Source organism: Sorghum bicolor, chromosome 2 (genome assembly GCF_000003195.3).
Source record: "Sorghum bicolor cultivar BTx623 chromosome 2, Sorghum_bicolor_NCBIv3, whole genome shotgun sequence".
NCBI classification, from domain to species: domain Eukaryota; kingdom Viridiplantae; phylum Streptophyta; class Magnoliopsida; order Poales; family Poaceae; genus Sorghum; species Sorghum bicolor.
Genome location: NC_012871.2, coordinates 47,422,961 through 47,567,139, shown reverse-complemented (window position 1 = coordinate 47,567,139; position 144,179 = coordinate 47,422,961). Strand labels below are relative to the sequence as shown.

The following is a 144,179-nucleotide window of genomic DNA, read 5'->3' as shown; positions in this document are numbered from 1 at the left end:
TGCATTTCTTGGGGTTGAGCTTCCATTTGTATTTGTTTAGCGCTTTAAAGGTGTGGTCTAAGTTGTCGATCAGAGTGCTAGCGTCTCTGGTTTTGACGACAACGTCATCGACGTAGGCCTCTACAAGGTCGTCACGTGTCTCGTCGTGGAGACATTGCAGAATAGCGCGCTGATAAGTGGCTCCGGCATTTTTTAACCCAAAGGACATGGTGGTGTAGCAGTATGCACCAAAGGGCGTGATGAAGGAGGTTTTAATCTGGTCATCCTCCTTTAGTGAGATCTGGTGATAACCAGAGTAACAGTCAAGAAAAGATAGTAATTTGCATCCGGCAGTTGAATTAACCACCTCGTCCATGCGGGGGAGGCTAAAAGGATCTTTAGGACAGTGTTTATTGAGATCGGTGTAATCAATGCACATTCTCCATTCATTATTCTTTTTCCTTACAAGGACCAAATTGGTGAGCCAATCAGAGTGATACACTTCTTTAATAAACCCGGCTGCTAAAAGCCGTGTAACCTCTGTCCTAATATCCTCCTTTTTGTCGCGAGCGAACCGTCGTAGCTTCTGCTTGATTGGCCTTGCGGTCTTCGAGACGTTTAAGGAGTGCTCGATTAGGCTTCTTGGGACACCGGACATGTCTGCAGGTTTCCATGCGAAAACGCTTACGTTGTCCCTTAGAAACCTAATGAGCGTGTCTTCCTATTTGGCTTCCAAGTTGGCTCCGATAAGAGCCGTTTTTTCTAGGTCACCATCGACCAGCTAGACCTCCTTATGTTCCTTAGACATGGCGCTCTTTCTTGGGATCTGCTGCTCGGGTAGCTTGAGCTGGTCTGGTGGGACTTATGCTGTTTGGGCCACCGTTTCTGCCATCCGAATTGAGAGGTCGATTGCTTCGGTGATCTTGAAGCTTTCCTCATCGCAGGTGTATGCTATGTAGACGTTACCTCTGACGGTTAGGATGCCCTTCTCGGTTGGCATCTTGAGGACTAAGTATGAATAGTGTGGAACTGCCATGAACTTGGTAAGAGAAGGACGGCCCAGAATGGCGTGGTTGGTTCCATCGAAATCAGCGACCACGAAGTTTATAAATTCTGTATGAAAGTGGTCTGGCATTCCAAACTAGACGGACAGTGTTATTTAGCCAAGGGGTATTGAGCTTTGGCCTGGAAGGACACCCCAGAACTGCGCTTCATATGGTTTCAACTATGCGGGAGTTAGCCTGAGAGCGGGCAAGCTGTTGCGAAACAAGATGTCAATGGAGTTGCCGCCGTCCATGAGCACCCGTTCGAATGTGATGCTGTTGATGCACGGGTCTAGGATCAACAGAAATCATCCCGGTTCTGGGATAGCAGCCCATTGGTCTTGTTTGCTGAAAGAGATCTCTCGGTGTGACTAGGGGGGAACTTAGGATCGGTGACCGAACCGTCGGTGCTATCCACATTTAGGCAGGCCCTCTTGAGAAGTTTCCTTTCCCATTTTGATTCGATTGAGACCTTCCCTCCAAAAATGGAATGAACTACGTTGGTTGGGTTGACGTATTGGTGCTGTGGGTCCCTGTCCTAGTCGTCGTCTTCATCTTCTTGATTGCGTCTGTCATGTTTCCCGGTAGTTTTGGCGGCGTCTCCGTGAGCGGCCCGCTGTGTATAGATGCTTTTAAGGACGTGACATTCTTCCATCGTGTGGTTAGACTTGGGATGAAGTTGGCATGGTCCTTTCAAGGTCTTGTTGTAGTCTTTCTAATAGTCTCGTCGCCCGTTGGAGCGCTTGACTGTGTTCACCTTGTGATCGTTGTCACGAGGTCGCTTGCCTCTGAAATCATCACGGTTGTCACGGCGCCTATCCCACCCTTCTCGGTGGTCACGGTTGTCGCCGTGCCGAGGATTCTGGTTGTCGAAACGTCCACGGCTATTGTCCCGTCGTGGAGGTTGCTTGGCCCCTCGGACATCTTTTCTAATGAGCTTTTATGCGTCGTCAGCATCGGCGTAATTTGCTGTGGCGAGGAGTTCAGTGACTGTGGTCGGCCTTTTGCGCAGTAATTTGCTTCTTAGAGCTTCGTGGAAGCGGAGACCTTTGATGAAAGCCGAAATAGCTTCATCATGGGAGATCTTTTGGGATCTTGAGGCGCATATCTAAGAAGCGTCGGATGTAATTGCGCAAGGGCTCATTTCTGCGGTCCCTTATCCTCTCAAGATCGTATTTATTTCCTGGCTGTTTGCAGGTAGCGATGAAGTTATCGATGAATGCCTGTCGAAGATCCTCCCATGAATCGAATGAGTCTTCAGGCAAGCCGAGGAGCCACTAGTGACCAGCTTGATCAAGGACGACTGGGAAATAGTTTGCCATGATGTGCTCGTCACCTGTTGGTGACCGGACTGCGATCTCGTAAAGGGTGATCCAGTTTTTGGGGTGTTCCTTGACGTCGTATTTTTTGAGCTTCTCGAGCTTGAAATTGTGCGGCCGAACAACTTGCCGGAGATGTGAAGAGAACTGCTTTAGGCCAGGGGGGCCGTGAGCTGCATCGTACTCGATGCGGTGCACGTTTTTGTGTGCCGCTCTATTATTGATGCGTCTGTTGATGCGCTCTCAGGCGTCCTTGTTAGAGAAGTTTTGTCGTAGATCATGGTTTCATCCCTGGTCTACCTCTTGGTCACGTCCGTGTCTGTGCTCGAGATTATGACCGGCGTCCCGACCATGATTATCACGATGAGCTTCCTTCCTGTGGTTGTTGATGGGCGAGCGGATGCGGCGATGCCCGCTGGTTCGTGGTGAGGCCCGACTGCGATGGGTCTAGTCGGAGGTGACCTCTGTGTAAGAGGGGGCTTGCACCCTTCTGAGGAGATCTGCAGTCTGTCCCATTATGGCAATTAAGTGCGCCCGTATGTTAGTCCGAACACCCTGATACTCTAGAGTGTCTGGGAGTCGGTCGAGGTTTGCCTTGGCGACAGCTACATTAGCGCTTGGTGTCTTGAATACTTGCTGATTCCCAACCACATCAAAGGCGTCATCAAGGTTATTTGGGACCAGTTGGCGCTGCTCCTCATCTACTCGTCGCTGAGCCCGATCAGTGTTGCGCTATTCGCGCTGCTGTCTTTGCTCATCGGTTTCTCCATCGATGACTGGTTCGTCATTGCTAAGGTTGAAAACCAGATCTCCTCGTCAGGGTGGAAAAACCGGAAAGCAGGAAAAACCCGGGGGGTAACGCGGGACATCCAAGTCATAATTGTCGTCCTCGGGGTGTAAAACCTCAGTAGGGACAGAGTCTGTGCTTGAGTTTGTGCTGGCGGTCTTGTCCTCCGGCAAAGTATGGATAGAGACCATATTGACGAAGTGGCGAGGGGGTCGCTCGGGTTGTCGTGATGACAAGCCCATCTTCCTAAATAGAGACCGAGTATGTCGCGAGACCTAGTCGGCCTCGTTACTCAGTCCATGAGGAAGACTCCCGTTTGAAGAGTTTGTCTTGAAGTTGACAATTCGTCCTTTGGGAGTTGCTGTTACCGTCAAAGACGTCCCCAGTCGTTCGTCCATGGTGGCATGAGTTCGTCGATGGGAGTCGCAAAAATTTTGTGCTGGTGCTCGAGTGGTCTGGTGTGAGATCGAATCCATCAGATCAGAGACTTCGAGAAGTCTATGGTGGGCACGATCGATGGCTTCCAGTAGATCTGAATTATCGACTTGTTTTCCCCTGTAGTGAGGAAGCAGAGGTCGGGTTGTCAGAATCGTAGTGGTCGTGGCCGGCGTGATCGGGTCCACTGCCTCCGCAGTTTCAGATCAGATCTGATTCTCTTCCAAGGTCATGGTCATAAGGCTGCCGGCGTGAGTCGTCCAGGTGATCTGTCCGACGGTGAACGTGAGGCCTTCAGCCATGGCCGCGGAAGCGGGGATGACGACCATCTTGCTCGTCTAGAAAACTGTGCGGACACCCCCTACATGGCGCCCCATTGTCGACGAAAGCTAGTCGGCAGTCTACCTTGGGGTATACCCACGGTAGTAGTTTATCGGCAGACAGGTGCGCAAGCTACGAACTTGATGGTGACGCAAGACACAGACAAGGGGTTTTATCCAGGTTCGGCCGCCGTGAGGACGTAATACCTATGTCCTACGTCTGATTGTATTGTTGTATGTCGAATTGGATTGTGTTGAGTTGTCCATAGGGGGTCCCTTGCCTCTCCTTATATAGTCCAGAGGGCAGGGTTACAAATCTGGAAACTAATCCTAGTCGATTACAATTGCCATAGATAATGCGACATCAATTCATATTCTAACCGACTAGAATTCTACTTGATCTCCACATCTTGTTTCCTTGTGCGAAACTCTTAGTAGTTAGATCAAGCCTTGAACTGCCTCGTAATGGGCCAAATCTCATGGCCCAAGTCTAGCCGTAAGGGTATAGGGGTTTATACCCCCACAAGCAAACAATCAAGACTTGGTTCGATCGGATCAGGTATTATCACTAAGTGAACATCTTAATAGTACTATGTGCACAACAAAGAGCTTCTCCTTGAATGGAAAACTTAGTAATGCTAACACACCAATGTTACTTTAGCACCCATGGGGCTTATAGCATTAACTCAGTCTTGGGATGTTGAGAGATAGAACAGCTTTGACTAGACATCTACTTTTCTCATTCTTTTAGCAAGTTTCATGCCAGAGGTTTTTGCTAAGTTTTTCAAAAGAAATCTTAATGTTCCTCATATGGTTTCTCTCAAGTCACTCAAGTGGTGTATAAATCCTTACCGAGGCACATGAGTAAGTTGCCTTCTCTATGTAATCCAACTATAATAATGGCGTATGTGGAGCTCAAGGTAGGAACAAGGGGATGGCATACTTACATTGCATATGTTGTGAAGTCAAACCTCAGATCCTTGGAGGAAGAGTAGTGTCATGCTCGAGATCAGGATATATTTGTGGAAAGGTGGTATGAGTATGATGGCTAGATGGCCCCTTTATTTGATTGTGCTCTCTTTAATTTTTTTCTTTCTATAGAGACAAGGCTAGCATTTTTTTCTCTTTTTTTCAAGGACTTGATGATGTCCTTCAAGATGATTATTTTCCTATAGCCTTTGCTTTGTGTCTCATCTAACATCTAGTTATTAGAGAGATTCTACACTTAGAGCATGGAGCATCTATATTTGGTGGAATGGAATGGAATGGTATGGAATGTTGCATACTCCTAGTGTAAGAGCAGCAGATGTATGTGGATGGTGTGGATCTTGATCTCATTGAGCATGATACAACTCTAAACCAAGGGTCCACAAGAGTTGACAACTCTCAACACAAGCAAGCAGCCTATGTGCTGGGTTTCTATCATGTAGAGTATATATGGCTTGTGGTAGGAATTTAACACCATTGAAGAACAATTAAGTTTTTATTCATCTATAAAAAATAAATTCTCTGGCAATCATGCATGCTTAGAAAAATAGTATAGATCTCTTATCTTAGCTATATCATGTCTCACAACAACTTATTCTTTGTTTTAGCACTTGCAACCCACTAAGTGTTCAAGTTCATGATGGTTAAGAATGCTAAGTAGTCCATACTTAGAGAAATGCTAAGTTGTAAACAAGTACTAGAAAGACATTGACTAGCAATTTCATCATCATTTCCATAGGAAGGATAGCACACATGAAGCATATATAAAAAAAGGAAATAAAGCAAATATTTTTTTATTTTATTTTATGCAAGAAGGAAACAAACAAAATGTAATAAAACTAGAATTAAATTAGGGGGGTTGGAAACTCACCTTGGATAAACTTACTTCAGTGGGGGAGAGAATCTCCCCCAAGCTTGCCTTCTTCCTCCCTTGGGTGGTTGATAACCAAACCACTAGTCCCATTGGTACTCACTCTCAGCTTGGAGGCTTTGGGCCATGTCCAAGTCCTCTTGCATGAGCTGCAAGGTGGTCTGCTGTCCGATGTTGATGTTCTCCATATCACTGATGTGTGTCTCCATTTCAGACGGTGGTTGGCGCCTCCCCGTACCACGAGGGCAAGGGGTGCGCGTTGCTGAAGACGTCCTGGAGTGATGAGGTGTTTCCGTGTGCATGGAGCTCACCTTATCCTCCTCTTATGGTGTAGCATAAGAGGGACCAGCTTGCTATTGAGCAGCACGGGACCGTGCTCTTGTCATTCTATCTGTTCCTGCAATAGGGTTGGCTCTATTCTCTCTTCCTAGCCTCAGGGTTAGTGATGAAGCATTATACAACCAAAGGTTTGGGTAGAGAGACCTCAATGGGATGGTTCCCATAAATAATTTTAAGGCCATTTCTGGGATCTCTCTTAATCAAATTAGCACTCCTAAACATTTAAACACCTAAAATAGATCTATCATCCTGTATGTACTCTACTTCATTTATTTCAAGCAAACCCATAGATTCACCAATTCTGGTGATAAGTGAAGTAAAGCATAGGGGCATGCTAGGTGCAATGGAGGAAATCGAGAAAGGTACTATCCACTTGATAGGTGAAAATTTGATTTTGTTTACCATGGCATAAAGGATTTGCAATTCTTTACAGCCTATGTCATCCATACTAGGACCAGGGAAGAGAGTGACTATGATCCAAATGTACATGAATCTTAAGGTTGGGTTATGGATTTGGACAGGTCTATGAACAGAGAGATTATTGGAGTAAGTAATCAACTTCCAGAATTTAGCTAAGTCAAAATTTTGCAAAGCACGATCTATGTCTAGCTCACAATCTTGATCAAAGCCAAGACATGTACTTAGCTCACTCCAAGTTAAATTGTAATCTTTGTTGAACATGCGAAAAGTTACTCTCGTATCATTTGATTTTAGTGTGGCAAGAAATTCTTGAGAGAGTACTTTTATACCAAGTTCAGGAACTTGCCAAAATCCACCCCATCCAATGGCATAAAAGACAGTAGGAAAGTCGGTGCTCATACCTGATTGGTCCAAGAGTTGCTCGTCAAAGACAGCGGTATGGTTGAAGGTGCAAGTGCAAAGGGTGTAGAGCTTCCCTATCTCTTCATGAGTGAGCAAGAGGTTGTCGTGGGGCTCTAGTATCCTAACAACGGGGATGAAGGGAACAAGTGTGTGCAGTTTTCCTCCTCCACTCTCTGATGGCTCCTACTCTCAGAGTGGTGAGAGCTCGAGGATGAGCCATCACCCTGCCTCTTCTTGGTGAGCTTGGCGGAGATGAATTTCTTCATGCTAGCTTCACAAGTGAACAAACAAGACCAAGCTTCCTACTATACTACTATGCAGAAGGGAAATGTTTTTGGGTTTATAGCTACTACTACACTAAGCTTGAGAAGGCTTGGAACACTAAAGAGAAGAGAGAAGGCCAAGTGAGCTCGAGATGATTCTGTTGGTTTTGGTGTGGGATTGAGCTTACATTGGGGTGCTATTTATAGGGGTGAAAGGGCATGGCAAGACCACCCATAAGGCAGGTCGGCCGACCGGGGTTCACCCTCTTTGAAGCATGCCTTCAACTTCGAATAGGGAACCTAGCCTCATGCTTGCAAAAAGTCACCAAGTGCGACCAAAATCTAGGTCGGTCGACCAAGACTTTAGCCCCCCACCACTTTAATCATGCTATGTTGGGTTGTCTGGTAAAAAAGGTGGTGGTGCTGACCCAAAGTTGCTGCTGGTTTCCTCGGATTCCCATTTTTAGTGTTTGGTGAAAGAGAAGAGGAGAAAGCAAAAGAGGGGACAAGCACCAAAGTGATACCCATGGACCTTGGGGACCCTTAAGCATGCATTGTTGCTCCCTATGCTAGCTTTGGCTGTTGGAGTGTTCGCTAAAGCATCAAAGTGCTTAAAGTAGCATCCTAAGCTAAAGTCATGAGTATTGGACCATCTAACCTCGAATTCTGGCTAGTGAGTTGAGCAGGGGATCCTTTGACATCATCATTGGAAGGTAGCAGGATGCTTAGTGGCACCAAGGCCAGGTCGGTCAACCTGCCCATGGGAGCTCCAGAGCATCCTTTGCCACTCCTAGGATTCTAGCTCCTAGCTAAAGTGGAGGGAGAGGTGGTGGACCCACAAAGCCTCGTCGACCGACCTGGCAATGGTGGCCCCACCAGCTCAACTTTTCTCTAATCACTCTTCTCAAGTTTTATTGTTTATGTCTAAGTTATTTGGTCGAAAGAAAATGCAATTTTTTTAGTAAGCATGCAATTGAAAAAGCAAAGTTTAAGTGCAGAAAATAAATATGAGATAACTACTGACATACCTGGTCAGCGGAGGGCTCCATGTTTTAGGTCCATAGAGTAGGACCTCTCTGTCGGGTTTCATTCTGCGGATGCCTCGATCGATCCCGGAGATGGGGACTGTGCAGGCATCTCCTTCTCCCACCATTCCTTTTCGGACTGTTCAACTTGCTTGGCGGGTTCCTCCTTCAGTTCGGCCTTTTTGGTTGACTTGCCTTTGTTGTACCTCCGACGGGGTTTTCCGCGAGGTTTCTCCTCCAATTTCGTGTCCTTCGGCTGCATGTTAGTTTTATAACCATTGAAAGGACATTTGATCCTCTTACCTACAAACTATAGATGGATCTAGCCAGACTTGACGTAGAAGACGGCGTTCACCGTGTTCAGGAATTGCCGTCCCAGGATGACGGGGACGTCGATGTTTGCCCCCATGTCGAGGATGACGAAATCGGCAGGGGCATATTCATCTTGGATTCAAGATGTCCTTAGCAACTCCCTCCAGGAACCGAATGGTTTGGTCCGCCATCTACAATCTCATAAAGGTAGGGACCAAAACGAACCCTAACAGATTTTCATAAATTACCTTGGACATGATGTTGACGCTTGATCCAAGGTCGCAGAAGACGTTGTGGAAGAGCTGTGGTCCGATCTCGCAGGTGATGGTCGTTATGCCTAGGTCATCCTTCTTTGTGATGAACGGGGGATCAAGGAGATATCCCCAATTTGAACGGACCGAAGGCTTACCATACCTCGTAGAGACTATTTTAACGGACTCAAGCGGGTCCTTAGGTTTCCTTGGGATCCTACCTTGCTCATATGATGGGACAGCTGCCGCTAATTGAGCTAACTGTGTTTCTAACATTTTATTAAAGCTCAATTGATTCTTGATGGCAGAATTAAAGCTGTCCATTTTCTCACTAAGGCTTTCTAGTATCTTGTCATTAGCCACAATTCTCTTATTGATACTATAATTAATTTTAGTTTGGCCTAGCACAAGATCTCTAAGAGACGGTTGGTTACCAAAGGAATTACCAGAATTATTATTGTAACCCATACCTTGGCCTTGGTAGAAGGGGCGTGAACTCCATTGTTGTTGTTGAGGCCGGTTCCTGTTGTTGAAGTTGTTATTGATGTAGTTCACCTCCTCCTAGGTCTTAGGGCAGTTATTGCCCGAGTGATCATCTCCTCCACATACCTCGCACCATGGATCAGTTTCAACAGCACGAACAGCGGCAGGGGTCTGGATGGCCTCAATTCCCTTTTTAGACGAAGATTCCTCTATTTTCTTCATAAGGAGGTCCATCTTGGCAGAGAGCATGTCCACCTCATAGAGGGCATGGACACCTCTCTTCTTGGGCTGGAGGTGCTCCTCATTCCATCCTTGGTTGATGACCATCTTTTCAATGAGGTCCTTGGCATCCTTGACATTTTTCTGCAAGAATGCCCCTCTAGCTGAGGCATCAAGGTGACTATGGGCCATGCCGGTCAGCCCATGGTAGAAACCTTGGATAATGAGCCATTCGTCTATCCCATGATGAGGACATGCGTGAATGTAATCATTGAGACGTTCCCATGCTTTAGGAATCGTCTCGTCAGACTGTTGCTGGAAGCTCGAAATCTTCCCATGCAGGGCACTGGTCTTGCCTGCTGGGAAGAACTTCTTGAGGAAAGCATTGGCACACTTGTCCCATGTTGTCACTTCACTCTTGTTGGCATAGAACCACTGCTTCGCCTTCCCCAAGAGTGAAAATGGGAAAAGGTGAAGGCGGATGGCGTCCGCCGTGACGTTCTTGACGGTGAAAGTGTTGCACACCTCCAAAAAGTGTTGAAGGTGGTCATTGGGATCCTCATGTGGCTTCCCACAAAATGGATTGGCTTGCACCATGTTGGTCAGTGCCGGTTTGAGCTCAATGGTCGCATCGCCCAAGTTTAGGTTCGGGCCCATAGCGACAAAGTCAGCTGACGGGGATGAGAACTCAGCGATGGTCTTTTGGGCCATGACTGCCTCAACAACTGGTGCGGGACTTCCTTCCACAAGCAGTTCGGTCACTAAGATGAACCCTTGAGGAGAAACCTGACGGCGTCTAGTTCTCCTCAACAATTGCTCAGGATCTTCAACGAAGTTTGGTGGCAATTGAAAACCGCTCATGCACTGTCTAGATTCACGATAACGAGAAACAAGACAAGTGAAGGGTAAGCCGCTAACACTAATGGATACTTAGATTTTAGAGTAGACCATGGATTCCAATTTATTAGAGATTCCTAGTACGACATGTTCCCTAGTAACGGCGCCAGAAATGCTTGTTGGCAAATCTTAACGCACACCGGCTAGAGTAAGATGTGACAAGTATCTAGAAATGGTGGCGCCTAACCAGCACTGCTTAAATGCAAGCCTGGGCTGTTACTAGGATAGGGTGTCAGGCTACCCTGAGCAACGGCTCCAGAAATGCTAAGCAACACTAAACTCTAGCGATGACACAAGACGTACCAAGGGTAACGCTGCAAGCGCACAGGTACCGTTGTAGCACTTCAACCGTGGTGAGTATCTGTGGTGTCGTAATTTATAGTTCGCTCACAGGAAGTGGACTAAGACTCTCTTAATAAATATAGAGATGGATATCCGTGGTTTGTGTCGACTCAATCTAAGTTCACTAGTGCTAATTAGGGGGTAAGAATAGCAAGATAGAATAGTAGATAAGTTAGAAAAAGGTAAGGAAAGATAACTGGTAGTGAGCTAGCTAGGTGGGAGGACAACGAGTGAGTAAGGACTCCTATGTATCTAACCCAACTTCTGTGTTCTAATCCTAATCAATGTAAATGACTCAACTAGACTAGTATCCAAATAGTCTTGTATGGTGGGAAGTCAACTGCAATAGGAGGACAAAACTCCTATCTAAGCGAACCTTTGTCTTATGGGCGCCTACACACCGTACCTGACGTGAATAGAACCTACTGGGAAGCAGAGGCCTGTCACGCTTCACCGCCGCCCACTCACACGTTTGATACAGTGGCATCCACTAATAAGCGCTAGCCTAAGCACCTCGCTTACACTAGTCTTATAACTTCAACTATCACATAAATAGCCAAAGCCCCTAATGGTAGTGGAACACACACAAGGCGTTGAAGACATTAATCTTGTAACAGAACCGACCAAATTATAAGAGATTAAGCCTAACAGTGACCATTTGCATAGTCAAACCATCACGCTTAAGCCCATATAATCCCGGTAGTCCGTGAAATCTTGAAGGATTTCAAACCACATATCGCACAACAGCCAAGATCGTAATAAGTTTAGCGGTCGCCATTCACAAATACATCCCAGATTACAACATTCATAAAATACATCGGAGTTCTTAAAGTTATTACAAACCAAGTTCTTCAAGTAGCGGAAGCTTCGTAGTTCGAAAATACAACACACACGCTTAGTCTGATACAGTGCCATAGTTCGGTCATTCCCACAAAAGCAAAAGAGAAGACGGAGTGACCATCGCCCTTGGTCTAGTCATCACCCATGGCTGGGTACAGACAGAGGAAGCAATAACCATAGTACATTTGACCATCTGCAAAATAACATGGGAGTAGAACCCTGAGTACGAGAAGGTACTCAGCTAGACTTACCCGTCATAAACTTAAAATAAAGACTCATCAAGGATCATGAAGGCTATATAGTGGGGTAGCTGACAACCATTTTGCAAAACCGCAGGATTTTACTATCATAACCTACATAAGTCTTTCTTCTTTTAATTTGCTCAAGTTGAAAGTATCATTACCTATCATCTAGGTTTGCACCTGCACTATTACAAGTGAGTATAAGGCTATGATAGTACCTCATCATAGCATTTCTTAAAACCATTCATCAACATAACCCAAGTGTTCCATAGTCCTTACTACGAGGACGAAGCTCATGTCAAGTGCTCACTATCCAGGAGCGATGGCGATTCGAATCGATTTCTAACCAGCTGGCGAGGTATTCCCCACACAAACCACACTCACTGATCAAGTGAGCTACAGATCACCGTATTACACTATCCAGGACCAATTCGCGGGTTCGGCAGGCACCGCCAATACCCGAGGACCGTTCCGGTGACCGAGGTATCCAAGGTATACCAAGGTTGCGCGCCGCGCCCTCGTCGTTCTCCTCAACCATCACCAATACAGAGCATGGCGGCTCGATTCTCGGCCCGGATAGTGTTCAGGCTTCGCGGTCGGAACGACTTATCCTTCCAGCTAAGTGTGGGGCATGCATTCAACATGACAAGAGGGCCGTCAACGATCGGTCCTTAATCGACGCAGGCAGGGGCACCATGGTCAACCCACCATAAGACCCTGCCCGGTCTCCAGTTACATTCCATACTTGGTTATTCTTTTCCCCAAGCAACCAATGCTTAATCAAGCAGGTATCCACCTATTTCTCGCAGGTGACAGGAAATCATCCGACTTCTACCGGACTAAGCAAGCTAAGCATAGACTCCGTGCCTATCTACATAGGACAAGGTAGGTGAACGAGTAGGGATAACAAGGAGTACATATGCATCAACGGTATCAATCAAATCCAATCACTTAGATGCAATATAGTAGAACAATTATAGCGCATCATATAAGTTAGCGAGAATAGGGAGACTTAGAATGCTCCGGGGTTTGCCTTTCTCAAACGTGCTGGGTCGGTGATCCGGACACTCCTGCAGCTCCTCTCCGGGTTCCTGTGCTTCCGGAGGTTCCTGCTCCTAAATCTCCTCGGGTTCCTCGGGTCCCACTTCGTTCTCCTGCGAGCCTGTATGATGCATGGGTGCTCATGAGTGGAGTGCGAGATGCCCGAGTGGATGCTTGTATGAGAAAGTACCAAAGGAGTCATGACATGATGCATATGTAATGTACTCGGTCATGCTCATTACAAGGTAGTCAACATCATCCAAGAACAAACAATTGAATCAAACATCTATTGCATTCTCTTCTACAATTATTTTTCAAATGCAACCAGCAACCCACATGATGCTTCAAAGATACACCAAACCCAACCTATTCTATTCAACCTATATACACAACAATTCAAAATTTTCTTTATTCATTTCTAGGCCCATTAAAAAATCACATGCAATTCTGTTCATCAATAAATTCCACAAAAATTACAGGAGACTACCAGCTAAGCATAAAGTCTACTGTAAATTTTTCATAATTTTGGATACTTATTTTGAGCCACAAAAATCACAAGATTAATTCATAGGGTAAGTATAATCACTCTACTGTGATATAAGTGTCAAACAACAGATTTCATATTTTTACAATTTGTCTAATATCATAAGAAACACCCACAAAATTTTCCAGATTTATTACATTATCCAATTAATTATTAAAAATCATAAATCACTACCATGCAAGCATTTAAATTACCTTAAATTCATCTATACACCAAATAATATGTAGCAATATTTTCCCCAGTGAGTAAACATACATGCAGAGCCAACAAATCAAGTTTCACATTTTTCTGAACCATATTTTATTTACTATGCATTCTCCAAGTTTAGCAAAAACATGGATTAAATATATTCATTCAGAAAAGTTACTCAAACATGACATGCAATTACATCAAACTGTAGATCTGGAAATATAGAGCACACCAAAATTTATTTCATCCAATTTGGAGCTGTAGAACTCAAGATATGAATTTTACAAGTTTTGAATCAATTTCTGGAAATTATTTATTCAAGAAAACCGACGAAAAAGGCTACGCGCACCCAGATCTACACCCACCGGGGTCCCCCTGCGACTGACAGTGGGTCCCCGACCTCACCGGTCAGCGAGACCGAGAGGGAGCTCACCTCCGACGAGCAGATCTCGCCGGCGGTGAGGTCTCCGGCCACGGGGTAAGCACCAACGTGCTCCCCGCAGCGAGGCGCACCCAACGGTACCCTTGGATTGGCCGGAGGATGACCGGAACACCTCCGACGAGCATGCATGGCGTCAAGGCGGTGCTGCTCACCGTGGCCAGGCCGCTCCTGCGCGGTAGAGCGTGCGCAAACACCTCTATGAGCTTCCTCACCACCCTACCGACCTAGCGCACCCAAGAACCAGCGAAAAGAGGCAGAGAAACACAAGATCCGTCGCGGCGGAGTACTCCGGCGAGCTCGGGGTAACTCCGGCGAGCGATTCACGGCGCTCGACGGACTCTCACCTCGGTAGAACGCGCGCACAAGCTTACCCTAACGATGACGAAGGCGCTGGTGCTCTCGGCGGTGAGCTTGAGGCTCTGGTGCGGTCGGCGGCGAGCGGCGGGGCTTTCTCTGGCAATGGCGCGCGGAGGAGCTGCTGCTGCTGCGCGGTGCGAGCGGAGGGAGGAAGGAGAAGGAGGGCGCGGGGGACAGAACGGAGGAAATGGCCTGGGAGCCCGAGCCGGCGTCCCGACCAGGGGGGGTTAGAGGCCGGCCGCGGCGCGTCCAACGCCGGCGTACGGCCGCCACGTGGCCGGCGCCGGGTGGAGCGAGGCGGGCGCCGCGCGCGCGGGAGAGGGGAAGGGGGAGGCAGGCCGGGCCGCTCGCTGGGCCGAAAGGGAAGCGGGGTTGGCCCAGCAGCGCCTGCCCCTTTCCCTTTTTTTTGAATTTCTTTTCTCCAAATTCTTTCTAAATTCATTTTCACCTCTTGCTCCCAAAAACAAAGTTGTTCCAAAACAAAAACTCTACAACTTTGCTTTAATAAGCAAGACCAAATTCCAAATAGAATTTGAATTACAAATTAAAACTTATTTCTAGGTTTTTAAATAAATTCAATTTGGAAATCTTGTATAAATTCCATTTCTCAAATTCCATAGCTCCAAAAATTACACAAAAATACTCTAAATTCTTCTTACACATAAATCAACCTAGTTTGAATATTTCACATTTTTGGAAGCAAGCATCATATTTTTAGCATAATTAAAACACATGAAATAAAGCACATAAGATCATGTTTTGGGATGAATGACATGCTCATGATGCTATGCTTGATGAAAATGCTTATGCATGTTGTGATAGGGCTAAATGCATGCTTAACACCTAGGGTGTTACAACCCTTCCCCCCTTAGGGAAATCTCATCCCGAGATTTTGGGTTACTAACCATTTCTTATGAAATTTTGGATAAACTGTTTTCAAGTAATCCTCTGTTTCCCAGGTGGCATCCCTATCGTCATGATGACTCCACACCACCTTATAAGTTCTGACAATTCTGTTTCGGGTTACCCGTTCCTTGGTATCCACAATTCCCACTGGTTGCTCCTTATACTCCAAATCTGCTTTTATTTTGATCCCTCGAGGTTCAATTCTTTGCTCAGGTACCTTCAAACATTTTCGCAGTTGCGACACATGGAAGACCGGAAAGATCGAGCTCAACTCTTCAGGTAACTGAATCTTGTAGTCCACTGGGCCTTTCCTCTCTAGTATTTGATACGGTCCCACATATCTGGGTGCAAGCTTGCTTCGAACTCAGAAACGCTGAACCTTCTTCATTGGCGTAACCTTGAGGTACACATAGTCACCTACTTTGAATTCAAGTGGCCTTCTTCTCTTATCAGCATAACTCTTTTGTCAGGATTGCACTGCGCGCATATGCTGCTGTATGATTTGTACCTTCTTCTCTGCCTCATTCATGAAGTCGATACCATAGTATCTTCTCTCACCAGGTTCAACCCAGTTCAACGGAGTTCTACATCTCCGACCATACAAAGCTTCGAACGGGGCCATCCTGATGCTCTCTTGATAACTATTATTGTAGGAGAATTCAGCCAGAGGTAACCATGACTCCCATGATCCCTTGGATGATAGCACACAGGCCCTCAGCATATCTTCCAATACTTGGTTTAGCCTCTCCGTTTGACCTGAAGTCTGGGGATGGTACGCCGTGCTTCTTATCAGACTGGTTCCCAAATTCTTATGCATTCGCTCCCAGAAGTGAGCGGTGAACTGTGGTCCTCTATCTGATATGATGGTTTTGGGAATACCATGCAACTTAACAATCTCAGCCATATATATCTCGGCATACTCGGGAGGTCTGTATGTGTTCTTGACTGGAATGAAATGAGCCGACTTGGTTAATCGATCTATGATCACCCAAATCGAGTCATTCCCCTTCCTCGTGGTCGGTAATCCTGTGATAAAGTCCATACTGACCTCTTCCCATTTCCACTCTGGAACTGATAACGGTTGCAACAGACCTGCAGGTTTAATATGGATGGCCTTAACTCTGCAACACGTGTCGCAACGGGCTACATATGCGGCTATTTCCTTCTTCATCTTGGTCCACCAAAAGTGGGGTCTTAGATCTTGATACATTTTGCTACTGCCAGGATGAATAGAAAGCTTAGAGAGATGGGCTTCATCCATGATGCGATTCTTCAATTCTCGATCCTTCGGGACTACTAACCGATGTTGAAACCACAGTACCCCTTTCTCATCAACGCGAAATTGAGTTTTTGGGTCATCTTTGATCTTCTCCTTGATGTGGAAAATACCCTTGTCTGTTTTCTGTCCTTCGATGACTTGACTCTCGAGTGAACAACTGAGTTGTATGTGACATAAGACCTCAGGATGCATGAGATTGAACCCATCTTCAAACAACGGTTGAAACACTTGATAGTGCGGTTTACGACTCAACGCATCTGCTACTACATTAGCCTTGCCCGGATGATAGTGAACTTCCAGATCATAGTCCTTGATTAGCTCTAACCACCGTCGTTGCCTCATATTTAGCTCAGACTGAGTGAAGATGTACTTCAAACTCTTATGATCGGTATAAATGTGACACTTATTTCCCAGCAGATAATGTCTCCAAATCTTCAAAGCGTGTACCACTGCTGCTAACTCGAGGTCGTGAGTTGGGTAGTTGACTTCGTGCTTTCTCAACTGTCAGGAAGCATAAGCTATCACCCTGCCATCTTGCATCAACACACACCCCAGGCCACTCTTCGATGCGTCGCAAAACACATCAAAAGGCTTTTCGATATTATGTTGTGCCAGAACGGGAGCAGTGGTTAGCAACTATCGCAAGGTGCGGAAGGCTAACTCACACCCTTCCGTCCAGACAAACTTATGATCCTTTTGCAGCAAACTTGTCATTGGCTTAGCAATCTTGGAGAAGTCAGGTATGAATCGGCGATAATACCCGGCCAGACCAAGAAAACTTCTAACTTCCGAGACAGAAGTTGGTGCCTTCCAGTCCATGACTTCCTACACTTTTGACGGATCCACAGCAATCCCTTCTTCCGACAGAATGTGCCCTAGGAAAGGAACTTTCTTCAACCAGAACTCACACTTGCTGAACTTGGCATATAACTGATGCTCTCGTAATCGTGTCAGCACGATTCTTAGATGTTCGGCGTGATCTTGCTCATTTTCTGAATAAACCAGAATATCATCGATAAACACCACAACAAACTTATCCAATTCTGGCATAAAGACTGAATTCATCAGATACATAAAGTGTGCAGGAGCATTTGTCAACCCAAAGGACATGACAAGGTACTCATACAACCCATATCTGGTAGAAAAAGCAGTCTTCGGGATATCCTGCGGACGAATCTTGATTTGATGATATCCAGACCTCAAATCTATCTTGGAAAACACTTTTGCCTTGGACAACTGATCAAATAGGATATCGATCCTTGGCAAGGGATACTTATTCTTGATTGTCACTGCATTGAGTGGATGATAGTCCACGCACATGCGCAACGATTGATCCTTCTTCTTCACAAACAACGCTGGACAACCCCACTCTGACGAGCTTGGCCGGATGAACCCTTTATCCAGTAGCTCTTTTAGTTGATTCTTCAACTCAGCGAGTTCGTTTGGTGGCATCCAGTACGGCCTTCTAGATATTGGTGCTGTACCTGTGATCAACTCAATTGCAAACTCTACTTCCCTATCTGGGGGAAGTCCTGGTAATTCCTCAGGGAAAACATCAGGGAACTCACAGACTACTGGGATCTGTGGTAATGGAACCACGTGCGTAGCACAAGAGATGCTAGCAAAGTCAAGACGACGGGGCAGAGGTACTTGAAAAGAGCGATTGCTCTGCGGTTCTCTGAGGGATAACATTCTCTTCCCAGTATCTATGACAGCACCCCATTCTCTCATCCAGTTCATGCCCATGATAACATCCAAAACTAACCCAGGCATGACCACTAGATTTACCCGAAAAACTCGGCCACTTATATCCAGGGTTGCCCCTCGGACCACTCTATTGGTCAACACATCTGCCCCTGCTGAGCTGATGCGGTAGCCATAACCCAGATCTGTAACTGGTTGACTATGCTTTTGTGCAAATGCTTGGCTCATGAATGAATGTGATGATCCAGAATCAAACAAAACAACTGCAAGATGTTGGTTGACAGGAAACATACCAGCTGTTACCGGTTCTCCTTCCGGGATCTCCTCGATCGAGGTATGGTGCACACGAGCTGGATAGGTTGGCTCCTGCCTTTTGGGGTAGGGACATTCCTTAGCAAAGTGCCCCATCTTGTGGCAGTTATAGCACGGACCCTTGGGCGCATTGTTGACGGCAGGTGCTGCAGCTTGAACTGCCTTTGGCTTGGCAGGGGCTATCGCCACTTTGTACGGCTTCTGCTGTGTTGGATGCCCGGTGTTCCTTCTCTGCGGCGGTCGGAACCTAGCACCTGGGGCAGGAGGACGATACTACTGTCGCCCTGCCACTGGTGCCCTGGACTGAGATGATCCGGCTTCAAAAGCCCTCTTACGTGACTTGGATGTACTGTAGTTGTTGTTGTTGTTCTCCTGGGTGAGACAATCACTGATCTAAGCATTGAAGGTAGCTCTGGCCCCTGTACCCATGGTCTTCAGCATCTTTGGATTCAAGCCCCTCTGGAAACTAGCAATCTTCTTAGCCTTCGTGTTTACAAACTCAGGGGCATAGCGAGCGAGATTATTGAAAGCATGTAGATACTCCTTCACCGATTTCGTCCCCTGGGACAGCCTCATGAACTCCCCAACCTTCATTTCAACCACACCCGGAGGAATGTAATTTCCCCGGAAAGCTGTGGTGAAACGGTTCCAGGTAATTGGGGTTCCCTCTGGGTAGGTTGTACGGTGATGGGACCACCAAATCCCAGTGGGTCCTTACAACTGATGTGCCGCATACTCAGCCTTAAGTTCTTCTGTCATTCGGAGAAGACGAAACTTCTGCTCCATGGTGTTGATCCACTCATCTGCCTCAAGCGGTTCCAAAGCCTCTTTGAAGATTGGTGGCTTGGTATCCATGAAGTCCTTGAACGAACTGTATTGGTTGACCTCTCGGCCACCCTGATTATCCCCACGACGGGTGTTGTCAGCTATGTTGCGCAGAGCCTCTTCCATGTTGCGCTGCATCTGTTCCATGTTGCGTTGGCTCCCCAGAAACTGCACGAAAAACACGTCCGCAGTGTACGGAGGAGGCGGTGGTGGTGGCGGTGTTGGTGCTCTGTCCTCATTCTGTTGAGCCCCACCTCCGGATGTACCTGCTCCAAGGCCCGAATTGCCGTTACCCCGCCACGTGTTTGCACCATCTGCATACATCAATGATAAGCATTTGTTAGGAGTTGTTATCAACGGTAGAAATGTGTAGAATCGTGCCGTACTGAATTTACTGAGGGAATAAATTCGCACAATAAACAGAGGCACAACAATTCATCATCTACGCACAACATCACTAACAGATTACTTAACATTTACGCAACAAGGTTCGCGTACATCCAACTTGCCAGCATACATATACTGGACTTTCAGCATTAACTTATAAGTCTTACATAGCCCAGATCCAAAAGTACACGACATGCCATGCAACATACAACAACACAAGAAGAAGGACTAGCTCTAGAGCCCTAGCATCTACTCGCTATGGTCACTGTCCATGCCGGAGCCATCCTCATCCTCATCTCCACTAGCAGCTGCTCCTATCTCGGGATCCGCGTCCATCTCGTCCTCAGAGTCTAGCTCAGCTGCTCCAGGCAGGTGGTGAGGGTGGAGCTGGTTATGCAGCTGGTGGATCTCCTCATGCAAGTTCTCATTGTACTCCTCAGCATTAGCTAGCTGCTGCTCTAGCTCTAGCTGTCGGGCCCTCAAAGTGTCCTCCTCGTGCCAGGCTTCATTCCTCTGTCCAAGCACATGGACTAGCATGCGCTCGCAGTTCCTGTGAGCAGTAGTCACCCTGTCCCTCTGCTCTCGCACTGCAAGCAGGTCCTGACTCAGCTCGCTGTTCTTCTGGACTGCCTGGTCTCTCTCTCTGGTCACACGGGCCAACTCTGCCTGCAGCCTCTCAACCTCAGAGTCGAACTCACGCTGCAACTGACGCTTCTCATCCTGGACGGTGAGAAGAGACCCGGACAAGCGACCCAAACAACGCTCCAGGCCTCCATAGGTCTTCATCAAGGCGTACATGGCACTCATAGCTGCACTGTCACTGTGCTGGTCCTCAGCCGCACTCCTCTCTAGAGCGCTCACCTCGGACTGATCCCACACCGAAGTGTAGGGGTCACCCCGGGGAAACACCCCAGCGAAGGCGTGGGCCAGCTCCTGTGGAAACCTCTCCATGAGGTCCCTCAGAACTGCGAAAGCTGCCCTGCTGGCACCGTGGAAAGGCGTGACACCTCGGGACTCGTACACCCAGCCACCCCAAGCAGGGTCTCCTCCACTGGTAGGGACAACTGCCTCGATCCCCACCAGGGTCTCGTCACCAAGCGGCTCCTTATCCCAATAGTAGCGAGGCTCCCTTCCTTCGGGATACCCCATCGAACTGAGTACCCTCCAAAGCAAAGTGGGCATCCCAAACTCCTCCAGGAACTTGCTCTTATGTCGCAAGCTCCTAGCTGCCAACGGATGGCGAGGGGCCCGCCCACCAGTGGACTTGCGAGCGGTGAGCCTAGTGCGTGCCATCTGCGCAAATGGAATACCGTGGGTAAGAGCGAGGATTACTTTTAATTATTTTATTTAGAATTGGGACAGATTAAATTAAGGGGGAAAGTAAGCAATGATATGACATGAACATGATGCATGCATGAACTTACGATCTCACAAACTTAGAAACAAAGGTTAACACTAAGCGGTATATGCGGTGGCGCACAACGTTCTCTCATAACGCAACTAGCGTTCTAAGCGAGAACGTGGTTAGGGTACCTGCAGAAAACTCATTTCAGCCCACCCACAGTATGCTAATGCAAAACAAAATTTAAAACTATGCACTTCACATACACTGACACCCGTCCATGCATGTGATGTGTTGCTACCCATATCATCGCCCTAATGATGGCATCGCCTCTCAGGACGGAATTCCCAACATGCGGTACTGTTTCCAAGACACACCAAAACATGTGTGCATGACACAGTACCTAACAACACTCCCCTAGACTGGCAGTGTATCTGATCATGCTCTCACAGCTCCCACTTACCATGACGTAGAGGAAAAATAGATCCATACATTACCACTCAAATGAATGGTACTCATACTATTGCACGCCGTATGAGCGACGAAATAAAAATATGATGCATTAACCCCCAAGTCAGTACTTAACTAGCCACCTTAGAGTCCTTAACTGGGCATAAAGGATATGACCATGGCACACTAGATAGTTTTCCAAAACTTAGTTTAACACCTTGATCATTATTAATTAATAAAATCCTTTATTAGACCGGTTTAGATTTTGTTTAGAACGTACTTATGAACAGTAACTCGCTAAACCTTGCTCCAATGCCAGCTGTAACAGAACCGACCAAATTATAAGAGATTAAGCCTAACAGTGACCATTTGCATAGTCAAACCATCACGCTTAAGCCCATATAATCCCGGTAGTCCGTGAAATCTCGAAGGATTTCAAACCACATATCGCACAACAGCCAAGATCGTAATAAGTTTAGCGGTCGCCATTCACAAATACATCCTAGATTACAACATTCATAAAATACATCGGAGTTCTTAAAGTTATTACAAACCAAGTTCTTCAAGTAGCGGAAGCTTCGTAGTTCGAAAATACAACACACACGCTTAGTCTGATACAGTGCCATAGTTCGGTCATTCCCACAAAAGCAAAAGAGAAGACGGAGTGACCATCGCCCTTGGTCTAGTCATCACCCATGGCTGGGTACAGACAGAGGAAGCAATAACCATAGTACATTTGACCATCTGCAAAATAACATGGGAGTAGAACCCTGAGTACGAGAAGGTACTCAGCTAGACTTACCCGTCATAAACTTAAAATAAAGACTCATCAAGGATCATGAAGGCTATATAGTGGGGTAGCTGACAACCATTTTGCAAAACCGCAGGATTTTACTATCATAACCTACATAAGTCTTTCTTCTTTTAATTTGCTCAAGTTGAAAGTATCATTACCTATCATCTAGGTTTGCACCTGCACTATTACAAGTGAGTATAAGGCTATGATAGTACCTCATCATAGCATTTCTTAAAACCATTCATCAACATAACCCAAGTGTTCCATAGTCCTTACTACGAGGACGAAGCTCATGTCAGGTGCTCACTATCCAGGAGCGATGGCGATTCGAATCAATTTCTAACCAGCTGGCGAGGTATTCCCCACACAAACCACACTCACTGATCAAGTGAGCTACAGATCACCGTATTACACTATCCAGGACCAATTCGCGGGTTCGGCAGGCACCGCCAATACCCGAGGACTGTTCCGGCGACCGAGGTATCCAAGATATACCAAGGTTGCGCGCCGCGCCCTCGTCGTTCTCCTCAACCATCACCAATACAGCGCATGGCGGCTCGATTCTCGGCCCGGATAGTGTTCAGGCTTCGCGGTCGGAACGACTTATCCTTCCAGCTAAGTGTGGGGCATGCGTTCAACATGACAAGAGGGCCGTCAACGATCGGTCCTTAATCGACGCAGGCAGGGGCACCATGGTCAACCCACCATAAGACCCTGCCCGGTCTCCAGTTACATTCCATATTTGGTTATTCTTTTCCCCAAGCAACCAATGCTTAATCAAGCAGGTATCCACCTATTTCTCGCAGGTGACAGGAAATCATCCGACTTCTACCGGACTAAGCAAGCTAAGCATAGACTCCGTGCCTATCTACATAGGACAAGGTAGGTGAACGAGTAGGGATAACAAGGAGTACATATGCATCAACGGTATCAATCAAATCCTATCACTTAGATGCAATATAGTAGAACAATTATAGCGCATCATATAAGTTAGCGAGAATAGGGAGACTTAGAATGCTCCGGGGTTTGCCTTTCTCAAACGTGCTGGGTCGGTGATCCGGACACTCCTGCAGCTCCTCTCCGGGTTCCTGTGCTTCCGGAGGTTCCTGCTCCTGAATCTCCTCGGGTTCCTCGGGTCCCACTTCATTCTCCTGCGAGCCTGTATGATGCATGGGTGCTCATGAGTGGAGTGCGAGATGCCCGAGTGGATGCTTGTATGAGAAAGTACCAAAGGAGTCATGACATGATGCATATGTAATGTACTCGGTCATGCTCATTACAAGGTAGTCAACATCATCCAAGAACAAACAATTGAATCAAACATCTATTGCATTCTCTTCTACAATTATTTTTCAAATGCAACCAGCAACCCACATGATGCTTCAAAGATACACCAAACCCAACCTATTCTATTCAACCTATATACACAACAATTCAAAATTTTCTTTATTCATTTCTAGGCCCATTAAAAAATCACATACAATTCTGTTCATCAATAAATTCCACAAAAATTACAGGAGACTACCAGCTAAGCATAAAGTCTACTGTAAATTTTTCATAATTTTTGGATACTTATTTTGAGCCACAAAAATCACAAGATTAATTCATAGGGTAAGTATAATCACTCTACTGTGATATAAGTGTCAAACAACAGATTTCATATTTTTACAATTTGTCTAATATTATAAGAAACACCCACAAAATTTTCCAGATTTATTACATGATCCAATTAATTATTAAAAATCATAAATCACTGCCATGCAAGCATTTAAATTACCTTAAATTCATCTATACACCAAATAATATGTAGCAATATTTTCCCCAGTGAGTAAACATACATGCAGAGCCAACAAATCAAGTTTCACATTTTTCTGAACCATATTTTATTTACTATGCATTCTCCAAGTTTAGCAAAAACATGGATTAAATATATTCATTCAGAAAATTTACTCAAACATGACATGCAATTACATCAAACTGTAGATCTGGAAATATAGAGCACACCAAAATTTATTTCATCCAATTTGGAGCTGTAGAACTCAAGATATGAATTTTACAAGTTTTGAATCAATTTCTGGAAATCATTTATTGAAGAAAACCGACGAAAAAGGCTACGCGCACCCAGATCTACACCCACCGGGGTCCCCCTGCGACTGACAGTGAGTCCCCGACCCCACCGGTCAGCGAGACCGAGAGGGAGCTCACCTCCGACGAGCAGATCTCGCCGGCGGTGAGGTCTCCGGCCACGGGGTAAGCACCAACGTGCTCCCCGCAGCGAGGCGCACCCAACGGTACCCTTGGATTGGCCGGAGGATGACCGGAACACCTCCGACGAGCATGCATGGCGGCACGGCGGCGCTGCTTGCCGTGGCCAGGCCGCTCCGGCGCGGTAGAGCGTGCGCAAACGCCTCTCCGAGCTTCCTCACCACCCTACCGACCTAGCGCACCCAAGAACCAGCGAAAAGAGGCAGAGAAACACAAGATCCGTCGCGGCGGAGTACTCCGGCGAGCTCGGGGTAACTCCGGCGAGCGATTCATGGCGCTCGACGGACTCTCACCTCGGTAGAACGCGCGCACAAGCTTACCCTAACGATGACGAAGGCGCTGGTGCTCTCGGCGGTGAGCTTGAGGCTCTGGTGCGGTCGGCGGCGAGCGGCGGGGCTTTCTTCGGCAATGGCGCGTGGAGGAGCTGCTGCTGCTGCGCGGTGCGAGCGGAGGGAGGAAGGAGAAGGAGGGCGCGGGGGACAGAACGGAGGAAATGGCCTGGGAGCCCGAGCCGGCGTCCCGACCAGGGGGGGTTGGAGGCCGGCCGCGGCGCGTCCAACTCCGGCGTACGGCCGCCACGTGGCCGGCGCCGGGTGGAGCGAGGCGGGCGCCGCGCGCGCGGGAGAGAGGGGAAGGGGGAGGCAGGCCGGGCCGCTCGCTGGGCCGAAAGAGAAGCGGGGTTGGCCCAGCAGCGCCTGCCCCTTTCCCTTTTTTTGAATTTCTTTTCTCCAAATTCTTTCTAAATTCATTTGGACCAATTTAAAATCATTTTCACCTCTTGCTCCCAAAAACAAAGTTGTTCCAAAACAAAAACTCTACAATTTTGCTTTAATAAGCAAGACCAAATTCCAAATAGAATTTGAATTACAAATTAAAACTTAGTTCTAGGTTTTTAAATAAATTCAATTTGGAAATCTTGTATAAATTCCATTTCTCAAATTCCATAGCTCCAAAAATTACACAAAAATACTCTAAATTCTTCTTACACATAAATCAACCTAGTTTGAATATTTCACATTTTTGGAAGCAAGCATCATATTTTTAGCATAATTAAAACACATGAAATAAAGCACATAAGATCATGTTTTGGGATGAATGACATGCTCATGATGCTATGCTTGATGAAAATGCTTATGCATGTTGTGATAGGGCTAAATGCATGCTTAACACCTAGGGTGTTACAAATCTAACTAAGGCAACTACACTAATAAGACTAAGACACAACACTACTACAAGTATAGTAATGCACTAAGCAATACCCCAAAGTAAAGACTTGAAGTAATACTTAGTAAAGTAAAGAAAGACTATTTTAATATAAAGAATGTAATACTAGAGAAAAGCTACAAGAGCTATACCAGACTCTCCAGAAGACAGCTCCGGAGACCCGAGCTCCGCTCGACTCGACTCTAACTCCCACTCTAGACTAGACTACACTACACTTGATCTCTCAAGTGGGATTTGGAAATGAAATGATAGATGGAAGATGTGTGAGATGTGATGGAGGACCCCTCCTTATATAGGGGTGAGAGAGGGGGTGCCACGTCAGCGATCCGTGTGCTCCTTCCATCTCCACCCTTGGATGCACCGAGTTCCCAACCGCCTTAGATGGACGGTTGGAGCATGGCCACACATGAGGAAGGTCGGTGGGAGTGAACCAACTCCAAATGGGGCCCACATGTCGGTCGGCCGACCTACACTTTAGCTGATAGTGGGTCCCACTGACCTTCTGGAAGATCCTTAAGTCGGTGGCAGGTTGGGCAAGGTGGCATCACCCCATTGGTCATTCAGCCGACCGACCTTTGGAGCCCCTGGCCCACCTCTGGCCTCCTGGTGGTGTGCCCACTTGTCATGTGAAGTGTTGTCCAAAATTGAGTCTAGTTGCACACTTGCTTGTTTCCACGTAGGCCCAAGGATCCATGTGATAAGTGTTTGAACCGTTGAGAGCAAGCACACTTGGATCCAAGGGTTGGGATTGACTCCTTGGAATATGCCATGGCTCATGCTATGGAGGGGAGCCCCTAGTGGGCCCAAACCCCGGTCGGTCGACCTGGGTTATGGGGCCCACAGTGCTCATTTCCTTCTTCCCTACATTGTACAGGCTAAGAGTACAAGTGGAACTTTATTAGTGATAAATATGTTCATGTGATGCTTATCTTCCTTCAATCAAGGACTGTTGATGGGCTTTTGAGTATATAGAACTGGGTCTTATTTCCCATCAACAAGAATTTTATTTTTGTGATGTGTGGTTTTGAGCAAAGGAGTTTTGAATTCAAACTTCATTTGAAAATGAGTTTTGAAAATTTGTTTGAAAAAAGGAATTTTTTTTCATCTCCCTCCATTTGGCCTGGCCTAGTTTCCCCCGGCCCGCGCCTTCCCTCCCCTCTCTTGGGCTCGGCCCAGCTGGTAGCCTCCCTCCTTCCCTCTTCTCTCTCACCGCCATGCGGAGCCCACCCGTCGGGGCCTTCCCCTTCCTCCAACAATCGCCTCCCTCCCCTTCGTAGTGCATGAACCCCAACCGCGCGCCCCGCTCCCACTTCTTTCTCCCACGTTTCCCCGTGCCTTGGCCTCATTTGTGGAGCACCTAAGCTAGAGCCACCATCCCTCTCTCCATTTCACTACCTCCCTACCTTTGCCCTCGCTTGGGAGCATGTAGCAACCGCCACAAGAGTCACCGAGATCCGCTGCACCTCTACCCATCGAACCGAGCCGTCTCTGCTTTTGATTTTCGCCGTGGTGAGCGCGCCTCCTTCCCCTCTCCCTCTCTGGCTTTCTCCCATGCGAAAACGTGGTCCCTAGAGTCTTCCTCGTGAGCTCCAGCAGCACCAGCCATGGCGCCAACATGAACCGCCGCGTTGGCCACCCCTCTAGCCACAAAAACCCTCGGGATGGATTCGCCTTGCTTTCCTTTCTCTCTCTTCCTGTGTGCTTGGCTTCGAGAACCGTGCACGGTAGCGCCCAAACGCCTAACTCCAGCGACCTCCACACCACCGGCCATGGAGCGCCACCGGCCCCTTCCTCAACTCCGGCCGACCGACCTCCTCTTTCCCCCTTGATCAAATCGTGGCCATTGATTCCAAATCCAACGGCCAGGAACGACTGATACCCCTTCGCGGGTCCTTTTTCTTAAAGAGACCCCCTGGTTTTCTATAATATAACCCGTAGTCCTTTACGCCTCTACGGAATACGTTTAGTTATTTTGAAAATTAAACTTACTCAGTGTTGTTCAAAATACATTTTCATGAATTACAAAATTGCCACTGACTTTCTTTTGCTCATTAAATATTTATTTTAACTCCGATTTAACCCGTTCAAATTGCGTTTGGTTCGTCTATGAAAGATCTACGTGTTAGTAATCTTAGTTCATAAGTTTGAAACTTTTTAATGTCATGACCCTATTTAGTTAATTTCTTTTCTAAAGAAAATCTTAGAAAATTCATATCTTCTCCGTTTTAGCTCCGATTCGATCCGTTCAAGTTGCGTTAGTTTCATATAATTTCATAAGCTTCATGTTGGTACCATTGTTATCTAGGTTCACCACTGTTAGATTACCTAGATAGATATGAGTCCTTAGATTGCTTTTGATGTCGTGTTTAAGGTGTAGATTTTGGGTCGTAACTATGTTTTCTGTGAATTTCTCGTCTGTGTGATCGTAGTGATGCATAAAATCATTTTATAAACATTTATTATTGATTTTCTACTGTTGGTGTACTATTCTAATCATAGTCTTGTTTGCTTTATGTATGTGTGGTCCCGATTGCTTGTGTGTTGGTGAATTGGTGATCGAGAATAGACTATGAATAACTCATGGGAGATCAAGAGTGCTACAACAAACAAGATCAGTACTTGGACAACCAGCAAGATCAGCAGGAGCAATTGGATCAAGGCAAATATAGCATTTGGGTTTTAATTCTGTGACCAAGATCTTGTGACTAGATGAATGTAAAGCAACAAGCGATAATAATGACTTTTTAGCAACTTGAGGATTTATCCGTAAGTGATAACCGGGATTAAAGTGCAACCATGAGGGCTATAATGGCTCTGGCTTTAGGCCTTGTTTAGATCCAAAAACTTTTTGGATTTTGACAATGTAGCACTTTTTTTATTTGACAAATATTATCTAATCATGGAGCAACTAGGCTTAAAAGATTTGTCTCGTGATTTACAAGTAAACTGTGCAATTAGTTATCTTTTTTATCTCTATTTAATATTCCATGCATGTGCCGCAAGATTCGATGTGATGGGGAATCTTATAAAGTTTTGGGTTTTTGGGTGTATCTAAACAAGGCCTTAGTCAAGTATGAGTAACTTTTCTAGCTTGTTAGAGGTTACCTATGTGGTGCAAATGGGGGTTAGCAGACCGTGGATTCCCTGCGCGGTAGAATCACACAGACTGACTAATGAAACCAAGTGGTCCTAACTTGTTAGACGAACCTTTGAAAGACTTCATAGTGATCCCTGCCGACCTCCCTAAGAAGGGGGTTAAGAGCTTAGCTACCTCGGGCAAAAGGGTAAATCATGACTCATGAGTAAAGATGTACGACCTCTGCAGAGTGTTTATTAAACTGGTATACTAGCCGTGCTCACGGTCACGAGCAGCCTTGGGGATTCTTACATTAAGGGTGATGATTTTTGTTGCATAAATATACTCATGTTCATTGTTTAATGCTCTACTTTATTTATGTCATATTGATCATGAGATTGTGGGATCCATACAATCTAGTTGCTATACTTGTGGAGTTCGACTTAGACTCACTCTTGTTATTTCCCCCACACTTTAGGAGATATTTTGGCTTGTGATCAACAAGTCAGTTTGGATCTTGTAGAGTGCAGTTAATACCTGAAGTTTGGAGTTATCTTTCATGGTTTGCTGCCTAAGGTTGTTTCTGATTTATTATGTATGTTATGTAATTTATGTGTTGTCCTTTGATATTACCCCTTATTTGTAGCTATATGTGAGATTTGTCTTCTAAAACTCACATATGGTGTGTATCTGATTTTGTTGTTAAAATCGGGTGTTACAAAGTGGTATCAAAGCAATGCTGACTGTAGGACGCAAGTCTAGTTAGAATGAGACATTTTCTGATGCTTCTAACTCTACTTACTTCTTGCTTTCACCTTAACCTTGATAATTGCTAAAATTTATGCTTACCTTTGCCCTATTCTATTATAAAACTTTGTCTCTATTCTAAATCCATCCTCCTTGTCTAATTAGATTCTCACAACGAGGAGACCTATTGCATGAATGAACAAAAGGACCCAGAGATGCCACTCGTAAAAGCATTTGACAAGGAGAAGCTTCTAGCCAGTAGTGGAAGGAATGACTCAGAATGGGAACTCTCAACAGTGCATCTTAGGACCAGTGAAGAGACAAGTAGCAGAAGCTTGGAAAAATATGAGAACCCATGGAGGTATTGCTAGAAATACATCAGGATATCAGGATCAATGTCATTGTTGTAGGCATTATGGTCTCCCTTGTCTTCGAAATAGGTCATCTAAAAAGGAAGTTAAGATAAAACCAAATTTTGTGACCAATGGGATGAGAAGAGGAAGGCAAAATCACTAGAGCCAATATTGGAAAGTGATCAACACTGAAATCCTAAGTTGTCACATTTAGCTTCGAACTCTTGTCACGAAAATCCAAACCTTGGAGATGAAGAAATTTCTCAAGCTAACCCTACTACTCATGAGGTATGCATAGATAGATGGACAATCACTTATAAAGAGTTTCAACCTCGAAGGATCAGCCAAGTTAGGAAGAAAGCTAACCAGCCAAAGACAAACTTTCAGAGTCAGCGAGCTGATAACACACCGAGCAATACCTCGGTGGAAAATGACATCACAAAGGATCCAGCTAAGAGAAAGTGTTATCACTGCTGATAGGAAGGACACTATGTAAACTCTTGTCCACAGAAGAATGAACAATTGTATCATGAAAGTAGCCACACCGAGTCCTAGAGATAGGGACTATGCCCTTGTGTAATAAAAACGCTAGTAGCGAAAGTCAAGTTTGTGTGCCTTGTGAACCTTTACTGCTTGGTTGAATTGACTTTATGTTGATGGTTGATTTGGGTCTTTGAAATGAGTGCAATGATCTTGTGGGTTTTTATCCACAATTTCATTAGTTTATAGGCTTAAGCTATAAGGATTAATGAAATAATTAGTCAGGTATCGGTTTATTCTTGTTATCCTATCTTGCCTTTTCGGAGTAACACTTCTTTATCAGTTCATATCTTTGATCTGGGATGACCAACAATCATAAGAAATTTTTGATGAAATTGGACTTCAAGATCTTTCCCTAACCTCAAGAATCACCCCAATATTTATTTTGGCATTGGAGTTATGAAAATCATAAGATGGTACAGTTGTGCTGTCAAGAACCTGGACCGGTTTCAGTTGCTTACTGTTTGGGACAAATGTAACTATAGAACTTGGAAAAGTGTTCTATAGCAAAGTTTTAGATAAATTGCTAAGCTTTCTAACGGTATAAGCTATACCCTATTGGATTAACAGAACAAGAGTTATTTATATTTTACTGTGCTGGTGTTTTTCATATTGCGAGGAAATTTCAGGATATTAGTTCTTCCCTTACACATAAGTTCTTTGGGATGTTAGAAGGCCTCAATGTTAGTTAACTTATCTGGAAGAAAGTGCAAGCTACCCTTTTGTGTGCTCTAATTGACCTGTTCTTAAGGGGGTAGCCTAGTCAGAGGAGTTACAAGGACAAGTATTAGTTAATGTGGGATCATTTGTACGGACATCAAATATTTGAAATGTTTGGTTTTTGTTTCAAGATATCATCCGACTTGGAGGATATCAATGGAGGTATGTGTCATGGTTGATACTCATAGATTGAGGGTTATGCTTTAGAGGATCAGATGACACCAAAGCCTACAAAGTTATATGTGGGATGTGAGAGTGAAGCAACCTAACTGTGATAAAGGTACTAATAGTTGGAACATAGTGATGGAACCAACCTTAGATTAAGAGACTTGTATAGTCAGTTCAAAAGACTAAATAGTGTGCAGCATCTAAAAAGGTTATGAAGACTAGTCCCTAATGTCTCCCCAATCAATTCATCTTAAGGTGGGTAGTATCTTGATATCACGGGATGATCCATTTTCAATTTATCTTGAAGTGAGAGTTGTCTCTTGAGATATTCTATAATTATGATCATCTCTCCTTGTCGTGCTGTTGACGTTGGTCACTTGATGATAGGGAGTGTAGTATCCCATGGATCAGGAGCCCTATATGATGCCTCTTACTGATAAGTGGGAAGAGAATGATGATCCTGCCTTTGAAGGATGTTATGAGTATGATGAAGCTGAGTACTATCAAAATACTAAAATTGAAGAGCAAGTTGGAAGTGAATCAAATCAGAATCCACAACGGCGAAAGAGAAAAGGAAAATTCGTAAGAAGCCTGCTCATGGAAGTAAGGTGCAACGAGACTATATCAATGGAAAACTGAGCAATGTGAATAGACATACCATTCGGGGAGCTACCAAAGTGGTGGGTGGCTATATTCAAGTAGACTCAGTGCTAGTTTTTGCTCTGTTTGACCCGAGTGCTTCACATTCTTTCATTTCCACCAACCTGGTAAAGACAATCGAGCGGGTTGTTGACAATCGATAACGTCAAAATTTATTAGAACTTTAGACACCAGGGACATACATTAGTCTAGGGATTAATTTAACAATTTCCACGAGTTTTGCATATTCTGTATTTTCTAGGGTTTATTTCATAGGTAGCTGAAAAGAGGGATTCTAGTGCATATTTATCACGTAACTCATTCATGACAGAAAACATCACGAGAAGACTCATGAAGGGTCTAGAAGACACCTAAAATAACACGAGCCGTGGAGGAGAAAAGGTGGGGTAGGCCAGCCCCATCCTGGGGCTGATCGGTGCCCTGTTTCGCCCGATGCCCGCCACCTTCTGGAGTCTTCCTCCTACACCTCCTTGGAAGCCAAGCAAAGTATCCCTCCGTCAATTTTAAGTTCGTTTGATCTGACGGTGCACACAAGAAGAAGACACGGATCGCTGAAATGGCGGTTCCTTGCCCCCTACTCTACCTCGGCCTATATAATGATGCCCAAGGCTCCCCCCAAGTGGCATTCTACACCCCGACGCTTCATATTCTCTACATAATTAGGGTTAGGGTCCCTCTAGTTGATTTAGTTCTAGTTCATCTAGATCTAGTTCATCTAGATGTAGCAATTAGGAGAGACTAGTTCTTCTAGATCTAGTCTTGTTTAGAGATTAGAGAGATTAAGTAGAGGAGTAGAGATTCTGGAGGAGTTCCGACCTGTTGGTGCTTCTTCATGGCTATATTCGTCTTGATCCAGTTCCCTCACCCGGAGCTACGTTCTGAGGTACTTTTGTACTTACCCTTCTAATTTAAGTAAGCAACTTGTTCTTATTCGTTCTTTAGTTCACAACTCATATTGAGTGCTTTGATCTTGGTCGTAACTTGGTTGAAGTAGTATTTCATAGTGTAGGCGTGGTGCCTAGGCTAGGTTTACTTGTGAATGTCCCCTGATCAGCCAGACAGTGGTAGTTCACGTAGGTGACTTTATAGCTGTGTTGATTCCTCTATAGTCCACTTCCTGTTGATAGGACTGATAGGCTTATAGGTGCCTAGCAGGAGATTACTTTGATTCTTCTCCTATTCGGGTTACTTGCCTGATAAGATGATATTATACAAAGTTTACCGGAGTCGAAACCAGAGTGCATTAGCTATTTCCTTTTTGTTGATATGATCTAGCCTAATTGTAGGGTTAAGTCTTTATACTATGTCATCATCACAAATGTTCCCTATGGATACGATATTTAAAACCTCCCAGTAAAATGTGACACTAGTATGATATATGTGCGCTTGAGGATAATCCTACTTAAATCTACTTAAATGGAGTGCGGTTAATTTATACCAACAAGCATTTTTGGCGCCGTTGCCAGGGAACGGTTTGTTGATTTTGACTTAGTTTAGCTTAATCTTGTATTATACTTTTATCCTTTCCTATTTTTATCCCATTGTCTTCATTATTTTTGTGTTCATTGTTATGGATGTTTTTAATTCTATTGTTATTTATCTTTATGGCATGTGCAAGAGCTTAAAGCATAAACCTTATCATAATATCTATAAGCTTTGCCCATGTCTACATAATATAATAAACCCTTCTCAAATATATCATGGGATCATTAATCCTAACCTCGGTTTGCTAGGCCCCATGTTTATTCAACATTTGGGTCTTACCAAGAGTTACAAGGAATCCCTTGATTTATCTTCTTGAGTGGTCTTTCTTATAATTTAAAAGCAAGAGTTTATGCTCAAAAGAGTTGCTCTGGCTATTTCTGAACTCCCCAAAAGAAGAAAAGGATTTATTATCCAAACTAAAAAGAGAAGTCTTGATAACTAAATACAATCACACATTCTTAAGATTTAGCTATCAATCCTAAACCTTTAAAATTCCACTTCGATGATTTAGACTTCTAATTAGCTAAGATGCTCCTAAATCAATGCATATCAGATCTTATTAGAAGAGTATCTTGGAAAAAGCATCATCAACTTCCTTTCCTTCCTAAAAAGACATTGGGAAGAATTCAAGGATGGCATGCCAAGTGATGCCATAGAAGGAGAGCCAGGCCACTTAGAAATAAATTCTATTTTCTCCCCTTCTATACCCATATTAAATGTCTTTGAACCTATCCTTGACCCCAATAAATCTCTTTATGCTCCTTCTACTAAACTTCATAATGACCCTAGAAATCCATCAAGACATCCTAAGAATAGGAGTCATGAAAATCATAGGAATACCTAAGAAGAGCAACAACAATAGCAGGAACACGTACAACATATTAGAAATACATATGCTATTGTCAAAGAATGGATGGAAGAAGATGAAGTTTTAGCACTAGCATCTAAACTTGGTCTAAATTCAAATGTTGAGCCTAAATCAATTTCTTTGATAAAACCAACTTACCCAAGTTTAGAGAAAGCTTTAGACGAGACCAACCTTTGGGACATCAATTCATCCTAGAAAATAATATCTAATAAATGTCATAGACATGAAATAATAGAGGCAAACTTATTGCCTATAGACAACCATAAAGAGACATCCTTGGAGTTTGAAAAGGGAGATCATATTGTCGAGCATGTGAATTATTTCATTAAACACACTATCAGACCCATATGAGAAATCTCCTGGATCAATTAGTCTCTAATATTATCACACACGAGATCCTCAAGCCCCTTATTCGACCTATTAATAAAATCATTAAGAGGGTGGTTGTAGACACATATATTTATTATAAATATTATAGATCTCGTTGTGGTGAATGATACACTTAGAGTGGTGTTGGAAGGGAAACCACTTCGCCAAACCATATCTTGAAGGTTTCCCAAGGACAAGCTTAGTGTCCTAAAACAAGCACTGTTTAGACCATGACATGAGTATTCTTCTACTGTGCTACCCTTGTTAATTGAGCATAGAATTATAATTATGAAAATACTCCTTCGGGTATTCTTGTCACTAACCCTCCAGGATTAGAGCAATAAGATCGAAGGAGTGACAAAAGCAAGGTATGTCCAACCAATCATTATGCAACACTAAATTAGTTTCATTCAATCTTGACTTTTGCAAAAGTCAAGCTTGGGGGATATGCTTACATAGATACATCTTTTGCCACACTGCTATGCTGTCTTGGTTGCCTCTACCTTTAAAGATATGCTCACTATGCTAAACAATAATAATACTCTTTCATCACTCTTTGAATAAATCTCTATAGTGCTTTTATGTTACCTTTGTTTGCTATAGTATATGTTTAGGTTTGGAGTAGTTTCATTCATCTCTTAAAATGAAGTATGGAACTTAATTTAGGAGTGGTGATCTTACTTTCCAAGGCTTTTAATTATGCATGATTAAAATGTCTTCCTAAATCAAATTAGACGTGGTGCCTAGGTTGATTTTTGAGCCGATAGTATGTTGTAGTAGATATTGGAATATTTTGTTAGACTAACCCCTGTAGGAAAACATCCAAATTCAAATTGGAAAAGTCCTGAGATGAACTCACACTGGAGATGAAGAGATACAATAATTTTGCACAAGGAAGATACAACTCACTCGTAGCTAAGAAGAAAGAAGGATTGATAAGAGAAGAGCATGCAATGTTCTACACTCTCACCTCTGAGGTCGAGAAGGAAGGCCAACTCTCCTAGCTAGTCCAACCAAGTCCTTCCTCATCGCTCCACACGCTGGTTTGTAATCTCTAAATCCACTATTACTTTATTTCTATAAGTTTGAGCTGATTCATAAAGCCTATATTTGAGAATCAAAACATAAGATGGGAAAATAAATTCAAACCCTTAGAAAGAAGTAATAAATGTGCTATGCTAAGTATGCTCAAGCAAATTCCTTTTTATAGCATAGAAAGTGGCCCTTAGCTGTGTTACAACAATACCCTTGTAACTACTTGTATATTCCTTCGGGTATGTGTTGTCCACTAATATGTTGCTGGCATAATATTGACTGTAGTGAAAAGAGTCAACAGATTAAAGAAGCAAAAGATGGCAAAAGAATGAGTTCAACAGAGGAGACAAGATGTCTATGAACAACTCAAGATGCAAGAGGAAGGACCACCAGTCATTTACCCTTCATCAGTTAGTGTCATCATGCTCTAATAATGAAGGTAATATTCTAAGATAAGTGGTCACTCTCTTCTCTTGATCTTGGTGTGCACATAAAACACAAATATGTTAGAGTTACAACTTAAATCGATCAACCAGGTTAACTCAACATGATTTATCTTTTAAGGTTGTTTATGACACCATTCTCTTAATCTTAGTCTTAGCTAAACAAGTTAAAATACTATATTCAATCTTGGGAAGATGATAGTCATACTTATTTGAAAATTTATATAGATATAGACAATCCTTCCATTAGTTTAGCAATTTCATTCTTTTCTTTCATGTGAACTTAAATGCAACATTAAATGCTTAATCTTTTGATCTTCTTGCTCATAAATAAATAAATCATGTAACATAACTTTATCTTGTTTAATGTGCCTAAGGATGGAGAAAAATAAATAAAGAAATAGATTTGGTTCTGTTGGTGTTTTTCCACTAGCAGAGCCCATGCACTTGATCTCTACCTTAGTTTTGCAAACAGGACGACACATCAAGCAAAGTTTATTAATTCTACAAGTGAAAGTTCTGTGAACATGCACACTGAGCAAGATGTTATCAGCTACTATTAAAGCTCTACTTCATCATTACCATCACTAGAGGTATGCAACCATCAAGACTTACATCTCTCAAGATGGAGAGATACACCAGAGTGGAAGAAGAAGACCAGTCGGTAAACTGTAAATTTTATACCATAAGGTAATACGGTAGTTATCTAATTAATTAGTATTCCTGTCTACATTAATAATTTCAATTTAATATTTTCATCTGCATAAATATAAAATAAATAAAATAAATCTTTATTGCTTCATTTACTGCATCATAAAATATTAAAAGCTCCACATGAATAAACTTATGGTAACCATGTAGGAATATTTATTGTGGTGACATAAGGAAGAATAATAATAATAATAGCTTCTGTATTTACTTTCCTGCATTATGAAAAGCCTAAGTCCCATAAGAATAAATATTCTCTGTGGTGGCATAATATATATCTATGCATCATGTACACATATTTCATTATTACATAATTAAACTAGAAAATCCTAAAAAAAGAGAGAATCCTGCTAGAATCTGTCAATTCAAATTAACTCAAAGAACAATCAATCACTCAGTGGCTGACTGCTAACTGATTATTAAATTTGAGTCTCGAGTTTTGATTTTCTTTTTAGAGTATAATTATGTAGGAACAATATTATGACAAGGAGAGAGTCTATTAGTAGCACCCACCAGGAGCGCTCCCGGTTAGCTCAATCTGAAGATCATTAACACCAACTATTGCAAACATCTAGCTTTGGGGAGGAGCATCCCCTAGTTATCAGGTAACTATACCTAGGCGATTATTGAGTCTATTTTATATAGTCATAAAATACCAAAAATATATGGGCACATGAAGGTCCATATCTTTAGAGTCTTTTGAGTCCAATAGAAATGAATAAAAAACAAACAAAATACTTATCTATATATTAAGGTGTAATCATAGAGTGTGTCTATAGTTAGTCTTGTTTAGAGTCAAATAAAAATTAGAGAATATTAAAGTTTTGTCTTGGAGATGATGAATAGTTGCTCTACAGCAATTTCTTTCAAGTGTCTAGTTTTCAACCATGAATTCTACTGAATTTTAAACATGACCACTTTAAGAATTTACTCTGAACCTAAAATTTGTGGAGGCATATGCCTGAGCTAAGTCTAGGTGATTAAGGGATATGAGATGAGAAAGTCTGAGCTGCTATTTATCTTACTCCTAGCATTACTAAGTTCTAGAGATTTATTTTCAAAAACCCAAAATCTTACATGATGAGCTCTTGTATGATAAAGTTTAAATTCCTAATAAAGCCATAATACATTTAGAGTTAGGAAAACCTTTGCACACTCATGCTGCTTGCTTTGCATTGAGTTTAGTCAACCTTTGTTGTATATCTTATGAGAGTCTTGTCATGCTTTTAAAATCAAGATCACTTACGCACTCCACGTACATATGCATTGCTCCTATTCTGGGAGTAAGTGCAATTATTTTCGATTTTCTACTAGATCCACCTTAAAAATGTTCTTTCTCTTACACTAGGAGTAAACACCTAGAAATATACCCTATAGGATAGCCCCCATTTAATTGCTCTAAGTTCTTATCATTATCTCTCCAATTATTTATATTCAAAGGATGCATGTGGCTATGCAAAAGTATTAAAAAAAGAGAAGAGGAGAAAAGTGGGAGTAAAAGATGGACAAGTGTCCCAACAAGTAAAACAATGGGTACATCGATGCTCGCCTCCCAAAAAAAGAGAAAGAGAGAATAAAGATAGTCCATATTTTCTTGCGAAAAGTTTTAAGGAGGGAGTAATTTTCAAAGAGCAAAAGTAGAATTAGGATTAGCCACTAAATACCATATATGCACTTATCCACCATATTCCATACACACGCACATCTTGATTTGATTGTATGCCTTGATTCTCTATGGATCCATTGTTTGACTTTACAATATATGAAATGCAAGTATGCTCATCCTTGTTATTGCTACTCCTATAAGCTCCACTATATATATCCTTAGTTGTAGGAAGGCGTAACCTCATTAATGCCTCAGCGAGATCCATAAATACTACATAATAAGAGACTTGAGGGTGTCATACAATCATGCTCTGAGCTTTATTTCAAAAACTTGCAAAACTCTGGAATAATAGTACTGTGAAGAATTTGAGACATAGTGCTTGACTTGATTATTCTATCTTTCAATTACCCAAGACTTATGCAAAAGTTGAGCTCCATGGTTAAAGGTAAAATGGGTAAGTTTGAAAGTTAGACAAGAGGACAATTTATGTTTAAAAGCAAGTGTACTTAAAAGAAATGAAAGTATTGTAGCAACTCCTGATCCAAGTTTATTAATTAGGCTTGGGTTGTTTGCCAAGGGACTGGCAAAAGGTAAGCTTGGGGGAATTGTTGACGGTCAATAACGTCAATATTTATTCGAACTTTAGACACAAGGGAACACATGAAAATACATTAGTCTAGGGTTTAATCTGACAATTTCCACGAGTTTTGCATATTCTGTATTTTCTAGGGTTTATTTCACAGATAGCTGAAAAGAGGGATTCTAGTGCATATTTACCATGAAACTCATCCGCGACGGAAAACATCACGAGAAGACTCAGGAAGGGTCTAGAAGACACCCGAAGGAACGAGAGCCGTGGAGGAGAAAAGGTGGGGCCAACTGGCCCCACCCTGGGGCTGGTCGGCGTCCTATTTCGCTCGATGCCCACCGCCTTCTGGAGGCTTCCTCCTACGCCTCCTTGGAAGCCAAGCAAAGTAGCCCTCCATCGATTTTAAGTCAGTTTGATCCGACGGTGCACACAAGATGAAGACACAGATTGCTATGTGTGGCGGTTCCTTGCCCTCTACTTCACCTTGACCTATATAATAACGCCCAAGGCTCCCCCCAAGAGTCATTATACACCCCGGCGCTTCATATTCTCTACATAATTAGGGTTAGGGTCCCTCTAGTTGATCTAGTTCTAGTTCATCTTGATGTAGCAATTAGTAGACACTAGTTCTTCTAGATCTAGTCTTGTTTAGAGATTAGAGAGATTAAGTAGAGGAGTAGAGATTCTGGAGGAGTTTTGGCCTGTCGGTACTTCTTCGTGGTTGTATTCGTCTGGATTCAGTTCCCTCGCCCGGAGCTGCATTCTGAGGTACTTTTGTACTTACCCTTCTAATTTAAGTAAGCAACTTGTTCTTATTTGTTCTTTGGTTCACAACTCATATTGAGTGCTTTGATCTTGGTTGTAACTTGGTTGAAGTAGTATTTCGTAGTGTAGGCATGGTGCCTAGGCTAGGTTTACTTGTGAATGTCCCCTGATCAGCCGAACAGTGGTAGTTCACGTAGGTGACTTTATAGCTGCGTTGATTCCTCTATAGTCCACTTCCCATTGATAGGACTGATAGGCTTATAGGTGCCTGGTAGGAGATTACTCTGATTCTTCTCCTATTCGGGTTACTTGCCAGATAAGACGATATTATACAAAGTTTACCGGAGTCGGAACAAGAGTGCATTAGCTATTTCCTTTTTCTTGATATGATCTAGCCTAATTGTAGGGTTAAGTCTTTATACTATGTCATCATCGCAATTGTTCCCTATGGATACGATATTTAAAACCTTCGGGTAAAATGTGACACTGGTATGATATCTGTGCGCTTGTGGATAATCCTACTTAAATCTATTTAAATGGAGTGCAGTTAGTTTATACCAACACGGGTGAAGTGTCCAACGAGGAAGCCTTTATTGGTTCAAACCCCAGTGGGAGAAATACAAGCAGATCAGGTTTGCTCAAATATCAATCTGGTCATAAACAAGGAAAACTTCACTATAAACCTCAATGTGTTAGAGTCACTTGGTATTCCCTTGGTCCTTGGTAATGGATGGTTGTGTGCACATAAAGGAGTGATCTATGGTACCCAGTACAAAATGCTCTTGACAACACCGTCAGGGAAAAGAATTGAGTATCACGGTGGTCCACTCCTACCTGGGGAGGCAAATGCATATTAAGTTTCCATGTCTCCTTGAGTTGTAAGCTAAAAAAATAGTAGTCAAGATAGACTTTGATCAATTATGAACGATAGATACACAATGGGAATTTTGTTCATGAGGCGTGACCTTGAGGCATAAGTGTGTAAGTTTGGTATGCAAGTTGTGAAGTTGAAAGGATTATAAAGATATTTTCCTGTTTCTCTCACAAGATCTGAGCCTCTTCCGAATCTCGAGGACGAGATTTATCTTGAGGGGGTAGAATTATAACACCCTAAAAATTCCCTTCTTTTAAAATAGTTGAATTAGATTTATTGAGTCGATTTTGTGAGCATTAAAATATAGGAAAAATAAATAAATTTTGGGTAGTAAAAATTTAATATAAGGTTAGAAACATATTTTGATGCATACATGCAGCAGCATTTTATTTTTGTGATGTGTGGTTTTGAGCAAAGGAGTTTTGAATTCAAATTCCATTTAAAAATGAGCTTTGAAAATTTGTTTGAAAAATAAAAAAGGATATTTTTTTTCTTCTCCCTCCATTTGGCCTAGCCTAGTTTCCCCCGGCCCGCGCCTTCCCTCCCCTCTCTTGGGCTCGGCCCAACCGGCAGCCTCCCTCCTTCCCTCTTCTCTCTCACCACCAGGTGGGGCCCACCCGTCAGGGCCTTCCACTTCTTCCAGCAACCGCCTCCCACCCCTTCGCAATGCATGAACCCCAACCGCGCGCCCCGCTCCCACTTCTTTCCCCCATGTTTCCCCGTGCCTTGGCCTCATTTGTGGAGCACCTGAGCCAGAGCCGCCATCGCTCTCTCCATTTCGCTACCTCCCTGCCTTTGCCCTCACTTGGGAGCACGTAGCAACCTCCACAAGAGTCACCAAAATCCGCTGCACCTCTACCCATCGAACCGAGTCGTCTCCGCCTCTGATTTTCGCCGTGGTGAGCGCGCCTCCTTCCCCTCTCCCTCTCTGGCTTTTTGCCGTGCGAAAACATGGTCCCAAGAGTCTTTCCCGCAAGCTTCGGCACCACTAGCCATGGCGCCACCACGAACCGCTGCGTTGGCCACCCCTCTAGCTACAAAACCCTCAGGATGGATTCGCCTCGCTTTCCTCTCTCTCCCTGTGTGCTCGGCTTCGAGAACCGTGCACGGTAGCACCCTAACGCCTAACTCCGGCGACCTCCACACCGCCGGCCATGGAGCGCCACCGGCCCCTTCCTCAACTCTGGCCGGCCGACCTCCTCTTTTCCCCTTGATCAAATCGTGGCCATTGATTCCAAATCCAACAGCTAGGAACGGCTGATACCCCTTCGCGGGTCCTTTTTCTTAAAGAGACCCCCTGGTTTTCTATAATATAACCCGCAGTCCTGTATGCCTCTATGGAATACGTTTAGTCATTTTGAACATGTAAACTTACTCAGAGTTATTCAAAAATATGTTTTCACGAATTACAAAATTGCCACTGACTTTCTTTTGCTCATAAAATATTCATTTTAACTCCGATTTGACCCGTTCGAATTGTGTTAGGTTCGTCTATGAAAGATCTACATGTTAGTAATCTTAGCTCATCAGTTTGAAACTTTTTAATTTCATGACCCTATTTAGTCAATTTCTTTTCTAAAGAAAATCTTAGAAAATTCATATCTTTTCCGTTTTAGCTCCGATTCGATCCGTTCAAGTTGTGTCAGTTTCATAACTTCATAAGCATCGTGTTGGTACTATTGTTTTCTCGGTTCACCACTGTTAGATTTCCTAGATAAATATGAGTCCTTAGATTACTTTTGATGTCCCGTTTAAGGTGTAGATTTTGGGTCGTAACTTCGTTTTCCATGAATTTCTCATCTGTGTGATCGTAGCGATGCGTAGAATTGTTTTATAAACTTTTCTTATTGTTTTTATACAATTGGTGTACTATTCTAATCATAGCCTTATTTTCTTGTGTATGTGTGGTCCCGATTGCTTGTGTGTTGGTGAATTGGTGATCGGGAATAGACGGTGAATAACTCGTGGGAGATCAAGAGTGCTACAACAAGATCAGTACTTGGACAACCAGCAAGATCAGTAGGGGCAATTGGATCAAGGCAAGTATAGCATTTGGGTTTTAATTCTATGTCCATGATCTTGCGACTAGATGAATGTAATGCGACAAGCGATAATAATGACTTTTTAGCAACTTGAGGATTTATCCGTAAGTGATAACCGGGATTAAAATGCAACCATGAGGGCTATAATGGATCTAGCTTTAGTGAAGTATGAGTAACTTTTCTAGCTTGTTAGAGGTTACCTGCGTGGCACAAATGGGGGATAGCAGACCGTGGATTCCCTGCATGGTAGGATCACACGGACTGACTAATGAAACCAAGCGGCCCTAATTTGTTAGAAAAACATCTGAAAGACTTCATAGTGATCCCTGTCGACCTCCCTAGGAAGGGGGTTAAGAGGTTAGCTACCTCGTGCGAAAGGGTAAATCATGCCTCATGGATAAAGATGTACGACCTCTGTAGAGTGTTTATTAAAACTGGTATACTAGTCGTGCTCACGGTCATGAGCGACCTTGGGGATTCTTACATTAAGAGTGATGACTCTTGTTGTGTAAATATGATCATGTGGGGGTATAAATCCCTATACCCTTACGGCTAGACTTGGGCCAGGAGGCTTGGCCCATTACGAGATAAGTTCAAGGCTTGATCCGACAGTTTGGAGTTTCGCGCAAGGAAACAAGACGTGGAGATCAAGCGGGACTCTAGTCGGATAGAATAGGAATTGATATCGAACTATCTATGGCAATTGTAACCGACTAGGATTAGTTTCCAGATCTATAACCCTGCCCTCCAGACTATATAAGGAGGGGCAAGGGACCCCCCTAGGACACATTATTCTCTCAATCCAATACAATCAGACGCATGACGTAGGTATTACGCCAACTCGGCGGCCGAACCTGGATAAAAAGCTTGTCCGTGCCTTGCGTCACCATCGAGTTCGTAGTTTGCGCACCGTCTACCGATAAACTACTACCGTGGGTACACCCCAAGGTAGACTGCCGACTAGCTTTCATCGACAGTGGCGCGCCAGGTAGGGGTTGTGCGTGCAACTTCTCCGACGAACAAGATGGTCACAATTCTAGCTTCCGCGGCCGTGCCTGAAGGCCTCACGTTCACCGTCGGCCAGATCACGTGGACGAGACGCGGCGATGGTCTCACGACCACGGTTTCGGAAGGAACCCAGATCCAATCTGGGATAACGTCAGCTCCGACCACTCGGATGACGGCATTGAGCGCCCGACCACCGATCCCGCTCTACAAGGGGAAGAAGATCGACTGCTCGGACCTACTCCAAGCACTTGATTGCGCTGATTCCAAGCTACTCGAAGCTTCTCAACTGATAGATGGGATCTCGCGCCAGCCTAACCAAGCCGCTCTAGCGGATTCTTCCAACTCTCACCGGCCAACTCATGTCGTTACACACGAACGGCTGGGGACATCTCTGACGATAACCTCAACTCCCTCAGGACGATCCGTCAAGATCAAGGCCAACCCGGAGGAAGATTATCCTTGCGGTCTGAACAACTCGGCCTCTCTCTACTCGAGACACGTCCGATCCCTCTTTAACAATGCTGGTTGGTTGCCAAAGGGGAGCAACCGACCAGCTCGTCATTACGTCAACATGGTGACGATCCAAGAGCTACGGGACGGACAGGCTTCCAGCACAAATTCGAGCACTAGTTCCGTTCCCACCGAAGTCATAAATTCCGAGGATGAGCACTACGACATGGATTTGCCGTCACATCCTCCGGGCTTTCCTCGTTTCCCGGTCTTCCCACCCCGGCGAGGAGACATCGTTTTCAACGTCAGCGCCGACGAGCTGGTCGTCGACGGAGAAACAGACGAGCAGAAGCAGCTCCGCGAGCAGCGTAACGCCGATCGCGCCCGACGACGCGCGGACGAGGAACATCAAATCCCGCCGCATAATCTCAGCGACGCTTTTGACATGGTCGGAGATCAGCAAGTTTATAAAACACTGAGCGCCAATGTGGCCGTTGCCATGGCCAATTTAGATCGGCTCCCTGATACTCCCGAGTGCCAGGGCGTCCGAACTAGCATTCGAGCACACCTGATCGCTGCGATGGGGCAAACAGCCACTCTACTCAAAAGAGTCCAAGGCGTCTCTTATACAGAGGCCACCTCCGATCAGACTCACCGTAGCCGGACCTCACCGCAGCCCAGCAGGCACCACCACAGTCGTTCCCCCGACGATCATCGGAAAGATTCACGACGTAACGATGGCGGTCGGGACGCTGGCGGTCACCGCGAGCAGAATCGCAGGCGTGGTCAAGAAGTAAACCAGTACAGGGACCTCCGATACAACATCTCTCCCAAAGACGCCCGGGACCGCATCAACAGGCGCGCCACGAAAAGGGCAGTTCACGAAAACGTGCGTCGTATCGAGTACGACGCAACGCACGGCCCCCCAGGCCTGAAGCAATTCTCTTCACACCTCCGCCAGGTCATGTGGCCTCGCAATTTCAAGCTCGAGAAACTCAAAAAATACGATGGCAAGGAAAACCCAGAGAACTGGATCACTCTTTACGAGATCACGGTCCGGTCAGCAGCTGGAGATGAGCATGTCATGGCCAACTACTTTCCGGTAGTCCTCGACCAGGCCGGTCACCAATGGCTTCTAGGCCTGCCCGAGGATTCTTTCGACTCCTGGGAAGAACTACGCCAAGCCTTCATCGACAACTTCATCGCCACCTGCGAGCAGCCTGGGAACAAGTACGACCTCGAAAGGATACGAGATAAGAAAAATGAGCCTCTGCGCGACTACATCCGACGATTCTCGGATATGCGCCTAAAGATCCCGAAGATTTCCCACGACGAGGCTATATCTGCTTTCATCAAGGGGCTGCGCTTCCACGAAGCACTGAGGAAGAAGCTACTGCGCAAAAGGCCAACAACGATGACAGAGCTCCTCACCACGGCCAAAAATTATGCCGACACCGATGACGCAGAAAAACTCATCCGAGATGACACCAGAGGTCCCGACCAGCCTTCTCGGCGTGACGATAGTCGCGGCCGCTTCGACAACAGAAACCATCGTCGCCCCGATCACCGGGACCACAGAGAGGGCTGGGACAGGCGCCGCGACAACCGCGACGATTTCAGAGGCAAGCGCCCTCGCGATCACGACCACGAGGTGAATACGGTCAAGCGCCCTAATGGACGGCGGGATTACCAAGAGGACTACAACAAGACGTTGAAGGGACCATGCCAACTACATCCCAAATCCAACCACACCATGGAAGAATGCCGCGTCCTCAAAAGCATCTATACGCGGCGGGCTGCTCAAGACGATCCCTCCAAGAAAAACGGGAAACAAGATGGGCGCGAGCACGAAGACGAGGACGAAGACCAGGATAGGGACCCACGACACCAGTATGTCAGTCCTACTGACGTGGTCCATTCCATCTTCGGAGGCAAGGTCTCCATAGAGTCTAAACGAGAAAGAAAGCTCCTAAAGAGAGCCTGCCTCAACATAGACAGCACTGATGGTCTGATCGCCGATCCAAAATTTCCTCCCTGGTCGCACAGGGAAATCTCCTTCGGCAGGAAGGATCAGTGGGCCGCTATATCGGAACCGGGTCGCTTCCCTCTAATCTTGGACCCTTGCATTAACAGCATCAGATTTGAGTGCGTGCTCGTGGACGGAGGAAGCTCCATTGACATCCTCTTCCGCAACAGCTTGCCCGCTCTCAAGATATCTCTGGCACAATTAAAACCCTACGACGCTCAATTTTGGGGAGTCTTGCCAGGTCAGAGTTCAGTGCCTCTCGGACAGATAACGTTGCCTGTCCAATTCGGCACGCCCGACCACTTTCGGACAGAGTTCGTCAACATTGTGGTCGCCGACTTCGATGGGACCTACCACGCTATACTAGGCCGACCATCGCTGACAAAATTTATGGCGGTCCCACATTACTCATACCTGGTCCTCAAAATGCCTACTGAGAAGGGCGTCCTAACCATCAGAGGCAATGTCTACACTGCATATACTTGCGAGGAAGAGAGCTTCAAGATCACCGAAGCAATTGACCTCTCAATCCGGATGGCAGAAACAGCAACCCAAGCCGCACAGCTACCTCCCGACCAGCTCCGACTACCCGAGCAGGAGACCGCCAGGAAGAATTCAAAATCCAAAGAGTATAAAGAAGTACAACTGGTCGACGGCAGCCCCGAGAAGACGGCCCTCATCAGGGCCAATCTGGACCCCAAATAGGAAGACGCGCTCGTCAGGTTTCTAAGGGACAACGTGAGCGTTTTCGCATGGAAACCCGCAGACATGCCCGGCGTCCCACGAAACCTGATCGAGCACTCCTTAAATGTCTCGAAGACCGCAAGACCAATCAAGCAAAAGCTGCGACGGTTCGCTCGTGACAAAAAGGAGGCTATTAGGATAGAAATAACACGGCTTCTAGCAGCCGGATTCATAAAAGAAGTGTATCATCCCGATTGGCTCGCCAATCCGGTCCTTGTACGCAAAAAGAATAATGAATGGAGAATGTGTGTTGATTACACTGATCTCAATAAACACTGTCCTAAAGATCCTTTTGGTCTCCGTCGCATCGACGAGGTGGTCGACTCAACGGCCGGATGCGAACTCCTCTCCTTTCTAGACTGCTACTCTGGTTATCATCAGATCTCGCTAAAGGAAAACGAACAGATAAAAACGTCTTTCATTACTCCTTTCGGCGCATACTGCTACACGACCATGTCGTTCGGACTCAAAAACGCCGGAGCCACCTATCAAAGGGCCATCCATCAATGCCTCCACGACGAGATTCGTGATGACCTCGTCGAGGCCTATGTAGACGACGTCGTCGTCAAAACAAGGGATGCAAGCACCCTAATTGACAACTTAGACCGAACCTTTAAGGCGCTAAACAGGTACAAGTGGAAGCTTAACCCCAAAAAGTGCATCTTCGGCGTCCCTTCCGGTCTACTACTCGGCAACATCGTCAGCCGCGACGGCATACGCCCGAATCCTTCAAAAGTAAAAGCAGTACTCGACATGCGACCACCTAAAAATGTCAAGGATATTCAGAAGCTCACCGGATGTATGGCCGCACTCAGCCGCTTCATCACAAGACTAGGAGAAAAAGGCCTCCCTTTCTTCAAACTCTTGAAGGCGTCGGAAAAATTTTCTTGGACAGAGGAAGCCGACGCTGCGTTCACCCAGCTTAAGACTTTCCTCACTTCACCGCCTGTTCTTACAGCGCCTCAGCCCAACGAAGACCTACTCCTTTACATTGCTGCAACCGACAGGGTTGTTTCCACGACAATAGTGGTCGAGCGAGACGAGCCAGGTCATGTCTACAAGGTCCAGAGACCCGTTTACTTCATAAGCGAAGTCCTAAACGAGACCAAGGCCAGATATCCACAAATACAGAAGCTCATATACGCCATTTTAATAACATCGAGAAAGCTAAAGCACTACTTCGACGGCCATCGAGTCTTGGTAACCACCAGTTTCCCTCTTGGGGACATTCTGCGCAATAAAGACGCCAACGGCAGAATTGTAAAATGGGCAATGGAATTATGCCCATTCTCCCTGGAATTCCAGAGCCGCACCACAGTCAAGTCTCAGGCCCTGTTCGATTTCACTGCAGAGTGGACGGATCTTAACGAGCCTCCCGTTCCCGACGTCTCCGACCACAGGTCGATGTTCTTCGACGGGTCCTTGAACATCAACGGCGCCGGCGCGGGGATTCTTTTCGTGTCGCCTAACAAGGACAAACTGCGTTACGTCCTTAGGATCCTTTTTCCGGCATCAAACAATGTCGCCGAATATGAAGCATGCCTTCACGGGATACGATTAGCCGTTGAGTTGGGAGTCAAACGCCTTTATGTCTATGGCGACTCCGCTTTGGTTATCAACCAGGTCAACAAGGAATGGGACGCAACCCATGAGAAGATGGATCTCTACTGCAAAGAAATTCGCAAATGGGAAACCAACTTCTATGGCATAGAGTACATCCACGTGGTCCGGGATAAGAACCATGCAGCAGATGCGTTGTCAAAGTTAGGGTCATCTCGGGCCCAGATCCCGCGAGGTGTTTTCGTCCAGGACATCCATGAGCCAAGTGTGGGCAAAGACCCGCCCGAAAAGCAGCCTATTGAGGCAATGCTCATAGACGAGGTTGCTCCGACAACCAGTAACAGCGATTGGCGCACCCCATTCATCAGATATATATCGGACGGGTCGGGCTTTCAGGATAAAACAGAGAACGAGCGCCTCATTCGACGATCAAAGAATTACATACTGGTGGACGGCAAACTTATGCGAAAAAATGCAAGTTCTGAAGTGCTGCTCAAATGCATATCCTAGGATGATGGCATCAAGCTCCTAGACGACATACATGATGGATCCTGCGGCAATCATGCCGCCTCCAGAACGCTGGTCGGGAAAGCTTTCCGGGCAGGTTTTTATTGGCCAACCGCGGTCAACGACGCAGAAAAACTGGTCCGACACTGTGAGGGATGTTAGTTCTTCACTAAAAGGACCCACGTACCTGCTCACGAGATTCAAACTATCCCGTCGTCCTGGCCTTTCGCCTGCTGGGGGCTCGACATGATCGGGTCATTTAAACCGGCTCCTGGTAACTTCAAGTTCGTCTTCGTATTAATCGACAAGTTTTCGAAGTGGATTGAATACATGCCGCTGGTCAAAGCAACCTCCGAGAAGGCCGTGGAGTTCCTCAGTCAAATCATACACAGATTCGGGATCCCAAACAGTACAATCACCGACCTGGGTACTCAGTTCACTGGCACCACATCTTGGGACTTCTGCGATGACAGAGGCATAGTCATAAAATACGTGTCAGTAGCTCACCACGGGCAAATGGCCAAGTTTAACGTGCAAATGGAATGATCATCGATGCCCTAAAGAAAAGGTTGTACACCGAGAATGACAGAGCTCCTGGTCGATGGATGAAAGAGTTGCCGGCCGTGGTCTGGGGTCTCCGAACACAGGCTAGTCGGAATACCGAGGTGTCACCTTACTTCATGGTTTACGGCACCGAGGCAGTGCTGCCATCTGATATAACCTTCGGATCTCCAAGGATTGAAAACTTCGACCAGTCAGCGGCCGACAACACCAGGGAACTCGAAATCAACTGCATGGAAGAAAAGCGTCTAAATTCGTGCCTTCGAACAGCAAAGTATCTTGCGGCAATCAAACGATACCACAACAGGAACGTTAAGGACCATTCCTTCGTGGTCGGCGATCTGGTACTCAGGTGGAAAACAAGCCAGGAAGGAATGCATAAGCTATCCACTCCCTGGGAAGGACCCTTTGTGGTCGCTAAAGTCACACGACCTACATCCTACAGATTGGCATATCCAGACGGAACACGCGTGCCTAACTCTTGGCACATAGACAAACTGCGCCGATTTTATCCATAAGTTCCAGTAACTTTTGCTTGTAAGTCTCTTATAGTTGGCAATAATAAAAGTTTTTTCTTTTTGGCTATACTTTGTTTACACGCAGAGCTTTCGGCGAAGAGCAACATTGTCCTCTGCAACGGAAACTCTTAACGACCATGAATCAAACACAGTGATACGTCACTCAGATAACTTCACAGCGCTCAAAATAACAGTCATGACAAAAGCAAACTTTATTACAAACTTTACATACAAAGTTTACAATAAATACCCTGACGGACGGTCACTAGTCTACTCCTACAGACTACTCTACTGGCCTACTGCTCGGGCTGATCACCCGCTTGGCCTTGCTGCCCGGACGAAGGGGTCGGGTCCACCGGCGCCTGGCTGGTCGAGACCACAGGCGTCGACCGCCCATCTCCGGCAATGGACGCCCCCGACAACTCCCTGGCCGACCTGTCTGAACCCGGCTGATCGGGGGGGTGGCCGTCCCGCATAGATTGATGTCGCCGATCACCGTCGACGACAATTCCAGCAGACCACCCCGAAGCTCGTCCGCCTCCTGCGGGCCGACCTCCTTGGGATACCTCTTCTCCAGCCTGGTCAAGTCCACCAGGGGGTAGTGGGCGCGCACCATGCTAAGGATATGCGTGCCAGCAAACTCCCCGGCGTCCTTCACGAACTGCTGGAGCCAGTCCCATGCCCGTTGCGCCTTTTCAACTGGCGTCAATCTCGGCGCGCGGGGCTGGCTCTCCGGGAGCTCGGGACTGATCAAGTCCAGGACCGGGGCCACTCCTTTCCAAATCCTACAGCAGTTAACCTTCCAGGAGTCCCGATCCTTGACCAGCTCGTCCAGGTGCTTCTTGGCATTCACCTTGAGCACTGCAAATCGAGGAAGATGTTAGACTAAGCGTATCAAAAAGAGCGATAAGCGGCGAATAATGGGGGCGGCGCGTGATACCTGACAACTCCCGGTCCCTCTCGCCCAGTTCCTCCCCTGCTCGGCGACTGGCCTCCAGCGCCCCGGCAAGCTCTTGACCGAGCAGCTCCTTCTCCTGTCGAAGGCGCGCCACCTCCTCCTCCAAGTCTACGTGAACCATAACCTGGTCAGCAAAGCAAACTACGCGGCTACACACAGCTGCTCGGAGCACATGACTGACCTGACCGCCGCCGATACTGGTCGGCCAAGCGACGAGTGTGCTCGAGACAATGCTCCTCCTGGGTGCTCATCTCAGCCACCTTCTCCCCAACCTCCGACCGCAGCCGGTCCACCTCCGCAGTCAGAGCCTTGTTCTCGGCCACGATGCTTTCTATTTGGTCGAAGCACCTTTTCCGGTACTTCGCCGTTTTCATTGCCCCCTTCAAAACGAACATATGTTGACCAAGCAAGACAACACAAACAGTGTCGAACAGTGCAAAAGATCGCTTACCTTGACATTGTCCACGAGACGCTTGGCCGCGCGCTCTACTCTGGCGGCCTCTTCTGTTTCAGCGAGCTCCTCGTGCCCGATAAAGTGGTCCCCGTGTTGGCGCCACACATATACGTGTTGGCAGCCATCACGAGGACGACCTTCAATTTCCTCCACCTCGTCGTCGGAGGCCACCCGGGTTCCCTCGCCCGCTGCATCGCACCCGGTGGTGGTCGCAGGCATTACCGGCCCCTGGACCGGGCCCGGGGAGCCTGCAGCCGAAGAGGCTCCTGCCCGGGGCGGCGTTGGGACCTCCCTCCCTTCGACGGGGGAAGGGGTCGGGGCTCTGTCCTCCCCTTCTGTGGCGTTACTCGGGGGAGGCATCCTCGTAGCCTCCTCGACCCTTGTCGGGCTGCTCGCCGCAGTCTGTGCCGAGGCCGGGAGCTTCTCGGCGCTCTCAGGCATGGCTACAGCCGCAGGCTGCTCCGCGGTCTGTGGCGCCGCATCCTCAGCAGCACAAGCAGGCTCGGCCACCCCCTCGCCAGCGACGTGGTCGGGGTTGACATCCGACGCCGCGCTAAAGACCAAAGTATCATGGGTTACATATAACACATGACATCTAGGAGTTCCTTCGGATGCGTCCAAATTGATTTCCAAGCATATGGTACATTCCATGCAAACCATGCACCTATCTTGCATCAAGATTAGCAGTACCTCCAAACAGACCGAACCCAAGCTTCCACTTGAGCCTCTTTAGCTAGGAGTTCTATCGGGTGCATCCAAATTGAATTCTGAGCATATGATACGTTCCATGCAAACCGTGCAATCTTGTATCAAGATTAGCACTATCTCCAAACAGACCGAACCAACCATCCACTTGAGCCTCTTCGGCTAGGAGTACCATTGGCTGCATCCAAAATGGTTTCTTAGAGTATGGTGCATTAGGCACAAACCGTGCACCTATCTTGCACCGAAACTAACACTATCTCCAAACAGACCAAAGCGATATTAGATGACACACACCATCTAGGAGTTCTATCATGTGCGTGCAAATTGATTTTCAAGCATATGGTATGTTCCATACAAACCTTGCACCTATCTTACATGAAGATTAGCACTATCTCCAAACAGATCTTACCGAGCTTTCACTTGAGCCTCTTCACCTAGGAGTACCATCGGTTGCTTCCACAACTGTTTCTAAGCCTATGGTGCATTAGGCGCACACTGTGCACCTATCTTACACCGAAACTAACACTATCTCCAAACGGATCAAAGTGAGATTCCATATGACACACGTCATCTAGGAGTTCTATCGGGTGCGTCCAAATTGATTTCTGAGTATATGGTACGTCTATGCAAACCGTGCACCTGTCTTGCATCAAGATTAGCACTATCTCCAAACAGACCAAACCGAGCTTCCACTTGAGCCTCTTTAGCAAGGAGTACAATCGGGTGCGTCCAAATTGGTTTCTTAGGCTATGGTGCATTAGGCATAAACCATGCACCTATGTTGCACTGAAACTAACACTGTCTCCAAACGGAGGAAGCGAGATTCCATATGACACACGTCAATAGGAGTTCCATCAGGTGCCTCCAAATGGATTTCTGAGCATATGGTATGTTCCATGCAAACCGCGCACCTATCTTGCATCAAGATTAGTAGTATCTCCAAATAGACCAAACAAGGCTTCCACTTAAGCCTCTTCACCTAGGAGTACATATAGGTGCATCCAAATTGGTTTCTTATGCTATGGTGCAGTAGGTGCAAACTGTGCACCTATCTTGCACCAAAACTAACACTGACTCCAAACGGATCAAAGTGAGATTCCATATGACACACGTCATCTAGGAGTTCCATTGGGTGCGTCCAAATTGATTTCTGCGCATATGGGACATTCCATGCAAACTGTGCAACTATCTTGCATCAAGATTAGCAATATCTCCAAACAGACCAAACCGAGCTTCCATTTGAGTCTCTTCACCTAGGAGTACCAATAGGTGCGTCCAAAATGGTTTCTTAGACAATGGTGCATTAGGCGCAAACTTTTTTTTGAGAGCCATTAGGCGCAAACTGTGCAACTATCTTGCACCAAAGCTAACACTGTCTCCAACAGACCAAAGCGAGATTTCATATGACACACGTCATCTAGAGTTCCATCGGGTGCATCCAAATTGATTTCTGAGCATATGGTACGCTCTATGCAAACCGTGCAGCTATCTTGCATCAAGATTAGCACCATCACCAAATAGACCGAACCAAGCTTCCACTTGAGCCTCTTCACCTCGGACCAACAGGTGCGTCCAAAATGGTTTCTTAGACTATGGTGCATTAGACGCAAACTATGCACCTATCTTGCACCGAAACTAACACTATCTCCAAACGGACCAAAGCGAGATTCCATATGACACACGTCATGTAGGAGTTCCATCGGGTGCGTCCAAATTGATTTCTGAGCATATGGTACGTTCCATGCAAACCGTGCACCTATCATGGATCAAGATTAGCACCATCACCAAATAGACCGAACCGAGCTTCCACTTGAGCCTCTTCACCTCGGACCAATAGGTGCGTCCAAAATGGTTTCTTAGACTATGGTGCATTAGACGCAAACTGTCCACCTATCTTGCACCGAAACTAACACTATCTACAAACGGACCAAACCGAGATTAAATATGACACATGTCATCTAGGAGTTCCATCGGGTGCCTCCAAATTGATTTCTGAGCATATGGTACGTTCCATGCAAACCATGCACCTATCCTGCATCAAGATTAGCAGTATCTCCAAGCAGACCGAACCTAGCTTGCACTTGAGCCTCTTCATCTAGGAGTACCAACAGGTGCGCCCAAAATGGTTTCTTAGGCTATGGTGCATTAGGCACAAACTATGCACCTATCTTGCACCAAAACTAACACTGTCTCCAAACGGACCGAAACGAGATTCTATATGAAACACGTCATCTAGGACTTCCATCAGGTGCGTCAAAATTTATTTTCAACCATATGGTACGTTCCATGTAAACTGTGCACCTATTTTGCATCAAGAGTAGCACTATCTCCAAATGGACTGAACCGAGCTTTCACTTGAGCCACTTCACCTAGGAGTACCATCGGGTGCGTCCAAAATGGTTTCTTAGCCTGTGGTGCATTAGGCGCAAACCGTGCACCTATCTTGCACAGATACTAACACTTTCTCGGGAAGTGGGCGGGCCATACGGCGGGCGCGGCGCTTCGGTTTTCAATGATTATCGACAATTAATGCGGCGGAGTTTTCGTACAAATTGATGGTTTCCTTTTTTCAAACCACGCAAAGGGCGGCAGTACAGTTGCTAGGCGCAACTTTTCATGCAGCCATCTGACATCCCGTCAGGAGGTCTCGTCACGTCAACTTTTATGTGGTAAAATTTTTTCCAAACAAGCAGACAAAAATGGTAGAAAGTCAACAATCCGGGGGCTGCACCGACCACCGAGCACTTGATGCTCGGGGACTGGTCGCCCAGTCTATCAATCCGGAATTACAAGGAATGCACCGACCACCGAGCGCTTGATGCTCGGGGACTGGTCGTCAAATATGTTGGAACTGCACCGACCACCGAGCACTTGATGCTCGGGGACTGGTCGCCCAGTCTATCAATCCAGAATTTCAAGGAATGCACAGACAACCGAGCACTTGATGCTCGGGGACTGGTCGTCAAATCTGTTGAGACTGCACCGACCACCAAGCGCTTGATGCTCGGGGACTGGTCGCCTAGTCTATTAGTTCGGGAATCTGCGGGATGTATCGATCTCCGAGCATTGTACACCAGAGGACTAGATAATTTTAATTTTTTAGACCTTGCTACAAGACTCATACTTCGCCTTCAAGAAAGCTCGGGGACTACATCGGTACGATGCATCTGGCGATGCATTTCAGATTCAAAAATACTTTGAGGAATTTTCTTTTGACCCTGGCACCACGTGCCTACGTCACCTACAACCAGGCTCGGGGACTAAGTGGGCACACTTCACCTTGCTGTGGGGGTATAAATCCCTATACCCTTACGGCTAGACTTGGGCCAGGAGGCTTGGCCCATTACGAGATAAGTTCAAGGCTTGATCCGACAGTTTGGAGTTTCGCGCAAGGAAACAAGACGTGGAGATCAAGCGGGATTCTAGTCGGTTAGAATAGGAATTGATATCGAACTATCTATGGCAATTGTAACCGACTAGGATTAGTTTCCAGATCTGTAACCCTGCCCTCCGGACTATATAAGGAGGGGCAAGGGACCCCCCTAGGACACATTATTCTCTCAATCCAATACAATCAGACGCAGGACGTAGGTATTACGCCAACTCGGCGGCCGAACCTGGATAAAAAGCTTGTTCGTGTCTTGCGTCACCATCGAGTTCGTAGTTTGCGCACCGTCTACCGATAAACTACTACCGTGGGTACACCCCAAGGTAGACTGCCGACTAGCTTTCGTCGACAGTGGCGCGCCGGGTAGGGGGTGTGCGTGCAACTTCTCCGATGAACAAGATGGTCACAATTCCAGCTTCCGCGGCCGTGCCTGAAGGCCTCACGTTCACCGTCGGCCAGATCATGTGGACGACACGCGGCGATGGTCTCACGACCACGGTTTCAGAAGGAACCCAAATCCAATCTGGGATGACGTCAGCTCCGACCACTCGGATGACGGCATTGAGCGCCCGACCACCGCTCCCGCTCTACAAGGGGAAGAAGATCGACTGCTCGGACCTTCTCCAAGCACTTGATTGCGCTAATTCCAAGCTACTCGAAGCTTCTCAACTGATAGATGGGATCTCGTGCCAGCCTAACCAAGCCGCTCTAGCGGATTCTTCCAACTCCCACCAGCCAACTCGTGTCGTTACACATGAACGGCTGGGGACATCTCTGACGATAACCTCAACTCCCTCAGGACGATCCGTCAAGATCAAGGCCAACCCGGAGGAAGATTATCCTTGCGGTCTAAACAACTCGGCCTCTCTCTACTCGAGACACGTCTGATCCCTCTTTAACAATGTTGGTTGGTTGCCAAAGGGGAGCAACCGACCAGCTCGTCATTACGTCAACATGGTGACGATCCAAGAGCTACGGGACGGACAGGCTTCCAGCATAAATTCGAGCACTGGTTCTGTTCCCACTGAAGTCATAAATTCTGAGGACGAGGACTACGACTTGGATTTGCCGTCACATCCTCCGGGCTTTCCTCGTTTCCCGGTCTTCCCACCCCGGCGAGGAGACATCGTTTTCAACGTCAGCGCCGACGAGCCGGTCGTCGACGGAGAAACAGACGAGCAGAAGCAGCTCCGCGAGCAGCGTAACGCCGATTGCGCCCGATGACGCGCGGACGAGGAACGTCAAATCCCGCCGCATAATCTCAGCGACGCTTTTGACATGGTCGGAGATCAGCAAGTTTATAAAACGCCGAGCGCCAATGTGGCCGTTGCCATGGCCAATTTAGATCGGCTCCCTGATACTCCCGAGTGCCAGGGCGTCCGAACCAGCGTTCGAGCACACCTGATCGCTGCGATGGGGCAAACAGCCACTCTACTAAAAAGAGTCCAAGGCGTCTCTTATACACAGGCCACCTCCGACCAGACTCACCGTAGCCGGACCTCACCGCAGCCCAGCAGGCACCACCGCAGCCGTTCCCCCGACGATCATCGAAAAGATTCATGACATAACGATGGCGGTCGGGACGCTGGCGGTCACCGCGAGCAGAATCGCAGGCGTGGTCAAGAAGTAAACCAGTACAGGGACCTCCGATACAACATCCCTCCCAAAGACGCTCGGGACCGCATCAACAGGCGCGCCACGGAAAGGGCAGTTCACGAAAACGTGCGTCGTATCGAGTACGACACAACGCACGGCCCCCCGGGCCTGAAGCAATTCTCTTCACACCTCCGCCAGGTCGTGTGGCCTCGCAATTTCAAGCTCGAGAAACTCAAAAAATACGACGGCAAGGAAAACCCAGAGAACTGGATCACTCTTTACGAGATCGCGGTCCGGTCAGCAGCTGGAGATGAGCATGTCATGGCCAACTACTTTCCGGTAGTCCTCGACCAGGCCGGTCACCAATGGCTTCTAGGCCTGCCCGAGGAGTCTTTCGACTCCTAGGAAGAACTATGCCAAGCCTTCATCGACAACTTCATCGCCACCTGCGAGCAGCCTAGGAACAAGTACGACCTCAAAAGGATACGAGATAAGAAAAATGAGCCTCTGCGTGACTACATCCGACGATTCTCGGATATGCGCCTAAAGATCCCGAAGATTTCCCACGACGAGGCTATATCTGCTTTCATCAAGGGGCTGCGCTTCCATGAAGCACTAAGGAACAAGCTACTGCGCAAAAGGCCAACAACGATGACAGAGCTCCTCGCCACGGCCAAAAATTATGCCGACGCCGATGACGCAGAAAAACTCATCCGAGATGACACCAGAGGTCCCGACCAGCCTTCTCGGCGTGACGATAGTCGCGGCCGCTTTGACAACAGAAACCATCACCGCCCCGATCACCGGGACCACAGAGAGAGCTGGGACAGGCGCCGCGACAACCGCGATGATTTCAGAGGCAAGCGCCCTCGCGATCACGACCACGAGGTGAATACGGTCAAGCGCCCTAATGGACGGCGGGATTACCACGAGGACTACAACAAGACGTTGAAGGGACTGTGCCAACTACATCCCAAATCCAACCACACCATGGAAGAATGCCGCGTCCTCAAAAGCATCTATACGTGGCGGGCTGCTCAAGACGATCCCTCCATGAAAAACGGGAAACAAGATGGGCGCGAGCACGAAGACGAGGACGAAGACCAGGATAGGGACCCACGACACCAGTATGTCAGTCCTACTGACGTGGTCCATTCCATCTTCAGAGGCAAGGTCTCCATCGAGTCTAAACGAGAAAGAAAGCTCCTAAAAAGAGCCTACCTCAACATAGACAGCACTGATGGTCTGATCGCTGATCCAAAATTTCCTCCCTAGTCGCAGAGGGAAATCTCCTTCAGCAGGAAGGATCAGTGGGCCGCTATCTCGGAACCGGGTCGCTTCCCTCTAATCTTGGACCCTTGCATTAACAGCATCAGATTCGAGCGCGTGCTCGTGGACGGAGGAAGCTCCATTGACATCCTCTTCCGCAACAGCTTGCCCGCTCTCAAGATATCTCCGCACAATTAAAACCCTACGACGCTCAATTTTGGGGAGTCTTGCCAGGTTAGAGTTCCGTGCCCCTCGGACAGATAACATTGCCTGTCCAATTTGGCACGCCCGACCACTTTCGGACAGAGTTTGTCAACTTTGTGGTCGCCGACTTCGATGGGACCAACCACGCTATACTGGGCCGACCATCGCTGACAAAATTTTTGGCGGTCCCACATTACTCATACCTGGTCCTCAAAATGCCTACTGAGAAGGGCGTCCTAACCATCAGAGGCAATGTCTACACTGCATATACTTGCAAGGAAGAGAGCTTCAAGATCACCGAAGCAATTGACCTCTCAATTCGGATGGCAGAAACAGCAACCAAGCCGCACAGCTACCTCCCGACCAGCTCCGACTACCCGAGCAGGAGACCGCTAGGAAGAATTCAAAATCCAAAGAGTATAAAGAAGTACAACTCGTCGACGGCAGCCCCGAGAAGACAGCCCTCATCGGGGCCAATCTGGACCCCAAATAGGAAGACGCGCTCGTCAGGTTTCTAAGGGACAACGTGAGCGTTTTCGCATGGAAACCCGCAGACATGCCCGGCGTCCCACGAAACCTGATCGAGCACACCTTAAATGTCTCGAAGACCGCAAGACCAATCAAGCAAAAGCTGCGACGGTTCGCTCTTGACAAAAAGGAGGCTATTAGGACAGAAATAACACGGCTTCTAGCAGCCGGATTCATAAAAGAAGTGTATCATCCCGATTGGCTCGCCAATCCAGTCCTTGTGCGCAAAAAGAATAATGAATGGAGAATGTGCGTTGATTACACTGATCTCAATAAACACTGTCCTAAAGATCCTTTGGGTCTCCCTCGCATCGACGAGGTGGTCGACTCAACGGCCGGATGCGAACTCCTCTCCTTTCTAGACTGCTACTCTGGTTATCACCAGATCTCGCTAAAGGAAGACGATCAGATAAAAACGTCTTTCATTACTCCTTTCGGCGCATACTGCTACACGACCATGTCGTTCGGACTCAAAAACGCCGGAGCCACCTATCAAAGGGCCATCCAGCAATGCCTCCACGACGAGATTCGTGATGACCTCGTCGAGTCCTATGTAGACGACATCGTCGTCAAAACAAGGGATGCAAGCACCCTAATTGACAACTTAGACCGAACCTTTAAGGCGCTAAACAGGTACAAGTGGAAGCTTAACCCCAAAAAGTGCATCTTCGGCGTCCCTTCCGGTCTACTACTCGGCAACATCGTCAGCCGCGACGGCATACGCCCGAATCCTTCAAAAGTAAAAGCAGTACTCGACATGCGACCACCTAAAAATGTCAAGGATATTCAGAAGCTCACTGGATGTATGGCCGCACTCAGCCGCTTCATCTCAAGACTAGGAGAAAAAGGCCTCCCTTTTTTCAAACTCTTGAAGGCGTCGGAAAAATTTTCTTGGACAGAGGAAGCCGACGCTGCGTTCACCTAGCTTAAGACTTTCCTCACTTCACCGCCTGTTCTTACAGCGCCTCAACCCAATGAAGACCTACTCCTTTACATTGCTGCAACCGACAGGGTTGTTTCCACGTCAATAGTGGTAGAGCGAGACGAGCCAGGTCATGTCTACAAGGTCCAGAGACCCATTTACTTCATAAGCGAAGTCCTAAACGAGTCCAAGGCCAGATATCCACAAATACAGAAGCTCATATACGCCATTTTAATAACATCGAGAAAGCTAAAGCACTACTTCGACGGCCATCGAGTCTTGGTAACCACCAGTTTCCCTCTTGGGGACATTCTGTGCAATAAAGACGCCAACGGCAGAATTGTAAAATGGGCAATGGAATTATGCCCATTCTCCCTGGAATTCCAGAGCCGCACCACAGTCAAGTCTCAGGCCCTGGTCGATTTCATTGCAGAGTGGACGGATCTTAACGAGCCTCCCGTTCTCGACGTCTCCGACCACTGGTCGATGTTCTTCGACGGGTCATTGAACATCAACTGCGCTGGCGCGGGGATTCTTTTCGTGTCGCCTAACAAGGACAAACTGTGTTACATCCTTAGGATCCTTTTTCCGGCATCAAACAATGTCGCCGAATTCGAAGCATGCCTTCACGGGATATGATTAGCCGTTGAGTTGGGAGTCAAACGTCTTTATGTCTATGGCGACTCCGCTTTAGTTATCAACCAGCTCAACAAGGAATGGGACGCAACCCATGAGAAGATGGATCTCTACTGCAAAGAAATTCGCAAATGGGAAACCAACTTCTATGGCATAGAGTACATCCACATGGTCCGGGATAAGAACCATGCAGCAGATGCGTTGTCAAAGTTAGGGTCATCTCGGGCCCAGATCCCGCGAGGTGTTTTCGTCCAGGACATCCATGAGCCAAGTGTGGGCAAAGACCCGCCCGAAAAGCAGCCTATTGAGGCAATGCTCATAGACGACGTTGCTCCAACAACCAGTAACAGCGATTGGCGCACCCCATTCATCAGATATATATCGGACGGGTCGGGCTTTCAGGATAAAACAGAGAACGAGCGCCTCATTCGACGATCAAAGAATTACATACTGGTGGACGGCAAACTTATGTGAAAAAATGCAAGTTCTGAAGTGCTGCTCAAATGCATATCCCAGGATGATGGCATCAAGCTCCTAGATGACATACATGCCGGATCCTGCGGCAATCATGCCGCCTCCAGAACGCTGGTCGGGAAAGCTTTCCGGGCAGGTTTTTATTGGCCAACCGCGGTCAACGACGCAGAAAAACTGGTCCGACACTGTGAGGGATGTTAGTTCTTCACTAAAAGGACCCACGTACCTGCTCATGAGATTCAAACTATCCCGTCGTCCTGGCCTTTCGCCTGCTGGGGTCTCGACATGATCGGGCCATTTAAACCGGCCCCTGGTAACTTCAAGTTCGTCTTCGTATTAATCGACAAGTTTTCGAAGTGGATTGAATACATGCCACTGGTCAAAGCAACCTCCGAGAAGGCCGTGGAGTTCCTCAGTCAAATCATACACAGATTCGGGATCCCAAATAGTACAATCACCGACCTGGGTACTCAGTTCACTGGCACCACATTTTGGGACTTCTGCGATGACAGAGGCATAGTCATAACATACATGTCAGTAGCTCACCCACGGGCAAATGGCCAAGTTGAACGTGCAAACGGAATGATCATCGACGCCCTAAAGAAAAGGTTGTACACCGAGAATGACAGAGCACCTGGTCGATGGATGAAAGAGTTGCCGGCCGTGGTCTGGGGTCTCCGAACACAGGCTAGTCGGAATACTGGGGTGTCACCTTACTTCATGGTTTATGGCACCGAGGCAGTGCTGCCATCTGATATAACCTTCGGATCTCCAAGGATTGAAAACTTTGACCAGTCAGCGGCCGACAACACTAGGGAACTCGAAATCAACTGCATGGAAGAAAAGCGTCTAAATTCGTGCCTTCGAATAGCAAAGTATCTTGCGGCAATCAAACGATACCACAACAGGAACGTTAAGGACCGTTCCTTCGTGGTCGGCGATCTGGTACTCAGGTGGAAAAAAAGCCAGGAAGGAATGTATAAGCTATCCACTCCCTGGGAAGGACCCTTTGTGGTCGCTGAAGTCACACGACCTACATCCTACAGATTGGCATATCCAGACGGAACACGCGTGCCTAACTCTTGGCACATAGACAAACTGCGCCGATTTTATCCATAAGTTCCAGTAACTTTTGCTTGTAAGTCTCTTATAGTTGGCAATAATAAAAGTTTTTTCTTTTTGGCTATATTTTGTTTAAACGCAGAGCTTTCGGCGAAGAGCAACATTGTCCTCTGCGACAGAAACTCTTAACGACCATGAATCAAACACAGTGACACGTCACTCAGATAACTTCACAGCGCTCAAAATAACAGTCATGACAAAAGCAAACTTTATTACAAACTTTACATACAAAGTTTACAACAAATACCCTGACGGGCGGTCACTAGTCTACTCCTAGAGACTACTCTACTTGCCTACTGCTCGGGCTGATCACCCGCTTGGCCTTGCTGCCCGGACGAAGGGGTCGGGTCCACCGGCGCCTGGCTGGTCAAGACCACAGGCGTCGACCGCCCATCTCCGGCAATGGACGCCCCCGACAACTCCCTGGCCGACCTGTCTGAACCCGGCTGATCGGGGGGGGTGGCCGTCCCGCATAGATTGATGTCGCCGATCACCGTCGACGACAAGTCCAGCAGACCACCCCGAAGCTCGTCCGCCTCCTGCGGGCCGACCTCCTTGGGATACCCCTTCTCCAGCCTGGTCAAGTCCACCAGGGGGTAGTGGGCGCGCACCATGCTAAGGATATGCGCGCCAGCAAACTCCCCGGCGTCCTTCACGAACTGCTGGAGCCAGTCCCACGCCCGTTGCGCCTTTTCAACTGGCGTCAATCTCGGCGCGCGGGGCTGGCTCTCCGGGAGCTCGGGACTGATCAAGTCCAGGACCGGGGCCACTCCTTTCCAAATCCTACAGCAGTTAACCTTCCAGGAGTCCCGATCCTTGACCAGCTCGTCCAGGTGCTTCTTGGCGTTCACCTTGAGCACTGCAAATCGAGGAAGATGTTAGACTAAGCGTATCAAAAAGAGCGATAAGCGGCGAATAATGGGGGCGGCGCGTGATACCTGACAACTCCCGGTCCCTCTGGCCCAGTTCCTCCCCTGCTCGGCGACTGGCCTCCAGCGCCCCGGCAAGCTCTTGACCGAGCAGCTCCTTCTCCTGTCGAAGGCGCGCCACCTCCTCCTCCAAGTCTACGTGAACCATAACCTAGTCAGCAAAGCAAACTACGCGGCTACACACAGCTGCTCGGAGCACGTGACTGACCTGACCGCCGCCGATACTGGTCGGCCAAGCGAAGAGTGAGCTCGAGACAACGCTCCTCCTGGGTGCTCATCTCAGCCACCTTCTCCCCAACCTCCAACCGCAGCCGGTCCACCTCCGCGGTCAGAGCCTTGTTCTCAGCCACGATGCCTTCTATTTGGTCGAAGCACCTTTTCCGGTACTTCGCCGTTTTCATTGCCCCCTTCAAAATGAACATATGTTGACCAAGCAAGACAACACAAACAGTGTCGAACAGTGCAAAGGATCGCTTACCTTGACCTTGTCCACGAGACGCTTGGCCACGCGCTCTACTCTGGCGGCCTCTTCTATTTCAGCGAGCTCCTTGTGCCCGATAAAGTGGTCCCCGCGTTGGCGCCACACATATACGTGTTGGCAGCCATCACGAGGACGACCTTCAATTTCCTCCACCTCGTCGTCGGAGGCCGCCCGGGTTCCCTCGCCCGCTGCATCGCCCCTGGTGGTGGTCGCAGGCATTACCGGCCCCTGGACCGGGCCCGGGGAGCCTGCAGCCGAAGAGGCTCCTGCCCGGGGCGGCGTTGGGACCTCCCTCCCTTCGACGGGGGAAGGGGTCGGGCCTCTGTCCTCCCCTTCTGTGGCGTTACTCGAGGGAGGCATCCCCGTAGCCTCCTCGACCCTTGTCGGGCTGCTCGCCGCAGTCTGTGCCGAGGCCGGGAGCTTCTCGGCGCTCTCAGGCATGGCTGCAGCCGCAGGCTGCTCCGCGGTCTGCGGCGCCGCGTCCTCAGCAGCACAAGCAGGCTCGGCCACCCCCTGGCTAGCGACGTGGTCGGGGTTGACATCCGACGCCGCGCTAAAGACCAAAGTATCATCTTCAAAAAAATCACCAAAGTACGTAAGTCGAACACTTACAGGTCTGATCGACGGTGGGTCGCGGTGAACCTCCTCCTAGCTCTGCCGGTCGGCAACTGCGCCCCCGTCTCGGCGACGCGCTGCGTAGGAGGGTCGCTGGCCACCCGATCACTAGTGGCCGGTGCACTGTCCGGACGGCTTCGAGGCCCTCAGACCAGCGACGGTGCCGCCTCCTCCTCCTCGTCGTCATCGTCGGTGATCCGGACGAGCCGACGGCGCTTTGGCGCTTGGCTGCTCTCTGCTGGCAGTGTCGGCGCAGGCGAAGGATCCGCTGCCATTGGCCTTTTCCCCGCCACTCTCCTCGGTGGTCGGGACGGGGCTGGCCTGGTCCTCCTCACTGCTGGTGTAATGAGTACACCGAGCAGCGTCTTCCTCCGGCGGATCTTCCCCCGCAGGATTCTCCATTCCAGGTGCCAGTGACACATATACCGTGCAACGGTCAACATCTCCGATCTACAAAAGTAACAAAGATAAGTCAGCAGCAGACAATAACGAATGCTAAAGCGAAATAATCAGTAAGATACCTTAGGTGCTGGTCGCCCTAACTTGAAGGCTTGCACCCGATCAGTACCACGGACGAAGCCTCCGTCCGCAAAGTTGAACAGCTCGTTCAACAGCTGCTGCACCTCTGACTTCTCCAAGACCTCAGGACGCATCCTGGTCGGGTCCACACTTCCGGCATACTCGTACGCCGAGTGCACCATCTTCTGGCAGGGCATCACCCGACGACACACAAAGTTGTCGACCACGCCTAGCCCGTCCAAGCGTGACCAGTCGATCAGCTTCATTAGGTCCGCCACTTAACCGTCGAACTCTGGGCGATCGGTCCAGCTTACCCTCTTCTCGGGGATGTAACCCACGTCGCAGAACGTGGAGCTGCCCGGTTCTTCCCAGATGTAGAACCACTTCCTGTACCATTCGGTTAGGGAAGTGTTCCATGGACAGTGCAGGTAACGGTTCTTCATCCTGTCGCGAAGGTTGAGGTATACTCCACCTGCAACCTTGGAGCCTCCAACCGCTCCCTTCTTTCTTAAACAAAAGAGATAGCGAAAGAGATCGAAGTGCGGTTCTATGCCGACATAGGCCTCGCACAAATGGATAAAAGTGAAAATAAGAAGGATTGAGTTCGGGTGCAGATTGCAAATCCCGATCTCATAATACAAAAGAAGACCCTGAAGAAAAGGATGAACAGGCACCCCAAAACCCATCTTAAGGAAATCCTCGAACACTACGATCTCACCGGCGCGGGGGTCGGGGTAGCTCTCCCCCTCCGGCGCCCTCCAGCCGCCGAGCTCCGGGTTGTGCAGTAGCCCCATATCGACGAGGTCACCCAGAGACTTTGCGGTGCTGCGGGATTTCTTCCATTCTTTGGCCATCAGCTCGGCCCTCTTCTTGGAGTCGCTCTTCGCCATTGGAGATGCGGGAGTGGCTTTGAACTAGGAGGGCGCAGGTGGTTGAAAGAAGGCGAGAGCGGCAAGCTTGAAGGCAATGGCAGGGTAAGCAATGAGGGGTTAATGTCAGGATTTTATAAACCGCAACTCCACCCCTCCCACTTCCCGCATTCTCGGGAAGTGGGCGGGCCATACGGCGGGCGCGGCGCTTCGGTTTTCAATGATTATCGACAATTAATGCGGCGGAGTTTTCGTACAAATTGATGGTTTCCTTTTTTCAAACCACGCAAAGGGCGGCTGTACAGTTGCTACGCGCAACTTTTCATGCAGCCATCTGACATCCCATCAGGAGGTCTCGTCACATCAACTTTTATGTGGTAAAATTTTTTCCAAACAAGCAGACAAAAATGGTAGAAAGTCAACAATCCGGGGGCTGCACCGACCACCGAGCACTTGATGCTCGGGGACTGGTCGCCCAGTCTATCAATTCGGAATTACATGGAATGCACCGACCACCGAGCGCTTGATGCTCGGGGACTGGTCGTCAAATATGTTGGAACTGCACCGACCACCGAGCACTTGATGCTCGGGGACTGGTCGCCCAGTCTATCAATCCGGAATTTCAAGGAATGCACACACAACCGAGCACTTGATGCTCGGGGACTGGTCGTCAAATCTGTTGAGACTGCACCGACCACCAAGCGCTTGATGCTCGAGGACTGGTCGCCTAGTCTATTAGTTCGGGAATCTGCGGGATGTATCGATCTCCGAGCATTGTACACCAGAGGACTGGATAATTTTAATTTTTTAGACCTTGCTACAAGACTAATACTTCGCCTTCAAGCAAGCTCATGGACTACATCGGTACGATGCATCTGGCGATGCATTTCAGATTCAAAAATACTTTGAGGAATTTTCTTTTGACCCTGGCACCACGTGCCTACGTCACCTACTACCAGGCTCGGGGACTAAGTGGGCACACTTCACCTTGCGGTGAATATGCTTGCTTTTTTGAGGAACCGTACTTTTCAGAAAAGTAAAGTGGGCACACTTCACCGGAAACGAAATATTTTTTCTCAAGAGCACCATGCATTCTTCGAACAATTGGCTTCTTCGATGATGATGTTGATCAGACATATTTACATTTGGTCAAAATACCTTTGCAATTTCCTGGGCAATTTTCATGCTGATTGAAGATGTCAAAGTTTCATTGGTCGAAGAAGCTCAACACGGTGTGTTACTTCACAACACATGGTGCTCGGGGACTAGCTGTGGGGGTATAAATCCCTATACCCTTATGGCTAGACTTGGGCCAGGAGGCTTGGCCCATTACAAGATAAGTTCAAGGCTTGATCCGACAGTTTGGAGTTTCGCGCAAGGAAACAAGACGTGGAGATCAAGCGGGATTCTAGTCGGTTAGAATAGGAATTGATATCGAACTATCTATGGCAATTGTAACCGACTAGGATTAGTTTCCAGATCTGTAACCCTGCCCTCCGGACTATATAAGGAGGGGCAAGGGACCCCCCTAGGACACATTATTCTCTCAATCCAATACAATCAGACGCAGGACGTAGGTATTACGCCAACTCGGCGGCTGAACCTGGATAAAAAGCTTGTCCGTGTCTTGCGTCACCATCGAGTTCGTAGTTTGCGCATCGTCTACCGATAAACTACTACCGTGGGTGCACCCCAAGGTAGACTGCCGACTAGCTTTCGTCGACTGATCATGTTTATTGTTTAATGCTCTACTTTATTTATGTCACATTGATCATGAGATTGTGGGATCCAAACAATCAGTTGCTATACTTGTAAAGTTCGACTTGGACTCACTCTTGCTATTTCCCCCATACTTCAGGAGATGTTTTGGCTTGTGACTAACCGGTCAGTTTGGATCCTGTAGGGTGAAGTTAATACCTGAAGTTTGGAGTTATCTTTCGTAGTTTGCTGCCTAAGGTTGTTTCTGATTTATTATGTGCATTATGTAATTTATGCATTTTCCTTTGATATTACCCCTTATTTGTAGCTATATGTGAGATTTATCTTCTAAAACTCACATATACTGTATATCTGATTTTGTTCTTAAAATCGGGTGTTACACCTTCTGTAACGTTCCGCCTCCATGAGGCCATGCCCTCTTACATCTGGCAGCTTTTCTAGGACATAGTCAGCCCCCACAAACCAGCACTAGTCTTTTTTGCATACTTTGTCCTCACTCGTGTGCATCCAGGAAGTACTTCTCGGTCGGTCACACATCCCTAAATTTCTCCGGGCCAAGCACACTTAACTTTAGAGTTCTTTAGAGATGGGCTTCCAGAAAAGAAGTTGCAACTTGTTGGTATGAGTCTCCTATTAATACTATTAAGCCCTAGGTCAGGATGTTACATCTTCACCCCCTTAAGAGACAGACGTCATCATCAATCAACCCTAAGCTAGGAACGTCCCCTCTTGGCCACGTCCGTGCATCTAGTGCCAGTACATGTGCCATGCTATGTGACCACTCTGGGTCCACACCAGCCATGCACACCATGCATGTGTAATTGAGGCACACGCGCCCGTGAAACCGTGAGAGTCGGCTCTGATACCATTCTATAACGTCCTGCCTCCATGAGGCCCGGCCCGCTTACATCTGGCAGCTTTTCTAGGACATAGTCAGCCCCCACAAACCAACACTAGTCTTTTCTGCACACTTTGTCCTCATTCGTGCGCACCCAGGAAGTACTTCTCGGTCGGTCACTCATCTCTAAATTTCTTCAGGCCAAGCACGCTTAATTTTAGAGTTGTTTATAGATGGGCTTCCGAAAAAAAAGTTGCAACTTGTTGGTATGAGTCTCCTATTAATCCTATTAAGCCCTAGGTTAGGATGTTATAGCACTCCATCAATATAAGAGCTTCTGAATTTGGTGCTATGAGTGGATTTTGAGTCTAACTAGCGATCAGCATACCACACATAACAAATAAGAGGGGTAGCACATGAGACATGGATTTATACTCGTTTTGGTATGGGGTACCCTGTGCGTATAGTGTAAAGCAACTTCCTTATGTGCCATGCATGTTGATTACTCATTGTTGAATGCCTAAGAATTGGATTACCCATCAGTGTTCCATTATATAGTTCGAAAGTAGGTTTATATAGATAAAAGTCATGATCAAATCTGGTTATTTTTTAGATTGGTACAAGGAGAGGTTGGTTGGATCCAGTTAGATCTTCAAGATTGATATGGCTTATTTTCTCCACCAAGTAGCTTGGGTACCCCTTCTAGTTGGGTTGTCTAAGTAGTCACACAGCCTCCTCTAGGTTTGACCCTTTTGTAGCAATGAGATACTTGGGGACCATATAGTCAAAAATAGCCCCTGAGCTATTAATGAGGAGTCGAATGTCCACTTGGTTCACTAGTTGTCTACCACTTGATCTAGTCCTTGGTCTTCTAGGTACTGGTCATTGTGGAGCCCTATTTAAGATAAGGATGTTGGGTCCTAGACAATCTAAATTGCCTCACCTTCTTTGTGGTCATTATTCCAGGCTTCAAGCCGAGATGTCCATATAAAGTGTTTCACCCACCATTGGATTCCAGGGTAGTCCTAGCCTCTTGGCCAACCTTATGGGTTAGACTTCTTATATGAGCTTAAAGTACAAAAAAATGTAGAGTGCTAAAAAGAATTTTGGGGCAGATTTCATGGTAGTCCAAATCCTACATGGACTACCTTTTGAGCCCACCCATAATAATTGGATAAAATTGTATACATCAAAGACTATAACTATGAAATAGCTAGCCCATTCCACCGTTGACACGTACACCAAACTCTTCTCCTTTAGTCTAGTGTATCCCTCCTATTGAATTGTGATGGGCTAGCCCATTGGCCACTGGTGGCCCAAGTTCATCCTTAATTCAACCCAGACTTCTCCCCAGCTTGCTAGCTAATTTCACTAGCGACTTTAAACCCCCCTTTGGTTGGCCTTCTCAACCTACTATGTCTTCTCAAAAATACAAATGCCAACTGTTGGTATAAATTAATGCACATAGATAAATCTGTAAGCACACGGGTACCACTATAACTTTCACCGAGAGGTATTCCAAGTATCGTATCCACCGGGAAACATGTGAGACTAACTGTGATCTAACTTAATTAAGGGTATGGTAACTAGGTTAAGGTTTAACTTAACTAGGAGTAGCAACAAGGTTATGATAAATAGAAGCGTATAGAGGATATCTAAGGTTCTCTAATTCTAATAACTCGGGTAAGCTATGTCTTCTACTGTTCAACTAGAGACATTACTAAGGATAGACACCAATAGAGGATGTGCTTCCATTCGCAACCGGGTCCTATTTGGCCTACAAATGGGAGGTGGACTGCAAAGGGTTCAATGAGGTTGTCACCCTCGTGAGCTACCACTGATCTAGAATGCAAGGTGCATCCATGATTAACCTAAGTCTAAGTACCACGTCTACACTTATGATTAATACTCTACTCCCTCTAGAACAGGAATAAAGCACTCAAAGAGTCATGATCCAGATGAATAATATAAACAAATGCTTACTTAAATAAGAAGATGATTACCAGAGAAATCTCAAATGTAAGCTCAAGTAGAACTTGGATCCACCAAGGTACAAGCCATAGAGAGAGCACCGATAGGCCGACACCTCCTCCAAACTCTTCTCTCACTCTCTATCATACTATTTCTATTCATAAGACTATATCTTATGGAGGAGTAGTTTTCTCTTGATAGTTGGCTCTAAGAGTTTGATCCTTTAATGGGACGCCTCTCAATTGTTCCTACTAGAAGGATATGAATTAGGGTTTCAGGATAGCTTTCGGGAGGGGGTTCAGGGTTGCTTATATAGGTTGAAGCATCCATCGTGAGCCCTTGGATCAAACCAACTTAAAAGAATGGCTTAGATGCAAACCCTAAGGCGATGGGGAACCAACATAGCAAGATGGGCTCGATTGGGCTCCCTCATAGGTCAGTCGACCTAGGGCTAGTGTCAGCTAGCCCTTTTCTAAGCCCATTCACCTTCATCTTCAATGGTTTGACTTCTGGAGTGTTGTAGATTCTTTTCAAGTAGTTTTCAAGGTAGAATTCTGTAGAATTCCATAATTTCCTTCTCTCTCGGTGGTTCTTTTGGATAAACCCTGCTGAAAACACAGATTCATCAAAACTATTAGAATTTATTATCTTAAACCGCTATACCTATGTTTGGTGATGGAATTAATTATACATGTGGGTTATGTTGATGGTTTATAATTGATGTTAGCGACCGTCAACACCAACCAAAGGTACTGGCTTCCACCTTGTTCTTCAACAAGTGCATCTTCTTTCTAGTTCATTGTTTGTACCACCTCCAAACTTGCTTCCACCAACTGTGAGATAGTAACTTTCATGAACTTAGTTATGAATATATGGATCCATTTCTTTCTCGTGATTCGTCTTTGTGTCCACATGAAAGAAGTTGAGCATGCTCCAGGTGAAGCCCTAGAGCTTCCTGTTGGCGGCACTAGCGCTCCTCTCGGCTAGCCAGTTCATTGACTTTGGCTAATTAAGCATCCCTCTTCGGTCCCTTCCACCTCTGTAGCGTGCACCTCAGCCATGGGAGTAACCTCTGCCCTAGTCACGAGATCCTTTGCTAGTCACGAGCTCTCCACCGCGCGTGAGCTCTGGCCTAGTCGCGAGCTCCGCCGGGAACTCAAGCTCGATCTCTAGTCGTGAGCTCCGTCGGGAGGAAGAAAGAAGAGGTGACAAATAGGGTCTGCTTGTTAGGGAGAGAGGGAGAGAGTTGAGTGGGGAGAGAGCTTTGGAAAAACATTTCGATACACTTCTGATTGACTCATCACCTGTCTCTATGGTCACACACTTCTGATCGAACAGTTTGTAGTGGAGCTATCAAAACAAGAGAAAAATTATCAACTTTCAGCAGCAGAGAAATGTTTTCTTTCTAGTTTCTACTGGCAACGGTGCCGGACCGGACCGTGATCATTTTGCCTCTTAAATAGGATCACCTCCAATGTCATCCATGACGCCACCTTTTTTTTTTGGGGGGGGGGGGGGTAGCCCAGAACGAAACCTCCATCAAGTTCTGCGCTAAGGCGCAGCCCAGCAATCTGCTAACGAGCTGGTGGTGCCCGTTCCGTTCCGTTTGGCCGCTCCCTGCTCGTGATCCTCTCTTGGATAGTTGGATACAACAGCTCGAGCTCTCGGCTGATGACTTCTTCGCTCCAGCGTAATTTAGGACTTGTTTAGTTTACTCCAAAACCAAAAACTTTTCAAGATTCTCTGTTACATCGAATCTTGCGGCACATGCATAAAACACTAAATATAGATGAAAACAAAAACTAATTTTATCTGTAAATCACGAGATGAATCTTTTGAGTCTAGTTAGTCTATGATTGGACAATAATTACCAAATAAAAACGAAAGTACTATAATACCTAAAACCAAAAAAAATTCGAAACTAAACAAGGCCTTAGTTTGTTGTTAGTGACCACTGCATAGTGTTGGTGTGGTAATGTTTTTTCTTTAGGAAACAGGAGAGGCCCAGAGGACCTCTACTGAAAATTTATTTAAACAAAGCGTAACCAAGTAGATTACAACATAGGAAAAAAAACAAAAACTATTGGTTGATTAAATGATAATCTCCTCCATTGTATTTTTATTTAATTTGCACATGTTCTGTTGCTAGGGTAAGCTTTTAATTCGAAATTTCTAATTCTTTACTCTTTTTTATTTTATTTAGAATACCTAATAAATAGTTATCGGGTGCCTAGAAAAGAGAAAAAAACATTGTTCGCAGTTAATTATATATTATTACAAGAGATAATTTGGCTGCATGTAGCAATGAGAAGGATGTTACAGACGACATTGGTTTATATAAGTATTCTTAATATATTTAATGATTTTGCATCAACAAAACCTAAATAGAGAAACTTTTTTTGGAGCACTAAAACATTAGTCTTATTTCAGAAAATTATAATAGTTATTTTACCGTCGCTAGAGGGGACTGGTGATGAGCTACTCCACCATCCTCAGCGGCCACAGCCTTGCCGAAGCCTCAAGGCATCCCCAAACCCACCGTCGACCCTCCTCCAAGCCACACTAAGCAAACTTCTTTTTGAAGAGAACAGTAGGGGAATCCCCTACCTATTTTTTTTGTATTTCAATTAAATGAAAGAATGTTATGTACAAAGGAAGAGTAAAGGAAAAAAGAACAGAAAGAAAAAGTACATGGTCTAGCTAGAGCTCATCCATTGTCAATGCTTCTTCTTCTTCTTCTTCTTCTTCTTCTTCTTCTTCTTCTTCTTCTTCTTCTTCTTCTTCTTCTTCTTTCGTAACACCTACCATCAGGGGTGAATTTAGGCTAGATGATTATCGGGATCTTGTACATAAATAGATGGGATCATTATAAATTTTAGCACTATATACACTAATTTTCCATTAAAATTGTCAAAATCTGTCAGGGTCGGCAGACCCCCAATGAGAAGCTGTAGCTCCTCCCCTGCCTACCATTCTCTCAATGTCCATCCATCACAACTCTCACAATGGCCGATCTCAAATCTTACAGTGCATCCTTAGAAGACACTGCAACAAACTGTATCCAAATTAGTACCCACAACAAACTCGGACGGTCTCATCAATGTTTCTATTGTGCCCTAGTTGAAGGTTCATCATGACCCCTATCTGACAATCAGCGAATTCTCTCTTCATAGTCTGTTATAAAACGTCGAACTTCTACCACCCACATACACTACTACACAAAAACTTAACTGAGGCATTTGGAAAAAGCCCTCCAAGGCATTCGACCAGTTATCCATCTCGGTTATTCGTGGCAGGGCAACCGGCCCAGCAATCGCCTCTGTTAATGCTTAACCAATATGGTTGCCCTGGTGTAAACGTCGCGGTTAATCAATTAACCGAGATGTTTGGTATAAGGCAACTGCCTCGGTTAACATACAATTAGCCGAGGTGGTTGCCTCATGATGTCCGCTTCAGTTAAACCTAGCAAAATCATGGAGCAACCTGTTTACCTATTGAAGAGGCTACTGACTAGAAGTATATAAACCGTGGAGAAACCCTAACCCATTCTCTCAGCTGCTCTCCTGCCTCTCACTCTGTCTCCAAGCACGGCGTTGTGTGCTCTCCCCCTCCCTCTGTATCCCGAGAGCAGCACCCCTCACTACAAGAACTTGTTAATCTATGACAGATTCTCAGTGACAGATTTATAAACCGTCACTGATAGACGCAATCTATGACGATAATTCTTTTCCGTCATGGATGTGCACCAATGGATATTCCTGGCCCGCTAACTCGTGACGGTTTTAACCGAATCGTCACACTATATGATTTTTAAATTCGTCATACTCTAGTTAGACCAAAAGAATAGGCCCACTATCAATATTTAGTACAAAGAAAAAATAAAAAAAGTGATTCTAAAAAGAATCATACTTAAAAGATGATTTGTTAAATTATTTGAATGAAATAATTTTGTTACTTTCTTGTATATGTATATGGCCAGAGAAGGGCCGTTCAATGGGCTGTTGGGCTTCTCCCAGGGCGTCGGCCTTTCTGCAGCGCTTGCTAGGCTCCAGCAGCAGGTACAAGCGACTGCGTGTGAGTGGTGGCTGTTCCCTGTCACGACATCATTTTCATTTGCACACACTGTTTTCCTTTACCGAGGTTGGGAAGGTGAAGTGCGTGATAGTTATAGCCGGGTCAAACATCAGGGCGCCGGTGACGGTCGCGAGGGCGTTTGACAGCAAGATCACGTGCCCATCCCTTCACTTCATTGGTACGTGTGGATTCTTTTTAATAAATGAGAACTAACATTTTACCGTTTTGATCGCTAGTGTGTCTAAATAGAAAATAGAAAAAATGTTGTTTTGTTGGAATTGAATCTAGGAGGAAGCAAATGAGAAGAGCGCCACTTTTATCTTCATTTACGTTTGGCTATTTCAACAATTTATTCTTGGTTTCTCTAAATAAAATTAAAATTAAATTCAAAAAGGAAAACATATGAAACAAACAGGTTTAAACCTTCAAACTCACGAAAAATAAACACATGTCTTACCACTACACCACCCCAGCTATTGGACTCTTATTGGTTATTTAACGCTTTCTATTATCGGCTTCTCTAAATTAATATGAAATATGAAAAAAAAAAGAGGCAAAACCTATGCTGGGTTCGAACCCAGGACTTTGGCTATTTCAACAATTTATTCTTGGTTTCTCTAAATGAAATTAAAATTAAATTTAAAAAGGAACACATATGAAATAAACAGGTTTAAAACCTTCAACCTCATGAAAAATAAACACATGTCTTACCACTACACCGCCCAACTATTGGACTCTCATTGGTTATTTCACTAGTACACAGAGGTACTATGCAGTCAGTTCGCAACCCCTTTCTACAGGCGGTTTGGCGAACCGTCTGCGTTGGTGGCCTGTAGAAATAAATTTTTCCACAAGCGGGTAACTGAGAACCGTCTATGGAAATGCATTTCTACAGGCGGTTCAGCTATGCCAACCGCCTATAGAAAATTTTTTCTAGAAAATACGAAATTGGTTTTTAAAAATAGGAAAAAAAAAAGATTTTAATATCACAAGTCACGCATTTTTTCGCGTAAAATCGCGTGCTACGCGGCCGGTGGAATTTGAACCTGAGACCTCACCCTTGCACGTAGCTTTCTTTACTACTCCATCTATCACTCATTTGTATCTATCTTAGAGTTTAGTTCCCCACCAATTATCCTCAACCGAGCATATATTGATTATTTGAGGCCCTAAACGGATTCTAGTGGAAAAGTTGTCAACTACAAAGTTTCATAACTTTTCAACATCTACAACTTTTATATTGGTAGTTTCTCCATCCGAGGTCACTTACAAAATTTAAATTTCAAATTTGAGAAATTCAAACGTAGTTTTCGACGACAAGATGGTTTCAAATGAAAAAATTATCAACTACAAAGTTTTATAACTTTTCGAGATGTACAACTTTCCAAACGAGGTCATTTGTAAAACTCAAAAAATTCAATTTCAAATTTTTGTACAGGCGGATTTATGATTTCTACAGGTGGTTTCTTAGGAGAACCGCCTGTAGAAATACATGATTTCTACAGACGGTTTTGTTAGGAAAACCGCCTGCAAAAATTGATTTTCACAGGCGGTTTTTGAGTTGAGCCTGCCAATTTCTTTTTACAGACGTTCTTTAATTAAAACCGCCTGTAAAAATTAAATTTCACCGCCAGCGTAGAGCTTCTACTAGTGTTTAACACTTCCTATTATCGGCTTCTCTAAATTAATGTGAAATATGAAAAAAAAAAAGAGGCAAAAATTATGCTGAGTTTGAACACAAGACCTGTTATATGAGAAAGATATAAGTTACCACTACAGCTGCGGGGACTTCATGTCTAAACTAGTTTTTCTTTGTTTTATAGTACGCACATGTTCCTCGCGTGCGAAAAGGAAAGAGTTCAGTAACGCAGAAACAAAGTCATGATGACATCATAAACATAAACTTTTTTAAAAAAAAATAAAAACACCAATAGACCGGGTATAGTGATGCTCGGACCCTACATGTCATTCGGCATGAACTTTTCATATGTTTTTTTCAGCAAAAAAAAAAGGAATTACTAGAAATCAAGAACATGAACACAAGTTTTTCACTTTTTTAATCTGTAATTAAAACTTGTAGCAAGTTTTTCTGCCTCATGCTAACTTCAAATGAGATGATTCTTTTTTCTAAATTTTCTAAAATCATCCTCTGTCAAATTATTATGTTCTTATAGCTATTATTTTTTTATAAACTCTCAAGTGACTTTGTTTTATCAAATGAGAATTTGAAATTTATAAAACAGCAACTTTAAACAATATTTTAGAGCAGTAAATGATTTCAGATGAAAAAGTTATGAACATAAAAGTTGTAGAACTGATTAAGATCTACACCTTTTATTTTGGTCATTTGTTCATCCAATGAAATGATAGTAACATTGTTCACAAAATTTATATATCTCACTCTTATAGTTTATAAAACCATATGAGAGAGATGTAAAATTTATGAACAATGTTAGTATCACTCTATCGGATGAAAAAATGACCAAAATAATAGTTATAGATCTTGATGACTTCTATAACTTTGTTGTTGATAACTTTTTCACATTAAATAATTTACTCCTTTAAAATTTTGTTTGAAGTACTCATTTTTGAAATTCAAATTTTGAATTGTTCAACCAAAGTCACATGAAAAGATGACTAAAATAAAATTTATAGACCTAGAAAATTTATAGAAGTTTGTAGTTGGCAACTTTTTCATTTGACAGCATTTAAATTTGTATTTTCATAGTTAACTAGAAATAAAACAAAGAATGAATTAAAGATTGGAAAAAAATAGGAATAGGTCAAGACCTAGCTCTGCCGAAACCTGAAAAAGAACCCAGCCCAATAAGACACGCAACCCAAATCACACCTGGCTCATCTTGAACCGTCTGATTAAATTGACGACCAAAATCCACCACACATCATATATAAACCTTCGATTCCCTCTCAACCCTAGCTTTCTCCTTTCCCAGCCCCATGCGTAGCCGCGTCCACACTATGCAACTCTCATAGCTTCCTCTATGCCTGAGAGAGAGGTCAGCTCCTCCGCCGCTTCCTGTCTCCTCTCTTTCTAGATCCAAAGGATGTCAGACCTTGCTTTCTGGCCATGGGCCTCAGCTGCTTCCGGTGGCGGCATGGACAAGCCCGGCCATAGGCATCGACATCCTTCTGGCAGCATGAAATCTGACTAGACCATGGCGCGTTGGTGGATGGGCTACTACCTATTCGCAGGTCGAATCGTGCTGGACATGCTGGGGCATCCTGCCGTGCTGGGATCCACTGAGTGCCTCTACTTCGTGGAGCGGTAGCTGCTCCTCATTGACGTCTACATCTTGGAGCCTGGAGCGGCAGCTGCTTAGCTCGTCCAGTGCTTGACGGCTGATTTACTTGCCCGCTTTGTACTGTATGATCTTTTTTCCTTTGTTCAGACACAGAGATCCACCAACAAGGATATGTGAGATCTGCAGCAGTTGGAACCGATGACGGTATGTAAAGAAACTTCAGTGCAAAGTGAAGTGCTAAAGTATTTTTATGCATGTCTTACTTTGTTCAGACACTAGTTTTTTTTTCATCAGTTTACAAATGTGAACTGATAGACTCTTCAGACACATGGTTTTTCTTCCTCAATATACAAATGGCATGTGCTAGCCCTGTTATTGTTCAGGCATGTAATTTTTTTCTCCGGTTTACAAACGAGATGTGCTAGCCGTCTTGATTGTTGTTCAAAAGTTATCTGCTAAAGTATTCTTATGCATGCCTTTCTTTTGTTGCTTCAAACATTGCTTTGCGAGATCCTGGTTTTGCTCCATACAGAAATTTGTACACATCAATTTGACTATTGTGATAACATTGTCCTTAGAAGAGTCATGTATTAAGATTGACATTTTATCATGTACAATTGATTTACTTTTTGGCAAATTTTTTGCATTGTAGAAGTCGGGTCCCATTTTAATTCGTGGGAGAAGAAGCTTCAGCTTGCCCCTTGTCACAAAAATCATTCATAAGGTATACATTTTTTTGGTCACATCTTCTGTATGAAAATCTGTTGGGCATATAACATTATAGTAACTAGCTGTTGCTTACTGCTTCAACAATGTATGTATTGAATTGCTTGTAACAACAATATTTTTCATGAGTCCAATGCATGAAAGAGAATAAATAATGCAAGTTTGAATTAACATAACATTTATGGATTAGTTTTATTATACAAAATGACCCGCTTAAAAAATCATTTTATCTTTGTTGACAAACCGTATATGCAGGCAGGTAGCAGTAGCAAGGCCTCCAACTGGAGTTAATATAGTGCTCATCTCTTGAAACAAAGTTAAACTTCTGTCCATTTCTATGGCTGGTCCTTTTATGCATTAAGTGCCTGTGCTGCTGTGCCTACATCTACTTTGAATTTAAGCAGTTGGAAACTGATTGGCAGCTGAAAATTGTACTTAGAGGAGCCAAATACTGATAGCGAGGATTTTATAACTGCCATATATTTGGACCTCAATATTTTTTTATTTTTATTCTTCTAATGTAATTGAAACCGATGGTGTTCCTAGACTGAGGTCTTATGTAATTGAAAATTAACTTGTCTATATGGGTTATATGTTTGTCTTTTTGTTGTATGTGATATAATAATGGGCCATATGTTGTATGAGGTATAATAACTAGCTGAAAAACTATGATTTTGTATAGAAGTAAATGGGCTTAAAACAGATTCCAAATGGGCTGAAAATAGGCTAAAAATGACCCATATGTGATGTTGGGCTGTTAATTAATTTGCTTGGATGGTGATATCATCATCCATGTCATCATCCACATAAGCAGCTATGATGATGTGGCAATTCATCTAACTATGAAGGTTATTATTCGTATAGGAAATGGATTTGGGCTCTACTATGATGGTGTAAGACCGTCACTAATTTTATTAATCTATGATGGTTTTTGGTAAAACGTCACGGAGATCAATCTTTGACGCTCAATCCATGATGATATCTGAAACCATCACAGATGCTGCATCGTGACGGTCTTTTGTGATCCGTGATAGAATTTTTTTTGTCATGGATTAACAGGTTTCTTGTAGTGCCTCTTCCTCCGTCTCCCTCTCCCCAACAACCGCTAGGCAAGGCTCGGTGCCCATTCCTCCCCCTCACATCAACCTCTCCCCCACGAGATGGTGCGGTGGTGGCGAGCTGCGGCATCACATGGCGGCCGGATCCCAACGGCTAGATGGCTGAATCTTGGATCCGCCTCCCTCTCTCCACAGGTAGGGGTGGTGATGGTGGCCCGTTCCTCGGTGGTGCGCGGAACATCCACCGGTGGTGTGGTGCTTGAGGGCCCGACGGCGGCGCGGTGAGCGGGACTAGGCGGCTAGATCTGTCCACATGCAGGTCTCCTCTCTCTCTTGGTCTACTCTCTCTCTCTCTCACTCTTGGTCTTCTTGTAGATCCAAGGCGATGGCAGCACAGGTCGGTGGACAAATGACTTACTTTCTCTCTCGTCTACTCTGGGCGGTGGGCAAGTGGTGGCCGACGGTGGTGCTAGATCTGGCTTGTGGGCTAAGAATGAGCTCACCAGTGGGCTCAGGAACGGGCTCATAGATATTTTTTATTTTTTTATCGATTAACCGAGATGGACAATCTAAGGAGCCCATCTCTATTAATAGATTAACCAAGGTGGGTAAACCAACCATCTCTGTTAAGATATGATTAACAGTGACCTTTCGGCGGTCTCGGTCAAAGTTTTTTTGCCCGCCTCAGTTAAGAACTTAAGGTTGATGTAGTAGTGATAGTAGGCACTTCATATGAAGCATGATCTTGCAAAATTCATGGAGCAATAAATATACCTCCCAAATTGTGACATAAATTTGTTGGCCCTTAGATGTTGTTCTCTGCCATTTAAAATATATGTTTGGTCAAAAGGTTAATTTTATAATTGTTTAAAAATTTGAAACATGCTTTTAATTTGTGAATACATAATTTTGTCTCTAGTGATTGAAAAAACATGAAACTAGTAATATTGTTTTTCTCAATCTGATGGATTGTTCTTGTCTAACTGCCAAATGAGTGGAACTTAAGGGAGTGTCTTTGTAGGAGTAGGAAGCTGCCTAACTAGGTCCTCGCAATATATTTAATGTAGAGCCTATGGCAACATGGACCTGCGGCTCAAGGAACTGGAACGGATAACAATGTTGACATAGGCGCCAGCCATCTCGCACCTATATAATGGGCTGAGCATGATTGATTGATTTTTGCTCCAAACTGGAGAGCATGATTGTTCCACTGTTGAAACAGTCTTAGTTTTGCCTGAGATGGAAGGATTTAGCTAGGGACGACTGATGGAAGGGAGGATAGAGAATCACGAATGCTGTAACTGTAAGAAAGCACCAATTTATTCGCCCTTGACATATCTACAGCTACTTCGTCACAAAAGAAACATCACCACATTAGAAAGAACCAAAGTGATCGAGGGCAGATACAGCTAACTACCACTAACCTAACGTAAACCACAGTATGTCGATCAGGTCAGACAAGGCCCATCATCTGCCTTCACGTCTAGGACAAGCTACTACTCTTCTATATCTAAGTGGTCGACTGGTCATAGAACCCAGACGACAGTGTCGCTGTCAATTCATCTCCATGCATCAGGGCTTCATGATCCATATGGCACCAGGGCTTCATGTTCGAAAAATAACCAAATCTCTCATTTGGGCCATCGGAATGGAACGCAGTGGTTAAAAACACCACTAGCTAAATCCTACTGTACTTCCTTAGCAAATATGCTTGCTACTTTCAGTTTGAAACTTTGTAAAGATGGAAATATGACTGCAATCATGATTGTTTAGACTACCTCCGTTTTAAAGCATAGGTTGTTTTTAGTTTGGTTATATGTCATATATAAACAGAAGTATTATTAAAGTAGTAGGAGATTGTTTTAATTTGGGTTCTACTGTGCATTAATAATTTTGACTTGGCAAAGCTAGTGATGTTATCTGCAGGATACTGTCAGCAGCTAGCACCAAGAAATGGGGGCGGGGGCGTGTGTGTATTGGTTGGGATATTCAATTTGTTGATGTGGAGGGATCTGTAGAGAAACAAGACGGATGCACTGGTGGAGCAGGGTATGATACCAGTAGTAGATTTTGAAGAGTTGTAGTTGATGATCTTTTTCATTAACCATGTAGGGTCCCCATATTATGTCTGAAGTTCTTAGATTTTGAAATTCAATTGTTTTGATTTGTTCAAAAGAGCTCAGATTGGGTAGATGCCTTAAAACACGACGAGATTAAACTTTGGAATTCAAAGTTTTTCCATTTAAAATCGTTTAGAGGCCAAAATATTCAATACCAATTTTGAAAAAAAAATAGTAGAAAAGGGTATAATCATATAGGGCCTGTTTGGTACAGCTTAGTTTCACTAATGAATCAGCTTTTATTAGCTTTAGCTTTACAAACAACTTTACATGTAGAGCTAAAACTATTTTGGTAGAGTGTTTGGTAAAACAGCTTCACTTTAGAAATGAGAATAACAAAATGACCATAATACCCTTTTTCTTCTACTTTATTTATTCTACCTTTCTCTTTCCTTGGTCCTTATCCAATCGCACGAACTGACGAACCATACCTGTGTGGCCTGCAGCAGAACTCCACCTCATTGTTGCGGCCAGCGCCCGTGGGCCATGCTCCTCCTCGCCGGTGCAGCTCACGTTCCGCCACGTATGCACAGGGGTAAAAGGGTCTAGGCCCACATGTCAGACGAAGCGTGAGCAAGCTGCTATTTTCAGCTTCACCATGGGCTGCCTGCTTGTCTCACCGGTTTTTTCGGAGCTTCACACGTGAAGCAGTTTCGCTCGGACCCGTTTGGCTGAGAGAGCTGGAAAACAACTCATGAATCTATTCAATAAGCTGTACCAAACGACCCCATACTAGTTTACAAGTGACTGTATGGGGTGCAATAGTAGGGTGCTCGCATGAGATAAGCCATATATATGCGCGTGTGCGTATTTCATGAGGTGGATTTGGACCCACCTTACCAATCGATCGTTCTATGTCAACTGTAGCGGAAAGTTGAAATATATTGTACACATGTTTGAATGTACACGCTTGCAACAGAAGAACCAGCTGACAACACATAAATAATAGCTGACAACACACAAAGTGCAAACCAGAATAAGCAGAAATCTCTATATTATCACAAACTACAATGCAAGGTTCATGAGAAAGCAAACTAACACCATATTTTTCTTGAGCACTAGCTCCTTACAAAATGCGTGAGGAACACGTTATGACGAAGATTATTGTGTACATGATCGTGACGAACTTATTATCGAATCATGTGACACTATCCACTATTTAGAGAGATCTCAGAAATTAAGCCAGCTGCTTTGACTACATATGGCCTAATGGCCAACGCCATCGCTTGGGGTCGACCATAGAGCTCGACCACGTCCTCCTCCACCGCCGGCGATGTCAGCTGCTGGCTCATTGACCGGAGGCGACAATGCCGGTAGATGTGCATCATGCAAGCACGGACTAGCACTTCCGGTAGCACTTCTAGTAGAAACGGGAACCACCTTGTCATACACACGATGATCGTTGGTTGCAAGCACCCTAGCAGCTTGCAGATGAGAGGATGAGGCCAAGAGGAACATGCAAATGACCAGAACTGCACGCCCAGTAGACATGGTGTTTTTTCACCAAATTTTTGCAACAAGAATATGTGTAGATCTAGGAGAGTTCTGCTATGAGTTTGCAAATAAAGATGCATTCCATGGCATATTTATAGGGGAAGGAATTAAATTATCTGATGTCGGGAAGATTCAAGGAAGAGCAAACAGGGTCAAGTCTTCATTGGCGCGAAGTCAGCCAACTTGGCGTTGCCGGGGTCGCGTACATCGCACTTCAATTCCCTCGCTTGGAGGCAAAAGCTTTTGACAAATTCCCTCATTAGGACAGCTCCTGGTGGCTATTTTATTTGTTTGGGATTTCATTGTGCGAAAGATGAGGAAAAATAAACCCATAGTTTGTGTTGGATGAAAACATATATCCATGTAGTAGCTTCAATTCATGTGGGCCAATGCAAACTATCTGAGCACAATACATGCTATAGCTCCTTGACGATCAACGTCAATCGTTCAATTGATGCTGGCGTCGTGAGCGCACCTGCTCTGTGTGTAATAACTGCTTCAATTTTCTGCGTATTGTGGGGGGTAATTTCACCAAATGAGGTAGCGATAAAAGTTTCTGTTAGATTATATATTATATACTAGTCCATCAACATCTCGTATGCATGGCTAGAATTTTAAAAGATGTACTATTAATATATTTAGTTAATAAAAAAATATTTATATTTAAATTATATGTTTTTCTTTATTTATTTTCTACAAAATAGACATAATATGGATACTTTATAATATATACCTAATAATCATAAACTCATTAGTTACTTTTTTGCAAGGGACTCACTTATATACGTTTCATGCATATTCATATTTTTACTTGCATGGCACCTTATATAATATGGAATTAGTCTGAAACATTACCATATGGAATTAGTTTGAAACATTGTCATTAACTGTAGTGACCCTTGTTGCATCACATATAATAAGTCATAAATCTGAAATTTGATTTTTTAACTTTATTTTTATTAATTGCTATAAATTTTTTCCTCAAGTTAGAACTCTTGTGTTTATTATATTTTTTACTAATTCTTATTTGGACTGTTTTAAAATAAGAAATTTAGGTTGTATAGTATATTCCTAAATATTACGGTAGCATATGCAATCATTTGAAACTTGCACCATTTCACCTAAGATAAGTGATAGAGCTTGAAATGATATCTCGGATGGGGATAGCAGTGCTAACCTCAAGAGAATTTGAAATCTTATTAAGCCTTATAATGATCGATTCACTCTAGTGTAATGTTAATGGGCCAAAACAAATATAGCCATTATTTCACCCACAATTCTAGATGATTGAATTTTCCTATCAAGAAATTATATGTCCAATAATGGTTCGATATAGACATGTCAAACATTTAGTTAAAATATGCAGATATAGATAAACCAAAGTCAATAGGGAAACCCTAACCTATTTTTTATATTTTATTTTATTTGTAGACCTATTTAAATTTGCTCCCATGAAAAGTCGAACCTAGACCCGTTGGATGCTACCCAGGTGCTCTAACCACTAGGCTAGAGATCCAGACATGCTAGATATAGATAAAATAACAACCAACATATGTTATGTCATGGTTACTAATATGGTTTTTAAAATGCTGTTAGCATCATTAGTATATGAGTTGTTAAAAATATTTTGTTGATGAAATTATATATATATTTATCCCTCATGCATGATATGTATGTGGATGCTTACATTCATAAAATATTAATATATTGATATTGATAGATTGGATAATGTACAAATATCTACATGCTCTATAGTAATTTAAATATTTTTAAAAGAAGATATTGAGACGATTTTTAATTTTCTTAGTAATGAGATTAAACTTGTCTATTGTAATAGGACTATGTAATTAGATGTAAATTTAGGTCTACTTTAGATCATGTTTCGTAATAGCATATGTGGTAGTTTAAATATAGAGTCATGAGTTATTTTATATTGTTTTATATAATAATAGAGGTGGGTAATTATTAAAAAATAGAATAGATTTAATAGTTATTATTATTAATGGTGATTAAGTTGTACCAAATTGATGGTCAAATATTTTAGATTTTTGTGAAAAGTTTATGAGATCTACCTTTTATTTTCTAGTTGTGTCTTATGAGGATTAACATGGAGGCTCCATTTTTGGACGCAAACATGGAGGCTCCATTAAGGACCTCTAGTTAGCATTTCTAGTATTTATTTTTTTAGAATGACATGCAATTAGTTTAAACCTAATCATAATATATATGAACTCTTATCGCATCCCTTTCTGTGACTTCAAGAATTATAGTTTAGCTTTTAAATTTTAACCAAGTTGTACAACTTTTTCCACATACTAAGTAGAAACTCGCGTTGTTTGATTTTTTATTCAAAATTTATTTTTTATTAAAAAGAGATTAGATCTTAATAATATTGTTTTTCACGTATTAATTAAGTTGAAAATCAGATTGCGCCCTAGCTTTGTTATATCATAGAATTATATGTGTATAGTATTATTTTATATATCATAGTGTCAAGAATTAAATTAAGACATAATGTTTTAGTTAAAATGTATAAATTTATTTAAAAACAACTTATGAAATTCGTTATTAGGGAGTATCAACATAATTTAAAGGGAATTGTTGGTGTTACGTTATTGCTATGTGGTTTGTTAATTAAACATTTTCCAAACTTATAAGCTATTTAAATAAATATATATACCAATGTATATATGATTACTTGGTATACATGGTCAAATATAGCCTTATGGTTACTTAATTTCATAATTGTAGAAGTTTGTAAATTATCATAGATTCAATGGCTACTATCAAGATGATGATTAAAGGCCAGATGTTTATCTGAAAGGTGGGTAATTTATGTGCGATGTGAGGGGTTATTTTTAATTACTTTTAGTAATGATAAAATGGGTAATTTAGATACAAATTTAGTGGGTTATTTTAAATTACCTTTTGTAATGGCAGAGGTGGGTAATTTATATGCAAGATTAGAAGGTTACTTTAAGTATTTTTTCATAGTGGTAGAGATGGGTAATTTTTTATAAATTAAATTAGATCTAATGGCTATTGTCAGAGATGATAATTAGAGTTTACTAAATTAAAGTCTAGATGTTTTTTTATTATTGTGAGACTTTCTGGGATTTTTTTTCAAGCGTCTAGGGAGAACTAATATAGTGTCTCTACTGGGGCTAGTAATAGTAAGAAGTAAGATAATATATGGTGCTTTATTTAGGCAGTTTTATTTTAACTTCAACTGGCAAAATACTTCACGAAATTTAGATTGGTACGCCTGTTCAGTCAAAGGTGTGCCTTAACAAGAGCATCTCGTGTGCAGATCACTGTATGGCGCATGTTGCAAGGTGAGAAGTTCTGATCGTGAAACCCGGCTCGGAGCTTCCTGGTTGTCAGTCTTCATTGCTAAACCTAAGAACAATCGCATGTCAGGGTAAGCCTCGGGATAAAAGGATAAAGGAAAAGGACGCATAAAACAAGAGCGGACAATCCATAAGGACAACCGTTGCTAATGAATGAATCAGCATATAATATATCTTCCATATATGCCAACTCTCACACTAGATTATAGTGCTTACCATTCACTTAGGGCCTGTTTAGATCCCAAATTTTTACATCCCAAAAGTTTTGGCTGTAAACTTTACATCCAAATAGGTGTTTAGATGCTTCCAAAAACTTTTTGGTCTGCAACACATAAGACAGATTTGCCCTTATTTAATGCTTGATTTGGTTCATTAATTGAAGTACATGCATATGATTGCTGGGGGTATACCCGTCCAACTCGGATCCCTAGGCACTTTTTGGACAGTTTTGGGACTCAAGAGTCCCAAATTCCAAATCTTTACAGCTCATGGTTTACAGACCCCCATTCTTCCAAAAAGTGTACATTTCTCCAAAACATTTTGGTTTTTGGTTGCATCTAAACAGGCCCTTACCTAGATTGTATGAGCTGAAGCAGTTGAGGAGGAGCTACAAGTTGCAGCTTCTCCTCTAGACCTAAAAACAGCTTTATCTCCTCTATTATTTATCAGAAAATGACTCTTTTTTCTAAAATGTTGGGTTCCCTTCACAGAAACTACTACGTGATCCGGAGCCATGCTAATGCAAACGGACCCTAAGTGTAAGGTAAGGACAATACCAGAACAGCCTACATTTGAGGTCTCGTCCAGAGGCGGATTTGGGCCCCGGGCCATGAGGGCTGCAGCCTGGGAGGGCAAAAAAAGTTTTAGAATAAGTCTTTAATTTAACCCACGAAGAGCCTGAGACAATTTCAACCCCCTATATGTGTCTCCATCCCTAGTAGTCACCACCCCCCTCCCCGCCTACTCATGAGTGGCCCTAGTTCAAGCCCTAGCCCTCAATGTTCCATCGACCTAGGCTAGCAGCATGCTGGAAAATCCCATAGCCTACCTAGCCGCTGCGACTACCTACTAGTGTTGTCCGTGTCTAGGCCGTCTCCAGCCGGCCAGTCCTGCATCCCTGCCCCCTAGTTTGCAACCTAGCATGGTTCACTCAGTATGTACAATAAACCTGAGTTGTTTAGACTCTAGGACAGTACAATAAGTAATGATTCAACATACCACATAGTTGGGGCCTGGGTGATATACATCCTCCCAAGTTAGGGTCTATGAGTGTATTTTACTCTAAAAAGTATATCACCAAGGATTATAAGAGTTTGTTTGTAGGTCTTGACCCTTTTTTGTGCAATGGACAAGACTCTCTCTGACGTTGAAGTTAAGGGGGCTATTTTTAAATAAACAAATCAAAACTTGTTCTAAGTTTTGAAGATTTCAAACTGAACTTTATTATGGTTTCTAGAATATCTTAAAGGATGATTTGATAACTCTTTTTAGGACTTTCATGGAGGAGTTTCTTCCATTTCATAGTTTAAAATTTGGAACTACAATCATACTATCTAAAAGTAGTCATGCGAAAAAATACAATAGTATAGACCAATATGCTTAAGGAACACTAGTTTCAAAAGTTTTACTAAGGTTGATACTAATAGAATTGGTTTAGTAGTTCAAAAATGTAATTAAGTAGGCTTTCAAAATGTTAAATTGTTAGATATGATCTAAGTCAAATTGTTAAAATATTTTATTGAGTTTAATGTACCAACCAATTCAACTAAAAAACTTAAGCTTGTGAGAAAGAGTATGAAATTTACTTATACTTCCACACTTTTCTTTACACACATGCTCATCCTGGCCTTAAAGATGGAATAGGAGTAAGCTACAATTATTTATTTAATTTTGTTCACTGTATACCATATTAATTATATGTATTGATTAGTGTAACCTAGAAGATTAAGCTTGTGAGAAAAAGGTTACCAATTCACTTATATTCAACACAATTAGTAATTTCGATAAGTTTACAGAAAAATCCTTGATATCTATATGATTGAATTAGTTTCACTATAAAGTCCTATGAAATATGACTTGTGAGTACAATTATTTTGATTTATAGGTGTTAATATATTTTTCTAGAAACTTGGTTAAAGTTAAAGAAATTTGACATTGGACAAAAATGTAACCAGTAATTTAGAAAGGAAAGAGTAGCGTGAATCCAAAAAGCCAAAAAAGTCAAAAGAGATAGGAAGAACAAAGAGCTCAAATGAGAATGACACTTTGTCTTAATCGTGTGCTTATGGCGTATTCCTTTTGTACAAACTCAGTGGGTGTATGTTTAACTGTGTAACTATATATCAACATGATTTACAACTATATTTTATCAATTTATTTTCTACAATAAGTTAATTAATGTAATGCTTAGTTAGTTACACCTTACTATTCTAGACGTGCACACTACTCAGTTTTGTGGAAACCAGACCGTGGACAGCATGATTCAACTTTACCTGAAATATTATTCCAGTACCATGCATATGAAGTAGAAACTGCAGATCATATCGTGTTCCTTGTCCTTCTAGATTAGGTGTTGTCATGAATATATGTCGTCCCTCTATTTCAAATTATAAATCACTTTGACTTTTTTGGCTTATTAAAAAAGTCAAAGCGATTTATAATTTAGAACGGTGGGAGTATAAAAAAATTATAATATGTGCATGTATAATGATAAAAAAAGTAGATTTATTTGTCTTGAAAACTTCTTGATAAAGTTTGGAGTCTCATATTTTTTAGCATGAACAATATTTGATAATATCTTTATCTTATACTCTTATAAAGCAAAACACCACTATATATTTCTCTCAACATGTAAGCTATCCAATTAGACAATCCACTATCACACACAACTGAAATCCACTAGCTAATGCAATCGTAATGTCCATGTCAGCAAGTCACATATTTATCTGAATATGCAAGTTGTTCAACTAGGCAATACATATTCTAATTTATTTATATTTTTTCACAGTACCCGCAGCAACACGCGGGGAATCCTCCTAGTTGTTATACAATCAGTACTCTAGCCATCTAGTTTTGTTTCCACCAAAAACAAAAACAAGGGTGCAGTTAATGAGATTCAAGAACAGGTCTCTTGCCTAGAAGACATGGGTGCAGTAAGGTCGTTGGAGTCAGCCTTTAATCCGCAAGAATTTAGTCAAAGACGGCAATGAGTTAGTATTGATTTGTATATATTGTCTGCCTCAGACAGCTAGCAGCACTTTGATGCTCTTCTATTTCAACATGGTTTTAATACCGACCTCGACAGGAACACACATGTAATCGATGAGATCGACCTAACAGGATTCCTAGTAACCTGAATCTCATGAAACCTACTGATAAATAAATGTTTAGCTCGTTAACAGGAAACTGATGAGTCTTAGCTTCCCTAGAAAATTTCCATCTCTTACCAATTCCATCGCGAAGATAAAGTCATGTTTTTGCAAAAAGACAAATTTGTCCTCGCGAACCACATGACCTCTCATTGATGGCGTTGCTACTGTATACTTTTCTCCAGTGTGCACTTGATGATCAGTCTTGTAATTAAATTTTGCCCAGCCTAAGCTAACTGCAATTTGTTTACGTATCCTAGCAGTTTGGAGCTTGGGACGGCAGCCTGTGTACGTTGCTCTTTTGGGTCATCCAGCGTCCGAAAGTACAAATCAATTCCTAAGTTGTCTTCAAGTAAACTGCTGTGTTTACCAACCCCAGGATGCTCTTAGGCTCTCAGCTATGGCATAAATATATGTTTAGGTTGATTTTCATTTGGATATTGTCAGCCTTATTTCTAAGGGGATTCAGGTACTGATATGCATAACAAGCAAATTTGTTCACGACAGCTAACTTGATAAAGATGTAGTGTCAAAAATATATCCTCAAAAAGTAACATGTATCCTGCCACTTGTATTTTGTACAGATGCGACTGAACGACTTCTGATTCTGATGTGGGAGATCGATAGATTTGATATTCTTCGTGATGAGCACAATAAATTGGAGTTCCACTCATAACGAAAAAGGAAATGAAACAATCCCTAATTTTCCTGGTACACCAGCAGGACATGGATAGATCAACAGCACACAAGGCTCAGAAGGAACAAATAACCAGCATGCGTGTTGTTTCAAAGTGCACATATTTTTAAAAAAAAAACACGGGAGAGCTGCATTTCATTGTATTATATGATGAAAAATAGGGGGTGGGGGGAATGCCCAACAGGATCCTCACTCATACTGGGACCAGCTATTTCATGGTGGATCTAACAAAACTAGCTTGCATTGGTGTATTTCTTTATATAAACTTGGTTAACTAAAGGTAGAAAAGTTTCACTTAAGGTAAAACTAGAATTTACAAAATATTTGGGATGGAGGAAATACAAAGATATGCGTGCAACTAACTAGTTATCTTGAGGGCCTGCTGCAGCCGTTTGCTGCTCGGAATGTCAAGCATTGGGTGTCATTATGGGGGCGTTTGGTTCCTTGCGTAGCCAAGCCTGGCTCGTACCTGCAGCACTAACCCCTTGCTGGCCAGGACCAATGTATGCACTGGAGTTTGTTTGGTTGCTATCTGCGTTCAGCCATGATATAGACAACTGGTGATTGGTTGGGCAGTTCATGCGCACACCTGCTCTTTCACACTTTTACTGATTATTCAATCCATGTTTATGGTGGTTTTGCACAGGTCATGCAGAACTAGAACTGAGCTCAACAAGTGAAGCATAGGTTCCATCCTTTACAAGCATTAGTTCTTCATGCCTACCTTTCTCCAAAACTGCCCCATTCTTCAAAACAGCGATGATATCTGCACCTCTGATTGTTGATAAGCGATGCGCCACCACCACGGTGGTTCTACCAACCATCACCTGGTCGAGCGCCTCTTGAACCACTCGCTCTGACTCCGCATCTAGCGCACTTGTGGCCTCGTCCAGAAGTAGTAACTTGGGGTCCTTTATGATGGCCCTTGCAATGGCAACGCGCTGCTTCTGCCCCCCTGACAATTGGCTCCCTCTTTCACCAACAATGGTGTTGTACCCATCAGGCAGTGCGGCGATGAACGTATGCGCATTGGCTGCTTTAGCAGCAGCAATGATCTCTTCTTCAGATACTCCCCCTTGCTTCCCATAAGCTATGTTGGCGCGGATTGTGTCATTGAATAACACTGGCTCTTGTGCAACAAGCCCAACTTGCTGTCGAAGCCAGCTAACTTTGAGGGTCTGAAGTTCCACATCGTCAAGAAAGATCTTACCAGATTCTGGGTCATAGAACCTTTCGAGTAGGGCAATCACCGTAGACTTCCCGCTTCCGCTCTCTCCAACTAGTGCAACAGTCTGCAAGGATAATGTCATTGAAATTAAGTTCTGCATCAGGAGGAAATGTGTAGGTTATTTCTAAATTTTCAACAAAAGATAACCTTTCCAGAAGGAATTCTCAATGATAAATCGTTAAAGATTTGAACATTCGGTCTCAATGGATACTTGAAGCAGACATTCTGGAAATCAATGTCACCCCTCACACTTGTGATGGTCACACCCTCCTCGCTGCTGTAATCGATCTTAGACTTGTGGTCAAGAATTTCAAAGATAGAGATGGCTGAATCACTAGCCTTGGCACTGTCTGCCCCAACTGCACTTGTTCGCGAGACCGCACCTGTAGCTAAAGCTAATACGAAGAAAACCTGAAAGCCATTGGATAATAGTTAACCAATAATATGTATACTGACTACCGTCAGAAAATAATATGTGTGTACTGACAAACTGTATATGGAATAGATAAGAATTCATCTCACCCTAAACACTTCTGGAAATGTTGCTGTTCCTTGCTGAACAAACTTTGCACCGACATAGAAGCACAGAGCATACGTGAGGTAGAAAGCAAGGAATGAGACGCCAAACCCCAAGCCACCAACAACACCTTCCTTTATCCCTTGCCTTCTTGGAGATTCACACTTCTTCTCATAGGCGTCCATCACCTTATTTTCAGCAGAAAAAGACGCTACAGTTCTGATGCCACCAACTGCATCAGTTGCTACTTGACTTGCTTCTTCATACCTCAACTGCACCCCACCAAACAGTTAGAAGAAATGAAATAGAAACAGATTATTCTTCAAAAAAATAGAAACAGATTGCAATATTAATAAATGCTTGTATAAACAACACTGTAGTGCTTTGTACCTTTGCATTTCTATTAAGACCTTTCAGGAATATCATTTGAGCATAGGTTTGGAAAGCCACAAAAGGGATCACAACTGTGATAATCAGTGCCAGCTTCCAGTTTGCCACCATTGCTATGGTGAAGCCTGATATGATAGTTGATGCAGTGTTGACATTAAGTGCTAAATTGTCTCCAACTAGACGCTTCACATTCAGAGCATCAGTTGATAGCCTTGCACAAATTGATCCACTGAGAGAATGTGGAGAGTTATGGTATGAGTAAATCTGACAGTAATAGTGCTAGCAAAGCATATATAGCCTTTCATCAAACAACATTTAAACTTTTTCGTAGGATTGAAACATAAATAAACGCATGAATGATGACTGGTATTGTTTTTTATAATACATGACAATGTTCTTATATTTGTTAATTCTAGATACTGACTCATAGTCATAGATATCCGAATAACAATATTGGGGGATATCTTTTTTTTTGTATATAACAAGAAAACAGTTTTTCTTCGAACATCAGAATGAGGAAAAAGATTAAGCACGCACCTCGAGTGTTCTGGTTTATCAAACCAATTGATTTCTTGGCGCATTATACTTTGGAACGTCATTGAACGTATGCGCTCCACAAGCTTTCCGCCTGCTAGTCCAAACAGGAAGTACTCTGTTGGAATCAGAACAAATGTGCAAGCGCCTAGCACAGCAAACATGCTTGCCCAGAATCTGGAATCCTTCAGTAGTTCTTCGGGTGGCTCATAGAACACCTTTATAGCAGTCGAAATCAATATGCCATATATAGGAAACATAATACCATGCATGACAGCAGTGATAGAACCAAGTGCAAGAACAAAAGTTTCTGGCTTGTTCAGATGGAAGAGTCTGCCAATTGAAGCTTTCTTCTGAGAGCTAGTCACTTTGTCTGTAGCTTCTCCTATGTCAGGAGCATCACTAGTTTCCATTGGATCAGGTGAGCCAACTGGAGCAGGGATAGAGTGCCCAAAAGAGAAGGAGCCTTTACTGGTTGATCTCCTGGAAATACTTTGGCTTCTTGGTTTGCTATCAATAGATCTGAAGCCAAAACTGTTTGTAACTTTCATATCAGGGTGGACATTTTCTGCCTCTTGTTGAGTCTCATGTAGATGAATCAGCTGAGAGTAAGCACCTCCAGGTATCTTCATCAGGTCAACATGTGAGCCTGCTCAGAATTCACACAAACAACTGCCACGTTATTATCTACCTAGTTTGCAGGTTGACTTTCCAGTTGAGCAAAAGGAGTAATACTTTTTAGGATAATTCCCCCTATACCACTGAAGGTTCACACAACTCCTTACTAGCTACTCCTTTTCTGGGATCCACATGTCATTGAGACTATGAGTAGCACATAAGGAATATTGCTGAGATTCAGTGGCACGCAGGGGATCTTTCTGACATTTATACCTATTACAGCATGTGGGGAAATGTGTATGTATCTATAACAAATAAAAAATTTGAGTAGTTTTGCAAAATGAAGAAATGCTAGCTACGAAAGCTGCAAATGGAACTACACAAAAATAAGTTTTCTAAATGTTAATAAGCAAATACCACTTATGTACTTTTTAGTTGAACATTTTTTGACATGGGTATACCTTGTTCCACCATCTTCCCATGCTGTAGGACTGATATCACATCAGCATTCTTCACCGTGCTTAGGCGATGAGCAACAACAATTGTTGTCCTTTCAACCATTATCCTATTCAAAGCTTCTTGAACTACCCGCTCCGATTCCATATCCAACGCACTGGTTGCTTCATCCAGTAGTAAGATCTTAGGGTTCTTCATGATTGCTCTAGCAATTGCTATTCTTTGTTTCTGCCCTCCAGACAGTTGAGTTCCATGTTCTCCGACCATTGTGTCAAGACCCTGCGATGTTTTACAAGATATATTGATTAATAATGGGTGTGGCAGAAAATTAGAAACATTATTATGGATATAATAGTTCATTTGTACATTTGGTAATTTGTCAATGAATTTAGCAGCATTAGCAAGCTCTGTTGCTCTCTTGATCCCTTCAAGTGTTAGATTTTCTGTTCCGTAGGCAATGTTTTCCCTGATTGTAGTTGAGAATAACACTGGTTCTTGGCTGACGAGACCAATTGCTCCTCTCATCCATCCAAGCTTCATTCTTCTAATGTCAACCCCATCAATCAAGACTTCTCCAGCCTGCGGATCATAGAACCTTTCCACCAAACTAATTACGGTTGATTTCCCACTGCCGCTATCACCAACTAGGGCCATAGTTGTTCCACTTGGTACTTGCAACGAGAATCCATCAAAAATCAAATGTTCAGGCCTGGTGGGATAGCTGAAGTACACGTCCTTCAGTTCAACATCACCCTTGATATCCTCCAATATGATACCTGTGCTATCATCTATATCAATATTTGGCTTGCGTTCAATAATCTTGAACATTCTATATGCTGCTCCTTGACCTTCTGCGAAAGCTGTTACTGAGGGTGTTGTCTGACCTAAGGACCTGCAGAAGAGAAGTATATTTTTAACCGAAATCAGTAAATATAATGAATGATCTAAAATAGATACAGAATATTTTGTTTGAAAGATGCGTGATTTAATCCTTAGTGGGAAGTTTATTTTGTATTAGAAGTTACACAAATGTTTGGAAGCGCAAATAGTACACTTTACATTTTAATAGACAGAAGATAGAGTAACAGTCACTGTGACGGAGTCTACACTCATCCACATAGAAACATAGTTCACTTATCATCATTTCCATTGTTCATTTAAGAAAATTTTAAATGATCATGATCAGTGTACGAAACTTACATTGCTCCTATTATGACAGCCATGATAACAGAAATGACCATGCCACCATTATAACCTCGCTCGACTATCAGTTTAGATCCATACCAAACAGCCAACCCATAACTTGAAAATAAGATTGTCATTATTAAACCAAATCCAAGGCCATTTACAGCACCTTCTTGCAGAGAAGATTGATATGCCTTTCTTATAAACGTGTTATATCTTGTTATAGCCTGATTCTCGCCGTTGAATGAAACAACCTTCAAATAAGCATAATAAACAGATAAACCAGGTAAGCCGGACATCAGGAAGTTACTGGTGATGAAAGGAAATGGATAATTAAACAAAAATAAAAAGTGTTTCCTAGTAACACTAACCGTCCTAATGGCACCGAGAGTTTGCTCCACAACGTTTCCAGCATCACTATAGTTTGCTTGCATTCGGGTGGAGAGTCCTGTCATCAACTTTGAAACAATTGCACCGGCAATGACAATTGGAGGGACGGTTGAAAGCATAACAAGGGCCAAGAGCCATCCTCTCGTGAATGCAATGATGAAGCCACCAATGAAAGTAGAAAGGAGCTGTATGGACTTCCCAACCTGAAAAGAATTCGAGCAGAAACACATTAGGAACTTAGTTTGTCTGCAGCATCAAACAATGCCCAAATTAAAGAGAGAGTTTAGCATGCAAGCTTCACTCAGTACCAGAATAGTAGTTGTACATGTCCATATTACTAAAACCGTACGTAGAAATTCAGTTTATCTGTTTGCAGTCCACCTCTTGCATATAATATATATAATGTCAAAGCATAGTACCTTTTCTCCAATGGCATCTTGAATGAGGAATGTGTCTCCTGCCATCCTCTCAACCGCTTGCCCAGCACTCATTTCCATGTCAAAAAATGCAATATCCTGTCTCAGAATTGCCTTGAGATACAAGGCTCTGATTCGTGCCGCCTGTCTTTCTCCAGTAATTGTCCAACACGATACCTCTAGGGAATACATACAAATTATCAAAATGGAAGAAGGGTTGTTTCTAGTAACAATATGCTGTCGTTAATAGAAAAAAAAAACTGAACTCTTTCGTTCAAAAAAAAACTGAACTCGGTATAAGCAAAAGCAAGAATTATCTACTATTTGACAAATTCCATATAGAGGAAGTTGATATGATATGGTAGTTTGGTAATTAAGAGGAAATCCACTTACGGAAGGTTGAAGCTATTCCTGATCCAATGGCAAGATAAACAAAGTTCATGATCACCTGAAACAAGAATGGACCGGGGCTTAATTTGGTCAATCAATCAAAGATGTAAAGATGAAGATGACAAAGCCATTACCCTGACAAAGCAAACACCGATCATTTGACCCCTAACGCATGTACTACGTACATGTTGTGTATGACCAGTAGTATAAATGTGTTTCTTATTATTACTTGTGGAAAAAAAAAAGAGACAATTACTTGTTAGTTCGACAGTAGCTTATTTGGGCCGAAATTAATGTGTCTTATGGGCCAAAAGCAAAGTGCAAAAGGGCACACCTTAGGACCCTAGGGGAAATAGTATTGCTTCCGTTCTCCAAATCGATCTATGATGACGACGACGACGACGATGAAGCATGTAGTGGTGGCTAGGTTATTACGTACCTGGACGACCCTGTGTACGACGCCGTCGGTGATTCCGGAGCCGAAGGCATCAATGACGTCGCCGAAGATTAAGGTCATGAGCGGCTGCGCCATCCCGTTCGCCACCGCGGCGACGGCGCCCACGGCCATGAGCGCGGCGTCCGTCCTGTCCGCGAACACGAACAGCCGGTGCAGCGCCACGCGTCCCGCCGCCTTCGTATTCTCCTCCCCACTAGCACTAGCCATGGGGTAGGTTAACCAGTTCACCTTCACCGCCGCCGCCCTTGTCTCTTTGTTCCTTCCCGATTATTACATTACATTGGCACGCCGAGTCCCTTGCGCCATCTACTTCCTATGTATAGACGGAAAGGGATCACGTACGTACCAGAGTGGTATGTTTTTTTTTTAAAGTAAAGTCCATCGCTAGCTAATCTCCTTCCTCTCACTAGTACACAGAGCGGTTCTAAACCCCTTTTTACAGGCGGTCCTGTGATTAGTGGTCTGTGGAAATAAATTTTTCCGGATAACTGAAAACCGCATGTGGAAATGTATTTCTACAGACGGTTCGTTATGCCAACCGTCTGTAGAAATATTTTTCCAGAAAATATGAAATCGGTTTTTAGAAATAGGAAAAAAACATTTTATTACAGAGGACGGTTCAGTTATGTCAACCGTCTGTAGAAATATTTTTCCAGAAAATATGAAATCGGTTTTTTAGAAATAGGAAAAAAACATTTTGTTACAGAGAAGGCTCACTGGTTATTCGCCCGTCCGTCTCCGTCGCAAGTCGCAAGTTACGCAGTTGGTGGGATTCGAACCTGAGACCTCATCCTCGCGCGTACCCTCCTCTACCACTCCACCTATCACTCACTTGTTGTTTGAAATAGAGTTTAGTTCCCCACATACTATCATAAACCAAGCATAAATTGATTATTTGAGGTCCTAAACGGATTCAAATGGAAAAGTCGTCAACTACAAAGTTTTACAACTTTTTAAGACCTACAACTTTTATATTGGTAGTTTCTTCATCCGAGGTCATTTACAAAATTTGAATTTCAAATTTGAGAAATTCAAACGTAGTTTTCGATGACAAGATGATTTCAAATGAAAAAATTATCAACTACAAAGTTTCATAACTTTTCAAGATCTACAACTTTCATTTTGACGGTTTTCTCAAACAAGGTCATTTGAAAAACTCAAAAAATTCAAGTTCAAATTATTTCTACAAGCGGATTTCTTAAGAAACCGCCTGTTTCTTAAGAAATCCGCCCGTAGAAATACATGATTTCTACAGGCTAAAAATTGATTTCCACAGGCGGTTTTGTAGTCGGGTAAGCCAATTTCTTTTCACAGGCGTTTTTTAATTAAAACCGCCTGTAAAAATTATGTTCCATCGCTGGCTTTGAGCACTTTTGTACTAGTGTCTATATCCAATTTAGAAATCGTTTTGGACAAAGTTTGGATCAAACATTAAAAATATAATCATCAATAATTTTTAAATTGCTAAGCTTCCAAATGTAAAATTATATGAATAGATTTATCTTAAAAAATATTTTCATAAATATATATATATATCATTTTTTCTAAATATTTTTATAAAAATAAGAGGTTAAAGTTGTTTTTTAAGATCGTATCGCTATCCTAAACGACTTTTATTCTAGTCCCTAAACTCGTAAATTGACCATTTAGATCATCTAACTTGGTCGTCTATGTTATCTCGGTCCTAAACTTCTTCACCTGTGTCATCCCAGTCCAAACTTAGAAATCACTTGTTCAAATCCTCAAATTTATTCAGTTATGTTATCCCGATCCCTAAATTTGATTTTGAGTCTCATCTGGGTCAAAACAAAGCAATCTAAAAATTCTATATCAAAAAATAATTCATAACTTTTTTCATATGAACTCAAATGACAACAAATTTTATATCAAAGTTGTAGCCCTCAACGAAATCTACAACTTTGTAGTTAAAAAGTTTTTTATTTGAAGTCGTTTAATGCCACGAAATTTTATTCTAAATTTTAAATTTCAAAATCTATAAATTTATAAAAAATATTTTAAGACCCTAAATGATTTTAAAAACATTTCAACTACAAAGTTATAAATCACATTGCTAGCTACAATTTTGATATAAAGTTTATCTTTATTTGAGTTCATATGAAAAAGTTATAAATTACTTTTTTCATATGGAGTTTTTAGGTTCGCCCTGTTTTGATCCAGATGAGACTTAAAATAGTTTAGGGACCAGAATGACACAATGAACAAGTTTGAGGACCTATATGAGAGATTTTCAAGTTCAAGGACCAGCACGATGACACAGTCTAAAAACTTTAGATACCTAAATGGTCATTTTGTGAGTTTAGGGACTAGGATGACAATACTCGAACAAGTTTAGGGACCGATAATGGATTTTACTCTTTTTTATTTTATATATAAAGGGAGCTTTTATTAAATTTTCAAAGCATTACACCAAGATGATAAAAAAAGCCTTAAAATGTATTTTCGCTCTCTCCCTATAACAAAAAGAGGCACATAGCCAAAAAAAATAAAAATAAAAGGAGATGACACATTTTAGTAACTATATATATATATATATATATATATATATATATATATATATATAAGTAGATTAATTAGATTGGCATACATGTGCCCGTGAGAAACTATCCTTAGCTGTCAGCTGCTGTGAGACTATCACAACTAAGTCTTTCAGGAACCATCTTCTATAGAAGATATAATTGTTATTATAGGACTCCAAACATATGGCTTCGTTATTATAGGATTCCTAACATTAGTTTTGCTAAAATAGGACTTCAAACATGAACACTTTATTATACATGACATTATGTATTTTTAAAAAGATTTCTCATCTTAAATACATGTATTTAGGCATGACTTGATATTTTTGCCCTCAGCTCTTCAAAACGTGTCGGCAGGTGCTGCTGCCCGCTACGCTGGCTGGCTGCGGCCTGGCCTGGCTGGCCGTGGCCTTGCATGCCCCTGGCTGGCTGCATATATCGGCATCGCTGGAGTTGTCCACTTGTGGCAGGGCATCGTCAGCCCCAGCCAGTGCACCATGAGCCACACCCAGGCCACCATGTTCTGTCCCGGCTAGTGCTTCTCCGGGATCCAGGAGCACCATGAGCCACACCCCGCATCCAGGAGCTGCGGGCAACCCTCCAAGACCGGCGCCTCCAAGTGCAGCCGCAGCCAGGCCAGCACGTTCTGTTGTGGCTACGGCAAGGGCGGCGTACGTCCACGTCCGATGACTCAGCGTCCACGGATAGAGGCTCCCCATCCATGGAGAACGAGAGATCGCCGGCGCGGGAGAGAAGGAGAGGTGGCGAGCGGCGGCGTGGAGAAGCGTCGGGATGGGGGCGGCGGCGTGGAGATGAAACGACGAGACGGGCCGGGTAAATGAGATTAGCAGAAGGGTAATACGGTCAATATGAGAAAATACATGTATTTGAGACTCCAAATATGTTTAAAAGGTACAAAATGTCATGAAAAACAAAGCCCAAATGTTTTGAGTCCTATTTTAGCGAAGCCAACGATAGAAATCCTCTAATAGCGAAGCCATATATTTGGAGTTCTATAATAACAATTATCTCTCTGGCTCCTCATCCGATGGCTGTACATAGAGGTGGGGTAATTTTTTATTTTAACTCCCACCTAGCTTTTGGTAATCGTAAACTTTTTCCAAAATCCCCCTCCCTCCGTAACCCTCCATTCCGTTCCGTCTCCTCGCGTCTCTCCGTCTCCGATCACGCGAGGGCCTGCGATCGCCTCCCCGCGTCTCTCCGTCTCCGATAGCGAGTTTGTGCTCCGCCGGCGACCGATTACGAGGACCGGACAACATACCAGAGTGCGGCGGGGTGGAGTTGTTCATCGTCACGGCGCCAGCCGTGGGGTGGGATCCTTCGTCTTGTTTTGTCAGATCGAATCGAACTCACATCACCGGCGTCCAGTACTGTAGTAGCTGGTAGCAGAGGCATGTGAATTGGACCTTCGTACACTCATATATAGTTTCTCTAGGAGTGGAATCATACTAGATCATATATAAATCATACTAGAGTCATTGTACAAAGAAGCAAGATCCATCCATCACGCACAACCAAATTGAAGCTCGTACAGATGTAAATATATTTCAAGCGCCATTCATGAGTGGCTTCTTTACCAGATTGGTGACGTACTTCTGCTCGGGCCGGTGCTTGTTCTCGCTGGCCGCACGGACCTCATCTTCCGCAGCGACGGCACGCGCATGCGCCCACTGGCCCTGGCCGTGTCGCCACCAGCGCCGTGCGGGGCAGGCAGACAGAGACCTTCCCCTTGACGCGTGCCCTAGCGATCCTTCCCATCGATCGATCGCGCGTGACGGAGCCCAGACGGCGTCTGTTCGTTCGCCAGACGGAGGGAGCGGGTAGATGGAAAAAAACAAAAATTAGTTGTTAGCTGGCGGGCGCTATTCTGTAAAAACATCTCATCTCTCTCTACTGCCATCGGATGACTATCCTGGGATCCAGATTGATAGTTTATAAGTTTGCACAGCATACCCAGTTTGCATAGGATACATTGCCTGTTTAGAGCTGCCATATTATACGTACTCTTTCCATCCCAAAAAGAAATTATCATTCTCGTTTCTCGATAAGTCAAGCGTCTTATATGTTGACCAAATATATACAAGAAAATATTAATATTTATATTATATAATTAATATCATTAGATAGATCTTTAATCTATTTTTTATAATAAACTTGTTTGGATAATATAAATTTTGTTAATATTTTTCTAGAAAGCTAGCTAAATTTAAAAAAGTTTGACCAATAAACTACCATAGTGACACTTATTTCCGGACTGACGGAGTATAACTAAATCGATTAATAGACACGAACAATGTTGACATTTGTTGGCAACGAGATTTCTTTCTACGATTAGGACCTATCCACTATGGTTCGTGAGCGGACCAAAATCCAGTGGGCACTGTCTAGGCTAGACCGGTCAAATCTCACATCAGGCATCTTTATTATTGCACTACACACTACTAGTAGGTATAGGATGTTATCCTTTTATTATCATTTCGTAATCTTGTATTGAATGTTTTGACCCTTAAATTAATGATGTCAAATAAAGAAAAAATTAACTATAATTGTTAAGCACTACAACTTTGGTATGGAGTGTGCCTCCACTTATGATTGTTTAAATATTCAAAAATTTTAATTATCAAAATATGAGAACTTAAAACAAATATTTGAAATTCTAAATGACTTCAAATAAAAATCTATCAACTACGAAATTGGTACTGACCATGTCAATTGTAACACCCTAAAAATTACTCCTTTTTGAAATAGGTGAAAATAATTTAATTTTGTATTTTTGTGCTCATGAAACATAGAAAAATAATATTTTCATTTCAATAAAATTTATTATAAAACTTAGCAACTTGTTGTGCATTCATGCTTTTGCCTTAACCTTTGTTGACATGAGTGGTTTGATTAAAGTTCAAAAGTAATTCAAAGTGATTTTTAAAATAGATTTGAAAATAGCTTTTGAATAAAAAGAAAAGGAAAACTATAAAGAGAAAACCTCCCTCCATCTGTTTTTGGCCCGAGAGGCCCAACCAAACTTTCCCCTCTCTCTCCTCTCCCCTGCCTAGACTCCGCACTCAGCCCAGTGCACCCCATTCTCCCCAGCTCGGCCTAGTCTTTTTTTTCTTCCCCCCCGCCCCGCGCCGCAGCTCCGTGCTCGGCCCAGATAGCCCACGCGCGTGGCCTGTTTCGCTTCCATGCGGCCCAAGCCGAGCAGCAGGCAGGCCTTCCCCTCCCTTCCCATCGCTTAGAGCCCGGGTCCGCATGGCAGCAACCGCCCCGTCTCCTACCCGCCCAATCCCGATTTCTCAGGGATTCGATCTCCCTGAGTCCTTTTTAAGCACCGTGGAGCCAACCGCGACTTTCTTTTCCATCTATCGCATCGGGGAAGCTTCTCTAACCCTTGTTTGGCGAGGTTTAGATCCCGCCAAACCTATCCCCAAGCCGCCGCCGTGATTGACATCAACCGAAGCTTCTCAGCCAAGTTAATGTCAGAATCTGAAGTTAATTTCAGAATCTGAAGTTAATATTAACTTGGCAGAAAATAGGAGTTTTAACTTCAATTTTCGCGATCTTTACGTCTATGAAATTGTAGCGATGTGTATAATCTTTTTATAAACTTTTCATACTGTTTTTATATGATTGGTGTATTGTTCTAATTGTAGCTTTGTTTGCTTCATGTATGTTGTCTCCGTTTGTTTGTGTGCTGATGATCGATGATCGAGTTTAGACGGTGAGCAATTCTTGGTGAACCAGAGTGCTTCAGTGATCAAGATCAGAGTTTTGGCAACAACTAAGACCAGCAGGACTAAAAGGATAAGCAAGAGCAGTTGGATCAAGGCAAGTATAGCATTTGAATTTTATTTCTGTGACCATGATCTTGTGACTTGATTAATGTTTAAGCAACAAACGATAAAAATAGCTTTTTAGCAACTTGATGATTTATCTGTACGTGATCACTCGGGATAACAGTGCAACCATGAGGGCTATAATGCCTCTGGCTTTAGCTCAGTATGAAGACCTTTTCTAGCTTGTTAGTGGTTACCCGAAAGGGCGCTAGAGGGGCCTAACCGTTTTGGGTATAGTGCGAGCCTCTGTCCATATAGGATGCGCGTCATTGTGCCATTTGAAAGGAGGGCATCTATATTTGTGCGCCCGGAAAACCTTGCGGCCCTAACATGTTAGACGAACTTTTGAAAGGCTTCATAGTGATCCCTGTTGGCCTCCTTTGGAAGGGGGTTAAGAGATTAGCTACCTCGGGCGAAAGGGTAAATCATGACTCATGGGTAAAGATGTGCAACCTCTGCAGGATGTTAAAAACTAGTATACTAGCCGAGCTCACGGTCAGGAGCGACCTTGGGGACATCTACATTAAGGATGATGATTCTTGTGTGTTAATATGCTCATTATTTATTGTTTAATGCTCTACATTATTTATGTCACATTGATCATGAGATTGTGGGATATATACCATCTGGTTGCTATACTTGTGGAGTTCGACATGGACTCACTCTTGCTATTTCCCCCAAACCTCGGGAGAAGTTTAGGCTTGTGATCAACCAGTCAGTTGGATCCTGTACCCGAAGTTTGGAGTTATCTATCCACTGTTCGCTATCAAAGGTTATATCTTTTATACTAAGTACGTTATATATTTATGCATTGTCTTTTGATATTACCCCTCATTTGTAGCTATATGTGAGATTTGGCTTCTAAAACTCACATATGATGCATATTTGGTTTTGTCCTTAAAATCGGGTATTACAAAGTGGTATCAAAGCAATGCTGACTGTAAGATGCAAGCCTAGTTAGAAATTGGTCGTCTTAAGGTTTTGGAAATTGTTATAACACCCTTGCTCTATAAACCTTGGTATTTTCTCTATACAATATCTCTACCCTTGCTATTTATCTCTACCTTGTTGCTTATTTTTTAAAAGTACTTGTTCTCATCTTAACTCTTTGATTTGGTATACTTTTAGAACCTTCTCTTACCTCTTCTTGTGTCAATGAAATAGAAGTTTAGCATCTTTGCCCTTTCTATGAAGAGAATGATAGTATCGCAAGTTGAGTGAAGTGTGAACCTTCAATACTTAATTGGTTTGTTATTAAGTTTATGCTTGATTTGGATCTTTGTAATGAGTGCAATGATCTTGTGGGATTTTCTCACAATTTCATTAGTTCATAGGCCTAAGACATGAGGACTAATGAAATAAGTAGTTGGGTTTGGCTATCTCTTGTTTCTATCCCTTGCTGATTTCTGGAGCAGTCTGCCATAATACTGGTATATCTCAAGTTCTGATCATGCAAAGTTTATCAAGCTTTTCTGGGAACAACTAGACTTCAAGATCTTTCTCTGACCACAGGAATTATCCTCATAGCTATTATGGTTTGGAAGTTACAAAAATCACAAGATGATACAGATGTGCTGTCAAGAATCTGGACCAGTTTCGGTTGCTTACTGTTTTAGACATATATAACTATAGAATTTGGAAAAGTGGTCTATAGAAAAGTTGTAGACAATTTTCTAAGCTTTCCAGCTGTATAAGCTGGAACTCATTTGGATACGTAGAACCTGAGATATGATATTTACACTTCGGGACAGACCTGGTAATTCCCAGTTTCAGCTAAAATTAACTTCAGAATCTGGGAAAACGTGGTATACGAAAGTTCATCTGGAGATCATCTATCCTTGATCGTGTTAGTGACATGGTCTAAAAAGTTAAAGAGAAGTGGCCTTGTAATTGGAGTTATCGGGGAGTGAGCTCGGTGTACCTGAGGTGTTCACATGATAAAGTTGGAGGCGTGTTTGGGTGTACTTAAGATAAATAAGTTTAAAGAGGGATCATACCTACTACACTAGATGTCTCGTCAAAGTTTTAGGAATACTTGAGCTTGGAGTAAGGCAGTGGAAATTTTTTTTAACCGCACCATCAGGGAAAAGAATTGAGTATCAAGGTGGTCTACTCCTACCCGAGTAGGCATATTCATGCTAAGTTATCATGTCCTTGAGTTGTATAAGACAAAATATTGGTAGTCAAGATGGACCTTGAACAATTACGAATAATAGACATTTTATGGAAGTTTGTTCACAAGTTGTGATCATGAGACATGAGTGTTTGCTTTTGGAATACAAGTGGTGAAGTTGAAATAGTTCTCAAGATCTTTTTTGTGTTTCTCTTTTGGAATCTGTGCCTCTTCCGAATCTCGAGGACGAGATTCATTTTAAGTGGGTAGATTTGTAACACCCTAAAAATTACTCCTTTTTGAAATAGGTGAAAATAATTTAATTTTGTATTTTTATGCTCATGAAACATAGGAAAATAATATTTTCATTTCAATAAAATTTATTATAAGACTTAGCAACTTGTTGTGCATTCATGCTTTTGCCTTAACCTTTGTTAACATGAGTGGTTTGATTAAAGTTCAAAAGTAATTCAAAGTGATTTTTAAAATAGATTTGAAAATGGCTTTTGAATAAAAAGAAAAGGAAAATTATAAAGACAAAAACCTCCCTCCATGTGTTTTTGGCCCGAGAGGCCCAAACAAACTTTCCCCTCTCTCTCCTCTCCCCTGCCTAGACTCCGCGCTCAGCCCAGTGCACCCCATTCTCCCCAGCTCGGCCCAGTCTTTTTTTTTCTTCCCCCCTCCCCCCGCAGCTCAGTGCTCGGCTCAGATAGCCCACAGGCCGCCTTCCCCTCCCTTCCCATCGCTGACAGCCCGGGTCCGCATGGCAGCGACCGCCCCGTCTCCTACCTCGGTCCGGTTCGAGTCGGACGGTGTCCAGGGAAATCGGCCGCGCCCAATCCTGATTTCTCAGGGATTCGATCTCCCTGAGTCCTTTTTAAGCACCGTGGAGCCAACTGCGACTTTCTTTTCCATCTATCACATCGGGGAAGCTTCTCTAACCCTTGTTTGGCGAGGTTTAGATCCCGCCGAACCTATCCCCAAGCCGCCGCCGTGATTGACATCAACCGAAGCTTCTCAGCGGCTTGTGTTTCGTCGCCGAGGTCCGCTTGGAGGTTCCGAAGTCGCTGAGCTTCTCCATTCTTTCTCTGGTGTGATCTAAGACGTGCTAACCGCTGCCGAACCCACCAGGAACGCTTCCAGCCGCCATTCGAAGAACTGCATCGTCCCCGTGGATTCTTCGTCCCCGTTTTTGTGCTAGGTGAGTCCGCTTGAAGCCCCGCTTCATCCCTGTGTCCTTGGGTTGTCGTGTGGCGCACTAAATCGCCAAAACCGCTAGCTCCGGCGAACTGTTGGCCATGGCGCCGCCGTCGGGCTCGCCACCGGTGCCCTTGCTCTCCCCCAAACGTTTTCCACCGTTGGATCAAGATCTAACGCCCAGAAAAAGAACATACCCCTTCGGCCTGGCAGTTTTGCTAAAGAAACCCTAACTTTTTTCATTATGTAACCCGCAGTCCTTTGCGTAATGCCTAAAACTACGCCTTCTCGGTTCTGAAAACGTAAACAGCCCGGCTAAGTTCAAAATACGCTTTCTGGTATTTACTAAATTGCCACTAGATTTGTTTAGCTCATGAAATCTTCATTTTAACTCCGTTTTGACCCATTAAAATTGCGTTAGATTCGTCTTTGAAAGCTCTACATGTTAGTAACACTGTTTTCTCAGTTTGAAACTTTTAAATTTCGTGACTTTAATTAATTAATTTCTTTTCTATATAAAATTTTACAAAATTCATAACTTCTACGATTTAACTCCGATTTTCGCGATCTTTACGTCTATGAAATTGTAGCGATGCGTAGAATCTTTTTATAAACTTTTCATATTATTTTTATATGATTGGTGTACTGTTCTAATTGTAGCCTTGTTTGCTTCGTTTATGTTGTCTCCGTTTGTTTGTGTGCTGATGATCGATGATCGAGTTAATACCCGAAGTTTGGAGTTGTCTATCCGTTGTTCGCTATCAAAGGTTATATCTTTTATACTAAGTACGTTATATATTTATGCATTGTCTTTTGATATTACGCCTCATTTGTAGCTATTTGTGAGATTTGGCTTCTAAGACTCACATATGGTGCATATCTGGTTTTGTCCTTAAAATCGGGTATTACATCAATATTTACACAATCATTTAGAATTTCAAAATTCTTGTATCAAATTCTAAGAATTTCAAACACATATTCTAGACTCTAAATGACTTATCAAATCAAAAAGTTATCAAGTACAAAGTTGTAGATCACATTGAGAACTATAATTTTGGTGTAGATCATGTTAACATTTTGGTATCATTCGAAAATCCTAAAATTAAATTTCAATTCAGAGAAATTAAAAAAAAATTGTGACTCTAAATAGTTGTAGATAAAAAAATTATCAACTATAAAGTTATAGATCATGTCGATCTCTATAATTTTGATACAAAGTTTGTATCCATTCAACTTCATATGAAAAACTATGAATTATTTTTATGCAACTAGTTCTAGAGGCAGGCCTCTTGATAGTGCTATCTCCGTTAATCAATTTGCAACACATTTATAATATCCACTTCTCTTAATAGCCAGTTTCATAGATGGGCATTAGTCTAGCCCTTACATAGGATCTCGAATATGGAGCATGGTGTGGTCATGTATAGAGTACAGTGGCTTTATGTAATTCTGTGTGCTTAGATCTTTTAATCAGCTTTGGTTATAGATTCCCACATCAACTATTTGTGCAAGTGACTGATTAGTAAGAGCAACTTCAATAGTTTCGCTAAATTTAGTAGGCAATAGCTATTTTGTAAAATAAAAAACTTCTTAAAAAAGAAGAGGTTCACAACAACCTTACTATTTTATAAAGTCATATAGCAAGCATCCGCGGTTGGTTATATATGGCGATCCAAAATCAAGAGATAGTTGGTTTTCTATTTTATAAAGTCAGATATCATATCTGTTGAAGCCTATTTTTAACTTAAAATTCTAAAATAGCCTCCACGACAAGAATAACCAAGCCGTTAGAGTTGCTCTATGACTGTTAAAGAGAACACCACATCAGGGCAGTTGTTCATGCCATTTAATCAACAACAGAGAATATGTCAAAACCTTGGAACCAAACTCATACTCTAACGATAGAGAGAATTAGGTGTATGACCATGAAAAAACTTGTTTTAGGTATATAGTCCTCTTTTTTCGAATTTAGCTCTATGACCTCAAAACAAAATTTATTTGGCTCTATGGTCTTCTGTCAGTTTGGGCAGCTAACGGTGTTAAGTTAGAAGTAAAAAGACCATTTTACCCCTGGTGAAAAAAATAAAAAAACTCTATTTTTTATGTGAACTAGCAAATATGCACGTGCGACACACGTGTTTGTATTATTGGATGTTCCTTGATTTTATTTCCACTCCACGTTACAATTCATTCACAATGTGGTACTATAAGTAATGCAAGATGTTTGCTAGTTTTTTGTACCTTGTTTGTCATAACAAATAAAATCATGTGTGTTCAAATTTTATTATTTTCTTTTTAGTTGCTAATACATATTCGTATTGATGTGCCTTCGTATTATTTTACTTTTCTGAATTAGTTTATTTATTATAGTTGCATGCTATTTTCCCTTTTTCAATTAATATATTTATTAATTGCATGCATGCATCTTGATGTGTATTATTTTTTTCTTTTTCCAAACAATCCGCGGTAGGCGGTGGTGCATTTGTATTTTTTTATTAATCTATTTACTATCCTCATGCAAGGCGTGTTACTCTTTTTGGATAAAAACAAATCTTGATTGATGAGGAGTACATCTTACATCATATAAGACCATGGGTAACATATCGTTGCCTCACCCATACTCTAGTGAGCTTGTCTAACCATTATTTGCCGCATCTGCTCAAACACCTTCGGGTCCTCCATGACCCCGTGCGTCCTCGAGGCCAAAGACGTGCATGCATATATCTATAGAACTTTTCACATATATTTTTTCTGAATTTTTATTCGTTTGTCATCTGGTTTGACGCATGCTTTGCACGGTTTGATAGAAACAACGAACACGACTACAATGGCTCATGCGTAGTAGTGATCGGAGTCCTGGTCGTATAATGCATGCACGACAAAAAGAAAATATGCTCTTAATTCTTTCTTGAAATAAAAAGAGTCAAAACGGTTAATGAATTGGACCTAAAAGATCGAAAAAGCTATGCATGCGAGTTGGGATTGGACTCTGGTACAGAAACATGGATCGGTTCCAAGGAAGCAAGATTACACGGAGAAAAAAAAGACTGAGGTATTTGTAACTCGGAGTCTAGGAGGAATCTTGGTTTAGAAGGAGTCTTACATCTTAGGCCTTGTTTAGTTTCTGACAATTTTCAAGATTCCCCATCACATCTTGCGACACATGCATGGTGCATTAAATATACATAAAAACAAAAATTAATTGCACAGTTCATCTAAAAATCACGAGACGAATCTTTTAAGCCTAGTTACTCTATGATTGGATAATCTTTGTCAAATAAAAATGAAAATGCTACAGTGTCGAAATACAAAAATTTTTGCGAACTGAACAAGGCATTATATCATGTAAGTTCACGGGTGACGGATGGCTCTATAGTACGACGTTTAGATCGAACAGTTATTAGAGAGGGAGAGCCCCTTAAAAAACTCACTCTTTTATAGTGTGATATATATGTGGTTATATACTAGAATATACATGTGGTTATGTGAGAATATATATATATATAAACTCTTTTTTTATTTTTTCTATAGGGTTTTTTTTTATTTTTTACCCCTGACTTAACATCGTTAGCTGCCCAAACTGATAGGCCATCATAGAGCCAAATAAAATTTTGTTTTGGGACCATAGAGCCAAATTCAAAAAAAAGATGGTCATATAGTTTAACAAGTTTTTTCCATAGCCATACACCTAATTCTCCCCAATGATATGTTAAACAGACATATTAAAAAATGATAGTTGATAAACATGCTCTGTTGATATGGCTTACTTCTTTGCTGACCCAATCACTTGAACTTTTTATTTAGGACTTTAGGGTACCCAACCACGCAAAATTGGAGACATACCTAGGTGATGATGTGGTGGGCAGAATCATTGGCGTAGCATTGAATCGCAGATGAAAAAAATAACCATGAAAAAAAAGGTTACTTTCCTTTAATTGAAGCAATCATATGGGAAGTTTTGGTGCTGCTAGGTAGACCGGTGCCGGGAGGTGTTTGGTGCTACCACCTGCCGGATAGACGTTAACGCTTGGTATTTTTTACTTGTAGAGATAGAGATTTCGTTTTAATTTGTTGTTTTTTCAGTTTGTTGTTTATATTATTATACTGCTGAAAAAGCAGAACAAAAGAATCCATGAAGTCTTCTTTCTAATGGATCAAAAGGTTACTTCATTGATTCCTAAGGTGAGAACTGCCAAATCATTGAGCACTGCTCGCGCTGAGATCAGATGCAGGCATAACTCCCTTGTTTGGAATCCGTTTTGGGTGAGTGACTACTCGTTGGAAAGGTAATTTCATAAGATTTTCGCCAGAGCAATGTTTTGCACATGTTCTGTTCTAGACACAGGGGTAAGTCGAAGAAGAAGTGACAGCATACAAGGTGACGATAATAAGATTAAAGATATGGAGATGACGACAATGAAGAAAGGCTTGGGCAATGCTTCCATCGAGCGTACATGATCAAATGAAGTTTAGCACAATAGTTTTCGTGGAACATTACAACAAGAAAGCACAAGTGATACAAGGTAAGCTGATGTGTCAATTTTGTTATGAATGTTCTCTCAGCAACCTTTGGGTGTACCATTGGGTTCTTTCCTTTTGTTTATCTGGGATTGCCTCTGAGCATTTCAAGGCCAAGGGTGCAGGACTTCTTACCTTTGATGAATGTGAAAAGAGGTTGTCTGGGCTGTCCTCTTTCGCAGGCAGGCTTCAGATGACAAATGCAGTTTTCTCTGCTCTGCCAACATTTTATATGTGCACCCTAGGAATTCCTAAAAGTCTTATCAAGAAGATCGACAAATATAAGAAGCATTGCCTATGGAGAGGTGCAGGTATCAATGCCAGAAATCCTCCCAAGGCTGCCTAAAAAATGGTTTGTAAACCTAAATTGGAAGGTGGGCTAGGGATCATTGATCTGGAGAAGCAGAACAAGGCCCTTCTTAAAAACCTCCATAAGTTCTTCAGTAGAGATAATGTGCCTTGGGTTGAGCTGGTGTGGGAGAAGCACTACAAAAATGGAAAACTCCCCTCTCACATTAAGAAAGGATCTTTCTGGTGGAGAGACACGTTGAAGTTGCTACCTGATTTCAAGTCCCTTGCCTCTCCCACAATTGAGGATGGGAAGAGTGCATTATTCTGGATAGATAGTTGGCATAATGGACCACTTCAACTTGCTATGCCAGAACTACACTCATATGCCAAGAACAACAGAATTTCTGTTAACAAAGCATTTGAAACTGAAAATCTTTCAGAACTGTTTCACCTGCCACTTTCTCAGGCAGCTTTTCTTCAAATCCAGGAACTGCAGCAGATCAGGGAAAGCGCCCAACTTTCACATCAGAAGGATATCTGGGTTTATGAGTGGGGGGTCCAATATCTTTGTCTCCACAAAGATCTACAGAAGGCTGGTTGGTCATCATATAGTTCATGACTCTTATAGATGGCTTTGGAAATGTCAATGCCAGCCGAAGCACGAAGTCTTTTTGTGGCTTCTAATAAGTGATAGGCTCAGCACTCGGAATTTGCTTAGAAGGAGAGGCATGGATCTTGACTCATTCACATGTGTCTTCTGCCTTAGCCTCCAAGAGGAAACAGTGCATCATTTATTTGTTGACTGCGCCTTCACCAAACTTTGTTGGAGTTCTCTGAATATTGATATCCCCTTGGGAGCTCCCTTCCCTGATTTAGCATGGAAACAATCATCCTCTTCTGCTGGGCTATTTGGATCACTCGGAATAATTGGATTTTCAATGGAGAGCAGTCTAGTGTCCAAACAGTAGGAATATATTTTTCAAAGAAATGAACTTGCTTAAGTTTAGGGTAAAAGCGGGACAGGAAAGTCTTCTTCAGTCATGGATTCAGAGTCTTCAGTAGCTTCGTTATTGGCCTTAATCTTCTTTTTCTCTTTTTTGTTTCCTGAACTTTTTCATGTTTCCTAGTTCTCTTCTGTAAAGCTTGTATCCTTTTGTTATTTTGTTTAATAAAATCCCTATAGGGGCTTCGGCCCCTCGAGTTTCGTCAAAAAAAAGTGACAAGAAGACATAGGTTATCCTCTTAATGAAATGCTAAGCAAGTTCGCGAAAAACAACATGAAGACATAGGTAGTCTTTGCGCAAGCACAATAAGTATGGTACCACAAGTGAACAGGACGTGTTGCCCAAAGAATTTTCCCATGAGATCCTATTTAGAAAAAAGCTCTATTTTACTAAATTTGAAGAAGTGCTTCTTCTGCATTATAATTGGAGAACATGATGGATCAGTGCTAAGTGCGGAGGTGGAAGCTGGAGCTGGATCAACTATCCCGATCAAGCTGGACATCAACTCAGTCATACATGTTAGAAATCGAGTCACTGGAATGCTCACAATCACTCTCACAGCACAGACAAAACACACAGAGAGGGAGATGGAGGAGGAAGAAGCTTGTTCCGTATTTCACTCTTTCTTGATTGCTTTACAAAGGTGAAAATGACTCCCTATTTATAGAGGGATGTGGTGAATACATACAGAAATTCTACAGTGTTTGAACTCTTTGAAAATCTTCCTCCATTCAATTTGGCCACCATTCAAAGTCTTTGTTCATACACTATTTCTTGACTTTGATTTTCAACACCCCCCTTGGCCAAATTTATGCTATGTGTATGCCTCATTAAAAACTTCCCGCAAAAACCCTGTGGAAAAAAAGGTAGGAGAAAAGAGTACATCACATGCATCGCTTATGTTGCAGCTGTTGCCTGTTAAAAAACCTTGCATGAGAAAACCTAGTGGGAAAAACTCATCAAGGGAAAAAAAGAGTACAATAGTTAATGTTCATGTCAGTCTTCAGGACCAACTCGTGATCTTCAGGACCACAGTCATGGATTGTGTCTTTGGGGCTGGTCTCCCCCTGAATCCTGCAGTTCTCTAAGCCGCCTCATACCAATTCCATGGACGCAATTATAGAAGCTAGAAGCGGGTAGATATTTCATGAAAAGATCTGCGAGGTTATTGCACGATCTTGCTTGCAGGATATTTATCTCCCTGCTCTTCTGGAGCTCATGGGGATAAAAGAACTTTGGAGCAATATGCTTTGTGAGATTGCTCTTGACATAACCCATGTGCATCTGTGCAACACAAGCCACATTATCCTCATAGATAATGGTGGGGGTGTCAGCGACGTTCAAACCACATGACTTCTGGATGTGATTAATCATTCGTCGCAATCAAACACACTCTCGTGCAGCCTCATACAGATGCGATTATCTTTGAGTGGTTGGTCGATGTTGCAACCAGGGTCTGCTTTACAGACCGCCAGGAAATGGCTACACCACCACAGAGAAAGACAAAACTAGTCTGTGATATGGCATTATGTGGGTCAAACATATAGCCAGCATCCACATATCCCACCATGGTTGGAGCTTGCTTCTTCGAGAACCGTAGACCAAGGTATTGTGTACCTTGTAGGTACCTCAAGATGGTTTTAATGCCAACCCATTGCCTCCTGGTTGAGGCAGCACTATACCTTGCCAACAAATTTACTGCAAATGCAATGTCGGGTCTAGTGCAGTTTGCAAGGTACATTAGTGCTCCACTGGCGCTTAAGTATGGAACTTTGGGTCCCAATACTTCTCATCATCACCCTTGGGTCTAAATGGGTCCTTATTCGCTTCTAGGGATCGGACCACATTGGGGGTCTTAAGAGGGTGGCACTTGCTCATATTGAATTTTTTAAGTACCCTCTTAGTATAAGTGGACTGGTGTACAAACACTCCTTCAGGGAGGTGTTCGAGCTGTAGGCCCAAACAAAACTTGGTCTTGCCCAAGTCTTTTATCTTAAACTCCGCCTTGAGGTAAGCCATTGCTTCCTCAATGTCCCTTGTAGTCCCGATGATATTCAAATCATCGATATAGACAGAGATGATACAAAATGCATCATTGGATTTCTTTATGAAAACACAGGGACAATCATCATTATTAATGTAACCTATGTGTAGGAGAAAGTTACTCAATCGGTTGAACCACGTCCTTCCAAACTGTTTCAACGCATACAACGACCGCTGCAGGCGAACGCTGAACATGTTGCGGTTTGATTCCTTCAGGAACTCTCATGTATATTTTCGAACCAAGTGACCCATACAAGTATGCGATCACAACATCCATCAAGTGCATTTTTAAATTCAAGTTAGCTACCATAGATATAAGATATCAGAACGTTATGTCACCCATAACAGGAGAGTATGTCTCATCATAATCGATGTCGGGTCTTTGCGTAAACCCTGTGCCACCAGCCTCGCTTTGTGCCATGTTTATTCCTATTCGAGAGGAAGACCCATTTGCATGGGATGACTTTGGAGGTGTTGGGACTGCAGGTCCCGAAACCTCTCTTTTATAAAGCGAGCGTAACTCTACCTTAATTGTGGCTTTCTATTTGTCCCAATCTGAGTGCTTCTGGCACTCTGTCATGGACTTTAGTTTGGATCCGGATCCATTGAGCCAATAATTTTTGAGGCAAAATATATGTCGACAATAGTGGTCTTTCTATAATATGACTCTCCTGATTCCACATAACTAGTAGCGATCTCCTCATGATCATCTTCCCACTCATCGTGATTTCCCATAACGATTGAGCTAGAGCATTTTGATCTTCCAATGCAGTAGTGCGCGCGACGCATTGGGATTTCCATCTTCAAGATGGTGTCCTTCAGGGACCTCCTCAACTTCAGGTTGAGTTGCCACTTCAGGGGCATTCTCGACTTCAGGTCGAGCTTCTTCAACTGATTCCTTAAATAATGCAAGTGGCACAAGACCTTGTCTACGTAGACGTCTCCACAGAACCTTGTCTGAGCACCCGGAGGTCTCCCCCTCAACCTAGGGTCGGATGGAGACAATAGAGTTGGTAGCCTTCTGGCATACCTGAACTCTCTCTGGCACATTTACTACAGGTAAATGCGGCCTTGTTATTTTTCTAATCAGTGAAGGCATTTGGTAGATCATTTGCAGTAATTTGCAAATGCGTACTTTTCTGAACTTCTGGTCCAGATTAACTAGTGTGTGGGTAGAAGGAATGCCTTCATTCCTTTTCATGCAATTTCTCGGCATTCTTCTGGATGTCTGTCTCCCCCTAATGCTGGAAAATGCAATCAGTGTATCGAGCCTCATGAAGATCCCCAATCATAGACTTATACATCCCAACTTCTGGTGGGGTATTTTTGGTGTACGCTGATATGACGATACTGGCACATATATCGCACAACTTAATATACGCAGATGGGAAATACTTTCTTCCTCAAACACTAGCCATATGGGGGATGTGCAGTTGATGTGAGTTGGATAAATCTTGTAGTATGCAATGCTGCATGGCTCCAACTACTAGTTGGCAGCCTCCGATTCTGCAACAACGGCCATGCAATTCATACTATCTACTTGATCCTTTGATCAAGGATTCAACTAGGCCATCTTATGACTCATCTCTAATCTTCAGGAGGTATGGCCTAGTGACTAACCTTCCCTTTGCACATACAGTGCAAATAAAATAATCAGGATTAGGGAAGTGGCCAGCAGGATTATTGATTTTTTTCATCATATCCAACTCAGGATGACCCATTTGGTCATGCCATATATTTCCAAAAATGATATGGCTTTCATCGCAACATATCTCTCATTGGGATTATGTACGTGCAGTGCAAGCCCAATGGCAATGAAGGGAATTCATCCACCACATATTTTGAATACTCATGGGAGAACTAGTGCAACACTTATGGTGCCCATGATATGAGCATTGCTTCTAGCAATGGTCATAATATTTCCATTTTCTTAGTTAATGTTTGAAAATATCTAGTTTCCCTTAACATTAAATTGGTGGTGTCACTGTCTCCAGGATAGGTTTCCGCTTCAATCTTATGGGCTCCCACTAGGTATGAGAATTTGGAGATTTGGCATATATTTAAAAACTAGAAACCAACATTCATAACTTATTAAAAATGCTCTGCAGGAGCATGCATGGCCACCACTCAACATGCTATAAATGCTCTTCAGGATCATGAATGGCCAAACTCAATTGGTATATGTGGACATTGCATTGCGACTAACATGATATCTCAGGGATTAGCAGGTCTCTAGATATATCAAAGAAATCAGAGAAGGTCATCCCCACTCACATCCACTTGGATGTCTTCGCCATCTCTTTTCACGGTGACAAATGTGTCTTCCGTATTTTTGAGCTTCATGCTTAGTGGTGAGGTGAGATTTATTTTGACTCTCATTGTTCTTGCTTCTGGAAGAACTTTGGTAGAGATTGACTAGGTGTTTTTGGGCATGACAATTGCGGGACCAATGTCTCATGCCTCCACATCTAGCACAGTGCTTTCGCTGCTTAGATGTTTCACCTATGACCTTCTCGGATTCGCTTTTAACCCCTGGGATGACACCTCTTTCCCTTTCATTTTCCCTTTCCACGACCGTCTTTGTGTTGCTAGAATTCCTAGCAACGCTAACATGTGCTTTGGGCACAGTTGACGTGCAGAATGATCGTTCGTGAGAACCTTATTCTATTGCTTTTTACAATCAATAGTACCATTATCAGCCTATAGTACTTCGGGTACTTGTGCATTGCTGATGTAGTACTACATTGTCAGGATGGAGGGTAGAAAGAGTTTCCTCGATCATATCTGCGTTAGTGAACTTCTGGCCACATAGACGCAGTTTAAACACAACCTTGTATAAAGCAGAGTTGTACGCTGCTATAGTCGTACAATCTTTGAAATGTAAGACGATCCAATCGCATTGTGTTTTGGAGAGCACAATCAACTTCTAATGGTTGAAGTAGTCCTTTAGGGACTGCTATAAAAATCAGTGGATCGTCTTCATTTATATACTTAGATTTCAGGTCTGAATGTAAATGGTACTGAAAAATGTAATATAACTGCTTTATCAAGTATTGTGCGCTCATCATTGCCAACTTCTGGCTGAACAATGGTGTAATCGAGGCACCAACCATCGAGTTTTCATCTCAACGTCAATCCTTAAGTGAGGTAGCTGCTGTCATTCACAGCTAGCCTAGCGAATCTCTATTTTCGCAATGCCCGACCAATAATTAGTGAATGCTGATTACGCCTAATCTTCAGGATTACGACCATCTGTAATCTTTAGGATTACACATTCTTATATAGTCTTGAGGACTATATTTCTCCAAATATCTCATGCATATAATCTTTAGGATCATATGCGGTTTTCATAAATACTTGCATACATATGCGGAAATTAAATGACCGGAAGAAAGTAAATTGCAGTAAATAAATATGACTTGTAGTAATATAAAACTTGCAATAAAATAAACAGTCATGCCATGTAAGGACTTTAGGCCTTAATGATTTTACGGGCTTCTGGCCACGTAGTGGTAAGACACCATTTATTGTTTACAGACTTTAGATCATATGTGTGTGATCCTTTTGGCCACTGTGTATGGACCAAATAGTTTGTGGACACAGGGCTTCAGGCCTTTGTCAAGCATCTTCAGGCCGCCTAGATATGTGGTTTTAGTGCACATAGATAAAAATAAGAATGCCCTCGATTGTAATCTTCAGGATTACAATTAGGTGTAATCTTCAGTACTACACTTTTATTTTTCAGATGTAATCTTCTGGATTACATTGTGACTAGGACTGAAGTAAATACGTAGAATTTAAATGCAGTAAGTAATTGTGGAAAAATAAAAATAATAACAAAGAAATACGGTGGACTTCGAGCCACACATGTTTTACGGACTTCGGGCCCTGCATTTTTTGTTACACTGGGTTTCGGGTCGTGCATTTTTTGTTACACTGGCCTTCGAGCCACTATTATTTATATATATACAACCTTTAGTCGCTAATGGTTGGCGTGACATTCATTATGTCATCATAAAGTGACTTCACGTCACTGGCATGTTCAAGGGCCATGTTTACTTCCACCCAAAAACCTAAAATTTTTCAAGATTCTTCGTCACATCGAATCTTTAGACGCATGCATGGAGTATTAAATATATATGAAAATAAAAACTAATCGTACAGTTTGGTCGAAATTGATGAGACGAATATTTTGAGTCTAGTTAGTCCATGATTGAACAATAATTACCATAAACAAACAAAAGTGATACAGTGTCGTGAATTTTTTCTCTTCACGAATTTTGGATTTTGGGTACTATAGCACTTTCGTTTGTTTGGCAAAAATATTATGTAATTATAAACTAATTAGGATCAAAAGATTCATCTCACGATTTACAGACAAACTGTATAATTAATTTTTATTTTCATCTAAATTTAACATTCCATATATATGCCGTAAGATTCGATGTAATGAAAAATCTTAAAATTTTTTGAGAACTAAACAAGCAGGCCCAAGTGAGGCCCGCACAATTCATGGCAAGCACCCATCACCATCAGCCACCAGCAGAAGCAGCGAGCTGGTCTGGTCTTCATTCTAAGGCCTTGTTTAGTTTCGAAAAGTTTTTGGATTTCGGTACTGTAGCAATTTCGTTTGTTTGTAGTAAATATTATCCAATTATAGACTAACTAGGATCAAAAGATTCGTCTCGCCATTTACAGGTAAACTGTGCAATTAGTTTTTATTTTCGTCTATATTTAATGTTTCATGCATGTGTTGAAAGATTCGATGTGACGGAGAATCTTGAAAACTTTTTGGTTTTCGGGGTGAACTAAACAAGGCCTCAGCAGCAGGAGCGAGCTGGTCAAAGTAGCAGTCGAGTCCTTCTGTTCCTTATCTTCTTCCTCAGGAAAACAAAGACAGAGAGAAGGACTAGGCGTGGAGGCCAGGGGCGCGCTCCTGCCATGGCGCTCTGATGGCCGGCGCGGGCGGTCTAGCCAGGGGGCTCGCGACCTCCTGCGGGGTGTGGCCAGCGTGGCCCACGACCCTGGCTTGTGTGGCCCCGGAGGTGGCCTGCGGCTCCAGCGGCGCGGCTCCGACAGCCCGGCCAGAGGCGCGGGCCTGGCTCCCGGCGGTGGCCTGCTCGGCCAGGGGCACGAGCGGCGGCGGGGCCCTCTCGTGGGCGCGGTGGCCCAGGCCAGGGAGCGCGCGGCCCTCCCCTGCGGGCGCGGTTCCCGGGGGCTGGCAGGGCGCGTGGCTCGCCCATGGCCGGCGCGGGTCGTTCGAGGGGTCATGGCCCTCCAGGCGGGGGCGGCTCACCCTCAGCCACGGTGCGCGGCGGCCAGCCGGCCAGCTCGCGGCCTGGCGCGTGGCAGTGGCGGCCGGCTCGGCTGGGCCAGGGGCGCGCGCGGCCGGGGCCAGAGGTTCGCACGGCCGAGCTCGGCCAGGAGGCGTGGCTCGCAGCCGGTCTGGCGGGCGCGGCGGCGTCCCGCGCACGTACTCCCGACGGTGAGCGCTCGGTGTGTTCTTTTGTTCCAAAATATTTTGCAAAATCGACACCGTAGCTTTTTCGTTTGTATTTGACAAATATTGTCCAATCATGGACTAACTAGGCTCAAAAGATTCGTCTCGTCAATTTCGACCAAACTGTGCAATTAGTTTTTATTTTTGTCTATATTTAATACTTTATGCATGTGTCTAAAGATTCGATGTGACGGGGAATCTAAAAAATTTTGCAAAATTTTTGGGAACTAAACAAGGCCTTAGAGTTGAAGGGCTATTGCCGCTTTTCAATTAACATCGAAAAACTAAAAGTCCACCTGGGGCTCAAAACGCTAAAGAGACCTTGAGGTAACAAAAAAAAACCACAAACGGCAGGTCAAACTAAAACAGCAAGACACACACCCAATGATCAGAACAAAGCTGAGTCCAACGTCCACCATGGCAGATGACCATCCAGCTCAATAAAAGACCAACAATCCTGCAAAGAAGCATTTCCATGCCTCTCCAACCAATCCTCTGAAAACAAAGAACATTTCTAAGTTTCCAAACAGACCAAATAATAGCAGAAGAAATTATGTTAAGCACATGTATGAAGCACTAAATATAGATAAAAATAAAAACTAATTGCACGGTTTACTTATAAATCGCAAAATGAATCTTTTGAGTCTAGTAAGTGTATGCTTGAACAATAATTATTAAATAAAAACGAAAGTGCTACAATACCGAAAACGAACGAGGCCTTGCTCTAAAAAAAAGCTGAGTCATACACTGGCCCACATACTGAAGAGGACCATCTCCTTCATGGGCCGTCTACGGCCAGCCCAATACTCCACCTTCGTCTGGCCCATCCCCGGAACGGTGAAGCCGTGAAGGCTTGCAAGCAGTGCAGAGGCTTGTAAGCTCGTTCATCCCCTCTTCGTCCGTCGTCGCTCTCGCACAAGTGCGCAACTCCTCCAGGGTCCAGCTGCCTCGCCTCGTCCGCTCGGGGGCTTGGACACGGAGCAGCGCCCCCGCCCATGCCGCTGCGGCGCGGGGCCCCTCCCTGCCCGCCGCGGGCTCTGGCCGGGGTGCTGTGTTGGGGCGGCGGCTCCATGGGCGCGGGGGGCTGGTGCTGCGCCCCCATCATCCGCCGGGCATGCTTCCTGCGACCAACCAAGGAGAAGAGCGGAGGGGCTCTCGGGTGAGCTCTCGTCACTTCTGCTCATGCATGTGTTCTCTCAACGGTGGTTGCTCCACATTAGCTCGATTTCTGTGTCCCAATCACAAGTTCGATTTGATGCCACACCCAAGTAAGTAGTCCCATGGTTTGACCAATTTGATTATATATAGAAAAACACACCTGACAATTTATGTGACCTCTGCAAATTTTAGACCAAAGACCTTTTAGTCCCGCTTTATACTCCCTCTGGTACATAGATTATGCTATGTTTATATATATATAAAGCAACAGTGTCTGTGGGGTTACCAGCTTACAAAAGAAAGCATTAGGCCAGTCTCAATGCATAGTTTTATGGTACAGTTATCAAGACTATAAACTAGGTAACCGAGCCACAAGAGTTTCATGGGGATCAAACTTCTTTCTCATCTGATGAAACTCCTTCATTTAATGACCCTGCCAAGTCAGCAATTTTGCTTATGTGGCACCCTATTTAATGTGCATAACACTCTCATGAAATATGCATTGAGACTGACCTTATAGGTGTTTTACACACCCAAAGCCTCTACAGACACGATTACATGAAACAGAAGAGTGTAAAAGCACCAATAGCGAACCAAACGAAGCAGAAAAAGACTATCCAGTTGGGGAGTAAACAAGTTTCGCAGATGATGACCTCTGCAAATTTGATAAGCTCATTGCACTAATATGGCCATTTCATATCACCAATTGTATTGTTTACTGGAAGTCGGAAGAACTTGGATGTCAAAAAGGGCAGCAACAGCAAGAAGAAAGTTTTCGCACGCTTCCAAATATTTTCTACAAAATGCCTTTGTATTTTAGATGATAGTTGAAGTTTTAGAGCATCAGGGTAGCAATTTTCAGTGGGCATCTTGATTTATTATTAGCACCTTGTGTCAAATGGTGATTTGCTATTTGTTTTGGGTTTTTGACCTAAGCTTGGTATTTAAGTCCATAGTGTGAAAATTGGTCAGCGAAATCACATAAACCTTCATAAGAGATTCCTTTTGGGTTGACCATAGTTAACAAAACAAATAAAATTGAGGGCATTCATAAACCTGCATTAAGAAAATGTCAAGAAGTAAAGCATTATGAAATCTAGATTACAGTGATAGGCAGTCTTGCCTTCTTTTATGGATTTTTTTGATGGTTAGTTTGCCTGCTAGCTTTGTGTAGACCAAAGTGGGCCATGGTCTCCTTTAACATAGAAAGTTTGTTAGAGGAACACTTAATTCTACCAATTAGGTGCTGATGAATTTTTACTATTCCCCTCTATTAGTGCCTCAAGTTTGATTGGCCCCTCTCAGTTTTAGTTCAAACTCCACCACTGGTAGCTACTACATGCTTAAAATAGTTTTAGATAAAGAAAATGAAAATAGTAGAAGCAACCTATTTCTAAACAATATATGCTTTGGGCCATGCAATTTCGCCCACAGTGATGAAAAACATTGATGCATTGGTTTTCTTATTTGCAACAACTACAACTTTTAATCAAATCATCAATGTCTACAATTTATTTTTAAGGATATATAAAGCATGGAAGCGCACCTCAAGGTTTAGTGATTTTATTTTCACATTGCCAATTAAATATTCTTTTTATGCATTCATGTTAAAAGTCATTAAAGTTTGCTTGAATCACAAACTGTGACGCAGCTTTGACAAAGTATCAGTTTAGTTTTGATCAACTGTTACCTACTCTTAGTTTATTTTCACTTTATCAGCTTGTTAGCTTAAGCACCAAAGGTTTATAAAATTAGCTTGAGACAAGAATATATGGTTCCCTTTTTTTATCACATTCTTGTGGAGAATTTTTTTCTCTACTCCTGAGAAGCATTAGTATAATGGTTTAATACTTGTACTTTATTCTAGGTACCAGATGAAAAACTGCAGATGGAGGCCAACTTTTGCCTTGGAGACTGGTGGGCCATCTAACACTGATGGCCAAGACTTTGATGAGGACAGTGGTTTTCTTGGTAGGACTAGACTGGGAAGTCTCATCCAAGCTGCTGCAAGGGAGCTACTTGACAAGCTGAACTCTGCCAGAACGAATTCGCCAACAAAGATATTCCTTGTCCTCCTTGGTTTTTACACAGCCAATGCCTTGGCAACAATACTAGGGCAGACCGGTGACTGGGATGTTCTTGTTGCTGGTGTTGTAGTGGCTGCCATTGAGGGAATTGGCATGCTCATGTACAGAAAACCAATTACCAGGCCTCCTGGTAGGTTTCAATCTTTGATTTCAATGGTGAACTACTGGAAAGCTGGTGTATGCCTGGGCCTTTTTGTGGACGCCTTCAAGCTGGGTAGCTGAGTTTACGCAATCACCTTCTGCTATCTGCTTATAGTGCTTCTTTTTTGGGTATATTGGGATCACAATAACACCAGGATATATTTCGATGATGGCCATTGCTCATTGCTCGAATTCTAATAGTTGCATTTGGCTCAAATTCTGGTAGCAATGGCTGCTGAGGTATTCGTTTTTTAAGAGCAGATATTATTCTGAGGTGACAGTATTCATTTTTCCAGAACCGAAAGCCTTGTTTGGTAACTACTTACTACTGCAGGCTGTTAAGCACTGTTTGGCCTGTAAACTGTTGATATGCTGTAGTTTTTCTCACCTCCATGTAACCCTAATATGCATCTATGCTTACTCAGAGAAAAATTAAAAAGAGTTGCTTCTTTAAAAAAAATGGTTGTGTTTCTTCTGTGGAGATATGGTACTTACCTTGTACTCAATCCATCCCAAATTATAAGACGTTTAACTTTTTTTTACACTAAGTTTGATCACCTGTCTTATTCAAAAAGTTGTGCAAAATATCATTTTTTTTGTCGTGGTTTAATTTATTAATAAAAGTTCTTCAAAATGACTTAAATTTGACTATATTAGTACAAACTTTTTGAATAAAACAAGTGGTTAAACTTAGGGTCAAAAAAAAAGTCTAACGTCTCATAATTTGGGATAGAGGAAGTAATAGTTTGTGCATGCCAGCATGTGGTGAGTTGGATACTTCTTTCATCAAGGATTAGTGCTTTTCCGGTAGGTTAATTGGTACCAAAAAAATGCTTTCGCTCTGTACTCCTTTTAATTGTGGAAGTATTGAAGTCATTCTACATGTTGTCTGAGGCCTTGTTTAGTTTACCCCGAAATCCAAAAAGTTTTCAAGATTTCCTGTCACATCGAATCTTGCGACACGTGCATGAAGCATTAAATATAGACGAAAACAAAAACTAATTACACAGTTTGCCTGTAAATCGCGAGACGAATCTTTTAATCCTAGTGAGTCTATGATTGGATAATATTTACCACAAACAAACGAAAATACTACAGTGTGCGAAGTTGTTTTCCTTCTCATTGAGTGATGTTATTTGTTACATATACAACCAATTTGAACAATTCTGTAACTCAAATAGTTCAGAACATTTGGATGATTGATTACTTATGATCAGCCAAATCACTCTAGCATGGTCAATTGGGTAATTTATTACTTATGATCATTGGGATCAAATCATTCTGTACATAAAACATTTCTCTTCTTAGGCCCTGTTTAGTTCCCCACCCAAAAATTTTTCATCCATCCCATCGAATCTTTGGACACATGTATGGAACATTAAATATAGATAAAAAAATAAACTAATTACACAGTTTAGTTGAGAATCGCGAGACGAATCTTTTAAGCCTAGTTAGTCCATGATTAGCCTTAAGTGCTACAGTAACCCACATATGCTAATGACAGATTAATTATGCTTAATAAATTTGTTTTGCAGTTTCCTAACGAGCTATGTAATTTGTTTTTCTATTAGTTTTTAAAAACCCCTCCCGACATCCTTCCGACACATCCGATGTGACACCCAAAAAATTTTCGTTCCCAATCTAAACAGGCCCTTAGTATGTTTATAGATAAGAGTGAGAAAATTTGTCAATAATGTACGCTCTATTTGTTCGAGCTTATCTGTCTAATCTACCGATTTGTAATTTTCTCTCCCAACTAATCACCTATGCGGCTTGTCGAAGCAACAAGTAGGCGAGCAACGTCACCTATCCTTTCTCCCTCCCTCCCTCTCGTAGCATCCCATCCCATGTCACTGTCAGCAACCCAACCCATAGCCACCGGAAGATGAGAGCTCCAGCTCCAGCTCCTCTTCCCGCGCTGCTCTCTCGCTGCTCCTCGCCGCCCTCCTCGGCCCCGCCGCGCCGCCTCCTCTCCTCCTCCCGCACGCCGGCCGTCTGCCGCCCGCCTCCGGCCGTCGCCCGCTCTGTCTCCGTCTCCGTCGATGCGCCGGCGGCCGCCGCGGAGCCCACTGTCTTGGGCGCGCCCTCCGCGACGCCGCGCCGTCGCCTCATCCTCCTCCGCCACGGGGAGAGCACCGCCAGGGGCCGCTCCACAAGAGGTAGACCCGCGTTTGGCTGCACGTCCAAGAGTCCGTGTGTGTCGATTTTAATTTAATTGACCCTGCGCTGCAAACTGGATAGGAAGGTGCATTGGATGTAGAGGAATGGTGATGCTTGTTTGCCGTTTCTACACCCTAGTTAGTTTCCGCTAATAACATGTTGTAGCTGTTGCCTCTAGCTCTGCGTTTTAGACTAATTGATTGATGAATGTAGTGGTATAGTGCTGTTATGATCTCACCCAAATGTGTTTTCCTTTGTGGTTGCTGCTGGCCTCTGCATTTCTTTTTGAAAAGAAAAGCAGTGTTTAATATGTGTCCTGATGTCAGATCATGACAGACCTCTAAGCAAGGCTGGGAGAGCTGACGCAATCAGCGTTTCTAATAAACTCCAACAGATGGGATGGATACCGGAGCTTATCCTCTGCAGGTCTGTTCCAAACTCCAATTTATGTAACACAGTGGATCAACTATTATCATGGGTTATGCCATATATACCAATATAAGTTATGAAAGCTTCATGGTGCAATAGTCTCTGTTACCTAACTGAATGGGTTTGCATTTGGGTTTTTCTTTTTTGTTTCATTTTGTTTTTGCAAATTCTGTTGTATATTTCAGTTTTCTAATGTTTCTTTGCTGATGAAAAGTCGTCAATATAGGTATAGTGTCTCTTTATTGACTCAGTTTTTATATCAGATTACCACCCTCTGCTTCATTTGTTTTGTTGTTCTTTCTCTTTATTTTCCTAGGAACGGTTTGATGTACATCATGCATTTACATACATATTGGTGTTCCTATGTTTGTGTCTCGTCAAATATATAGTTTCCCTGATTCCTTTTTTTGGTACCGTGTTTAAGGGGAACGACTCTGCAAAGGCTACTCTATTACTCACCGTCTTGCCTTTCTGGTCACTGTTGCAACTGGTGCTTTTAAGAGAATGAACACTTATAGAATTCAATTCCTCTATTGCAACACCATATTTGTTTTCTGGTCATGTTATTTCTTTCTTTCTCGGAGCCCAACTTATTTGCAGATTCTAACCTATTTCTTTAAAATTTGTTTATCTGGAGAATAAAGATGACTAAATCATCATTTGATTTGGTCAATTAATATGCATAGCAATAGTTCATGTTATTGTTGATAAATAACTCTACTTCAACACAGTGATGCAATGCGTACAAAGGAAACTCTTAAGATACTGCAAGACCATGTCCAAGGATTGTCTGAAGCAGTAGTGCACTTTATCCCAAGTTTCTACTCAATTGCGGCTATGGATGGCCAAACTGCAGAGCATTTGCAAAAGGCGATTTGTGAATATTCGAGTGATGAGATCTTAACTGTGATGTGAGTCTTCCACAAGTTTTCGTTGATTATCATTTGTTTTCAATGGATGGCTTTGTCTTCCTATCATTTTCCCGTAAGATCTGAGATTTGTATGTATCTCATTGCCACACGTATTATGACACTTGTTTAGAATAATAACTACTCAGGTGCATGGGGCATAATAAAGGATGGGAAGAAGCTGCCTCTATGTTTTCTGGTGATTCAGTAGTGCTTGAGACATGTAACGCTGCGTTGCTAGAAGCTGCAGGCAAATCATGGGTTGAGGTCAGCATAATTATATTGGCCTTACCCAAAGCATGCTTATTTTCATCTTTTCCCAAATATAGTTTCATTGTACCATGCATCCAGCAGAATTTACCGAATTTGTCCATGACATGATTGTATGCAGGCATTTTCTCTGGCTGGTTTGGGTGGATGGAAGCTTCATGGGATCGTAAAGCCATGAATTGTTGTAACTAAAAGCTAGATGTAATTTTTGTAGCTGTTTCTTAATTCTTATTAACCTTTGTGTAGTTGTTTTTACATGCCACTGAAGCCTTCAGTCTGAAGGTATTAATGTGGATAGATAGGTGAGATGAATGAATTCTTCCACGGTCCATGAGCTCCGCAAAAGATGAATAAGGCCTTGTTTAGTTCCTCTCTAAAACCCAAAATTTTTAAGATTCCTGACACATCAAATCTTTGGACGCATGCATGGAGTATTAAATATAGATGAAAACAAAAATTAATTGCATAGTTTGTCTGTAATTTACAAGACGAATCTTTTGAGCCTAGTTAGTCTATAATTGGACAATATTTGTTAAATACAAACGAAAATACTACAGTAGCTAAAACCAAAAAAATTTCGGGAACTAAACAAGGCCTAAGAAAACACAAATGAAAAGTGAATACCTTACTATAAACAGTGACGAAAAAAGTTTAAGGTATGGCGAGATCGATAAATAATCTCTCTCAAAATGGTTCACTGGACATAGTGATATTAAAGCACAAAGTACAAGCATTTAGGATATAAAAAGTTATAGAAAATACATGCAAAGTCAACTAACCATGTGACGATGAAGCTTTATTTACACCTAGGCAATTGCATTTGCCTATCTTTCATGTTTTGAAATGTTTTCTTGATCTTCTCAGGATCAATTCCTTTGAATATTTCTCGCTCAATGTAGCACACCATTAAGTGATTGAGCCAAGCATCAGACATCTTGTTGCGCAATTCTGTTTTGATAATCTTCATAGCTGAAAAGACCCTTTCAACTGTTGTCGTCGCTACTGGTAGTATCAATGCTAACTCAATTAGACGATAAACCGATGGGAAAAGAGTATCCCTCTCAAGTTCAACCATTTTTGCAGCTAGACTTGCCAAATCATAACAATCTCTAAACTCCTCAATTCTTCTCACATGAAGAATAAATGTCTCTAGTTGATCTTTTATACCCTTCTTTTCAGAATAGGAGAAATCATCAGGATATATCTCATTAAGCCGAGCTAGCTTCTGCACATCAAATTTAGAGAATGAGTCTCTCGGATCCAGACAAGAAAAGCAAACAAGCAACTCTGAAGATACCTCATTAAACCTATGATCAAACTCTGTGGTGATAGCATCTATAGCAGCATAGAAGGTATCAACACGAAAATAATGATCAGCAGTGATGTTGTTCCTGCCCTCTTTCCTTGATCTTCCAAATTTTGTTACTGATTCATTCATATTTGGTATTGGGATATCATTTTCACTGCAAATTTTGTGGCTTCCTATAGTAGTGGCTCCCAACCATCATTCCTCAAATTCATCAAACGGGTTTTCACATCAATAACCAAAGACATGGCCTGAACAATATTTTGATCCTTCCTTTGCAAGACAAGAGAGAGCTCATTTGTGATGCGCAAGATGTGCAACATCAACTTCATGATGAACACAAAGCTAAACGTCTCAATGATGTGCACTAAACCTCCTGCCCTACTCGGATTACGCTCTTCTTCATGCACAATTTGTAGAACTTCAATTACTGAATCCCACATTGATTCAATACGAAGTAATGTCTTATAATGAGAACGCCATCTTGTATCTCCAGGTCTAGCCAAGGATGTTGCTTGATTTTCCCTCTGCCTGAGGAAATCTCTCCACTGCCCAACTTATCCAGAAGAATTATGCGTTGCTTATCTAGCAATAAATCCATCCTCTTGAAAGATGATGCAGCGTCCTTCACAATCAAGGCCACATATTCAAAGAAATCCTCAATAGATGGACAACATCTTAAGATAGAAATAACTATCAACTGTAATTGATGAGCAAAGCAATGGACACAGAAAGCATATGGGTTCTCATCACGAATAAGCTTCTGAAGGCCATTAAATTCTCCTCTCATATTAGAAGCACCATCATACCCTTGCCCTCGCAGATTTGCAATGTGTAGCCCATGCTCACCAAGTACTTCAACAACTGTTGTCTTCAGTGCTTGTGAGGTTGTTTCCTTCACATGCTTAATACCTAAAAATCTTTCAATTACTTTTCCTTTCTTGTTAACAAACCTGCAACATAGATATTATAATATAATTAGCTAATTTGACAAAAAAATGAATATATGACAACCATTGACTCTTATATAATCAATTAGTTACCTCACAACCACGGCCATCTGTTCTTTGACGGATATATCACGAGATTCATCTATAAGAATGGAGAAACGACAACCCGCCATCTCTTCCTTTATTGCTTTGGTGACCTCTATTGCACAACACTTTGAAAGTTCTTTTTGAATTGTTGGGGAAGTCATCTTGGCATTTTTGGGACATGTTTCATCAAATGCAAGCTTTACTACTTCATTCCTTTCTTTATACCAATCAAGAAACTCTCAAAAATTCCCCTTATTCAAAGAAGTAAGGGACTCGTCGTGTCCACGGAATGGTTCACCTTGCAATGTGAGCAAACTCACAATACCCAATGATGTATCCAACCGAGTTTCATATTTGATTAGTGCATCTTTTGTGTATTTATTGACCTTATGTCTGACACCTGTTCTTTGATTTTTGAAATCCTCATATGCTGTCCTACACTGGTTATGGAGTTTTTCATTATGTTTTTGAAGTGACAAATATGCATTCTTCCAATTGTTAAAGCCCAACAATGAAAAGACATCATACCCAAATTTGTCATCCATTCGATCATGCTTGAAAAGATAACAATAAAAGCAATAAGCCCTATCCTTCCCCACACTGTATTCAAGCCAACAATGTTCCTTAAACCATTTTTTTCTGAAAGGATCTTTTAGTACTTGATTTTGGGAACTTATATCCAATTGGTTGAGTTGGACCCTTATCTATGAAAGCCCTTCTAATTTCAGATCTAATATTGATAGAAAATCGATCAATTGGTATACAAAGCCCTGGATCAGTGATAATATGATCCGGATTGAACTCAGTTATAATACCTTCCTCATCAATTTCAATCTCATCTTCAACTTGTACTCCTGCCATACTATTTTCCATCTCTTCTTCAACTGCAGCAACAGCTTGTTCAAAATCATACGAGTCAAAGCCATCACTCAAGGAATCATCCATCCCTGTGATTCAAAACTAATCAAACCAAATTAATTATTAAGTCATAAGTGCTTACTGACAGAATGAATAAGAATAATCAGGGGCAGAGGGCTTACTGTAATAACGCCGAAGTCGTGAACTGATCGTGCCAGACAGCCGAACGCGAGTCGCCGTCGCCGAGACTGAGTCGTGAAGTGGCAGTCGCCGAGACTGAATCATGATGGAATTTTGGAGCAGCCGGCGGCGGAAGTCAATGCATTGTCTGATCGTCTATTCGTCTCCCAGTCCAATATGGTGTGCAGGTGCGGCCCACAAACACAAACCCACGAGGCCATGTTAAGCACTAAAGCTTAAAAGCCCAATGGACCAAGCAAAGTAACGATTCAGACATATAAGATTATAAGCAATTCAGTCATCTACTCATCTTCCTCTTGTGAACTTTCGACAGACGAGAGTAGCAGCAGAAGCTTCAACCTAGCTTCCATGGTGGCCGGACAAACTTGGGGTCGGGATCCACGGCGGAGTCAAGGTAGGGCGAGCACCCTACCTTGCCCTACCGAGCCCTCTGCCACTGACTATAAACATTAAGCAAAGCTGATACCTTTGCATTTTCATTCCTTTCATCCAAGAAACTAATAATAAGAGACTAAAGATGTTTTAAAAAAAAACAGCATGGGAGACCCCACTATAAGATTTTTTTCTTTTATTAAACAAATAACAAAATTTGCTCCTAGGCACTAAAAGTGACCTCCTTTTGGTGGCGGACACTAAAAATAGCCATTTGCTGGTGAACACTGTTGATGGTTGTTAACACCTCATTCATGTCCTTAGAAATTTATTTGCATGCATAGAAAAATACCAAAAATGGTCAAATTTGAGCATGGAGTGACATGTGGACGTGATAGGGGAGCAGCCGGGCCAAGTGGCCTGGCAGTCGCCGCCACATAGGTGGCGCCCATCCCCCTAGGTGGCTCTACCATGTCACTGATCCGTGGGATCACCTCCCCATGGCTTTGTACACCATCCATCTATGTCGGTTTGATTCAAGGGAGGAGCATGGATGTGCCATGGATCCATGGGCCCACCATCATACTCTGAGACCATGGAAACCGTCATTCCAACCGGCATTTGGACATCCACCGACTTCACATTTGTCATTGGGATGCATCCAAGGCTGTTGGATGGCAAGGCGGTGGATCCAAGGAGGCGGTCGCCCACTGCCGGCACCCACCATCTCACTTCCATCCACCAACCTCCAACACACCTACAAATACCCCCTGCTCCCTGGTGCTATAAAAGGAGGCATTTAGTAGTAGAGCGTAGCTCTCTTGCTGTAGCACTAGCGCTGGCTCTAGCTTAGCTTAGCTCTTTTAGCTTAGAAGTAGCAGCTAGCTAGCAAGAGGAGAAGAGTCGGGTGCAGCCTCTGTCTCGGAGTCTGGAAGAGTCTTTCGGAGTCTTTGGATCTAGTATAGCTCCTTTGTAATCATATAGTTCTTACTTAATATAGTACTTTACTTTCAGTACTTTACTTGTTAAGTATTTACTTTACGCCTTTAAATTCAAGTCTTACTCTTGTTTCTATTTATTAATAGTAAGTCTATGTCCTTGTTCTACCGTTAGCTACCAGCGTAGTGCTTAGACTATATCTTACCTTCAGATACGACTAGCCCTCCAAATTTATTAAATCGTAAGGCTCGTTGTTGAGTTATTGAGTTGTAGCAATAGGTGGTGACAACCCTATTTGTTTATGTATTGCACTACGTTGGGGCTAGTTATTAAATCGTAAGGCTCGTTGTGCATTGTGTCCAATTTAATCGGAAGCATGTACGCCTCTCTACTGGATAAGGTCATTCTTGTCACTCGATTATCTTGGTTACCTAGATTACACCCTTCTTCCCTCTAGAGCTAAGTAGAGATCAACCTACCTGTAGTTATCTTTAGTTATCCTTTATTCATTTATCATCCATGCAAAAGTTATCCCTATGCATATCCACCGTTCACTAATTCGCCCACTCATCCTAAGGAACCACCTACCCTGTCTTCCTTTGGATCAAATAAATTTGACACCTGGTGCTCCCAGGCAAAGTGCTACACAATTGTTCTTTGCGCTTGCGGAATCCCTCATATCCTGCAGAACCATTGTTACATATTTCTAGCGTTAGGATTGACAACCCTGCTAAGTGACACTAACAAATACCAAGAAGCATTTCTAGCGCCGTTGTTTGGGATAGAGCTAAAACTCTATTCTAAGAAGTGACGTTAAGAAGTGTCAACAAACACTTTGCTTCTTATCAAATTTACTAGTGAACACCGCATCCAATAAAAATATTTATTTCTAACTTTAGAAGAGAGAACAACGGTGAAATGTTCATTTTGCCCCTTTCATCTTCTCTCATTTTTCTGTCTCTGGTGCCACCGCCATGCCCATGAGCTCAGAGCTCGGAGCTTGCTAGCCTGCTCCCCCGTGTGTACTCCCTAGAGCTGTGCGCTGCTATGGTCGCACACGCGCCTGCCCACGTCGGTCCCATGCTCTTCCACTCATGCCCTCATCTCCTCATGCCCACGTCCGCTCACACTCACCTACTCACGTCCGCTCCACCGCACTACCACTAGTGCCCGCGTTTGCACGTTCACTCACGATCGCCGTCATCCGCTTGCACTCGCTTGTAGGTTGCAAGTCGTGCATCGTTCACTGGCGCCTCCTCAGACTCGTCTTCTCCATGCCATCACTAGGTCGACCTTGCGGCGCGGTGAACTAGACTTGGGAGTGGTGGCGTCAGAGAGGCCAACAGACCCCACCTCCACTTCCCCCTCCTAGCCTCCGCCGGCAAGCTTGCCCGCCCTGCCTCTCCAAATCAACAAACAAGAAAAAAAGAAATGGAGAGAGGGAGAAGAAAGATGTAGGGGCAAGAATGATATTTCACTACTCTTCTCTCTCTTCTAAAGACAGAAATAAATATTTTATTGAACACGGAGTCTACTAGCAAATTTGACAAGAAGTAAAGTGCCCACCAGCAAATAGATCCATTTTACTAAACAAAAGGGAACAATGAAAGGTCCTAATATGGCTAGAGGGGGGTGAATAGCCTATTTAAAAATTCTACAAACTCACTAGAGCAAGTGGTTAGTAAATAACAAAGCGAAGCTTTTTTGCTCTAGCTCTATAAGGGGTGTTTGCAAGCCACCTACCCAACAATTCTAGTTGCTATGATCACTATGCACACAAGAACTAAGTCTCTACAAGTTACACTAGTGAACTAAGCTACACAAGGCAAAGTAAGCAACTAAACTAATTACACTAGTTTGCGTAAGTAATAGATAGGATGAGATATTTATACCGCCGTGTAGGGGATGAACCAATCACCAATATAAACAATCAAGCACTGGGAGAATGCCAATCAAACACAATTGAGACACCAATTTTTCTCCCGAGGTTCACGTGCTTGCCGGCACGCTACGTCCCCGTTGTGTCGACCAACACTTGGTGGTTCGGTGGCTAAGAGGTGTAGCACGAACCTCGTCCTGACTAGGACACCACATGAACCTACCCACAAGTGAGGTAGCTCAATGACACGAGCAATCCACTAATGTTGCCTTTGGCTCTCCGCCGAGGTAGGCACAAACCCCTCACAATCACCGGGAGATGGCCACGAACAATCACCAACTCGTGCCAATGCTCCTCCGCTGTTCCAAGCCATCTAGGTGGCGGCAATCACCAAGAGTAACAAGAAAACCGCAGCTAGAACGATCCCCAAGTGCCACTAGATGTAATCACTCAAGCAAATGCACTTGGAATCACTCCCAATCTCACAAAGATGAGTAATCTATGAAGGAGATGAGAGGGAGGTGTTTGCTTAGGCTCACAAGGATGTCAAGTATGTTAAAATGCCATGAGAGTCATCCCTAAGCTGGCCAACACGTATTTATAAGCCCCTCAAACAAATAGAGCCGTTGGCTCTTTCACTGGGCAAACTGCGGGGTCACCGGACGCTCTTCAGGGGGCACCGGACGCTCAACACCTACGTCCGGTGCTCCAAAGTCAGCCACGTGTCAGCTTTTGAATCTCACGCGTCAGAGTCTAACGTTAACCTGCAAAGCACCGGACGCTCCTAAGTTGGCACCGGACGCGTCAGGTGCACACCGGTCTTAAACACAGAGAGGTCTGCAAGTTCGAGGGGTCACTAGACGCTGAGCACCGGACCGTTCGGTGCTCACCGGACTTAAACCCAGGGAGCATTGCAAAACGCGCAGACACCGGACTCAGAACACCGGACGCTCCAACCTGCGTCCGGTGCCTAACCCTAGCTGAGCCAGGCAGCCTGCACACCGGACGCACAGGCACAACGTCCGGTGCTTCTAGGTCACCGTTCGGTGAGTGTTTCTTAGCGAGAATCACTCCCGCGACTTCTCCAATTTTCCCACCGGCGCAATAGAAAATATGCACTTCATTTTCTCAAAAGTGCCGAATCCAGCCTCGCAAGCTCGGCGGGAGGGAGAGAGGAACCCATCCTCTCTCTACCTTTCAAACTCCACCTCCTTCTCAAAGTGTGCCAACACCACAATGTGTAAACCAACATGTGCACGTGTGTTAGCATTTTCACAATCATTTTCTTCGAAGGAGTTAAGTTAGCTCACTAGGTTCTAAATGCATGCACAAGAACAAGGACACCTAGTGGCATTTGATAACCGCTTAGCCAAAGAATTCCCCTCTTTATAGTATGGCTATCTATCCTAAATGTGATCACACCCTCTATGGTGTCTTGATCACCAAAACCAAAACCCTAAGCAATACCTTTGCCTTGATCTCCATAGGGTTTTGTTTTTCTCTTTCTTCTTTTCCAAGTTAAGCACTTGATCATCTTGTGGTCATCACCATCATCACCATGATCATCACTTGCTCCATCACTTGGCATGTACCAACCTCATTAAATCTACACACACTTAGTATAGAGATTAGTACTTAGGGTTTCATCAATTATCCAAAACCAAACTAGGGCTTTCAATCTCCCCCTTTTTGGTAATTGATGACAACCCTTTTTACAAAGATTTTCAATAAAATTTTCTTGGATTCATGTTGCTTGCCCAAGCATTTTACCATGTGCAAAGGTTGTGGACAAGTTTCAAAAACCCAAATTGATAGCAATTGCTCCCCCTACATATGTGCTAAGAGTTTGGACTTGAAAGCTTGCACATATGTTTGAATAGGAAATATAGGAGTCAATTTATACCAAATGATGCTAAGGTGTAAAGAATGGACCTTTGAAGCGTGATACCAATCGGAGTTGCCAATGTGTACCATCCTTAGCACCATTAGTAACTAGACATTCACAAAGACTAGAACACCCCATGAGATCAACATTATAAACAAGGTTCTAGTACCACATGTGAAATAACTAAAAGTCTAGTTGCACTACCCATGCATGCTAGTTCTTCATTTCATCAATCAAACTTACAACTAGCATACACCACACAAGCAAGGCATTGGAGAGAAAGCATCTAAAGCTAATGCAAATGCAAGCAACCATATGTGATGCACATTCAAATGCAACATACAAGTTTATGAGCTTGCTCCCCCTACTTGTGTGATTCAAAATTTTAATTGATCCCCTTCTTTTATCATGTTACTTCCCTATCTTTGTACTTGTTTGTAATTTTTCTTCCCTTTTAGCAAATCTTTAGGAAATTCTCTCCCCCTTTGTCATCAATGACCACAAAAGGTGAGCTCAAATTTTAGATAGGTTAGTGTGAGACCATGTGAAGTGAGATCATTTTTCCCAAATTGGTTCAATCTAGATTACTTGCCTAAGATATTTAACTCGGTTTGATCCAAGGACAAGCTTCTTCACACCTCCAAAAAAAGGGTTATCTTGTACCATGTTGAGTTAAACACTTATAGCTCATATTCTAGATCAAACACTAGGATTGCAAGCACACAAACATGTCATATGCTACCATTAGATCATTTTGTAACACCCCAGTGTTATGGTTGCATCAATCACATGCATAACATGAGCATTATCATCTACTCAAGCATATCATGATCATCATCTACCTTGAGTCATGTCATTTTATGCTTAAGTGTGACTTAACTTGATTAAATATGCTTCCTATGATTGTGTTTGCTTGTGCCATGCTCATGCTTGTGTGCTATGCCTTAGTAAATAGTTTATCTATGCTTAACTCAACCTTAGAAACAATGTTCTTGTTGATCACTTCTCCAAAATAATCACTTAAGTCATACTTCCATGTATAGGCCCTAGAAACCTCTTCTGCTGAAGCTTTTAAAAAGTGTTTCATAAAGTGTTTTCATGTCAAAACTTCCTGAAGCAACGTTGCAGAAAATTTTATAAGGAACAAAAGTTGTTTTATGGCCATCTCATGAAAATGATCACATCATGCTCAAAAATGGCCCATAATGCATATTTGGGGCTGTTTCCAACACTTAGAAAATTTTCCAAGTCTGGGATCGCAGCAGTTTGCTCGAGGGGGTTTTGTTTAGCTCCCAGTTTGAAATCTAGGCCAAATCAAACCTTGATATTGTAAGCAATGTTAGAGTCCTCATGTAGCTCTACATCATGGAGCAATTAGCCAGCAAATTCATCGAGTGGATTAGGAGATAATTGCAGTGCAAAATCGGGTTTCAGTCGGTTATCGTGTTGTCTGAATCAGAGCTGAGCTCGCCGTCGTGGCCGACCAGCGCGGCACCTGGCTGCCATTTGTCGACCGTACACCGGCGTTGGGCCCACTCGTCAGGTTGTCGACGCCGTCATGGACGCCACGACACCCCGCACTCACCCAGCGCTCGTCCATTCTCTCCCTTCCTCTCTCGCGAGCGACTTCGACGGCGGAAACGCCATCACCATTGTCGCCGAGAGCTCCGCAAGCTTCGCCCGCGCGCGTCCCTGCATCTCACCATGCCTCCGAGCGTCTCCAAGTCCGCCTCAAGCTCCTCCATCTTCTCCACCCCTTGGTTGGACGAGATCTTTCTGAGGTGAGCTGAATTTCGCAAGTCGTCGCCGTCGGGTTCACGGCCGTCGCGGCCCCGATTCCGGCGAACCTCGCCGCTGCTCCGTTCTTGCCTCCTTTCTTCTCTCCGTGTTGTGTTAAGGTCTGCTTAGGTCTCGGTGTTGGTTCGTGCCACGCCATTCTGGCCTCGGTGCCACCGTCGTGCGGGAACACGGCCGCCGCGCCGCCGCGCTCACCGCCGACGAGCACCTCGCACGTGAGCAGGCTCACTGGAGTCATTAGGGTTAGGCGTTTCTACCTAGAAAGCTCCGCATTGTCTCACTGGTGCTTAAGCCGCTCTTCCCCGACGCTCTACCGATCGGAGATGGCCGGCGTAAGCCTAGGTAGCTCCGCCGTGCCGCCATGGCCGATGGCGACCCCTCTCCGTCGCTGTAACCCTAGTGTCACCTACCTCCATCGATGCGGAATCACTCCAGGAGCACGTTGGTGCCCTTGGATCCGCCGGAGAAGCTCACCGTCGACGAGCATTCGCCGGCGAGGGTGTCCCCTGTTCTCTGGGTCGCTGACACGCGGGACCCGCTGTCAGTGACTCAACGGTCCCCTCCTCTCTTTTATTCAAATCCAGATTTTTGGCATTCTTGCAAAAATCATATCTCCAGTTTCTGAGATCGAAAAATTGTGAGATAAATTTTGTGATGTTAGTTTTTAATAAAAATATAAAATGAACCATGTTTTCTGGGATAAATAATTATTAGGATTTAATCTTGTTATTCATGTGTAAATTTATATCTGTTGATATACTGCTCCTTTTGCTATGAAATTTTTATGCTATGCTCTGAGTGGAATAAGAATGCTATTATAAATATTTCATGATTTTTGAAGTATTGTATCTGTGATATGTAATTTATGTTTGTGATATGTCTTGTTTTCTTACTTAAATCATAATAAATGTTTGGTGCTTATGCTGGTGCTCTACTCTGGTGTTAAACTTGTTTGTGGTAATAGTAACATGTAGATAATCTGAAATTTGTTGTTTGACACTATCTAAGCTATGTTTCTTAATTTATGAAATAAGCACCTTGTCACATGATTAATGCTTATCTTGAAATCGGCATGTGCTTTTGTTCTGAAAATTTTATAGTAAGGTCAAGGTGCTATGCATGTGCTTGTGTAATTCTTGTAGATTTTTCTGAGCACTTTTGCTAGTATCTTGTACTTATGTCCTTTTATGGAATTAATTTAATAAATGTCATGTTATTAAATGTTTAGGGGTCACCATATGGTGTTCTGTTAATCTTAAGTTATGCTTGTGCTGGTAAGCTCTTAGCTTGGCACTAAATGTGTTTTGGCTATGCCATCAAATAATTAATTAAAGGGTTAAAAGCTGTTATGGACAGCAAAGGGGTAATCTGACCTTTGCTTAATGATAACTTGGTTTTCTGAGAGACTTGTCTAAATCAAAGATGTTGTAAACTTTATGAACTAGCTGTGGTTTAAATTTGGGATCATTTGGTCTAGTAGTTTTGATGTTATGGCTTTTCCAAGTTGGGTTCCAGAAATAGGTGCTTTCTGTTTTTCTGGGACAGAACCTGGAACTTTATTTAATTGACCTGTTTAATTTGTGAATCTTGCTGTGATGTTTAAAGATGAAGTGTAGACAATTTCATAAGCTTTCCAGAATGTCCTCATTCATGTTTGTTGGATCTGTATAGCAATAGTTATGACTTGTTTACTGAGCTGCACTGTTCTTTTGGTTGTTGCTGCTTATAGTTAACTTGGTAATCTTGCTAAGTCTTACGGAGTTAGTTAGTTATCTTGTGTGAGCTTGTTATGAAAGTTACTCTATAAATGAATGCCCAGTGAAGTTTTAATTAGGTTATCAAGCATTCATCATCTTCTAGGATGCACACATTCTTATTCATCGTGCATGCAATAGGTGCATCGGGAACGACCGCTTCGTTCGAGCTCAATCAAGCGAACCCCGAGGGCCAGGAGTTCAACCCAGAGGTGGAGGTCCAGCAAGCCGGACACGAGGAGCCCGAAGAGGAGGTCGAGTGCCCTAATCACGAGCCTGCATCGTTCGTGAAAGGCAAACCCCGGAGCATCTTAAGTCTCCCACTTTAATTTCGAAAGTTTACTTGAATATGTTATATCTATTGCTGCATTACGTACAGGAGTTGTGATGAAACCCTTGCTGTATTATCCTTATTCCTTGTCCACATATCTTACCATTGCCTGGTCATAGAGTCAGGATCGAGTAGCAGCTAAGCCATGCTTAAATTGGTAGAAGTCGGGTGATATCCTGTCACCTGCGCGAGATAGGGTTGTGTCGGATCATGATTATCTATATGTGCTATCGTGGGAAGAACCTGATTAAAATGACTTAAGCCGGGCGGAGTTTTGCAAGGTTGTAGTAACTCCGTCTGTGGCGGCTAAGGACCGATCGTTGTACGTCCTCTTGTCATGTTGAACGCATGCCTAACACTTAGTTGGCCGGATAACTCGTTCCGACCGCGAAGCCTAGTAGTATGACTCAGGCCGGAAGACCGACAAGTATAAAGTGCGCACTACCGGAGGAAGTGCGGTGTGTGGGGGACCATTGGCGTAAGACCAAAGGCAGGTGAGTTAAAAGTTCTGACCTCCCTGGCAGAGTGGTAGCCCTAGGAGTGCGGCGCTGATCGGAGCCGTGATTCCTGAGTCGTACCAAAGGTGACCCGCTGGCTCTCCGACGGGGGATGCTTGGGTGAGTGCTAGAAATAACCCTCCAGCTGGATAGGAATCGATTCGAATCGCTGTCTCTCCCGGATAGTGAGAACTTGACAGAGCAGCGGCAAACGTAGCATTCACTAAAGAACAATGGTTCGTGATAATGATGATAGCAAGGAAGATCATAAGATGAACTTGATATGGTTATTATTGTTTGTAATAATCAAGTGAAGTGTTTTAGTACAGGTGCTAATCTAGTGGTAGGCTAATGATGATTAAGATGATGCTTTTACTAATAGTGTAGTATCCACTTAAGCTTTTGGCAAATGATGAGTCAAGCCAGCTACACTTTATACTCAAACTTGCATGATCCTTGGTGTCTTTTATGTTTACTGGACGGGTAAGTATAGCTGAGTACATCCTCGTACTCAGGGTTTATTCCCACCTGTTGCAGATGATATCTTTTATGATGGCTTCTGCAAGACATATCTCCATCCCGTTGGGGATGAGGACTAAACCGTTGGGCCCGGTTCTCTAACGACTTCGTATCTGTTGCTTTTGGATGGATGGCATGAGACTATGGCAGTAACAAGAACTTGGAATGTGTGTTGTAAACTATTTTGCTTCCTCTACTATGAACTTATGTTGTAATAACTAAGTAACTCTGATGTGGTGCCGTTTCGACGGCAATGAATGACTATGTAACATTCGCTGTGTTATGTTGAACTATTACGGTCTTGGATTGTTGCAAGTTAGTTTGAAGTCCTTCATGATTTCAGTTGACTACCGGGATTATATGGGCTCAAGTTTGGAAACTTGATTGCTAGTCGATCGTTTCTCCACTTGAACTCTTATAATTTGGTCGGTTCTGTGACACATTTCAAGCATGGAAGCAATAGTGGTACCATACAAGCATCAAATTCATTTGATTTTCATGAATGATCCTAAGACATGTAAGGAATGACTAGATGCACTAAACAAGTCCTTAGTAAAGATGGATGACATGTCAAACAATTTCACCTTGCTTTGATCGAAGGAGAGGCATGTCATAAAGTGGGGGTTCATCAACACATATTTGAGAAGTCAAGTATGTTCAATTCATTCCTTAGCTTGCAAAACCTCTTCTCATCAAGTGGCTTGGTGAATATATCGGTAAGTTGATCATCGGTGCCTATACTCTCAATACAAATGTCCCCTTTTTGTTGGTGATCTCTTATGAAGTGATGGCGGACATCTATGTGCTTTGTTCTTGAATGTTGAACCAGATTGTTGGTGAGCTTCACAGCACTTTCATTGTCACATAGCAATGGCACTTGTTTGAAATTGATTCCAAAGTCCTTCAAAGTTGCCTTCATCCATAGGATTTGTGCACAACAACTACCGGCCGTAATATACTCCACTTTGGCGGTTGATAGTGCAACACCATTTTGCTTCTTGGATGACCATGAGACAAGTGATGTACCCAATAGTTGACATGTGCCCGATGTACTTCTTCTTTCAACTTTGCATCCCGCATAGTCCGAGTCGGAATATCCAACATGTTCAAACTTTGCACCTTTGGGATACCACAAACCAACGTTTTGTGTATGTTTCAAGTACCTCAATATTCTCTTTGTTGCTTTCAAATGGCTTTCTCTTGGTGAGGCTTGAAATCTTGCACACATACATACACTAAACATGACATCTGGTCTTGATGTGGTCACATAGAGTAAGCTTCGAATCATAGACCGATACAACTTTTGATCCACCATATTTCCACTTGTATCATTATCTAGGCTTCCATTTGTTCCCATTGGAGTGCTAATTGCCTTTGCATCATCTATTCCAAACTTCTTGAGCATGTCTTTTATGTACTTGCCTTGACTTACAAATGTACCATTCTTTAATTGCTTGATTTGAAGACCAAGGAAGTAGATAAGCTCTCTAATCATTGACATCTCAAACTCATTAGCCATCATGTTTCCAAACTCCTCACAAAATTCTTGATTGGTTGATCCAAATATGATATCATCAACATATATTTGCAACACAAACAAGTCCTTGCCAATCTTCTTGGTGAAGAGAGTGGTGTCAACCTTGCCCATCTTGAAACCTTTAGAGAGTAAGAAATCTCTCAATCTTTCATACCATGCTCTAGGTGCTTGCTTCAAACCATACAATGCCTTTCTTAGCTTGTAAACATGTTTGGGTTTCTTGTCATCTTCAAAACCGGGAGGTTGCTCAACATAAACTTCTTCATTGATATATCCATTGAGAAATGCACTTTTCACATCCATTTGGTATAGCTTGATATTATGAGCATAAGCATAGGATAACAAGATCCTAATTGCTTCCAATCTTGCAACCGGGGCATATGTTTCACCAAAGTCAAGACCTTCAACTTGAGTATAGCCTTGTGCTACCAATCTTGCTTTGTTTCTTACAACTATCCCATCTTGATCTTGTTTGTTGTGAAAGACCCATCTAGTACCAATGACATTGTGGTCACTAGGCCTCTCAACTAATTCCCATACTTGATTTCTCTTGAAGTTGTTAAGCTCTTCATGCATAGCATTAACCCAATCAACATCTCTCAATGCTTCATCAATCTTCTTTGGCTCAATGTGAGACACAAAGGAGAAATGCTCACAAAATGATGCTAATCTTGATCTAGTTTGCACTCCTCTTTGAATGTCACCTATGATATGATCCAATGAATGATCTCTTGCAATGTTTGTTGGTTGGAGTATTTGCACTTGATTGCTTGCACTTGGTTGATCATGAGATGATGTACTAGCTTGTTGATCTTGCACTTGTGTACCACTTGTACTAGCTTAATTTTGATCATGAGAACCACTAGCTTGCACATTAGAGGTAGGAAGCACTTGATCTTTGTTATCTTCAACATCAATCACCTCTCTAGGCCTTAAATCACCAATATCCATATTCTTCATTGCGTCGGCCAATTGAGTGCCTCTCACATAATCTAGATTATCATCTTCCTCTTGAGAGCCATTGGTTTCATCAAACTCAACATCATGTACCTCCTCAAGAGTACCACTAGCCAAATTCCAAACTCTATAAGCTTTGCTAGTAGTAGAGTAACCAAGAAAGAAACCTTCATCACATTTCTTTTCAAATTTGCTTAATCTAGTGCCTTTCTTCAATATGTAGCATTTGCAACCAAAAACCCAAAAGTATGCAATGTTGGGCTTTCTACCATTCAAGAGCTCATATGGTGTCTTCTCCATCATTGGGTGACAATAGAGTCGGTTGCTATAGTAGCAAGCCGTGTTGATTGCTTTGGCCCAAAAAGAATGACTCACATTGTATTCACTCGACCTTGATCTTGCCATATCAATCAAGGTTCTATTCTTCCTCTCAACAAGACCATTTGATTGTGGAGTGTACTTGGCCGAGAATTGATGCCTAATGCCAAATTCATCACAAAGCTCATCAACTCTTGTATTCTTGAATTCACTTCCATTGTCACTTCTCACTTTCTTGATGGTTGTTTCAAACTCATTGTGGATTCTCTTGACAAATGATTTGAAAGTTGCAAAAGCATCACTCTTGTCACTAAGAAAGAATACCCATGTGTATCTTGTGAAATCATCCACTATCACAAATCCATATTTATTTCCACCAATGCTTGTGTATGTGGTTGGTCCAAATAGATCCATGTGCAACAACTCAAATGCATTGCATGTACTCATGATGCTCTTCTTTGGATGAGTGTTGCCAACTTGCTTTCCGACTTGACATGCACTACAAAGCTTGTCTTTCTCAAATGTGACATCTTTCAAGCCTCTAACAAGATCATGTTTAACTAACTTGTTCAATTATTTCATTCCAACATGTC

At 43.4% G+C, this 144,179-nt stretch overlaps 4 protein-coding genes and 1 long non-coding RNA gene across 8 annotated transcripts; 3 read left to right on the top strand and 2 right to left on the bottom strand.

The window, feature by feature from the left end:
• Positions 50,337–64,729, bottom strand: LOC110432700. Its single transcript, XM_021453486.1, has 6 exons — positions 64,695–64,729; positions 63,925–64,480; positions 63,753–63,853; positions 51,785–52,226; positions 51,202–51,343; positions 50,337–50,374 (listed from the first exon to the last, which is right to left on the bottom strand). Exons 1-6 carry the CDS (start codon positions 64,727–64,729, stop codon positions 50,337–50,339), a joined length of 1,314 nt encoding a protein of 437 aa, XP_021309161.1.
• Positions 77,486–79,160, top strand: LOC110433054. 2 transcript variants are annotated; one of them, XR_002450440.1, is made up of 4 exons: positions 77,486–77,549; positions 77,746–77,999; positions 78,448–78,519; positions 78,777–79,160. It is a non-coding gene; the product is annotated as an uncharacterized LOC110433054 (long non-coding RNA). The 2 variants fall into 2 exon arrangements; XR_002450439.1 differs by having other exon boundaries at positions 77,489–77,999.
• Positions 90,693–97,457, bottom strand: LOC8062058 (ABC transporter B family member 9). The gene is made up of 12 exons (XM_021453013.1): positions 97,172–97,457; positions 96,736–96,790; positions 96,346–96,521; positions 95,908–96,129; positions 95,552–95,790; positions 94,718–95,243; positions 94,357–94,630; positions 93,281–93,926; positions 92,744–92,972; positions 92,359–92,625; positions 91,984–92,247; positions 90,693–91,900 (listed from the first exon to the last, which is right to left on the bottom strand). The coding sequence occupies exons 1-12, from the start codon at positions 97,394–97,396 to the stop codon at positions 91,256–91,258; spliced, it is 3,768 nt and encodes a 1,255-aa protein (XP_021308688.1). The 5' UTR covers positions 97,397–97,457; the 3' UTR covers positions 90,693–91,255.
• On the top strand, positions 119,600–124,091 carry LOC8062057 (ycf20-like protein). Of its 2 annotated transcripts, none has more exons than XM_021454859.1 (2): positions 119,600–120,231; positions 123,272–124,091. In XM_021454859.1, exons 1-2 carry the CDS (start codon positions 119,699–119,701, stop codon positions 123,711–123,713), a joined length of 975 nt encoding a protein of 324 aa, XP_021310534.1. In that variant the 5' UTR covers positions 119,600–119,698; the 3' UTR covers positions 123,714–124,091. The 2 variants fall into 2 exon arrangements, with proteins under 2 accessions (XP_021310534.1, XP_002462123.1); XM_002462078.2 differs by lacking the exon at positions 119,600–120,231 and adding an exon at positions 120,911–121,405.
• On the top strand, positions 125,421–127,730 carry LOC8063490. Of its 2 annotated transcripts, XM_002462077.2 has the most exons (5): positions 125,429–125,791; positions 126,119–126,218; positions 126,953–127,132; positions 127,279–127,396; positions 127,521–127,730. In XM_002462077.2, exons 1-5 carry the CDS (start codon positions 125,518–125,520, stop codon positions 127,575–127,577), a joined length of 729 nt encoding a protein of 242 aa, XP_002462122.1. In that variant the 5' UTR covers positions 125,429–125,517; the 3' UTR covers positions 127,578–127,730. The 2 variants fall into 2 exon arrangements, with proteins under 2 accessions (XP_021308437.1, XP_002462122.1); XM_021452762.1 differs by lacking the exon at positions 127,521–127,730 and having other exon boundaries at positions 125,421–125,791; positions 127,263–127,397.

Excerpts from the sequence above, each read along its gene's own strand:
- LOC8062057 (XM_021454859.1), top strand. The coding sequence starts at position 119,699 with ATGGCCGGCGCGGGCGGTCTAGCCAGGGGGCTCGCGACCTCCTGCGGG. Across the intron at positions 120,232-123,271 it reads CCGCGCACGTACTCCCGACG|GTACCAGATGAAAAACTGCA; the intron begins GTGAGCGCTCGG and ends ACTTTATTCTAG.
- LOC110432700 (XM_021453486.1), bottom strand. The coding sequence starts at position 64,729 with ATGACGACGAGGAGGAGGAGGCGGCACCGTCGCTG. Across the intron at positions 63,854-63,924 it reads GTCTCGTGGACAAGGTCAAG|GGGGCAATGAAAACGGCGAA; the intron begins GTAAGCGATCCT and ends TTCATTTTGAAG. Across the intron at positions 52,227-63,752 it reads GCGGAGGTGGACCGGCTGCG|CGCGGCGTCGGATGTCAACC; the intron begins GTTGGAGGTTGG and ends TTTGGTCTTTAG.
- LOC8063490 (XM_002462077.2), top strand. The coding sequence starts at position 125,518 with ATGAGAGCTCCAGCTCCAGCTCCTCTTCCCGCGCTGCTCTCTCGCTGC. Across the intron at positions 127,133-127,278 it reads GATGAGATCTTAACTGTGAT|GTGCATGGGGCATAATAAAG; the intron begins GTGAGTCTTCCA and ends ATAACTACTCAG. Across the intron at positions 127,397-127,520 it reads CAGGCAAATCATGGGTTGAG|GCATTTTCTCTGGCTGGTTT; the intron begins GTCAGCATAATT and ends GATTGTATGCAG.
- LOC8062058 (XM_021453013.1), bottom strand. The coding sequence starts at position 97,396 with ATGGCTAGTGCTAGTGGGGAGGAGAATACGAAGGCGGCGGGACGCGTG. Across the intron at positions 96,130-96,345 it reads AAGATGCCATTGGAGAAAAG|GTTGGGAAGTCCATACAGCT; the intron begins GTACTATGCTTT and ends AATTCTTTTCAG. Across the intron at positions 94,631-94,717 it reads TCATTGACAAATTACCAAAT|GGTCTTGACACAATGGTCGG; the intron begins GTACAAATGAAC and ends AAAACATCGCAG.